A 144,179-nucleotide genomic window follows, 5' to 3' on the forward strand; every position below is an offset into this window, starting at 1 on the left:
TTACATGTGACCTCCTCATTTGACCTCCTCGTGTAACCTCCTCATGTGACCTCCTCATGTGACCTTCTCATGTGACCGCCACAAAACAGTGACAGAATTTACAGTTTTACAAAGCAACTGGGTTGCTTTGACCCAGAAGTAGTTCCTATGATCAGAGACAGCTCAATTCACAAATTATTAACCCCTCAGGTGACATGGTCAGATGTAACCATGGTATTGTAGAGGTTGCTTAAGGTTTTATTTTAATTTTGATAATACAATGGTTCTTTTGCTGGAAGACTACAGGGGCCCTTCCAATGTTTTGGCATATGAAAGGCCTCTGAAGGTTCAAAGTCTGCCGATCCTGTATAACTTTTAAGTACTTGAAGTGCAGGTCACACTTCAATACAATTAAATCACTATCTATGGAATGAAAGTTTTGAAAAAAATAAATTAAAAACCTTAACATTTTCCTAGAACTGGTATAAAAATAAACAGCAAAAATCATAAACATGTTAGGTATTGCCGCATCCCAAAATGTACAATCTGTCAACATATAATAACAGTTAACCCTGTAATGGAAAAAAATGCCCAAGTGTCCAAAATGCCACTTTTTCGCCATTTTAAAACATATAAAAAATGTAATAAAAAGTGATCAAAAGGCCGTAGAGTCCACAAAATTGTAACAGTGAAAACCTCATTACATCCCACAAAAAATGACATGTCACACAGCTCTGTACACCAAAGTATTAGCGACCAGAAGATGGCAAAATTAAGATTTACTTTTTGTACAGAAAAATTTAATTTTTTTAAATGTATTAAAACACTATAAAACTAAAATATAAATTTAGTACCTCATAATGATCATGATCACAACAACCCAAAGAACAAAGGAGACCTGTCATTTGGGGCGCACAGTGAAAGATGTAAAGACGGCGCAAATACGGTTTTTCACCAATTTCACTGCATTCAGATTTTTGTTCCCGCTTCCCAGTACACGGCACCAAATATCAAATACCGTCACTTCAAAGTGCAATTTGTAACAAGATGAACAAGATGAACTACCGCTCTTTACATGGAAACATAAAAAAGTTATAGGGGGTCATTTACTAAGGGCCCGATTCGCGTTTTCCCGACGTGTTACCCGAATATTTCTGATTTGCGCCGATTTCCCCTGAATTGCCCCGGGATTTTGGCGCACGCGATCGGTTTGTGGCGCATCGGCGCTGGCATGCATGCAACAGAAATCGGGGGGCGTGGCCGTCAGAAAACCCGACGGATTCGGAAAAACCGCCGTATTTAAAAAAAAAAAATTGGTCGCACAGGCCATACTCACATGCACCAGCGACACCTGGTAGACATCGGGTGCAGGACCTTCATGAATCGCCAGAAGACCCGAACACTCGTCGGAGAAGCCGCCGCTGGAACGCGAATGGACCGGGTAAGTAAATGTGCCCCATAGACTCATCTGATAAAAAATTAACGCCTCCCAGTGCTCCCTTCACTGCACTATAAAAAACTTATGAATGTCAGAATAAAGTGAAAGTCTCTGCTGCCTGAGACGAGCTGTAGGATGACCCCATTCAAAACTATCAGGTTATTTTTTAGTATCTTAGTTCCCTATGCAGTGTCTCACACCCATGATGATGTTGGGTTGGAAGAGACGTTATTTTTGTGTTGATTTCTGCTTTGTAGCAGGTGACTGCGCCCCTGATGCTTCCCCCCATCTTGCTGCAGGTGGTGCTGCCTGAGGCAAGAACCTCAACTCACCTCATGGATGATGCTGATGCACCACTGGGTATCTGTTCAATCATAGTGACCCAAAGAATTGTACTGCACAAAGAAAGCAGTAAAAATAAAACCTGTAAAACAAAATGGCAAACTGCATTTAGACATTTTTTTCCAGCTTCCACGTACATTGTACAGAATATTAAATGGTGGCACTAGGATTTACAATTTGTCCTTCAGATAACAAACCCTCATACACTGCTACATATGGAAAGACAAAGAAAAAAGTTCTGACTTTTTGAAGGAGGGGAATAAAAAAATAAAAAAATAACTTACTAAAAAATATTCATGATTTTGAGGGCTTCTTTTAAAAAAAAAAAAAAAATTCTTAACCTTGTGATATACAGAGTCAAATGGAAAGTCTATAGCCTGAATAATCCCCCCATAAGATCCTCCCTGACCCATAATATACAATATGGTATCAACACTTTGCCTTACATGTGAGGCGGTTTTGAATATGGGACCTCTAAAGAAACAGGTGATTTGTTGGAGGTCATACCAAGTTTAATTGTTATCCTCTATCCTCTATATATTGGATACGTGATAAGAAAGTGATCATTGGTGGTCCAACTGTTACAACCACCACCAATGTCTAGAACCAGATTCCTGTTCTCACTAATTGATGTAGAGGCAGGACAAACTTGCATCCTGCTGCCCTATGCAATAGTATGGGAGTGACTAAAATTGTCATGGTAAATGGGAGCGCTAAACATATCCAAACCCTGTGTTCTTCAATATCTAACACTCCCCTAATTTTGAATGTAACAGCAGGACCCATTCTCAACCCATCCAGTTATTTACAGTGATCATTCGGGGTCCCAGCAGTTAGACCTGTGGCTAGGGGAACCAATAAAAGCTTGGCACGCCCCCTTTATATCACCCCCACAAGTAACAGCAGCCTTGTGTTGTGCAGGGAAATAGCTTCCATCTTTATTCATACAACTGAACTGCAAAGAGAAGCTCATTTGCATAAAACAAAACATGAAAAAATAACATTACTGTACTTTTTTTTTCATTTCCTAAAATCTCCCGTTAAGCACTCCCATGAATATTTTAATTATCCATTAATTTATTGACAGCAAGACCCTGTGGATATACAGTACTAATGCAAATTGAGTTTTTTTTTAATGAATATGTCTGGTCTGAATTACTTCTAATATATCACATTATAGATAAATGTTGTGTGAAATTCTATTTGCAGGTGGGGTCTATGAAAATTATGGCGACACAATGGGATCAGTAAGTATATCTGTACTAGCTCACTGAATTATTCTAAATCAGGTTACTGGCTGTGTTCCTTTAGACCACACCCAGGGCTGCCTTTGTTTGACAACTACCCTTTAGGATCTTTTCCTTATAGAAAGCTGGGTGTCTGTTTGTTTTATGTGATGCACGGATGAACCAGTCAGTTGCTGGGGGCGGCATCCATTACTCCCTTTAAATTCTAGCCAGTTTCAGCAGAGATTGCTGGTTATTTTAGTCTTTTCACTTTGTCTATATGTTTCGATATTGCTTTCCTATTCTGTGTATTCGACCTCAGCTACGTTTATTCAACCATTTTCGTCCTTATCAAGGAGATTTATCTACAAAAAGCCTAAAAGAAAGGAAAAGAATGTTTGGGAAAGAATGTCACCATACAGCAGACTTGGTAAATTTACTTTGCGCAACTAAAGTGGGCCAAATCCATCTATAAAGCAGATATTGTATAATTTGGAACATTTTGATTCGGAATTTTTTTTGTAATTCTAAATTTTTTAACAAATGTCTGTTTTTTATTATTTAATATATATTTATATATATATATATATATATATATATATATATATATATATATATATATATATAATATATATATATATATATATATATATATATATATATATACATATACATATACAGTGCCTACAAGTAGTATTCAACCCCCTGCAGATTGAGCAGGTTTGATAATAAGCAAATAAGTTAGAGCCTTCAAACTTCAAACAAGAGCAGGATTTCTTAACAGATGCATAAATCTTACAAACCAAAAAGTTATGTTGCTCAGTTAAATTTTAATAAATTTTAAACATAAAAGTGTGGGTCAATTATTATTCAACCCCTCAAACCACCAGAATTCTGTTTGGTTCCCCTAAAGTATTAAGAAGTAGTTCAGGCACAATGAACAATGAGCTTCACATGTTTGGATTAATTATCTGTTTTTCCAGCCTTTTCTGACTATTTAAGACCCGCCCCAAACTTGTGAACAGCCTCATACATGGTCAACATGGGAAAGACAAAGGAGCATTCCAAGGCCATTAGAGACAAGATCATGGAGGGTCACAAGGCTGGCAAGGGGTACAAAACCCTTTCCAAGGAGTTTGGCCTACCTGTCTCCACTGTTGGGAGCATCATCCGGAAGTGGAAGGCTTATGGAACTACTGTTAGCCTTCCAAAGCCTGGACAGCCTTTGAAAGTTTCCTCCCGTGCCAAGGCCAGGCTTTTCCGAAGAGTCAAGGCTAACCCAAGGACAACAAGGAAGGAGCTCCGGGAAGATCTCATGGCAGTGGAGACATTGGTTTCAGTCAATACCATAAGTAACGTACTCCACCGCAATGGTCTCCGTTCCAGACGAGCACGTAAGGTACCTTTACTTTCAAAGCGTCATGTCAAGGCTTGTTTACAGTTTGCTCATGATCACTTGGAGGACTCTGAGACCGACTGGTTCAAGGTTCTTTGGTCTGATGAGACCAAGATCGAGATCTTTGGTGCCAACCACACACGTGACGTTTGGAGACTGGATGGCACTGCATACGACCCCAAGAATACCATCCCTACAGTCAAACATGGTGGTGGCAGCATCATGCTGTGGGGCTGCTTCTCATCCAAGGGGCCTGGCCATCTGGTCCGCATCCATGGGAAGATGGATAGCACGGCCTACTTGGAGATTTTGGCCAAGAACCTCCGCTCCTCCATCAAGGATCTTAAGATGCGTCGTCATTTCATCTTCCAACAAGACAACGACCCAAAGCACACAGCCAAGAAAACCAAGGCCTGGTTCAAGAGGGAAAAAATCAAGGTGTTGCAGTGGCCTAGTCAGTCTCCTGACCTTAACCCAATTGAAAACTTGTGGAAGGAGCTCAAGATTAAAGTCCACATGAGACCCCCAAAGAACCTAGATAACTTGGAGAAGATCTGCATGGAGGAGTGGGCCAAGATAACTCCAGAGACCTGTGCCGGCCTGATCAGGTCTTATAAAAAACGATTATTAGCTGTAATTGCAAACAAGGGTTATTCCACAAAATATTAAACCTAGGGGTTGAATAATAATTGACCCCTCACTTTTATGTTTAAAATTTACAAAATATAACAAGCAACATAACTTTTTGGCTCGTAAGATTTATGCATCTGTTAATAAATCCTGCTCTTGTTTGAAGTTTGAAGGCTCTAACTTATTTGCTTCTTATCAAACCTGCTAAATCTGCAGGGGGTGGAATACTACTTGTAGGCACTGTATATATATATAAACAAACCACAACTATAACCACAATTTACCATTAACAATTAAAATGTGTCATGAAAAAATTCTTAATTCTTAAGTGGTTTACTTTCTGTTTCTCATGACTGTGTAGTAAACACATCCACTACAAGCATGCATACATACATATCCTAATCATACACATACATTATAAACTTTTATGAAGAATAGTAAAGTAGTAAAGTCTCCATTATGTAGGGGACTGGGGAGTCTAGATTTTCTGGAAAGGCAGGAGCAAGGTGGGGAGGGCACAGAGCAGACAGAGGTGGATTTGGCATTTTGGGGACCTCAAGATAACTGCGTCATGATTGACGTGCATCCTCTTTTTGGTGGATTTTAATTTTTCTGGTGCTAATAGAAGAAATCTGTACAAATGTTTTCCCCTCTTGTCTCCAGGGATATTCCTTTCAGTGTTGAGGAAACAGATGGATTTGTTGATATATCAAGAGGAAGAACCAGGACAGGGAGAAATGATGGAAGGAACGGTGGAGGAGAACATGCAGAGCCTGATGACTGTGAGCTGCTTCGTATGATCATGCGCCGCTGCTGTCGCAAGACCAAGGGGTTATGTCAAAGTATCCTGACAGCATCAAGACGCACCTTACACAGATGCAGTACGTCATCATTGTTGTCACCTATGGCCTTCTCTCATATTATATTAAATTAAAGGGAACCTTTCACCATATTTTTCATAAATACAGCTGGCGACAGGTTCCCTTAGAGCATATTAACAAAATGACGCCCTTATTTTAGCTTAAATTAGTTTCGATAACATCCCCATAAAATCAACTTTATTATCTTACCTTGCATCAGAGGGAATTGTCCTGATTGGCTGGTCCCTCCAATCTACTCCTCGCCATGCTATATGCCTCCTTTCTACTCAGCACTTTATATGATCACAGCAGCCTGCATCGACTTCTACTCCTCCCCATGCTCCATGGAGGTATGCTGTGAATTCATGTGATCATATATATATATGAGGTAGATGTTAATATTCCTGGGTAAAGGACCTAAGATGACATCACCCTGGTCACAAGACATGAAGTGCTCTCAATGTTCCAGCAAGGCACTGTGTAGCATCTCCTATCCCTATAATAAGTAAACAGAGCTGTATATGTCTGTAGTTGAATATTTTCAGATGGGCCCTAAGTAGTTGTTCCATACATCAGCATGTCCTAGCAACGAGACATTTCAATCAGGAACAAGGAGGCAGAGCAATAGAAGTAAAATTTAATATGCAGGACTCCATTAAAGGGGTGGTCCACCTCACTGTAATGTGTGAGTAAGTGAGGTGGGCAGGATATTAGGCAAGTTACCTAATACATACATATATCTGCTCTGCTTTTTTTTTGTAAAGTGAAGCCTCCTGTATTTTACCTCATCAGCCGGACATTCCTGACAATAACATGACCACAGATGGAGGGTCATGTGATCTCTATCTGCCCACAAGAAATTGCCCTGCCAGGATCTTAGTATAGTATTCATGAATATAAAATCAAGGTCCTAGACCCGGATACAGTGTACAATTTTGATAAGGGAACTTAAATCCTTCTGATGCAGTGGTCAGATGACATCTAAGTTGTTACATAATCGTTAAAAATATGTCCTGGTTGCATTGAAAGTCGAAATGGAGATAATGGGGCACATTTACTTACCCGGTCCTGTTGCAATCCCGTGGTGCGCTGTCCGACGAGGATTTGAGTCCAGCACGATTCACTAAGGTCCAATTTCCTGCAGGTGTTGCTTCCGTGCCGAGGTCCGCCGGAGTTCACCTTCTTCTTCCTGGTGCACGTGAGTGCGTGATTCTGCAACACATTTAGTTTTTTAAACTCCGCAGTTTTTCCCAAATCCATCGGGTTGTCCAATGGCCACACCCCCCATTTCTGTCATGTGCAAGCCGGCGCTGATACACCACAATCCGATCAGGTGCGCCAAAAACCCGGGACAAATTGACGCAAAACAGCTCAAAATGGAAATATTCAGGAAAACCTGACGAATTGCAGTCCGTGGACCCTTAGTAAATGTGCCCCAATGGGTTCCATCATACAGTGGGTATGGAAAGTATCCAGACCCCCTTGAAATTTTTTACTCTTTGTTTCATTACAGCGAAACCGCTTTGAATTAACACCAAAAAGTTCAATCTTCATTCATCAGACCGGAGAATCTTATTTCTCACAGTCTGGGAGCCCTTCATGTGTATTTTTGCATTCATGTGTCCTGCACTGAGTAGAGGCTTCTGTCAGCAGACTTTGCCATAAAGCCCCAACTGGTGAAGGGCTGCAGTGATAGTTGACTTGTGGAACTTAATCTAATCTCGCTACTGCATCTCTAGAGTGATCATGGGGTTCTTCTTAACCTCTCTCTCCAAGGTTCTTCTCCCACAGTTGCTTAGTTTTTCTGGATGGCCAGGTCAAGAAAGGTTTGTGGCCGTCCCAAACTACTTCTATTTAAGAATTATTGATGGATACTGTGCTTTTAGGTTGACTGCTGCAAACTTTCTTTTGTAACCTTAGCCAGATCTGAGAATTGCCACAATTCTGTCTCCAAACTCCTTGGGCAGTTCCTTAGACCTCAGGATTCTCATGTGCTTTGATGTGCGCTGTGAACTGTGAAGTCTGTGAAGACAGGTGTGTGCCTTTTGTAATCAAGTCCAATTATTTTAATTAAACACAGCTGGATTCCAATGAAAGAGTTGAACCATCTCAAGAAGAATGGACTGCATGTGAGTTAAATATGAGTGTCACAGCAAAGGGGCTGAGTACTTATCACCCATGTGAGATTTCACTTTTTCTTGTGTAATAAATTAGAAAAAATATCTACATTTCTGTTTTTTTTTACTGTCAATATGGGAGCAGAGTGCACATTGATGAGCAACAATAAGAACTTTTTTCATCTTACCAATTGGCTGCAATGAAACAAAGAGTGAAAAATTTAATAGGGGTCTGAATATTTTCCGTACGCACTGTATAAGAACTAGTAGCCTTCTGTAGGCCCTCAGTCAAGCCGATCTCTTTATTTCTTCTTTCTATGATTCCCAACACAATTCAGTGCTCTCCCTTTTATAATGACCTACAAAGAAGTTGTAGAAATAAGAAACTGGTTGCCTCAGCAGACAAGACTCTGTTTGATTGCATAAAGGTAATTAGCAAATCATCTCATAAATGACGTATGAGATAAATGAGCTGAGCAGCGGCACCACACTTATAGGGGGGATAGGATTGTGGCGCGGGCAACCAGCTCAGTAAAGGTGAGGTGAAACACGTTATACTCATCACACCATGACTGTGCCGTTTTTGCACCTAGGTCATGGCCGCCAGTTATGGTTGTGTCCATTAGGCCTCACACTGATATCCTCTATAATCCCAGTAAAGAATTAGAATTTCCCACTGTCCATGTTTTGACTACAAAAAACCTCAAAACCAGACCCAGGAGTTTAACATATTGTCCCAACTTTGTTGCCAATCTGTGAAGCTGGCCAATGGAAGACATGGGTCATGAAGGCTTCTAAGTAACTTTTCTTCAGTGCCAAACCAATTTTCACCAGTGCCATCAACTCCACTGTTTCAAACTTACCACCAAAATGTACAACCCAAACAACTAGATCATCCTTAAAACAATTTACTTCAACAATCAATGGGACCCATCATACCCTCTTGCCATTGAGCACCCTGCTGTTGATTGACTGCCATGGTCTGACCTCCTACAGCAGGTCCTATGTTGTGGCCCTATTCCTTGGAGGCAAGAGGAGAACAATTGTTATGTTTTCCAAAGCTTTCCTATGCTACTGTACAGGAATGATTTCAGCCAGCCTATCTCTGCTTCTACGTCATCCCCTGGAGAGAATCATCAGCCATTATGAGGAGAGGTACCTGCTGACAGTGTTCTCCCTTGTCTTTACCATTGAAGCCATCTCCTTGACTCCTTTGTAGACTCTCTAAGAACTTCCACCTCTGGAACTGCCTTTCCCAATTCTTCTGATCATGGGCCTAACATTCCCACCATATGAATAACCCACTGCAGTCCCCAGCACACTCTTTAAGCACTTTGGTGCAAGCATTTTAAGAATATCTAAAGGTTCATTGGTGATCCTACCCTCTTTCATCTCTCAAAAGGATTCAAAAACATCAACATAAAAATGTTATAAGAGCAAGTGAAAACATATACAACAAACAAAATACTGTATATAGAAATTCAACTTGTTTGTGTCTTTCAGTGGAGCGGATTTCCAGAATATACCACAAGACCTTCTTCGGGTAAGTTCTTTCCAACATAATGGTATCACAGTGATTGTGAGGTACATGAGTCACAAAAGACAAAAGTTCAACACTAACACTTCCATTGCACATCAGGTAATGTTGGACAAACATTCATTCAGCTGATACCTCTCTTTCGACCCCTCATCATGAGGTTCGCTGAGCCGTCATGGGGCCAGAGGAATGGCAGAACAAAAGGAGTGGGCAAATAAATTACAACGTGCCCAATACTTACCTCCTCCATATCTGCTATTGGGGGAAAAAGCAGGAAGCCCTGTATACAAAGGGTCATCCAAACCTGCACAAAATGGTCGGCTCGGATAACTTTTACCTAACATGTATGGAATCTGTAAAAGGGCAAAAACTGTGCTGTACTAGAAATACTGACACTTCACTGTGCATAATGCCACCTTTCTTGTACCACATGCACACTGTAGAATGCCACGTACCATGTATTATGTCCCCTCATTTTGACTGTAAATGCATCCTGTCCTGAGGCTACCCACAAACTGTATAATGGTCCCATGTGGACTTCATATACAATATCCGTTAATGTGGCCCACCAAGCACCAACATATAATGCCCATCTGACTTGTAGCACCATCACAAATAACATTTCCTTTCAGTTTAGCCCCTGCTAATATTACCCCAACTGACGCCCCCTTTTGGTAGCGCCCGCCCATTCATAATCCCCATTTCTCTTAGTCCCCTATAATGCCATGTTCACTTTTTACCTCTCCCCCACTAATGAAACTTTTCTTCTAACGACCATAAGACTAAAACATTTGTCTAAATTTGTCCTCTATAGTACTGATCTGAATGAAACTAGAACACCGATTGATGAAGAAGAGGAAGATGAACTTTAGGAATTAAGAGTCAGAGGGTCCTGAAGACTGGAGGAATCGAAGGGTAGCAGGAGTAAAAAAAAAATCTGATTTTGTCTTTGTAATGTCAGAATTATCCATTATTTTGGTCAAAATTGTTATAATACTAACAAAAATGATCTCAAATTTTTAGAACTATTGAAGACACGGCAGAAGATCTGGATTCCATTATTTCCCTGCCCATTGCTTGTGTCCTGTAAAATTTGGGTTTCACCATCTTTGCGTTCTATCGCATACATATAAAAACAAATATACAAACATATTAGGTAATGATGGTATGGAAAATGCCATAAAGGTCTGAATAGGCACCGGGTCGCCCCTTTTATGTGTCTTTATGTGATCATATATATATGTGGAAGCAGTTTGGAGTCTTAGTTTTGAAGTCCACCAAATGTGCCCCAAAAAGTCAAAAGAAAGTGTAAAAAGAGAGAAAAATTTGATAAATTCTTCCAATTTGTCTGTTTACATTTTTTGGGATGATTTGTAGGAAAACCCAGAATGATAATTCTGATAAGCAAAAAATAAATAAAAGAACACAAAAACGAAAGCTCTGGTGCACAATTCAGCCTAAAGATACATGAGCCCCTATTTGCTTTCTGGGGAAAGGGGATCAGATTTTTTTTCAGACCCCCTAGGGTTTTTGAACCATGTTCAAATAATAATTAATATAATTTTTTTAAAAAATACCACAGTTCACGGTACAGCATAACTAAAGTGAAAAAAATATTTGGTTGATTAGCACGATAGCAGAGATATGAAATAGGTAAATTTATTCCCTTTTTCTTTTACCTAAGTGACGCTATTTAGTTTTTGATTTACCAGTTTCTTAAAGTTATAACTTTTTTTTTATCATTCCATGAATAGACCCTTGTTTTTGGAGGGATTATAAAAAGTTTTAATTGGCGCCATTGTAAAATAGTTTTTAAATCATATTTCTGAAATCAAGGTACGTAAATGGTAGTTTTTGCTGGCTTTTTATTTTTTATGCCACTAACCTTCGGGTAAATGCACTCAATGTCCCAATGACTCAAACCTGCAAACACTCAGTCGCTTGTATAATATTCTGCACTTCTTCTGTAGGGCTGGACCAAACAGAACTGGCAGATGGTGGAACAGGAGGCCGTTGTCAGACCATGGTAGCTCCTTGGCACCCTGTAACTGTGGGGAACAGTAGGAGGGGGAGGGCGCTCCCTTTACTCTTTCTAATTTTTGAGATGTGTCTTGTCAGGGTAGCTGTAGCAGTAGCCTTACATTTTGTAGCAATGCAAATTCCAGCTGTGAAAGTGTGGGTACACTTGTAGTAGTACCCATGTCATCATGAGCATATTTATGATGGGACATCAAGAATTCTGAAAAGCCCCAGGGATGGTGTAAACAAAAATAAATAAATAAATAAAACCCTGCCCCGGCATTCTGATGGTTCTTTCACTGCCAGGACTTGCTACGGGTCAATCAGCAGTGTTAAAGAACTGGAGACCCCCACAATGCTGGACTCTGGAGCCGGAGCAGAGTAAGAGCACCCTTCCCAGCTCAAAGTGTATTTTTCAGTGATTGCTTTAATGTATAGGATACATACAGCTCAACACATGGCTGTGTACTGCAGCGGTTTCTCAAGCAGTACATGTGTAGTCCCCAAAATATTATTTGGGCCCCTCCATAAGCAATGTGAAATATATTTACAATTTTGTATTGTTGTTTTCTTTTAAAATCTTAAAATAAAGGTTTTTTTGTACTTTTTAATGTATTTATTAATTTTGCTCAACTCTGCCTTAAAGTCAAAGGCCCTGCAAAGCTGACAGGTAGACCATTTACACATGAGGAAAGTTGGAGAAGTTGGGAGGAGAAGGTTGTATAAGGGCAGCCTTAGTCACCAGTGGATCTGCAGGCAGTGTCTATCAGCTCTGTCATCAGCTACAAGAGTAGGAGAGATTCACTACATGAAGTTCTACACTAAGACCAGCCAAGAGAATCAGAGAACATCATGAGCCAACACAAGGTGAGGAATTAGAGCGCCAAACTCAGGATTTGCTGTCTTCAGGGGCAGTCAAAAATTGCGGGCCTAGAAGCTAAGAAAACCATGAAGCCTACAGGATTAACCTGCTAGTCACCGTAACATCGGGAGCCAAGGGGCCGTCATCATGAGAAGGGGCAGCTGCACCATCAACACTTAACCCCGTTTATGTTGTGGGCCCTGGCAGATACTTATGTATGTTTTTCCTGAGATATTTGACATAGTTCTCAGTAAGGTTGCTAAAGAATTATTACCTCTTGGGTAATTTGTCCCTGGAAAACCTGCAATGACCCTTTATGATTTTAGCAAATGCTCTCATATTAGTGTTGTTTTCTTAACCTTTTTTCTTTCAACATCCCAGACGACCTTTTCCATGATAATAGTTAGAGCACTATAACTTATTCATCTGTGTACAAATGGCAGAAACACAGAACATGAATAGAGATGAGCCAACGCGAAATTTAGGATTGGCGTCAGGTAATTTTGCGCCCCTAGTAACTAAGCATTGGCCATTAACTAGGCATTGGCTTGTATTGGCCAGGTATGACCTCCAGGAGTTCACCTGGCCAATCACAGCCATGCTTATTTGCTAGGGGCGTAAAGTTGCCTGATTGGCTGCTCAATAGTCCATTAAACAACATGTCTGGATTACACAGAGCTGCGTTAAGTTTGGATACGCTTATCTCTAATCATTATAGATCTAACATATCTCAGAGTTTCCCGTGTAGCTTTGTAACCAATATACTTCCACCACGTGGCAACCCCATGAACATTTAATACTCTCGTAGGGATAATTAGTAAAAGGTTCTTGTTCAGAAGCCTCTTATCACTGCCAGTTCGGACCTAGCCTCTTCTCTATTAGGCTCATATTGATGAGAATGGACACTGTGTTAGGCTTCATGCACACAAAAGTGTTTTAGGGCCATCTGCTAGCCATTATTTTAGCAGTTAGCACAAGTTCCCATTTACTTCTATGGGCTCATATCCATGGCTGTGGATTCCATGGCCTCTTGCATGAGCTGACAATTCACTAGTGTCGTCGGCATGTGAACGGCACATGTTCATGTGCATGTGGCCTTATATCTTGTTTCCTCTATGGTGGAGCTACAAGGAAATTGAACACTTACTATCAGGTTTCTCCATGAAATACAGCAGATCTCTATGGGGTCTATGGGACCCTTGTAATGTCCAAAGTGGAGAACTCTTTAAAGTGCACATTTTTCTTAGAAAAAGCATTTAAAATTTACAAAATTATTGTAGTTATACATAAGATCTTTACAGACCATCACAGTAATAAAAAAAACTTTACAGTTAAAAACATTTCAACTTAAAGTACATCTACCATCATATTACCTGATGTGTCCCAAGCTTAATTTCTTACTTCTTCGCATGGCCGCATTTCTGTAAAAAAAAATCTGTTTATAAGATATGCAAATTAGCCTGCAGTGCTCTGCAGAGCACCATCAGGCTCCACCATAATACAATTTATGCACGCCCCGGGGCCGTGCCAGCCTCGTTCTGGGATGTCACTGGCTCTACTCAAATCTCGCACTGGGCAGGAAACCAACAGTACAGGAAATGTGAAAACCGCAGTAAGTTATAGTCATATACCATCACATAACCTCATGGTAGATGTCCTTTAAGAACATGGGGAAGGGATATAACATAGGAGGCACTTGGGCACCAGCGTTTGATAAAGCTCCCACTCCTCCGGTGCCACTGGATACATCAGAAACCTTCGACCTCCCGATGTATCCGTTGGCCAGGCTTATGGGCCTAGAATTGGACCATAACCTGCAAACTCTCAGTCATGAAAGTTTGAAGGCTTTAGGGAGTGCGCAGACATGAGGCAGGAACATCCCGCGTCTGACCACTCCACCACCGGCCGCAAAGCCTTCACACCTCTCTAAGCCCACTTGATGGCGTGAAGAGGGAATTAATCACAATTACTGGTGGTTCTCTAGTAGTTAAGATTATTTCAGGACTTATACATCAAAAAAACTTCACACAAACTCTGATAAATCTCCCCCACTAACTTTTCTTTTCTTGGAGACATCATTTGAAGTCTTCCATCTGGAAACATGATTCTTTAAAGATTAGCTGTAAGACCAGGAGGAACACAGAACATTGACTGTTCCTCGCTGGTTAATGAGTGACAGGGTCCAGTGGAAGGGTCATCTCTGATTTCCCATCAGATAGATCCAGCTCTCTCATGAGGGAAAGAATAGCTGCGTAATACCTACCCGAATATTCCTGATTCCCCTTATAGCTGGAGACAGTGGCTGAAGACCACCGTGGTAAGTAGTAGATTCTACGCTGTATAGACTAATGATTTTTGACTGATGCCAAAATTAGTTGGGTCTACGTGACATCACACAGAGTTTCGAGATCTCCTAAACATAAGTGATCACAGGGATCTATTATACCTCATGTCTTGTTTTTATCTTACTTTTACTTTTATTTCCCTGAATATTAATAGACTTTTTTGTTGGCGAGGAATAACAGATTCTATGTTAGATGATGTTATCAATAGGGTCCAAATAAAAAAAATTACTGATGATCGTTAATACTATTTGTCACTCTTATGGCGAATTTTACCAATATTTTCCACCCACACCCAGTTCTTGTTAGTTTTGTTTTGTTTTAATTCCTTCATTAATTCCAAAATGAATAAAAGTGGATAAAAGTGGACATACACAATAAGAAACAACTAGAAGGAAAGAAATAAAAGAACATATATACATATATACACATATTTTATATAACCATTTTTTATTTATCTTCACACATAAGCTACTAAAAAGTTCCTTCAACTTTTCCATGGCCTATTGAAAGATAATTTTCCTTCTCTAGACCAATCCAAAGGACTAATTTTCCCGTTTCCAACCGATCCAGCTGCCCACCCCCTATAATTATTTTTGAATTTCTTACATATCACATTGTATCTATTCACCTCCTTTTTCCTTATACCCAACATTTCAAACCATTTATTTTGCAATGTTATATTAGTCCTAATCCACATTTCAACTATGGGTGGATCTTGTGAAATCCATTCTTTGTATAAGTGTAAGTATAAGTGGACCCGATTATAAGCTGAGGCACCAACTTTTACCAAAAAAAAATCTTTTAAAATGTATTGACTTGAGTATAATCCTAGGGTGGGAAATGCAGCAACTACTTTTTAATGAAATGTCCATCAGCAGAGCCCCCCTTAAATATACAGCAGCAGAGCCCCTTAAGTGTCCAGTAGCAGAGCCCCTAAACTTCCTGCAGCAGAGTCCCCCATAATGTCCAGCAGCAGAGCCCTGCTTAACATTGAGCAGAAGAGCCCCGCTTAAATGGTGCTTGTACCCTCAGCATCCTCTTCTCCTCACGGCTTGTCTTCTCCGGGTTTCTTGTGGCTTCTCCCAGAAGTGTAGACAGAGGCACATCTATGCTTATACACACAGACAGTGACACCACATCATAGTGTGTGCGTAGTCAGAGAGCATAGACATGCCTCTGCCGTACTGCCAGGAAGCTGGAGGTGCAAGGAAAAGATGAGCCCTAAAGAGAAGTGGATGCTGGGGGGTGAGCGCAAGAGGGTAAGTATTTAATCTTTTTTTTTTTTTACAATTGAGTATAAGCCGAGTTTTTCAGCACAAAAATGTGCTGAAAAAACCCAATGTGGCTTATACTCAGAGTATAGCCAAAAAAAAAAAATATATATTAACTGCGATATTTATATTGGTCAACACATTTCTTCCTTCTAAAATACACCAGAGATACACGCATCAAAATGATACATGCCTTCCATTTTATAACTAGATGTTATTGTGTTTGTCATTTGACATCAAAATTTCATTATCCTTTAACCATAAGACACGCCCCTCATCTGCCCCTTCATGAGGACATCAATTGCAATGTGAACTCCTTTGAGATAAAAAATGTTGCTAGTTTCTTAGGAGAGGAGTGTGCTCTAAGCAAGATAAATAAAGGTGGACCTTCCTCAGTGTCAGACTGTGTTTTCTTAGGACCACCAGAGAAAATAAATCTGGGGGCCCACTCCTCATTATCCCCCAGGAATTATAATCTAGCAGCCTCCAAATTGTGGTGTTTTCTGATGGACCTCTGGGGTTCAGTATTGGATTGAGCCAGGGCCCATCGGAGGATCCTCTGGTACTCTGGTGGGCCAGTCCGACACTGGCCTTCCCGTGTGATGGGACAATAAGAACTTCCTAAATATCCCTTTGAACATGTTCCCATTTTGCTTATTTAGATACCCCAAGATACCATTCACTTCTCGTTCAAAATATCCACACCAAGATTATAGCTAGGCTCCATGAGAGCTTTGTAGAATCTAGATCATTTTGATTTCGATAGTAAGAATCTATTCATTACGGTGATTAATAAGGGGACTCCCTTATCTCTAACAACCCAGACCCCATCCTAGAGATTGTCATAGGTGTAAATATCCAAAACATTGATTTTCTGTGATACTGAATTCTTTCTTTAATTCTTCAAAAAATTCTATCCAGTTCTCACTTATAATTTGCTTATGTTTTTATAATTTGTTTAATGTTTTTAATACTGTAATATTCCCAGTAGCTATAGGTTAAATTCTGCAGGTTTAATTGACCATGCCCCCAAATTAGAGAAACCTCTAGCACTCTTTTAATATTATACATTTTCCTTATCCACTCACATAAGGTCCATCATCTTTATCGTATCTTGTGCCCATTTATCTTTAAAGGGAATGGATTTTCACAAATACAGCTAGTGGCAGGTACTCATACAGCCCTATTAACTGTCAGCCTTCTTTTAGCTAAAATTTTTTTCCACCACATCCCCATAAAATCAACTTTATGTTATTTTACTTGGAATCAGAGGGGGCATCTTCTCCTCCCCAAGGAATGGAATGGAGTAAAACTGGAATGGAGTAAAAGTAGAAGTAGCACCCTCTAATTATTTGTCTCAACCCATTATAATCTACACCTGCTTTTGGCTTCAAAACTGCATCTGAAAAACTGAACGTATGACCGCACCTTAACTCTTTACTTATCAAACTCACCCTACTATCTAAGTCATATGAGAAAAACCATTGTATCATTTACCCCTTTCTGATCAGCATCCAATATATCCACCACTGCGCTGATGATCAGAGCTGATCTGGCATCATAAAACATGGGGGATCAGCTGTAATTGACAGCAGACACCCCAGTGTAACACCTGCGGTCAGAGTGAGCTCCAATCGCGGGTGTTTAAACTGTTACATGAAAGACGGCGATGCAAAAACTATCGATTTTTCTCCATATTAGGTTTTATTTTGAGAAATTTAGTAAAAAGTAAGAAACAATATCTAAGTCCCCGTAATCATATTGACCCATAGAATAAATATAAGATGTTTTTAAACCTTGTGGGCATACGTTCGTGTGCAGGCAGCCTATGGGGGTCATTTACTAAGGGCCCGAATCGCGTTTTCCCGATGTGTTACCCGAATATTTCCGATTTGCGCCGAGTTTCCTTGAATTGCCCCGGGATTGTGGCGCACGGGTTTGGATTGTGTCGCGCGCGCACCAGCTTCCGTGCGCCACAAATAGGGGGCGTGGTTTTCGAGCAACCCGAATTATTCGGACAAGCCCCTGAATTTAAAAACCGAATTGTGTCGCATAAGGACCGCTTACCTTCACCTGGTCCAGCTCGGTGCATTCCGGCGCGATGAGTTTACTTTCAGCGCAGCAGCGCCACCTGGTGGACGGCGGAAGAACTACCTTATTAAATCCCGGCCGGACCCGAATCCAGAGCGGAGAAGCCGCCGCTGGAACGCGAATGGACCGGGTAAGTAAATGTGCCCCTATGTCTTAAATAAATCTGCTACAATTAATCATCAAGTACAGATAGAATAATACCGTTTTTATAATGTCAATACGGTTGAACATGTCCCAAGACTAAGACAACCCTATAACACATTCCTTTACCTAGCTGTTACGTAAAGACCAATTCGATTTTACTTTGTCAACTTTTCTCTCCAGGCATTCAACAAGGATAGTTCATATTCAAAACTCCCTTGTTTATCTGTTACAAAATAAGTTGGGTCGATATCTCAAAAAAGAACAATTTATCTAACCCAAACCCAAGTTGCGATACAGATCTACGTATTCCTACTCTTACGCTGGCTACGGGTTAGGTTTATAAAGAGATCGATTTATCTGGACCAAGCTCTCCGAATAAATAACTCATGTGTAAGTGTATTTCCTCATCATTGCAAAAGGACAAGTTCAATACTATTACCTTAATATATCTGATCACACACTGAACAGAGACAATACAAGTAATTGGTTGTGGATCAATTCTAATAGCAAAATGCTCAGACAAGGGTATTTAAAAAAAAAAAAGTCAAAATTAGACATATATATATCCTACTAGGGGGAGCAAATAAAGAGTATTGTATATAGATAACTCCATAAACCATCAATCAGAGAGATCAAACTCATATAGCAATATAAATTATAACGTACTGCTTGTATCACAGATTAATATATGTATTAGTAGCAGTTTAGTCCAGGTCTTAATTTGTTGTCTGGATGCTGATGATTAGGAACAAATATAGAAAGTAATATTGAAAAATATGACCACTAAGGGGATCCAATGCCCCGAAAATTTGTACAGACTGCAAGATATACCACCCTCTATCCAGTAGACCAAGAAATATCAATGTAAGTTGTACATTTTCTGGTTTGGGTTATTTATTTACCAAACAGTCCACTGGCTCTTATGCTGCAATCCAAGTTTTAGGGATATAACAATGTCACATGTGGGAAAGAAAAAGTAAATATATGTGCAATTCAGGGGACACTCAGCACGTGGAACCCGAAACCCGTTATTTAAGACTCCGCTCCACGACAACCAAAAGCGTTAGAAACTCAAATTCTGCTTAGCACCTCAGTGGTCCTGGATCTTGTTGATACAGACGCCTCCACACTTGGGGTCTTGGATAGCCTCCGCACCTCTATCTTTGGATGCTGAAGACTTCTCTTACTCCCGATGGCGGCACTGGTTCACAGAACATCCTCTAAGGTGGAGGACTCAACCACACATTGGTTGTCTACTTAAGGCTCCAAACGACCAACTGTGGATTGGACAGACATTTTCCACCTGGAAAGGCACTGAAACGGACTAGGCTTCATCCACATGGACGTGCGCACACATTGGTGTGCTGCTCACCTCTCCCCTCTGCATAGCAGATAGCACCACATGGCCGTTCTTACAGCCAAAGATAGAGCAAACTCTATCTTTTGTGTGGGCGCAGCACAAAATGGTGAGCATGTGTTGTGCTCATCCTCCCGAGCCCGGGTACTATAGCTGGCTATGGGGAGCAAATATTGCGGCGGGATATACGTGTCCCTGATGGTTGTGTGCATGGGGCCTTAGTTTGAGAGGCTTACGCATGCATCATGGTCCTGGCCACGGTCAGAGCAGAGACAGAGCAGTGTAATGTCACATCCACTTACATATTCCTCCTACCAAGACTCCAAGACACCATTTTATTCCAGCTCTTGGTTAATTTAGGTCCTGTCAAAGAAGTCCTAGTAGAGCCTTAATCTAGGCTGATGGCACAGTCCTTCCCACTTGCAGAAGTTATTCTTTAAACAGTCTTTAGTCATGTGGGATAAATATATCCAGCCAAAACGTCAATATGACTGTTTTTAGTAGACCTCTATAGAAAACAGCTCAAAAACTTGGCTTGTCGACTTGGCTTCTAGATTTATCTGTCTCTAAAAGAACCGCTTGAGAATGATTGGCAAAAGCAATAAGACCTAAAATCGACCTACTTTAGGTGACATATCTTTAGTTTTGACTTTTGGGGGGGATTTTCAAATAATGTTGTTTTGTGCCTAGAAGTAAAGAGCATGTAGACCAAGAGGAGCTTTGGGTGTATCCAACGCACAATGGAGTCTACATCATGCCACACCCAACCATGCTATAATAGAGATCATGAACTGAGGTTCTAAGCTGTGAAATTTGTAGGATATTAGATTTGTATTCAATATATATGGAATAAGTGATGATGTGATAATAAAGACCCTTTTTCACACAGGTTACTGACAACCTGACATTCAAAGTCTATAGAGGCGATGTGACAAGAAGCAGTGGGGTTCACGATGACATGGAATGTTCTGGATTACATCAACATCGGATCCAAGGTAAGCCATCATTTCATATGACAATGCAGAACTTCAAGATATTGGAGCTGACCAGGCTACGGGTGCTGGTGGTGTTTGTGTCATGGTAGTAGGTAGGCTACTACCAAACTCTCCTCAGGTAGCAATCAGAGCACAGTGGTGCATAGGACCTGTGATAGTGAAACCTTCCATGGGGAACATCCATCTGAGGTCATCTCTCGTTGTAGATGGTAAATCGGGGTTGTTATTAAGTGAAATACACCAGTAGACACATAAGATGACTAGAAGATCATGACAAGTCTAGGGCTTAGCCCCATAAATTGGATTGTCTTTTGTTGGACCTCTGGGGCCCAGTTCATGATTACAACCTGCGATTATCTTCTGGCAATTGGGTGACCCAGTTTGACTCTGCTTGATGGAACAATCTTCCACATACAATGATCAAACACCCTTGGGCATTATTGTTTATCCAAATATTCTGCAACACATATAATTCCCATTGTAGCTCTTTGGAATGTGGCTCTCTATTGTTTCATAAGTGTTGGCCCTTCTGCAGTGATAAGACTAGCAGGAGGGCGGACACTGAAGCCTTCTTACTGGCTACATTAGAAATGATGGTCCCAGATTTTAAAAAAAAAAATGTTTTTGGGTAGTTAAAATTGTGTGGGTTCTGGTACGCTACGGTGTGGGTTCAACTGTAGTTGGACCAGTTTCTGGAACCTAGTGAGAAAGAAAACATTGGCTTGTTAAAAAACAAACAAAACAAATCCTGTATTATACTCCAGAGCTGCACTCACTATTCTGCTGCTGGTGCAGTCACTGTGTACATACATGACATTACTTATCCTGTACTGATCCTGAGTTACATCCTGTATTATACTCCAGAGCTGCACTCACTATTCTGCTGCTGGTGCAGTCACTGTGTACATACATGACATTACTTATCCTGTACTGATCCTGAGTTACATCCTGTATTATACTCCAGAGCTGCACTCACTATTCTGCTGCTGGTGCAGTCACTGTATACATACATGACATTACTTATCCTGTACTGATCCTGAGTTACATCCTGTATTATACTCCAGAGCTGCACTCACTATTCTGCTGCTGGTGCAGTCACTGTGTACATACATGACATTACTTATCCTGTACTGATCCTGAGTTACATCCTGTATTATACTCCAGGGCTGCACTCACTATTCTGCTGCTGGTGCAGTCACTGTGTACATACATGACATTACTTATCCTGTACTGATCCTGAGTTACATCCTGTATTATACTCCAGAGTTGCACTCACTATTCTGCTGGTGGTGCAGTCACTGTGTACATACATGACATTACTTATCCTGTACTGATCCTGAGTTACATCCTGTATTATACTCCAGAGCTGCACTCACTATTCTGCTGCTGGTGTAGTCACTGTGTACATGCATGACATTACTTTTCCTGTGCTGATCCTGAGTTACATCCTGTATTATACGCCAGAGCTGTACTCACTATTCTGCTGGTGCAGTCACTGTGTACATACATGATATAACTTATTTAACAAACAGTCCGATTGTGGAGCAGCACAGCGAATGCGAAGTGGGTGCACACCTCAAACAAGCCTGATCCACGGGTTTGTAAGATCAGATATCCAAAAAATGCGATGAGGCAGCTCTCCGGTAAGGATAAAGGTGATCTGTATCCACCCATGGCAAAATAAGGTGCTGCCTCATCGCATTTTTTTGGATATCTGACATTACTAATCCTGTACTGACCCTGAGTTACATCCTGTATTATACTCCAGAGCTGCACTCACTATTCTGCTGCTGGTGCAGTCACTGTGTACATACATGACATTACTTATCCTGTACTGACCCTGAGTTACATCCTGTATTATACCCCAGAGCTGCACTCACTATTCTGCTGCTGGTGCAGTCACTGTGTACATACATGACATTACTTATCCTGTACTGACCCTGAGTTACATCCTGGATTATACTCCAAAACTGTACTCACTATTCTGCTGCTGGTACAGTCACTGGGGCACATTTACTTACCTGTCCCATTGATGCCACCAATCCAGAATGTCTGACGAGGATTCTGAGCTGCCGCGATTCACTAAGATTGTGCGCCCGATATCCTGCATGTGTCGCTTCTCCTGCTAAGGTCCGCCGGATTTCACGGTGCATGTAAGTGCTGATCTTGAGACACAATTTCGTTCTTAAATTCCACGGGTTGTCCGAATCAGTCGGGTTGTCCGACGTCCATGGCCCCCGATTTGTGTCGCATGCAAGCTGGCGTCGATGCATCACAATCCGTTCGGGTGCGCCAAAAACCCGGGGCAATTCAGGGCAAAACGGTAAAAAGTCAGGAAACCCGACGAAAATGCGGTGTTCGGACCCTAAGTAAAAGTGCCCTAGTGTGTACATACATGACGTTACTTATGCTGTACTGATCCTGAGTTACATCCTGTACTATACACCAGAGCTGCATTCACTATTTTACTGGTGATGTTCCTGGGCTCAGAGTCTATATAAACTTTGTTACAGCTGGATGAGTTGAACCCGGTGTTACTCTTAAGGTGTTGAGGAAATGTGAGTTTTCTTGGTAGTTTAGGCACCATGCAGTGGACTGGATGGTGAGGAGAAGCCTGGTCCTAGCTGGGATGATGCCTAATGACATGAACGGCATGAGGTGCTGGACCTTAAAAACAAGACATGGTGACCGTGGAATCAGACTTGTTCCTCAGCTAAGAGGACAGATATTCTGCAAGGTTTAGCTCTGGAGTGACGGACAACAAGTTGGGAGCTGGGAAAGAAAACCTGAAGTTCTTTCTGCCAGGAGCGAGCTCGTACTATGGGAAAGAGGAATACAGATTTTTCCCGGAACATTTATAGATTAAAGCATGGCGTGCTCCATGGCAAAAAGGGATGATCTTCTAAACCTATCAACAGATGCTTCTAGACATTTTAGGTAGTTTGCCAGGGGGAGCAGCAGGAAGGGACTGATGGACCCAGCACACTTCCTACCCAGGAGAGTAAGGCTCAGGAAACTTGTTAAGCGGGACCTGGTCAGACGGAGTCTGAAGGAAATGGTTCTAGTTGCCGTTTTTAGTAGTAACACCCCTGGACTATTGTGGACTGACACATCGTAAGAACACAGATTTTTGCCTATTATGGAAACACAGCATTCCGGGGATACAGATAAGAAGACAAGGCATTTTAGGGTTAACCCTTTATCCCTACAAATCTGTTTCAGTTCATCTGTATATTAGGGCACACAAGGCATCCCAGGAATATTGATACATTGAAAGACATTTTCCTTGAGGAATGGTACAAAATGGTTTTAGACATGGAATGGTGCTGGTTAGGAGATCGGCAGAATTATATAATTGAACCCCATAAGTTACTAAACTTAAAAACTGATATCATTTCCAATTTGGTGCAAGAACAAATCTGTAGTACTTCTCACTATTAGTTTACACCCCGGTTGAGCTTTGCATTAATCTTGCTACACCTTGGAGCTGGGTGTGCATTTCTAGTGTTGTTCGAGTGATGGAAGGCTGAATATGATGTGATAACATCCAGGAGTTCCATATATACCCCCTCCTCCAGTACTTATATTTCGGTTGTGCTTATTGCTGTGTATTCTGACCTTTGCTTTGTGATTGACTATTCTTTTCCTCACAATTCTGTACCTCGCCAACATCATGGTTTTGACCTGAATGGACTGACTATGCTTGTGTCTTTCTGCCTGACTTTCTATTTGTTTGTTGTCTGTATAAATAGCCAGAGTAGGGACTGTCATCAAGTTGCCCCATGTGTTTAAGAGCAGAGTAAGTACCTCTCCCCCGTTGTGACAGAATAACCACCCTGTACTACACTAATCTGGTATGGAGACCATTTGTCAATAAAGTTTGCCGGATGCAGAGTCTAGCCTACTCTTTGCTTTCAGGAAAGACCAACTAATTTGTTTGTGGTAGAGAGAGTATCGTGCATAGGATTACAGTACTCAATTTATAAGGTGGTTGTTAGGATTCAGGGGCAGTGGACCCACTGTACCACTGCGGACTATGACATAAGCCGACACCTGGGAGTGGAGTCTAAGTGTCACCCGGTTTTCACCAGAGCCCGCCGCAAAGCGGGTTGGATTCGCCGCGGTCTGGTGCCACCAGGCCGCTCCACAGGCGTGACTTTGTCCTCGGTTGCACCCAAGGTGAGTCGTCAGGCAGAACAGTGGTTGGGGACAGGCAGGAGGTCGAGACAGGCAGCATAGGGTCAGAGTCAAAGGCAGAGCAGGAGGTCAGGGCAGGCAGCAAAGGAGCATAATCAGGGATGGAACTGGGGTCACAACGGAAATTCACAAGACGAGTGCTAGGCATAAGGGACAAGCTTTCTCTGTCGCAGGAGCACCCGTGACAGTGGTGTGTTTGGAATAATAATGCTCTTATGGCTCAGTTCTGTCTATAAATGAAATACCAAAGAATACAGGTATATCAACTTATTATATGCAAAGCCCCCCACAACAAACAATACCTACCTATAAATAGACTATGCAAATAGTATCATCAATACATGAAAGGATCAAAAAAAGACCACTCCAGTCCATAATTCCAATTCATATAAAACAAAACAATAAACAATCATAATCACTAGGATTTAAAAACACCCATTAAAAAAAAGTAGTCCAGATGAAGGTCCCACATAGAAAGAAGAAAGTATACATCAAATAAATTACGACTAAGCAGCCGGAATAATGACCACATATAGCGACAGTGCTAGTGCATACATTCAATTTATGGACAAATACCAACCAGACTGCATATTGGACCGAGGAGCAAAAGATAAGCACACCACCACAGATCCCCAACAAGCGTTTCACCATCACTTTTTCAAGGGTCTCTTTTTGTTTGTCATTTATTTTGTGCACATACCCAGAGTAAGTACTGTCATCCAGTTGCTGCCGGTGGTTTAGCACAGGGCCGGACAAGTAGGCAGGGACAGAGGTTCTGGGTAAGCTCTGGGCCTGTGCATCTTCCCTAGCATTACATATATGGTCACTGGGGAAGGAAGGTTTGTTCTTCACTCAAGACATCCCAGAAATATTGATGAACTGAAACAATTTCCAGGTTTCATGGTTGGGGTCAAGTTTGGTGTTTGGCTGAAGTGTTTTCTTTCCTCCTAAGTTTTATATTTTCTCTCTTATCCACAGAATATTTTTGGAGGCAGCCATAAAGGGGTATTTATATCTTTAAAGTTTATAACATCCAAGAGGTGGTACTTATTCATATTTCGAGACCAGAAGTCTCCCGTTCCTGTCTCCTTGATAACCCGAATTGACAGATGTCACGCATGCACAAGATTCTTAAAGATGGCATTTTAAGCAGTAACCTATTGACCCCAACTGTATCCTAAGTCTTAATCGTATTGGCGTTCTGAGGACACCAATACGGTAGAAAGAAAATTTGAATTGTAGCTTCCTTCCAGGGTCCCCTGAAGAGGAAGAATCAGGGGACCCAGAACTGGAGCTCCAACCACAATACATCTCTCTATTCATACCTTCTCGCTTCTTGTGTAGTCCTGGCAGCCAAGAAGGTGTTGCTTTAGAATAGTTTTGGAGGGCAGGAGGAAACCTTGAGTCATGTCTAGCAAATTTTGTGCTGGGGTGAAGCCCTGGGTGCCCACAGAAAGGGCTTTGAGTGCCACCTCTGGCACCCGTGCCGTAGGTTCGCCATCACTGGGCTAGACGTTAGGGGAGTAGTTAGAGGACCTCCGGTCTATGGTCAGGGGTGGATCCAAATGGATATGTCACACGTACAAAAAGATCATCCCTTTAAGGCATTTACTTTCCATTCAGTTTTCTTAAATTGATGAACAGGAATAAATAGAAGAGACTGCATTGTTATGTGTTACTCTACTATGTCACATTATACATATATATTACAGTGACTATATGAGCCCTGGTTACACCCCACAGATCCAGGACCTGCGGATCCGTGTGATGAGACACGCTGTGTGTTCATGGACATATGGCAGAGTGACCGCTCACAATCAGGGGTAAAGTCCTACTAGAAACTTTTCATCTTAAGCTAATTATTACCCATAGAAAGAACTGGACAACATGGTGCGGACATCTGTCTGGGTGCAGCTGACACGGGGAAAACACTGATGGACCATGAGAATTACAAGACCCTACCAGTCCTCTAGGCCCCACTGTGACAGTGACCTCACTGCAAGAGTCTAATATAACCAAGAGAAGAAAAGTAATCTTTATAATGGATATTTAATAAAAATGACTTAATGTAATAGTGAGTGCAGCTCTGGAGTGTAATACAGGATGTAACTCAGGATCAGTACACGATAAGTAATGTCATGTATGTACACAGTGACTGTACCAGCAGCAGAATAGTGAGTGCAGCTCTGGAGTGTAATACAGGATGTAACTCAGGATCAGTACAGGATAAGTAATGTCATGTATGTACACAGTGACTGTACCAGCAGCAGAATAGTGAGTGCAGCTCTGGAGTGTAATACAGGATGTAACTCAGGATCAGTACAGGATAAGTAATGTCATGTATGTACACAGTGACTGTACCAGCAGCAGAATAGTGAGTGCAGCTCTGGGGTATAATACAGGATGTAACTCAGGATCAGTACAGGATAAGTAATGTCATGTATGTACACAGTGACTGCACCAGCAGCAGAATAGTGAGTGCAGCTCTGTGGTATAATACAGGATGTAACTCAGGATCAGTACAGGATAAGTAATGTCATGTATGTACACAGTGACTGCACCAGCAGCAGAATAGTGAGTACAGCTCTGGAGTATAATACAGGATGTAACTCAGGGTCAGTACAGAATAAGTAATGTCATGTATGTACACAGTGACTGCACCAGCAGCAGAATAGTGAGTGCAGCTCTGGAGTATAATGCAGGATGTAATTCAAGATCATGTTTGGGTGATGTTGTAGTGGCACTTATCAATTTCCAACCTTTCCAGTGCTGCCACCAAAGCCTTTTCACCAATAAAGGATAAAGATTGACAAATTTTGTACAGAGAATGTGGGCACTAGAATAGAAACTGTCTCAGATTGTTACAGAATATATAAACAATATATTTAATTTAATTGGCTTATACCGATACAATGATAAACAACAGTGGTTAAAGACCAATGTTTAAAACGGTGATTTAAAAAGACCAATGTATAACACAAGAAATCTGCATATGTTTTCTGGATATGATGTAGTCCAAAAAATGTTGCTTGTTCTCCAATGAGTCATTAATCTTTGTGTTCGTACATAAAAGGAGATAAAATTATACATAAACAAAAAAATGAAACATGAAACCTTTTTCCAAGGTACCTGCGTAGAATTCTTATGGAGGAAAAAACAGAGATAGATCGTCACATATGTTTAATGTGTAAGGTCTATGTCTGTTATATAGCACATATACATTGTGGTTTGTGACCAAGGGGTAGATATTCCTGGAGGTTTGTGCTTTCAGGTCATAGGGCCCTATGCCTGTTGCACACGTTTTGGTAAAAATAGAAAAATAGAAAAATGCTAAAAATTATTAATAAAAGGTTATTTCTTGAGCAGCTTTTAATCTTTTGAACAACTTCAATCTTTATATGGTACCATTTCAATTTTGTAATATACAACAGTCTACTATGTCGCCTGGCACTCACGGTTAGTTGATATTCGGCTGGGTTGGTGTTGGTATTCCTTAGCGGGGCTATGTTGTTTTCCCCGTGGCTCCTGCTTTTCGGATCCCCAGTTGTACTTGTTTTACCGTTTTGGGGAACGCCGTGTGAGATGTCTCCAGACTATGCTGGCTGGGTTCGTTCTTTGCTCCGCAGTGGTGTTAGGGACGCCGTTGATGACGCTGCTGCCTGGCTTATGGATCGTGGATTTACACCTCCCGCAGCCCAAACTAGCTGATCCTGATATCAAGTGATCTCAGCGTTTGTAGTGCGCGCGGCACTAAAGATGTCTCTGGCTCAGGAGCGAGATTTAGTTTTTCAGAGGGATAGTCCACCGGTGTAAAATATAGATGTTGTAAGATTTATAGCTGCTCAATTTTGTGCTAGACGCGTTTCGAAGCGTAAAGCTTCTTCTTCAGTAGCTTGATTAAAAATGTGGGACACCCGGTTTTCACCAAAGCCCGCCACAAAGCGAGTTGGACTTGCTGCTGCGTGGTACCATCAGTTCGTTCCACAGGTGCGACTTGTCCACGGTGACAGCCAAGGCGAAGTACAGAAACGGAAGGCAGGTTCGTGGTTTGGGACAGGCAGGAGGTCGAGACAGGCAGCACAGGATCAAGGTCAGGAACAAAGCAGGAGGTCAGCGCAGGCGGAACAGGATCAAAGACAAATACAGAGCCGGGATCACAACGGGAAATCCAAACACAAGCGATAGGAAGGGACAGAAGTTTTGTCAACAGCATGAGCACGAAGATGCGGTGGGGAATGCTGGGAGAGACCGGCTACTATGCACTTTCCAGGGGACTGGCAGCACCAATCAGCGGTGTGCTGGCCCTTTAAATCTTCGAGCGCCGGCGCGAGAGCCCTAGGAGGCTGGGACCGGAGCTGGAGTGAGGACGCATAAGTGGCGCGAGCGTGGTGCCGGCGGGCATTGAGGGGCACGGATCGCAGGTCGCGGGAGCACCCGTGACAAATAGCTTGGTTCTTGCTCTATATTTATGAATGGAACTGAATTCCGGTGCTGTATTCATGTCCTGAGCGTGATTCTACTGCTGTCTTGTTGTATGGAGCCTGGTTCCGATGCTGTGTATGATTTTGTAGGATTCTCAGTTCATGTATTTACAGAGCTGTAATTCTGTACAGAGCCTGGTTCTGGTGCTATATTAAGAGTCTGAGCTTGATTATGATGCTGCATTTATGTACTGTGCTATATTTATTTTAAATAAAGAGGAGTCACTGTATGTGCTAAAATTTGGAGGAATCCTTGTGTATAGTAACTCATACAGTATATGCACCTCCACACATTTATACACACTTACATACAGCATATATACACAGCATACCCTCATACAGTGTATACAAACATGTATATACTCACTGTCAGGCAGTCTTCTAATGCCGGCGATGGGGGTGGGGAGGTATAAGAGGCTACATATATGATTTATGATTGCATGCAGCCCAGTAGCTGCTGAACACACGGGGGAAGTAGTGGGGCAGAAAGTAGAGCTCCCATCCCACTCCCCCAATATCTGATCAGCTGACTCAGCTGTATACTGTGGATGATGTGTAGTGTTATATACATATTATGGTGTGCACACCCCCCATTCTTTAGTGTGGCAGGTCAGTGGTTGGGCCCCCTGACACTGCGGGCCCCGTAGCAGCTTCTATGGCTGTTACCACTGTGGTTACACCCCTGCTCTCACCACTAGAGGGAACTATACTGATATCCATGGTGTCATTATCTTCAATAGAACACTAAAGGGGACACTTCTTAGAAAACTAATCCTCTGCCCTTATAGGCGCAGGCTGTAGCACAATTCCACGCCAGCCTGGACCTGGTGTTGAACTGTCCCACTAATGCCACTTGCCAGATCTATCAGGGGACCCCTAACACCACCGTATGATACATCCCCCCATTGTGTGTTCTCAGCCCAATTTTACAAATACTTAATATACAGTAATTGTTTGCAGGATTCCTTTGTGCAGGTAGTTTTGGATACAAATTAGTTTTGTAATACAGACACCTGGGGGAGGTGACCATCACACCTTATGCTTTGTTCATTCTATTAATTACTATGACGTCTGTGTTTTTTTTTTGGGGGGGGGGGGGGCACTTTTTTGAGGTTCGTCCTGTTGAGTAGGTGGCACCAGTAACGTCATTGTGCTGTCAATGGCCCCACCTGTGTTGTATAGCTTCCTGTGACTACCCCACAACCTCTGTATAACCAAGGTCCAAGGACTGCACCAAAATATTAATGCCCACTATTACCCTGTACTATAAACCATATTACACCTGTTTCCAGCAGCCCCCTCCCTATAGTGCCCCCTTTTCAGCAGCCCCATTCTTATAGTGTTTCAATTTCTGCATCCTCCCTCTTTATAACCCCCTCTTCTATAGCCTCCTCCTTACTGTGCTCCCGTTTCTGTAGCCCCCCTTGATAGTTCCCTCAATCCAATTTTCCAATAGAGAATTTTCTGAATATTTGGTTATCTTTGAAGTGTAATATCTTCTTTAACCAGTAGAGAGCAGCAGAGCATCACCATAAACCTGTGTATACACTGCAGTAATTGTAGCTGAGTCAGCAATGGAGAATATCACATTCCTGCCATTGTCTGTGTCCATTCACTCATCGCTGGTGATAAAGACCAATATCTCACCAGCAAGAGGTACTACAGATCCCAGCAAGCCCTACTATAAACAATCAGCTTCCAGCATGTTCTACTAACAAACACCAGAACATGGCAGCACCAGGTCTGGATGGTGAGAGCTGAACTATAAATTTCAGCCATAGATCATCATCTAGCACAGTCCTCATGGAATTACCAGGAGTACAACAAGTCCCAGCATGCAGGGTCAGTCATCTGTGAAATCAATGGAAAACCATTTTGATAAGGTTGGATGGGTTGGATAGGATTCCCAGTTTGGCAGGTGGATTAGAGACAGGTAAGTGGATAAGTGAGCAGCATGTAGGTGGGCTGCAGGCTGAAGGGCAGGTGGGTAAACAGCAGGTGGGTGACAGGCAGGTAATGGGAGGTAGGCGCCTCAGGTCAGTTGGCAGCCATTTGGGTAAGCGGGAGGTTATTTGGCAGCAGTTTGGTGAATGCCAGGCAGATAAGCGGCAGGTGGGTGAATCGCAGGTGGATAAGCGGCAGGTGGGTGAATCGCAGGTGGATAAGCGGCAGGTGGGTGAGTGGCAGGTGGAAAAATAGCAGGTTAGTGGGAAGCAGGTGGTTAAGCAGACAATAGGTAAGCAGTAGGTGAGTGAGAAGCAAGTAGTGGAGCGGCAGGTGGGTGACAGAAGTAGCGGAGCGGCAGGTGAGTGAGCAGCAGGTTAGTGGGTAGCAGGTAAATAAACAGCAGGTAGGTGAGCAGGAGGTGGATAAGCAGCAGGTGGGTTAGTGGGAAGCAGGTGGCAGGTAGGTGATTGGCAGGTTGGTGAGCAGCAGGTGGGTGAGCAGTAGGTAGGTGAGCAGCAATTGGGTGAGTGGCAGGTGGATAAGCAGCAGGTGGGTTAGTGGGAAGCAGGTGGCAGGTTGGTGAGCAGTAGGTAGGTGAGCAGCAATTGGGTGAGTGACAGGTGGATAAGTAGCAGGTGGGTTAGTGGGAAGCAGGGGGCAGGTAGGTGATTGGCAGGTGGTTGAGCAGTAGGTAGGTAAGCAGCAGGTGGGTAAGTGGCAGGTTAGTGGGAAGCAGGTAGATAACCGGCAGGTGAGTTGGCAGCAGGTGGAATGTACATGATCCCAGTTTGAGTTTGTCTGATAACCGGGAAGTGAATCCCCTGTAAGTGGGTTTGGGGGATGGGATGAGGTGTGCTCTCCCCTCCCCTGGTGTGGTCCGGCCTCTCATCCCCCCTCCATTGAGCACATACCTGCCTCACCTGATCCCTCAGAACACAAAGTCACTTGTCTCACTGCACTGGACGTCTCTCCTTCCTCCAGGTTCAGGATCTTCTTTCTTCTAAGAACTTCCCGTCTTCTCCCTCGGCCTCTTTCCTCCTTCATCCCCCCTGCAGACGGTCACTTCCTCATCGTCCCCTCTCCGCAGCCATCGCTACTTCTCCATTCTCATATGTCCTTCTCTCTCTGTCTTCCCAGTGGAATGGTCTCCTCGGACCCCCGACCTCCTCGCATGAGATTTGAGGGGGAACAGGCAGCAGAGATCCAGTAAGGTAAGAGAGACCTGTCCTGTTACAATGTATCAAACCGTGTAGTAATGTCTGCGCCATAGAATCACAGATTATCCATATTAAAGGGGTGAGGGTTTGAGTGGGGGGAGCCCCATCAATCATGAGAACAAGGACCCCAAGTCCTGAACAGATCTGCTGTCACCGCCTGCCTGTCTATCATTACAGTGAGTGACACCCACGTCCACAAATACAATTATATTTAGGCGATAAAATTTTAGACCTCAGTTTTTATGATCATTCACACACTACAGGCTATTCAGTCTAGGGATATTGTCAGGCTATCCCTAATGCTTAAAGGGGTTGTCCACATTCGGCAAATAATTGAAATTGTTTTTGTAATAAAAAGTTATACTTTCTGTATCAATTCCTCAGTTTTCTAGATCTCTGCTTGCTGTCATTCTATAGGAAGCTTCACTGTTTACTTCCTGTGGATAAACACTTTGCCATGTGGACAGGGATCAAAGAACCAGGAATATAATGAGCTGTGCACCTGTGTGACATCACATGACCAAGTATATATAACGACCCATGCACCTGTGTGACATCACATGGCCAAGTATATATAACAAGCTGTGCACCTGTGTGACATCACATGAACCTGGATATTATCTGCCGTGCACCTGTGTGACATCACATGACCCGGGATATTATGAGCTTTACACCAGTGTGACATCACATGACCCGGGATATTATGAGCTTTACACCAGTGTGACATCACATGGCCTGGGATATAATGGGCCGCGCTACTTTGTGACATCTAACAGGCTGTGCCCCTGTGTGACATCCATGAACAAAAATATGACGAGCCATACACCTGTTTGACATCACATGACCAAGTATATATAACAATATGTGCACCTGTGTTACATCACGTGGCCAGGGATATAATAAGCCATGCACCTGCGTGACATCACATGACCAGGGATATAAAGGGCTGTGCACCTGTGTGACATCACATGAACCTGGATATTATGTGCCTTGCATCTGTGACATCACATTATCCTGGATATAACAGGCCGCACTACTTTGTGACATCATATGACCAGGGATATAATGAGCCGTGCATCTGTGTGACATTACATGACCAGGAATATAACAAGCCGTGCACCTGTGTGACATGACATGACTAGGAATATAACAAGGCGTAAACCTGTGTGTGACATCACATGACCAGGAATATAACGAGCCGTGCACCTGTGTGACATCACGTGACCAGGAATATAACGAGCCGTGCACCTGTGTGACATCACATGACCAGGGATATAACGAGCCGTGCACCTGTGTGACATCACATGACCAGGGATATAACGAGCCGTGCACCTGTGTGACATCACATGACCAGGGATATAACGAGCCGTGCACCTGTGTGACATCACATGACCAAGGATCGGTTTATATCCACAGGAAGTAAATAATGAAGCTTCCTATAGAATAACAGCAAGCAGAGATCTAGAAAACCATGAGGAATTGATACAGAAAGTATATTAGAAAATTATATAACTTTTTATTTCACAAACCATTTGCTGAAAGTGGACAAACCCTGTAAAGGGATTGAGTCCACCATAGGGTCACATATAAACTAAACCTATGGCCTTTAGGGTCAAATGTCCTGCATGAAGAAGATGTAGTTCATAAGACAATATTTACCGGAATGCAGAGAAATCTCCATTTCTATGTTTATGCAAATGAGCATTTCAGTGCACTGTGGGCGGGGCTGAGTAGTCCGTTGCACCCTCACTTTCTGTATATCTGGGCATTTTCGAGATTTCGCATTTCTTTATCATAGATGTTGGAGGTACAAGAGAAATTCTCCTGCTCCCTTTCATTCCCTACAGAAGAGTCGCCGCTTTGTGTGTATTAAATTGTCCGTGCCTCAGTCTGTGCCCTTTGTGTTTAATTTGTATCTTGCGGATGAATAATCGGAGGACTCATTAATTTGTGTGGGAAAGAGGACAATGAGTCTTTTATGGATGTTCTGCAGGTGGACGGACGTTACACAGATAACTCATATCTTGGTTTCAGGGCGTCTGGACATCCAGAAGGACGTATTGTACTTTCCTGTGATCTTACCTGACCCGTCCTCAGAAATGGTACAGAAGGACGGTGAGTTGATAGGACGTGTTGGTGATTTTCTATTTTTACGACTACGCTTGAATTGTAGTATTGCAGTTGACCACTAGATGTCAGCCTAATGCATTCCATTTCTTGGCGAGCCATCTTGCTTTACAGCATGCTGTGAAGATGATGTGTTATAAGCTGTATCACCATATTATGGCTAGACTTTTTATAAGATCACTGACCATTTAAGATCCAACAAGACCTTTCATATTATTAAGATTTAATCTCTCTTTTGATGAGATCCAACCAAAAAAGCAGTCGTAGAAGTAAAATGGACATTCCAGAACCAGGGTCGGTGCTAGATGTTTGTATTTTGGTGTCTTATATGTAATATTTTCTTACTTGTCTTCTGGCTGCAGTGGGTAAAGGTTGTCACTGGACCCCCTCGAGGATTTTTGGAGTGACCATCTGCCTTTTCATCTCGCTGGCTGGCATTGGGGTCTCAATTTGGGCCCTGGGTAAGTAGATAAAACCTTCTACTAACTCAAGTGTTTACTCAAAGAATTCTGTAAATTCCGCTTTGGAATGTGATTTTTTGTTACTGAGTGCATTGCCTCATATGATTAATGTGTGAACCTCCTGATGAACAAGCACCGAGTTATAATATAACTCTACACCCCACCGAGAGCCTTGTCTGATCCCAGCACCCACCTCTTGTTTTTTGTTGTCTTCACAGTGACGTATGTGCTGAGGAATGAGAACTCGAATCTCTATGCAGGTAATTTATCTTCTCACAAGCATGGAAAGGATATATGGCCCCTTTTTGATGGACCTTTTTAGGGCATTCAGGGAGAATGGTTTCTTGATTAAGACTAGACTGTACAGAGATATGATGCAAAGAGAGCTCTTGCTATGGAGGACTATCGTGCCAGTCCTGGATGGACATCCTTTATCTAGGTCACCAGGCTTGGTGGACAGCCTCAATGTTGTAGATCTCAAGTCAAGCTTCTCCTGAGAAGACTCGTCTAGTTACCTTTTCAGGGCATCCAATAGGGACTTCGTAAATAAGGACTACTCGAGAAGGTGGAAGGAGGATTTATCAGCTAATGGACACCTTGGCTAAGTCCATGCGACATGTATAGAAGCTCTCTGAGACAGCTCCCCCTGAATGTTCATCCATGCCAGGTCCTTGTGTTCATTGGTTAAACTACTACAAGCCACACTCTTCAAAAACTCTCAGCATAGACAGAGAGCCCTGGAATGACCTCCACAAGTCTTAGGTTCTTAGCATGAAGTGTTTGAATTCACAAGTCAGGTTTAAGCCCCTCCAGCTGCTTTTTATTTATGAACTGGAGGAGACCCTTGTACTACCAAAGTAGGACCCAGAAAGTCAGGAGAAACAAATGTTACAAGTATAGTTGAGCGAGTATACTTGTCCGAGCTTGATGCTCGTTCGAGTATTAGCGTACTCGAAATGGCTCGTTGCTCGGACGAGTATTTCGCCCGCTCGATAACGAGCTTTCACTTAAGTTAACACAGTGAAGAACAGTGAAATTTAAGGATCATTTAAGTGAAGAACACAGTGAAGAACACATTGCAGATGTTTCCGTACATCTGATAACTTATCAGAAGACAGAACGGTGCAGAACGGTGATCTTCACAATAGTATATGAATAACAATATGTGTGAAGAACACATTGCAGATGTGTAACACGGGTCATTCTCCTTTTTGAAGTTCCACGAATATTCCATTGATTAAAAAAAACGAACAAACAGGACTGCAATATTATTTCTCAATAAAAGGACACATTTTATTGGTCCCCTTGAAAAATGCTCGAGTCTCCCTTTGACTTCAATGGGGTTCGTTATTCGAGACGAGCACTCGAGCATCGGGAAAAGTTTGACTCGAGTAACGAGCACTCGAGCATTTTAGTGCTCGCTCATCTCTAGTTACAAGGATAGGCCCACCAAGACACAATGGACACAGATGCCCTTATAATACTTGGGATGTTAGAAGTTCCTTTCCCAACCCATTGGAGCTCCATTTTACTCTTGATTTTTATCAAGAACCATCTTGGAGGGAAATTAATCAGTTGATCCTTCATCGAAATGATCACACAGTTTTTTGTTTTTCAATTGAGGTTTGGTCACATGATTAATCCATTTACTAAAAATGTGTAATCCATAGAATTTTTCCCAATTCATGAAACAAGGAGACATCCGCCTTCCTAGCAGAATCACAAAGTTGTATAATCTTGAAGATCACTTTATATTCTTGCTCAATATTTCAGTCCAGGTGAACTCTCCAGATCATCGTCTCACCGTGTATGATGAGCGAGAACACAAATGGCGGCTGGTTTGTTCGTCTTTAGCCAACGCAGAAGTGGCGATGCTAAGCTGTGAAGACATGGGCTTTATCAGGTACCGTAGGTTTCCACATGTAGTTTTCTTCGAGAGTTTTACAAGACTTGATATTAAGATGTTTATACCAGATACCAAATGCTTCTTTAGGGCTTCATTGGAAACTCTCAGGTCTCATCTCAGATTTTTAGTATGGACCTTCATAGGACAACCCTATCACAGAGGTCCAAAAGTAATATAAAAATAAAAACGGTCAGATACGAGGGTCATTTTAAAGGCAAAAATATGTGTAGGTGGATGTGAATGTAGCTATGGAGCCCCACAACTTGTATAGATGGTTCTGTTTGGTGTTGTGACAATGCTCTATCATGAATTATTAAGAGTGTTGGAGTCTATTGTATTAAAAGCCGTTTTGTCTTAGGTCCATGGGCCACCAGGTGCTTCAAGTGGAGATTGCGGGAGCCAATGGTACATCGGGATATTACTGTGTCCAGGAATCTCTGTTACGTAGCGCCAGAAGACTTCAAGATGTGCTGAACGTCTGGTCAGTGTCTGTGGCCCTGAGTGCTAAAAAAGTTTTCTCTTAAAAGAAAGTCCAATTTCCAGGTCTGCTTGTTACTGAACACCAGTTTATATCACCCCTATGTTACCCGGTCACATGGAATCAAATACCTGACCCAATGAGAATTGGATAATGGAGGACAATAATATCATGTGGTTCTCCCACTTTTATACCATATGTGGTCTATCTATTAAGCCTCATGTGGTTGGAGGCATGGAGTATCCAAACTTCTCGAGGATAAATAGGGATTTGCAGCCGGTATAGTTTAATGTCCACTTATAAACCCTTGTGGCCATCACGTGGTACAATCCCTTCTTTATGACCCCCACACTGCATATGGTTCTCCTTGTGGGCCCACACTGTATAATGCCTCCTCCTTTAGTTTCCATGTTGTATGATGCCACCCCAGTGGCCACGCACACTGTATTATGCCCCTTGTGACCCCTCACACTGTATTATACCCTCTTGTGACCCCTCACACTGTATTATACCCCTTGTGACCCCTCACACTGTATTATACCCCTTGTGACCCCTCACACTGTATTATACCCCTTGTGACCCCTCATACTGTATTATGCCCCTTTGTGACCCCTCACACTGTATTATGCCCCTTTGTGAACCTCACACCACATGATGTCACCTGTTGTGGCCCTACCCTGCATAATGTCCTTGTGTTGTATCTATAATGTACACTCCGTATCCGGTGCCCCCACCACCACCACCACCACTTTATAATGTACATTCAATGATCTTACCCAACTTTTTAGACCAGAAAAATCTTTTAGAATAAAACATTTTCTGAACCCCAATCCGCTACAGCAGCTCTCCTACTCCTCAACGTGTCTGCTTTTGCCTGAGCTTCTGCCTGCCTGACACTTCAAAAATCTTAACTACAGTGAGCTCCCCCTAGTGGTGACAGCAGTGTCATAAGAAGAAATGGGTTGAGATCAACCTGAACCTATAACTTATACTGTATATGTATATATATGTCTACATGATACATTATAACAAATAACCTCAATTTTCTATTTCCCCTGCAGTGATTGCCCCAGCGGTCAGTTTCTCTCTGTCCAGTGTCAAGGTAACTTCATGATTTGTCACCTGGTTAAATACCAGGCCGGGTACATTGGTTTTGGTTCTTTCCAAAATGATATTGTGTGGAACATCTGTCGGACTTCCACATTTGGATAAAAAATTTTATTACTTCACATCTTTTCCGAACAAATTTAGTGCCCAAAAGTTTGTTACTTACTGTTATGGGCTTGTATTTCTCTGCTTGCTGTCAGTTGGTGGACTGGAGGTCTTTAGCCTCTGACATCTGTGACCTTCCTCTCCCCTATCTCCACAGATTGTGGCCGGAGGAAGATGGCGGTGGACAGGATTGTGGGGGGACAAGACGCCGCCCTTGGCCAGTGGCCGTGGCAGGTCAGCCTGCGATACGATGGTGCGCACCTCTGTGGCGGCTCCCTGATATCCAGTGAGTGGGTGCTCACGGCGGCTCACTGCTTTCCAGAGTAAGTGCTCAGAAGTCTGTGTAGGGATCGGTCATATCTGTGCTCGGTGCACTGCCTCATTTCTATACCCTTACTGTATCCTCAGGAGAAACCGTGTGGTGAACCTATGGACGGTGTTTGCCGGGGGGATAGCACACCTCTCCCCCCGCGGGTATGTGCACAGTGTGAAGAGCGTTGTATATCACGCCGGATACTTACCCTTTATATACACAGACAGTGAAGAAAACAGCAATGACATAGCCTTGGTGCACCTACTCACCCCACTCACACTCACAGGTAAGTCCCAGGACCTAATACCACAGCTGGGGGTTGAAGTCATTGTCTACTTAAACAAAATGATGGCCTTACTTTGTTCTTTCTCTACCTTCTAGCACTCTCACCCTGCTTCTGAGTAGAGATGAGTTGACCGGAACTTTAGAATCGAACATATTACTTGATGGGTGTCCAATGAGCATCCAATCAGGCAGCTTTACGTCCCTAGCAACTAGGCATGGCTGTGATTGGTCAGTTGTATTCACCAAGTGTCCATCTGACCAGACACAGCCATGACTAGTTGCTAGAGGCGTTAAGCTGGCTGATCATAAAGCAACATATCTGCGTTAGGTGGAGCTGCCAAAACGGAGGATTCGGAAACCTAAAGTTCATGTCCGTGTATCTTTACCTCTAAGATGCCTCTTGTGCTACTTTGTATTATGTCTGTGATGAGTTGTAAACCTACGACCTCTACAATGCGAGGCATCAACTTTGGTTAGTTGCGAACTCATATATAAGTATAGTCAGGATTTTCTTAGCCCAAAAGCCTTAACAACAATGTTCTTCATTCTGGACACAAAAGGGGCACAATCCGATCGCATGTGCCAAAATCCCAGGGCAATTCGGCGCAATTTGGAAATATTCAGGAAACCCGACAAAAGTGCGGCGTTCGGACCCTTAGTAAATGAGGCCCAAAGTATAGAGACACATCTAAAGACATACCATAGAGAAGAACATTGCTACCAAGGCTTTTAGGCAAAGAAAATCTTCTTGGGCACATGGTTTACACTTTGTTGTTGCTCCTACCATAGATTTAACTTTGAGCAGAAGATAAGGGCTGTGAAGCACAGATACACAGAGCTCAGAGCACAGCAGTGTCGGTGCAGTTTTTCTCATATTTGCATTACCATTTTAATGTTGTGGCAGACAGCTATTGCTCCTAACGTCTTCATACACTTGTCAGATCATGTAGCAACAGGGATTATTGGGAAAGTTCTTGATAGACAGCTCTGATTGAAGAGAAAGATCAGACCTGTTGAAATTTACCAGCCTGATCATTGTCTTACATACATCCGCATTCATAGGAGGGTCAGGGGACCCCATATACAGTAGATGGCCAATTCATTGATAGTCCCGCCATATTCAGCAGTTTCATCTCATGTACATCTCATGTGTGCAGTCTGCTGCAGATCATTCCTCCTCAAGAACTTAGGTCATGAAACGTCACGATTGGAAGGGATTACATTATTACTCCAACGTGTCAGGACTATATTATGTTACATATAGATCCTGATGGATCCGATTTCCTGCCATCCAGCAATGTAGTCTTTGTATACGTAAGCCAGGGCACTAAATACTACTTTCTGCTATGAAATGAAAGGTATTATGTGCATGCTTATTATTGTCATTCAGCCGAACCCTCATAGCTAAGGTTTCACACCATGTTTTATTGTGTAACACTGATGAAATGAAATAAGAAAGAAATGGTCAGTATGAATGTCCTCCACCAGCAGAATAGTGAGTACAGCTCTGGAGTATAATACAGGATGTAACTCAGGATCAGTACAGGATAAGTAATGTCATGTATGTACACAGTGACTGCACCAGCAGCAGAATAGTGAGTGCAGCTCTGGGGTATAATACAGGATGTAACTCAGGATCAGTATAGGATAAGTAATGTCATGTATGTACACAGTGACTGCACCTGCAGCAGAATAGTGAGTGCAGCTCTGGAGTATAACACAGGATGTAACTCAGGATCAGTACAGGATAAGTAATGTCATGTATGTACACTGTGACTGCACCAGCAGCAGAATAGTGAGTACAGCTCAGGAGTATAATACGGGATGTAACTCAGGATCAGTACAGGATAAGTAATGTCATGTATGTACACAGTGACTGCACCAGCAGCAGAATAGTGAGTGCAGCTCTGGGGTATAGTACGGGATAAGTAATGTCATGTATGTACACAGTGACTGCATCAGGAGCAGAATAGTGAGTGCAGCTCTGGGGTATAATAAAGGATGTAACTCAGGATCAGTACAGGATAAGTAATGTCATGTATGTACACAGTGACTGCACCAGCAGCAGAATAGTGAGTGCAGCTCTGGGGTATAATACAGGATGTAACTCAGGATCAGTACAGGATAAGTAATGTCATGTATGTACACAGTGACTGCACCAGCAGCAGAAGAGTGAGTGCAGATCTGGAGTATAATACAGGATGTAACTCAGGATCAGTACAGGAAAAGTAATGTCATGTATGTACACAGTGACTGCACCAGCAGCAGAATAGTGAGTGCAGCTCTGGGGTATAATACAGGATGTAACTCAGGATCAGTACAGGATAAGTAATGTCATGTATGTACACAGTGACTGCACCAGCAGTAGCAGAATAGTGAGTGCAGCTCTGGGGTATAATACAGGATGTAACTCAGTACAGGATAAGTAATATATATCTATATACAGTATGTGTATGTATATACATGTAATCACTGAATTCTGTCTTCTTCTAGAATATGTACAGCCGGTTTGCCTTCCAGCCCTGGGACAGCAGATTGTAGATGGGAAGGTTTGCACAGTTACTGGATGGGGTAATACTCAGTATTTTGGTGAGTGATCGGGAATATTAACCGTATATTATGTTGAAAATGCATGTACAGATGGTAATAATCCATTGTATGTTCAGGCCAACAGTCGGACATCCTGCAGGAAGCGTCGGTGCCTATAATCAGCAATGTTGTCTGTAACCAACCAGAGTATTATAATAACCAGATCACAGGGAAGATGTTCTGCGCGGGATACTCCGAGGGGGGCATTGATGCTTGTCAGGTGGGTGACCTCATTTGATTGAGCAGGTTCTTCTTGGTGGGATATCAGAACTGTAGTGTGATTTCTAAGCCAATCGGATGTCATTTAAGCCCCTCCTACCATTTCCCGTGAAAGAAAAATACTGCAGTTTCATCTCCCTCCTCCCTCTTCTACTCTATAGCAGGTGTCTGGTTAATACCATAGTAGTCAATGAGAGCAGAGGGAGCTAAGAGCACAGCAGTGTTAGAACCAGCTCCCAGTGTACCATATCCCAAGCTTCCCTTCTGTAATGGCATGTATATATTGTATACAGGGAGACAGCGGAGGGCCCTTTGTCTGTGAAGACACCATCTCCCGCACTTCAAGATGGCGTCTATGTGGAATCGTGAGCTGGGGAATAGGCTGCGCACTGCCAAACAAACCAGGAGTCTATGCCAAGGTGGACCAATACCAAAACTGGATTTACAGAGCCATGAAGGTCAGAAACTTGTGTTCAAAACAAAAAGATAGTGGTGGAGGTAGTAGTGGTGGTGGGTTTGGGTTATAGCAGTTCTTTCATTTTTCTGAAATGGAGGTGGTGGATGGGAACTTGTTCTTTGGCCTAAGAGTCTTCTGGCCACCACTGAAGTGGAAGATTCAAGTATTGAAATTCAACACTCCTGTTCCTTCTCTTCAAGACATTGGGGCAGATTTACTTACCCAGTCCCGTCACGATCTTGCGGTGCGTTGTCTGCGCCGAGGTCCGCCGGAGTTCACCTTCTTCTTCCCGGTGCATGTGAGTGCTTGATCTTGCGACAAAAATCCGTTTTTAAATTCCGCGGTTTGTCCGAATCCGTCGGGTTGTTCAACAACCCGCCTCCCCCACTCCCGTCCCCCGATTTCTGTTGCGTGTAAGCCGGTGCCGATGTGCCAAAATCCGATCTCGTGTGCCAAAATCCCGGGGCAATCCAGCGCAAAACGGAAATATTCGGGAAACCCCACGAAACTGTGTCCGACAGACCCTTAGTAAATGAGCCCCATTGTCTTGCATGTGATTGTAAGGAGGCCCCTACACATAATATATTTGATCACGAGTTTTTGGTTTCTTTACACTAATATCTATAAGAATCTTAATTGCCCCTTCCATGTAGAGTTGAAATATCCACCTGAGTAAGAGGTAATCCTCTGGTGGGCCTCGGTTGTGACACATTGTAATTGTGTCAAGGTCCAGCAGAAGACAACACAATTTGGAGGTAACTCAAACAACAAATACAACACCACTGGGCTACTGTTTATGGGTTATTGTTAGAGTTGAGCGAGTATTAGCATACTCGGACCGGCTCGTTGCTCGGACGAGTATCTTGTCGGCTCGAGATCGAGCATTAAATTAATAAAATACAGTGAAGAACAGTGTTTGCAGTGAAGAATTACACATTACACATGTTTACAGATGTTTTGCTTGTAAGAACACATTGAAATAACACTATTCTTCACTTTCCAGGTGTGCGCGCGTGTCTCCCGCTAAGTTCGGAGATGTTCGGAACATCTGGAAAGTGAAGAATATTGTTCTTTCAATGTGTTCTGCACTTAAATGGTCCTGTATTCATTGTTTTTATCCTATTCTTCACATTCCAGATGTTGGTGCACAACTCCTAACTGAGGAATAGTGTTATTTCAATGTGTTCTAACAAAGAAAACATCTGTAATGTGTTATTCTGCACTGTTCTTTTAATGTTTTCTTTCAGTGAAAAAATGCTCGGGTCTCCCTTGACTTTAATGGGGTTCGTTATTCGAGATGAGCACTCGAGCATCGGGAAAAGTTCGTATCGAATAACGAGCACCCGAGCATTTTAGTGCTCGCTCATCTCTAGTTATTGTTCATTTAGATCTTTTTAATTATATGTTCTACTTGCACTTGCCCAGGTCCTTTACAGATATAGGGGGGACAATCGTCATCAACACCCTTGGTGGGAATGTACGACCCCTGCCCAACTCCACGGAAATGTTCAAGACTTGGACATCTACACTAGTGTAGTAAAAAAATCCCATCAAAAAGTTGGCCATCAGCTATTTTACATAAATATTTAGTTAATTTTTTTGTTACTTTGATCCACAGACCAAATCAGAAGACACTGGAATCTTTGAGATGCAATGAAGATGGATCAAGACCTACAGACTGGAGAGACGGGACAATTCTGGACTCAATGTCTGGTGCAAAACGAAAAAAATTTGGGAATGTTTTCTTTTTTTTAGCAGCATCGGAAGAACTTTTAGTGAGGGCCGTATGAGTGTAACCTTCTCTTTCTCTCCTCATTATGCCATGATGAGATTTTACATCAAAAGCTGCTACAATGTTACTTAGTTTCCAAGAACTCAGGTGTTTGATTCTACTTCCAGCCATGACCATCATCGTAGCTTTGATATTTTCTATAAATATTGTTTAAGTAAGTATCTAGTATGGGAGGGCTACAAAACTGAAAACTGTTCCATCTCATCAACTATTTCTGTTAATGTCTTAACCCGGCACTCAATGAAAACGTGTATCATCTTAAATTTCATGAAGGAACTGGTTGGTTGGACTCCAGAATTCAGTATTCCATGGTCTGTTGAGTAGTTTTATATGTTGTTTCATCCTTTTTATGCTAGAGATTGTCCAATGGCTAATGGTTGTATAAACTGATTGGTTGGATGACTCCAAAGATTACTAAGTAGTGTGATTGACCATGGTCTTCCTGGTTGGGTCATAATTGACTAAGTACTAAGCTTACTCTGGAAGGTAAAAGTGTGAAGTTGAGTTTTTGGTGGACCACCCTTGATAGTAATGACCCATTTTTGGGTGGTTGGTACTTGATTTTTTGATGAAGAAATAATGGAAGAAGTGTTGATGATGAAGACTCCTGGAATATTTTACAAGAGTTTTGGTTCGGGTTCACGGTCAAGGTCAGTAATGGTGAACCCATGGCATGGGTGCCCCAGGTGGCACTCGGAGCCCTCTCCATTGGCAATCAGGTGATCACCCAGCACAAAGGTCACCACACTAGACTTAAGGCCTCCTCCTATAGTCACAGAACATGCCACATAGTGATTCTTCCTGTTCAGGTGACTCAGGAGAGAAGCTACTTCCAAATTTCTCTTGCTTTCGACTGTATTTGTGTCCTCAGGACACCAATACAATTGAAACCTGTGACAAAGAAGGGAGCGATAAGTTAATGTTCGTAACTTTGGGTAACTTGGGTTTTGATTGTGACTAGAGATTCTGAGTTGGGGAGTGGGTCTCAGATCTGAAGTTGTCCTGTTTCAACTTGGTTCTCATGGTCAATGATGGTATTTTGAAGAGAGCTTTCCAACTAGATGATATCTCCTGTTCAAAACACTAGTAGATCAAAGACCTTTGATTCTTCTTAATAAAGACCTTTTAGGAAATGATTATAATCAGCAATTTTAGGTGGTCATTCCGATTGATGTGTTGACGTACTGATGCTCTTGCATGTATTCGACTTGACTGTAATTCGGTTGCAATTTTCTAGTCATAGCTCAGGATCATGTCGAATCTCAGGTCCAGTAGCTGTAGTCTTAGTAGAAAGCCATGGGAATGGGAGGTTCATCAATGGAGGACTGAAACGGGGACATAGAAGTAAATTATTTTTTGTCTGAGGAGTGGGCTTGTATAGATGCTAGCATCAAGGTTGGGGTTTCATTTCTCAGTCCTCATCATGTATAATGTCACGTCCAATAGCTGTAGTCTTTGTTAAAAATTATAGGTTCATCATAGGAGGACTAAAACATGGACATAGATGTGGAATGGCTTTTATCTGGTCTTGAGTAGATACTGTTGTCAAGGTGTGGATCTTAGTCCTCTGTCCAACCAGTTGATATCTCCTCACGAAAGCACCGGTAGTTTTATCAAAGTTTTGGGGATGACCCCTTAAACTATGATTTTGAGCAGCCATTTTGGCTGGTTATCGATGTGGGGGTTTCTGTTCTCGGTCCTCATCATGTAGAATCTCAGGTCCAGTAGCTGTGGTCTTTGTGGAAAATCATGGGAATTGCAGGTTCATCATAGGAGGACTGAAACATGGACATAGATGTGGAATGGTTTTGATATGGTCTTGAGTAGATACTGTTGTCAAAGTGTGGATGAGTCCAACCAGTTGATATCTCCTCATGAAAGCACCAGTAGTTTGTCCAAATTTTTGGAATGACCCCTTAAACTATGACTTTGAGCAGCCATTTTGGGTGGTAATCCCAACTGATGCTTTGGTTAAAGATTAGACAGAATTTTAGGTCTGATGTAGGCAACCCAATCATGGAGGTCTGAAATAGGGATGGTGTTCTACTGGTGTGCATCAGTTGTCTGGTGGGTATTCTCGATTAGATTCTACAGTCGTAGAGTGGGTCTCAAGTAATGAAGATTTTGTAGTTCTATTTGGTTCTCATGGTACATTAAATTACATTAAATTTTAAAGGAAGCCTTACAACCTACTCGAAACACCTGTAGATATCCGGTAGGGTTTTACACCATTTTTGGAACTTCTAGGGTTATTACAAACTTCCATGTAGCATTTATGGGATGAGCATTCCAGGAACAGATTTCAAGCACTTTATATATTAAAGAACAAGAATGTCGAATAATATACAGCCTGAGGATTGGGGTGCCTCAAATTTTACCAAAGATTGGAACTATCCTCTGAATAAGGTTGCATGTCGCCCCACATCCCACCCCAACTTTCACAGAAATATGGAAATAAATGTAAATAGAAAACAATCCTGAAGCCAGATTATTAGCCGTGGATCAATGGAGAATTATGAAACCTTCTACAATGTTGTTTTTTATGGTATTTTTGGTGCATTTTTTGGTTCCATTGCATTTTTTTCTTGTAAGTCTCCCATTAAAACAAAACATTTTCAGGTCCCAGGTTGTGGTGGCACTTAGAGAGAAATGTGACCTATATGGTGATCCTTATGGGACCATCACTGATATCAATATCCAAACGATATACCTATAACGTTTTGGTGCTGGAGAACCCCATTATCTTTTTGCAGATTCATTGTGGGCTGCTTCATCTCTGATCTATATTTGTTACCATCTTATACTTTCTATACTGTATAGTGAAAGTTCATCTTTTCATTTTTTTTTTATCCATATATTGCATTCAAAAACTTTGAGCAGGTTGGATTTTTTTAAACTCTAGTTACATACAGAGTTGCATCTTAAAGGGATTTCTATTTTACATAAGTTGCCTATGTGCCTTTACTGCTTTAATAATAATCCATGAATGCTCATCAAGTGAGTCAGCATTCCTGCTACTTACTTTTGCCTTGTGTGCAGACACTCCTTTGTCTACACATGTGAGATCTGATGAATAGGAGGAGCTGCAGCAGGAGCATTATGATTCAACCTGCTCCCTCCTCCTCTCCTCTTCCAATCCCTGTTTGTTAGGAGGGACAGTGAGATGAAAGATACAGTGGGCGATGCCATGAGGAAGCTGTGTATATATGTCTCTGTCTTCTGTGTCAGTATATACTGCCTAGTAATTTCTTTTTTCTTTTTAAATTCTTTATTTATACAATATTTTCAAGTGGAAAAAAGACAGGATAGAAGTACACACAAGATAAGGAAACAAATATAGAACAGTGCTAAGAAATATAACGAAGAATACACGGGTAAAGTGGGATGGCCATCAATGAGTCAGGGAGGCCGAGTGTAAGGAAGAGAAATAACAGATTAGCCTTATAAAAAGGAGAGAGGGGAAAGACGGGGAGAGGGGAAATATGAGCCCTGTCTCACCCAGGAATGGGAGGGGGGATGAGGGAAAGGGTCGTCAGCTCAGTTGGAGCGACCACCCAGTGGAGGATGACCTACATTAAAGGCCAAGTTAGTCACCAGTGATCAGGAGAGATCTGTAAGCTTCTGATTGCCTGACCAGGGTCCAGTGGAGCCAAGTTGTATGAAATTTCTCAAACTTACCATGAGCTGAAGCGGTTAGTTCCTCCATGTGCATTATGTCATTGACCTTTGAAGGCCAGAGGGACACAGAAGGAGAATTTGTTTGACGCCACAATAGAAGGATACACGATCATGCTCCCATTACAAGGAAACAAACAAGGGTACACTTGAAGACTTAAAGGAGATCTTGCAGTGCTGAAGAAGGAAGAGAGCCGCCTCGAGGGGGAGAGCACAATCAACAATCTGCCTAATAGCAGATGGTACAGCGCCCCGCAGAAGTGTGAAGAGCTGGAGGAACATGCCCTCCTCTGGTCCACACCTCCAGCAGGTCGGGTCGGCCTCTGGTAATATAGAGTGGAGACGGGTTGGGACCTGATACCATTTGGACAGTAATTTATAATTGCCTTCTGGGAAGCGGGAGCTGATAGACGATTTGTGGGCTAGGGAGAAGACTCGGTCCTTCTGTTCCTCACCTGGAGGTCGAGTTCCCACTCTCAGATGAACCGGGGAGGAGGTTGAGCCTCTGGTCTTTGTATTATATTACAGATAAAGGTGCAGAGCCTAAGTAGAGCGATTCAAAAGAGGGTAGGATGTTTGGCCGAAGAGTCAGGAGGTGGGAAAGGTCGCAGGAATGTCCACACTGCAAATGAAAGCGAGAGACTCAAAGCCAGAACCCCTAAGGATTCTGACATGTCGTGGAGACACCGCCAGATAGTACTGGTTCGGTTACAAAAAATGGGGTCATCTAGGCCAGGCAAAAAAGTGAGGATATCCCAGGATAAGGGACATGGCCAAGTGGGAGGAAAGAAGAGGACCATTCACTGCATCCAAGTGACAGACCTCCAGGATGGGCCATATTGTCGGATGGTTACAGATAGTCATCGAAAAGAAGATTTATTAAGCCAAGGGGAGACGGACAGAGGCACTGGAGAAAAGTGCTGTTTGAGTGCCACCCAGGGCTTACTTTTAGCGTGGCGACACCAATCTACCATCCTCACGAGATGATATGCTCTATTGTAGAACCTGATGTCAGGAAGGGCTAGGCCGCCTCTGTCTTTGGGTCTATACATAACCTGCTTAGTGATTTCTAAGGAAGACATGGACAACATCCATGATGTAACTGAAACTGTATCACATGTTGTTGCTATGAGCGATGTATGTTCCGGACCTCTAATAAATGCACAGTGTAACATACCATGCAGTCCATGTCATATTCAGTTTGTTCCTGATCTAGCGCTTGGTATGAAGTCATGAGGCACTCTAAGGTGTCACAGTGGCCAGGTGAAGAGGAACCTCATCAATGTTTACAATTTTACAAATATTTTAAAGGACCTTATCACCAAGAACAAGGATTGTAAATCGAGCACATTAACATTCAGGTATGTGCCCCCTCTGGCAGGATCCAGGATTATGCAAATGAGCATGAGAGGCTCCAGGTTCCATAGATATTAGTCTGGAGCCCCTCAGGCTCATTTGCATAATTTGTATAGCCTTTTTTTTCATAGGCTTGTTTCAAACAAGGACATAAGAAGCTAAATGAAGAGCTGATACTACCAGAGGGGGCGCACACTACCCGGGGCAGTAAATAAAATTCCTCTGTGTCTATAAACCTAATGAGGCAGCTCTTCCTGTCTCTCATTGATAGCAGGAAATCCCAGCACATTGGGGCTCATTTACTTACCCGGTCCAGTCGCGTTCCAGCGGCGTGTTCTCTGACGAGTATTCGGGTTCTGCCGGCATTCACTAAGGTCGTGAGCCCGATGTCCACTAGCTGTCGCTGCTGCGCTGAGGTCCGCCGGAGTTCAACTTCTTCTTCCCGCTGCATGTGAGTGCTGATCTTGCGACACAAGTTATTTTTTAAATTCTGCAGTTTGTCCGAATTCGTCGGGCTGTCCGATGGCCACGCCCCCCCCCCCCCCCGATTTCGCATGAAAGCAGGTGCAGATGCGCCAAAATACGATCGCGTGCATCAAAATCCCAGGGGCAATTCAGGGCAAATCGCCGGGAAACCCGACGAAAGTGTGTGATTCAGACCCTTAGTAAATGAGCCCCATTATGTGACACTAAACATTACATTACTATGGGGAAATACAGTGCTGGAATTCCAGTGCAGCAGAATTTTTGGACAGATAACCTACCAGTGGTGGATTAAGTGTCCCATGGGCCCCAGGCTGTTCACACAACTAGGGCCCCCCCAGCGTCCAAACCAACATGTACCCGGATGCTAGGACTTAAGTACTACTCTGTATTCTCTATATACTCTACATCCTCTATATACTCTACATCCTCTATATACTTAATCTTGTAAAAGTAATTTCATGTTGAACTCCAATCATGTTCTTATAACCCATGAATTTAGGAAAAGCCAATCACATTCTCTAAGTGCATGAAACCCTCCACCCAGACCAAATTTGCCAGACAGTGCAGGAGATGTGGATGCTGCCCCTGGCTGCCCCGGCCTCTGTGCTCTATAGCTGAACTCCCCCTCATACTGTAAATACTCGTTTATAAGCCGAGGCTCCTAGTTTTACTACAAAAAAAATTGGAGAAAATTATTGACTTGAGTATAAGCTTCCTGCCCTATGGCATTATACACTATGACGTCACACTATGACTAAGGCTACATTCACAATGCCGTTGCCCGCCCGTACCGTACCGTGGCGGGCAACGGCAATGCACGGGGAGAGGAGAGGAGGAGGAGGTGAGCGCAGCTCACCCCCGCCCCTCTCCATAGAGGTACATGGCACACGGCGCCGTATTACAGGAAAAGATAGGACAGGTCCTATCTTTTTCCGGGTACGGAGCAGTACGGTGCCGCACGTGTGCTGCACCGTACCACTCCCGTAGGGTGCCGTGCGCCCATTGCCGCCTATGGAGGACGTATAGCGGCCGTATATACGTCGGCCATATATACGTCCTCCATACGGCAGTGTGAATGTAGCCTAAGGGTGTACGTTACATTTGAAACGCGTAGGCCTGTATCCCACAAAAAATACAAGGTGTTGCTATACTGGATGCTTTTACCATGTAACATTGAAATTTGGATTAAATAAAGAAATTTGAATTTGGATTTTCTTTGGTGCCGGAGGGAACTCCTTTTTTTCCTGCATAAAGTAAATTATACTCCGACCTACAGGAAGCCAGAACCAGCATTGTATTACAGGAGGGTACCTGCACCTACAGCTCTGAGCCACAAGGTGGCGGCATAGGAGAAAACATTACTGCTAAATTGTAACAATGTTGAAGCAGTAGATATTATATAACATTATATATTTACATATATTATTACAAATTACATGAGAATTTATAGAAATTTTTGATAAAACATGATCCTTTATTTAAATATTCAAGGATTTTACTTATTTTATTGATATATTATTAGATTTGACATAACGGCCCACATTTCCTAAGGGTCGCGCACCCGTTTTCTGTCGGACTTTCCACGTTCTCTCTATTGCAAACTGCTTGCACAGATATTTAAGAAGTGTCCGCGCCCCATATGTGTCACACGCGACCCTTTTGTGGGGCAGCTGCGCTATTCTTCATGCGACACAAATGAGGGGGGCGTTCCGGTGCTCAGTCAGAATTTATCATGCAAAGTCCGACAGAATTGTATCGTACGCCCTGGCACGCGACGGAAATCGGGGGCGAGGCCATCGGAAAACCTGACAGATTCCGAAAAAAAAGCAGTATTTAAAAAAAGAATTTGTGATGCTTGACACACAGTTACATGCACCGAAGAGAAGAAGGTGAACTCCGGCGGACCTCAGCGCAGCAGCGACACCTGGTGGACATCGGGCGCACGACCTTAGTGAATCTCGGCAGAACCCGAATCCTCGTCGGAGGGCGCACCGCTGGATCGCGACTGGACCGGGTAAGTAAATGAGCCCCTTTGTGCATAGACACTACAGCAACTTCTTATTATCACTGCAAATCTTTAAAGTTATTCACTTGCTGCAAAAACACTATTGATATCTGCTGCGGGTTTACAATATGCTGTGGGTTTAGAATCTGCTGCGGGTTAAGTATCTGCTGCGTTTTTAGATTCTGCTGCGTGTTATGTATCTGCTGCATTTTTAGATTCTGCTGCGGGTTATGTATCTGCTGCGTTTTTAGATTCTGCTGCGGGTTATGTATCTGCTGCGTTTTTAGATTCTGCTGCGGGTTATGTATCTGCTGCGTTTTTAGATTCTGCTGCGGGTTAAGTATCTGCTGCGTTTTTAGATTCTGCTGCGTGTTATGTATCTGCTGCGTTTTTAGATTACGCTGCGGGTTTAGAATCAACAGCATGCCACTTACTGCTGCAAATTTTAATTCAAGAGCTAAAACACATGGCCGTGGTGGTCCTGTGATTCGCTTTCCCCTTAAACTATGGGGACATCAATACTATTAAAGCTGAGATACAATTAACAAGGGGCTGTTGACTTGTTACTAAATTGGCTACTTAGGGGGCATTGTGACTAAATTGGATACTGTGGGGGGACTTTGACTGTATCGGCTACTATGGAAGCATTGTAACTATATTGGCTGTGTTGGTACTATTATTATATTGGCTACTGTGGGGAAACTCTGACTGTATTGGCTACTGTGGGGAAACTCTGACTGTATTGGCTACTGTGGGGGCATTGTTACTAAATTAACTACTGTGGTGGAGCTCTGAATATACTGGCTTCTGTAGAGGTAATATTACTATGTTAGCTACTGTAGGGGCACTGTTACTATATTGGTTACTGTGGGGGAGAATTCACTGTATTGGCTACTGTGGGATCATTGTTACTATATTGGCTACTGTGGGGCATTATTAATATATTGGCTACTGTGGGGGAACTGTTACTATATTGGCTACTGTAGGGGAGCTTTGACTGTATTGGCTAATGTAGGAGTATTGTAACTATATTGGCTGTGTTGGTACTATTGCTATATTGGCTACTGTGGGGAAACTCTGACTGTATTGGCTACTGTGGGGGCATTGTTACTAAATTGGCTACTGAAGTAGAGCTCTGAAATTACTGGCTTCTGTAGAGGTAATATTACTATGTTAGCTGCTGTGGGGGCACTGTTATTATATTGGCTACTGTGGGGGAGCATTCACTATATTGGCTACTGTGGGGGCATTGATACTCTATTGGCTACTGTGGGGCATTGTTACTATTTTGGCTACTGTGGTGTAGATTTAACTTTATTGGCAACTATGGATGTATTGTTACTATATTGGCTACTGTAGGGGAGCTTTGACTTTATTGGCTGGTGTGGGGGCATTATTACTATATTGGCTACTGTGGGGGAACCGTTACTCTTTTGGCTACTGTAGGGGAGCTTTGACTGTATTTGGGTACTGTGGGGGCATTTTTACTATATTATCTACTGTGGAGGAATAATATTGATTGTAGTTTTAGGGGCATGTCCTCACACTGCTGTGCGCTCTTGACACTGTACCACTCCACAACCCTTCTCTGTTAAATCTGAACATATGCCTTCTACAGCTCTTATTCAGAGCAGCTCCATGCAGAGAGCTAAGAGCACAGCAGTGTGAGATATACAGACAACTCTCCAGAACCAATGTCTTATACTGTCTACTAATTCACTGGGGGCTATGTCCTGACACTGCTGTTCTCTCTGCATTCAAACTACTCCACAGTCACTCCAACAGTCGCATCATAAGAGCTGTAATAGGATTCTAGTTCATTATTACAGACGTGTAAAGGACACAAGTTGTGGAGTTGCTTTTTGCATTGATATTGCAGCACAGATGTGTCAGGACACTTATCACAGTGTAGAAGCTACGGGTACTATTGGTACTATTACTTTATTGGCTACTGTGGGGAGCTTTGACTTTATTGGCTACTGTGGGGGCACTGTTATTATATGGGCTACTGTGGTGGAGCTTTGACTTTATTGGCTACTGTGGGGGCACTGTTATTATATTGGCTACTGTGGTGGAGCTTTGACTTTATTGGCTACTGTGGAGGGATTGCAACTTTATTGGCTACTGTGGAGGGATTGCAACTTTATTGGCTACTGTGGTGGAGATTTTTCTGTGGAAAGAGAAAGAGTCTTTTTTCAGCTCATCAACATTAGAGAAGCCATATGTGGATCTGGAGCACAGAGCAAAGAAGTCAGGACGTTTCTGAGACAATGTAGCAACCAAACATGAAAGGAACTCCAAAAATCCAAATAATTTGATCAAGAAAGTAAAAAATATGAAAAAAAAAGGAGCATAAAAACTAACTTTTAATCCATAAGGTTAAAAAGCCATGTGCACATGGGAAGGAGGAAAGCCATGACGCGTTTCGGAAGTTAATCCTTAGTCATATTTAATCCTTAGTTATTGGCTACTGTGGTGGAGATTTTACAGTATTGGCTACTGTGGGGGCACTGTTATTATATGGGCTACTGTGGTGGAGATTTTACTGTACTGGCTACTGTGGGGGCACTGTTATTATATGGGCTACTGTGGTGGAGATTTTACTGTATTGGCTACTGTGGGGGCACTGTTATTATATTGGCTACTGTGGTGGAGATTTGACTTCATTGGCTACTGTGGAGGGATTGCTACTTTATTGGCTACGGTGTGAGCAATGTTACTATACCGGCAAGGATTATAAATTCATGTTTCACAGTGCTGCTGCTACTAACAACACACACTGGAACAATGCCTAACACTGGTGCTTTAATCACATCCAGACCTGCATTTAATCTATTGCACCTGACGCTCTCTACTGCCACCTGCTGGTTCAGTCTCTTAAAGGAACACTCCACTGAAAGCTTATTCATGATTGATACATGGTGCATGGCCTGAAGGGAGGAGCAGGACTCATTTCCATTGAATTCCTAGACCCTAGAGTCCTGCTCCTCCCCTCAGGACCTGCACAAGGAGGAGTTCAATGAATACGCTGTGACTGGAACGATCCTTTAATTAGGTTGATTTACAAATTGAAAACCTGAGCTTAAGCTCATATAGAGAAGCCAACCTGAAGAAGCCGAGCTGCAGTGTAAAGCAGAGAGGAGGCACAGAGCAAAGGACATGCAGGGAGAGGCTTAAAGGGATATTCCTATCATAACTTTTCATGGCAGGTCTACAGGATGTGTCTGGGTCAGGGGTGATTCTGTAGAGTATCCCTTTAAATAGTGTGTGAGGTCAATTGTTCCAGAGGAGACAGCTGCTCCACAAAAATACTGAGGATGAAGATAATGGATGCAACAAGTGACTCTTCCAGTTCTACAGCACGTAGCCCCGGGCCCCCAGGAACAGGCAGCGACTGGATCGAGGTGGAAAAGAACTGAACTCCACTGCAACCAATGAGAGAAAGAAAATCACAAAATCACAACCAGACCCGAGAAAGACACGAGCCGGGCTTATACACTGCAGACTGACACTGAGCAGAACCATGGTCATAGAGAGGGGAGGACAATACATATACATCACCTCAAGTCACCTACACATCCCCCATAACAGTGTCACCTACACATCCCCCATAACAGTGTCACCTACACATCCCCCCATAACAGTGTCACCTACACATCCCCCATAACAGTGTCACCTACACATCCCCCATAACAGTGTCACCTACACATCCCCCCATAACAGTGTCACCTACACATCCCCCCATAACAGTGTCATCTACACATCCCCCATAACACTGTCACCTACACATCCCCCCATAACAGTGTCATCTACACATCCCCCATAACAGTGTCACCTACACATCCCCCATAACAGTGTCACCTACACATCCCCCATAACAGTGTCATCTACACATCCCCCATAAGTGTCACCTACACATCCCCCCATAACAGTGTCACCTACACATCCCCCATAACAGTGTCACCTACACATCCCCCCATAACAGTGTCATCTACACATCCCCCATAACAGTGTCACCTACACATCCCCCCATAACAGTGTCACCTGCACATCCCCCATAACAGTGTCACCTACACCCCCCCCCATAACAGTGTCACCTACACCCCCCCCCATAACAGTGTCACCTACACATCCCCCATAACAGTGTCACCTACACCCCCCCCCCATAACAGTGTCACCTACACCCCCCCCCATAACAGTGTCACCTACACATCCCCCATAACAGTGTCATCTACACATCCCCCATAAGTGTCACCTACACATCCCCCCATAACAGTGTCACCTACACATCCCCCATAACAGTGTCACCTACACATCCCCCCATAACAGTGTCATCTACACATCCCCCATAACAGTGTCACCTACACATCCCCCCATAACAGTGTCACCTGCACATCCCCCATAACAGTGTCACCTACACCCCCCCCATAACAGTGTCACCTACACCCCCCCCCCCATAACAGTGTCACCTACACATCCCCCATAACACTGTCACCTACACATCCCCCATAACAGTGTCATCTACACATCCCCCCATAACAGTGTCACCTACACATCCCCCCATAACAGTGTCATCTACACATCCCCCCATAACAGTGTCATCTACACATCCCCCCCATAACAGTGTCACCTACACATCCCCCCATAACAGTGTCACCTACACATCCCCCATAACACTGTCACCTACACATCCCCCCATAACAGTGTCACCTACACATCCCCCATAACAGTGTCATCTACACATCCCCCCATAACAGTGTCACCTACACATCCCCCCATAACAGTGTCATCTACACATCCCCCCATAACAGTGTCATCTACACATCCCCCCCATAACAGTGTCACCTACACATCCCCCCATAACAGTGTCACCTACACATCCCCCCCATAACAGTGTCACCTACACCCCCCCCATAACAGTGTCACCTACACCCCCCCCATAACAGTGTCACCTACACATCCCCCCATAACAGTGTCACCTACACATCCCCCCATAACAGTGTCATCTACACATCCCCCATAACACTGTCACCTACACATCCCCCCATAACAGTGTCATCTACACATCCCCCATAACAGTGTCACCTACACATCCCCCATAACAGTGTCACCTACACATCCCCCATAACAGTGTCACCTACACCCCCCCCATAACAGTGTCACCTACACCCCCCCCATAACAGTGTCACCTACACATCCCCCATAACACTGTCACCTACACATCCCCCATAACACTGTCACCTACACATCCCCCATAACAGTGTCATCTACACATCCCCCCATAACAGTGTCACCTACACATCCCCCGTAACAGTGTCACCTACACATCCCCCGTAACAGTGTCACCTCAACATCCCCCATAACAGTGTCACCTACACATCCCCCATAACAGTGTCACCTACACATCCCCCCATAACAGTGTCACCTGCACATCCCCCATAACAGTGTCACCCACACATCCCCCCATAACAGTGTCACCTACACACCCCCCCCATAACAGTGTCACCTACACATCCCCCATAACAGTGTCACCTACACATCCCCCATAACAGTGTCACCTACACATCCCCCATAACAGTGTCATCTACACATCCCCCCATAACAGTGTCACCTACACATCCCCAATAACAGTGTCACCTACACATCCCCAATAACAGTGTCACCTACACATCCCCCATAACAGTGTCATCTACACCCCCCCCCCATAACAGTGTCACCTACACATCCCCCATAACAGTGTCATCTACACATCCCCGTAACAGTGTCACCTACACATCCTCCCCATAACAGTGTCACCTACACATCCCCCATAACAGTGTCACCTACACATCTTCCCATAACAGTGTCATCTATACATCCCCCATAACAGTGTCACCTACACATCCTCCCCATAACAGTGTCATCTACACATCCCCCATAACAGTGTCACCTACACATCCCCCATAACAGTGTCACCTACACATCCCCCATAACAGTGTCATCTACACCCCCCCCTTAACAGTGTCACCTACACATCCCCCATAACAGTGTCATCTACACATCCCCATAACAGTGTCACCTACACATCCTCCCCATAACAGTGTCACCTACACATCCCCCATAACAGTGTCATCTACACCCCCCCCCATAACAGTGTCACCTACACATCCCTCATAACAGTGTCATCTACACATCCCCCATAACAGTGTCACCTACACATCCCTCATAACAGTGTCACCTACACATCCCCCATAACAGTGTCACCTACACATCTTCCCATAACAGTGTCATCTATACATCCCCCATAACAGTGTCACCTACACATCCTCCCCATAACAGTGTCATCTACACATCCCCCATAACAGTGTCACCTACACATCCCCCATAACAGTGTCACCTACACATCTCCCCATAACAGTGTCATCTATACATCCCCCATAACAGTGTCATCTACACATCCCCTATAACAGTGTCACCTACACATCCCCTATAACAGTGTCACCTACACATCCCCCCATAACAGTGTCATCTATACATCCCCCATAACAGTGTCACCTACACATCCCCCATAACAGTGTCATCTACACCCCCCCATAACAGTGTCACCTACACATCCCCCCCATAACAGTGTCACCTACACATCCCCCATAACAGTGTCATCTACACATCCCCCATAACAGTGTCACCTACACATCTTCCCATAACAGTGTCATCTATACATCCCCCATAACAGTGTCACCTACACATCCCCCATAACAGTGTCATCTACACCCCCCCATAACAGTGTCACCTACACATCCCCCCATAACAGTGTCACCTACACATCCCCCATAACAGTGTCACCTACACATCCCCCATAACAGTGTCACCTACACATCCCCCCATAACAGTGTCACCTACACATCCCCCCATAACAGTGTCATCTACACATCCCCCATAACAGTGTCATCTACACATCCCCCATAACAGTGTCACCTACACATCCCCCCATAACAGTGTCACCTACACATCCTCCCCATAACAGTGTCCTCTACACATCCCCCATAACAGTGTCACCTACACATCCCCCATAACAGTGTCATCTACACCCCCCCATAACAGTGTCACCTACACATCCCCCCCATAACAGTGTCACCTACACATCCCCCATAACAGTGTCACCTACACATCCCCCATAACAGTGTCACCTACACATCTTCCCATAACAGTGTCATCTATACATCCCCCATAACAGTGTCACCTACACATCCTCCCCATAACAGTGTCCTCTACACATCCCCCATAACAGTGTCACCTACACATCCCCCATAACAGTGTCACCTACACATCTCCCCATAACAGTGTCATCTATACATCCCCCATAACAGTGTCATCTACACATCCCCTATAACAGTGTCACCTACACATCCCCCATAACAGTGTCACCTACACATCCCCCATAACAGTGTCACCTACACATCCCCCCATAACAGTGTCACCTACACATCCCCCCATAACAGTGTCATCTACACATCCCCCATAACACTGTCACCTACACATCCCCCCATAACAGTGTCATCTACACATCCCCCATAACAGTGTCACCTACACATCCCCCATAACAGTGTCATCTACACATCCCCCATAACAGTGTCACCTACACATCCCCCCATAACAGTGTCATCTACACATCCCCCCATAACAGTGTCATCTACACATCCCTCATAACAGTGTCACCTACACATCCCCCATAACAGTGTCACCTACACATCCCCCATAACAGTGTCATCTACACATCCCCCATAACAGTGTCACCTACACATCCCCCCATAACAGTGTCACCTACACATCCCCCATAGCAGTGTCATCTACACATCCCCCCCATAACAGTGTCACCTACACATCCCCCCATAACAGTGTCACCTACACATCCCCCCATAACAGTGTCACCTACACATCCCCCATAACAGTGTCATCTACACATCCCCCCATAACAGTGTCACATACACATCCCCCCATAACAGTGTCACCTACACATCCCCCATAACAGTGTCATCTACACACACCCCCGTAACAGTGTCACCTACACATCCCCCATAACAGTGTCACCTACACATCCCCCCATAACAGTGTCATCTACACCTCCCCCCATAACAGTATCACCTACACATCCCCCCATAACAGTGTCACCTACACATCTCCCCATAACAGTGTCATCTACACATCTCCCCATAACAGTGTCATCTATACATCCCCCATAACAGTGTCACCTACACATCCCCCATAACAGTGTCACCTACACCTCCCCCCATAACAGTGTCATCTACACATCCCCCCATAACAGTGTCATCTACATATCCCCCCATAACAGTGCCACCTACACATCCCCCATAAGTGTCACCTACACATCTCCCCATAACAGTGTCATCTACACATCTCCCCATAACAGTGTCATCTACACATCCCCCCATAACAGTGCCACCTACACATCCCCCATAAGTGTCACCTACACATCTCCCCATAACAGTGTCATCTACACATCTCCCCATAACAGTGTCACCTACACATCCCCCATAACAGTGTCACCTACACATCCCCCCCATAACAGTGTCACCTACACATCCCCCCATAACAGTGTCATCTACATATCCCCCCATAACAGTGTCACCTACACATCCCCCATAACAGTGTCACCTACACATCCCCCCATAACAGTGTCACCTGCACATCCCCCATAACAGTGTCACCTACACCCCCCCCCATAACAGTGTCACCTACACATCCCCCATAACACTGTCACCTACACATCCCCCATAAGAGTGTCATCTACACATCCCCCATAACAGTGTCACCTACACATCCCCCATAACAGTGTCATCTACACACACCCCCGTAACAGTGTCACCTACACATCCCCCATAACAGTGTCACCTACACATCCCCCCCATAACAGTGTCACCTACACATCCCCCCATAACAGTGTCATCTACATATCCCCCCATAACAGTGTCACCTGCACATCCCCCCATAACAGTGTCACCTACACATCCCCCATAACAGTGTCACCTACACATCCCCCCATAACAGTGTCACCTACACATCCCCCCATAACAGTGTCATCTACACATCCCCCCATAACAGTGTCATCTACACATCCCCCATAACAGTGTCACCTACACATCCCCCATAACAGTGTCATCTACACATCCCCCCATAACAGTGTCACCTGCACATCCCCCCATAACAGTGTCACCTACACATCCCCCATAACAGTGTCACCTACACATCCCCCCATAACAGTGTCACCTACACATCCCCCCATAACAGTGTCATCTACACATCCCCCCATAACAGTGTCATCTACACATCCCCCCATAACAGTGTCACCTACACATCCCCCATAACAGTGTCACCTACACATCCCCCCCATAACAGTGTCATCTACACATCCCCCCATAACAGTGTCATCTACACATCCCCCCATAACAGTGTCACCTACACATCCCCCATAACAGTGTCACCTACACATCCCCTATGGCTTCCTCTGGGCAGTGGTTACCACTCCATGTGTCTGTGAGGAGCATTATTAGAAGATTGTTGCCTGAGTTCTCTATGGAGAATATTTTGGGATTGTCTTCCATTCTGTGTCCTCTTGTGGTGACCCTGACAATAGAGGAGGCGGTCACATTATTCAGCAGGGGGGCTGCATACAATCTCCTTTCAGGCCATAAACAGGACTAATAGCTGATAAGGACCTCAGAGGACCAACGTTTGCATTTGCCTAATCCTTGACCTCTTGTATACACAGGGGGGACAATAGGGGGCAGTAAAGATTACAGCCCTCTCCCCTGTGTCTCTCCTCCCCCCAGGTCCAAAAAGTTACAAGAAACAAAGGAGGGAACGGGTGCCAGGACAGGTGCCACCCAGCCAGGACAAGCTCAGCCTATGATCCCAGGGTGCGCCTCTAGTAGGTCATGTGTACACTGTAGTGACCTCCAGACGTGTCACCCTACAATAAGTACAGTGACCCCCCCAAATAGTGCTACAAGGACCCAAATCATCTCCTGGCTGCAGATCCGCCATCTACAGAAGCTAATTGTCGTTACCCAACTTTCCTAGAAGCTGAAACACCAGATATGACCTTGTGCTGAAGGACCCGTCACCTTCTCCCTGGTCCTCCTGGTCCTGCAGTCACATTGCAATCACTTCTCCTAATCGTCTTCATAGGGTCATTAGTTTCCACTCCGTCCCAATGTATAGAAGGGACCTAGAGATACCGGTCCCCTGTCCATGTGTGCGAGAGGTCCTCACCTCGCTGCGTGAGTCTCAGCTATTGTTTTCCGTTATCACCCACCTTCTACATATGATTTGTAGGAAAAATATAATGACTGGAACATCGGAGAACCTGATGGACAAGCAATGAAATCACCTCCGCCATAGATTAGCTGCCAAAAATCTTAGTTTTCGCCCTCTACTAAAGCCACTCTGACTCTACAGACTACCTCTAAATCACCACAATTAAGGGGTTAACATTTTGCAGTGTGAAGAATGCAGCTTCTACTCTTGGGCTGAGATCTAGGTGGCACCAACACGGGTTCCTCATTGATCTCGTCTACTGCAGAACCATTGGGCAGCTCCCGGGTCTTCTGACATATCTCAGCCTCACCACGCTTCCAGTCAGGTGGAGTCTGTGGCTTCCCGGGAGACAGTGTCAGATTCTGATGTCCTCAGTCCACAACATAAGATTCTGGTGCCCAACGTTCATCAGCCCATTAGAAATAGACCCTAGTATGCTTCGTATTGCATTGTGTCCAGTGGGACCATTGGGTTCCAAAATTGTGCTCGAGTTTAGACCTTCCAATCCTGCCTGAAGACCATCAGAAGATCAGTACTCTGACACAGTCTTGGGCTGGGGTATCTTGGGCCCACCACAGATCCAGGGTCCACCCTTCATCATTCTCAAGGAAATATACCCTACTAGCCTACAAATTATGTTGTCTTCTGTTGTATCTAAGGAGTCCAGTATTATGTTATAGCCTGGGCCCACTGGAGGATGCTCTGGTGCTCTGGTGGGCCAGTCCGACACCCCCTGCTTTCCAGTCCAATACTGCATACACCATCAGGTGCACAGAATTTGGTACCACTCTCCTAAGGCCGGCGGCACATGTGGCGTTTTGAACCCATTTTTGGGCCGTTTTTAAGCAGTCCGTTAAAAAACGCATCAGTTTTTGACCGGTTTTACTAAATATCTTAATTAAAACAGATGTGTTTTCAAAAAACGGTCTAAAAACGGATTCAAAACGTCACGTGTGCCGCGGGCCTAGAGCAGACCTTCAGCAGCTCCACCACCCATGTCTTCATTTTTGGAAGTGTACGGCCGGCGGCACATGTGGCGTTTTGAACCCGTTTTTGGTCCGTTTTTAAGTAGTCCGTTAACGCATCAGTTTTTAAAAGGGTCAAAAACGGATGCGTTTTCAAAAAACGTGCACGTTTTTAAAAAACTGATGCATTTTTTAATGGACTGCTTAAAAAACGGCACAAAAACGGGTTCAAAACGCCACGTGTGCCGCCCGCCTTATAGTGCACAAAATGTGGAAGATGTGTGGTTGAAAGATGAGACCTTTAGCATACAATGTACTTTGAGACAAAACAAACATCTCTCCACAATGACAGAATCTTAGATTTCTTGGTATTTATTGGTCACACGTCCTTCCCTAACTCTAGAAGTTACGACTTGTCCTCAACCATAATGGTGGCCATCTCCATCACCAACGTAATTTATACCCTGATCTCCTTCTGTGCCCCAACAAAAGCAGATCTGATTTTCCTAGAATGTATTGAAGATGATCTAAACATGTACAGGAACATGACCACCATCGCTGACGTACACTGGGATACAACTTTTGGGTCAATGAAGAACATTCAAGCCCAGATTGATCAATCCAAAGACAAAGCCCCAACACCACAACATGTAGCGGGACCCTTCCAACTTAAATGTGATCTCCAAGCCTTGGAAACTCCTGATGTTCCTCAATATTTGAGACATATCACAAAATGTACTGATAATAAATTAAATTTATGGACGAAACATTATTTTTGGCTAAGAAACACCAAGCTTGTTACATTATGGGAAGAACCAGGACTATGAGGGTGCGTTCACACGTTGCGCTTTGGTTGCGTTTTCATTACATTTTAAAAAGCATTACAACAGCTGAGAAGAGGTGATTTGCATAACTACATTACTGTTAACATTTGTGTTAACAAAACGCATTGTTAACACCATTTTAACGCATACTTTAACACATGTGCTTTCTTAACGCATGTGTTAACATCATGTTAACAAATGTAAATAGTAATGTAATTAGGCAAATTACCTCTCCTCAGTTGTTGTAATGTGTTTTAAATGCAGTGAACGCGCACACGTTGCGTTTTGACCTGCATTTTCATTGCGTTTGAAACGCATATACAACAGCTGTGGAGGGGCGATTTGCCTAATTACATCACTGTTAACATTTCCGTTTACAAAACATATCGTAAACGCGATGGTAACGCATGCGTTAACAACGCGTTAATGCATGCGTTTTGTTAATGCACATTTGTTAACATTACAAACGTAAACGGTAATGTAATTAGGCAAATCACCTCTCATCAGCTGTTGTATATATGCGTTTCAAACGCAATGAAAACGCAACAAAAATGCAACGTGTGAACGCGCCCTGAGGGTACGATCACACAGTGCATTCTTGGTGCATTTTTAAACAGTGTTTTTTTTAATCCATTTATCTTCAATTCTAGAAGTGTAAGCAGCTCTGTTAACATTTTCACAGCTGCTTACACTTCCAGAAATGAAGAAAAACGGTTGAAAACCAGCCAAACACATGGTAAACATACAAAAATCCATGTGTTTTCAGTGCCACACCAAGAACGGACCAAGAACTGATCAAAAACGCACCGTGTGACCTCACCCTTATCTAAATTGGTCCTAGGAACTCCCTCTGTACAGTCCTGCAGTCACCATTTTGTCCTGATGTTCTACAAATTATGTTAAATCTGCAGAAAATATTACAAATGATAATGTAGCGCTCTTGCAGCTCTCGGAGTGAGCTGTGCAGGATCGTGACATTCTAAGTGTCCTTGGGTCTGGAGGACGTTTCACACACATAATAATGTGACTTTTGTCAAAATGTGATGAATTGAACAAATTTTTCATGCTCCTCCCAAGCCCTGCCCTTGTACTTCTCACAGCTGTGGGTTTGCTGCAATTGTGTCCCTCTGGGACTCATCAGCAGCGATCATCACTCTCCTGTCCTGATGATTTGTTACAATGTATCAGAGCGGAATATACACTGGATACAATGTAACAACAGTGAGGGATTATAAAAGGGGATGTTTTAAGATTTAAAGTTATCCTTTATGCATAATATAGGTGATCCCAAGCTTATCGGAGGGATCAGACTACAGGACCCCCTAAAAAATTTCCCCAAATTTGGGGTTTCATAAAGTTGTATTGCATTGTGTGTAAGCAGGAGGTCCAGCCAGTGTCCTGCCGCTCCATTCATTCTCTATGGGGCAATGCTGGTGATGGGAGGGTTAATATCAGCTGCAGCATCCTCTGGTGGGTGGAGGTGTCAGTGTCAGCCAGGGAGGGAGGGGCTGTCTGTGGGACTTGTTCTCACCTGCACAGGGAGGGGCAGCACATAGATTGGGGTTAGCAGGGGCTGTGCTGGGCTCATCACTTCTTCTGCCTCCTCTGGACTGTGCTCAGCTCCTGATCCCCCTCATCCCACCCCAGGTAAGTGACCCTGCTGCAGGGGCTCTGGTACATTACATTGTCTCTTTGCACCCTTGTGTTGCTGTTAGAGTGTCAGCTCTTTGGGCAGGGGATGCTACTTTAGGCAGTCGGATGCTTTGTTTTGTTGTTTGTGCTTTTATAACTTTATAGCCTGCAGTTTTATAGTGTGATGGCTGTGACTGGGACCATCGACTAAAACATAGTAAAAAATGTTACAGGGAGCGGATGGGGGTATAAGTTTACAGCGTGTTCACACCTTGCAGCACAACCGCACGGTAAAGATCCATGTGCAAGTCTGATGCGGTTTTGGGTGCAGTTTCTGAATGTAACAGGTGAAATGCACTTACTTAAATCAAAAGCAGCATCAAAACTGCAAAGTGTGAACACACCTTCGGGTAATTGCTCAAATAACAATTCCTAACGATCTGTTTTGGACTGGTTTATTGGAGATTTTAGGATTTTGCAGTCGATCACTGATCACATCTTTGTAAATCTCTATCTGCACGTGTGATCGTATTTGTAAGTCACCAGGGGGTATGATGTGGGGTATCACAGCTCTGATGTATTTGTTTTTGTAGCCAAGAAGCCGCATGTCAGCATTTTGTGCCATTTCCACAGCAAAAATTACGCAATTAAGGACATGACTTTTTGGGTGCAAAATCAAGTGCAACAGATCAGTGATAGGTCTGATATCTGAATGCACCCTAAGCCTGCCATGTGTGATACTGTCTGCTGAGATGTAGTATCTAAACATTTGAGTGAGCAGAATACTTTCTGAAGGTCCTCCGTATCTAATCGTTTCATGTGTGATACTGCCTGGCTTTGGATCTTTGCCTAGCATGTGTGATACACTCCCAATATATCTAATTGTAGCTCATCTGATAAATTCTGATTAGTCAGTGTATCTAAGCCTAGTGTGATACAGCCTGCTTCTAGCCTTGTTTTTGAAACCTATTGAATGTATGTTCCTATGTGCTGAAACACTGTATCTGAGCTTATTATGCGGATTAAAGTGTATCTAAGTTAATCATGTGTGATAGTCTCAGAGAACCCCATTGGATTACAGCCCTGATAATGATATATAAAGTATTACCCCCCCCCCCAACATGTTATATACACTAGTACCCCCACATCCTATCATGTCCTATATAGTAGTGCCCCCCATAATGTGATGTACATTAGTCCCCTCTCCACATTGCTCCCTATAGACCAGTACCCCCACATCCTATCATGTCCTATAGAGTAGTACCCCCATCATGTGATGTACATTGCTCCCCATAGACCAGTACCCCCACATCCTAGCATGTCCTATAGAGTAGTACCCCCATCATGTGATGTACATTAGTCCCCCCTGTAGACCAGTACCCCCACATCCTATCATGTCATATAGAGTGGTGAGGACATCTGCTGCCCCCCGGGGGTCTCTTTGTTATTGCCCGTCCTGTGTGTTTTGGAGCAGGACATGAGTGGGCGCCTCCTGTAGATCTGCCGGGTCACCTCGCCCATGAAGCGCCTCCTGTGTTTTACTTTGTTCTTTCCCTCTGATGTTCTGCCTCGAGGTCCGGACACGGATACAATCTGGACTTCTGATAAATAATAACATGACGGTGACCCCAGGGCTCTGCTGACTGTATCGCACATGATGGGATTAGATACACAGTGGGATTGCCTACATAGGATCTGCAGACTGGATGGTGGGATTATGTACTGGGCTCAGAAGACTGTATCACACATGATGGGATTAGATACAGTGGGATACATAGGTTTAGCAGTCCGTATCACGCATGGCGGGGTTAGATACATAGACGCAACAGACCGTATTGCATATGGCGGGATTGGATACATAGACGCAACAGACCGTATTGCACATGGTGGGATTGGATACATAGGCACAGAAGACCGTATCACCCATGGTGGGATTGGATACACAGGCACAGAAGACCGTATCACCCATGGTGGGATTGGATACATACTTCAGTGGACAATGTTGAATACACTGGATCAGTAGATGGTATCACTCTTGCCAGGATTAGATACAGCAACGCTGCCGACACTATCCAGCCATAACTGCTTGGATACACTAGCTCAGCAGGCTGTATCACATCCCTCAGTAGACCGAATGACACTACAGAAACTTGAATGCAATGTCTCTAGTATCGCTTATGATCAGCTTAGATACTGCCTGCTGAGCTACATGAATAGATTGGATACAGCGTCATCATAACTGATCAATTTAGAACCAATTTCTTGAATGGCTCACTTCAATTTCAATAAACCAGATAGTATCACAAATAAAGGGCTTAGATACATTAGTTCAGCACTCGGTATCACACGTGAGAGTTTTAGATGCAATGTTAGCAGATTATCAGACCTCGGGCATTTAGATACAGCAGCCTGTATCCCGCCTCTGAGGATGAGATACATGTGTGTGTATCCCCAGGCTGGCTCTGTGCCTGTACTGCCTCATCCAGCTCTGGGCACAGGAGCTGCGGCGGCAGGATTGTGTTACCTCGGATGGCGCTGGGTGTGTCACGCTTTTCTCACCGCTGGAGATGTTTCGGCACATTGTTGTGTATTATTTCTTTTTTAACTCCTTCATGACCCTGGTAATTCCAAGTACAGGAAGCAACAACCCAAAAAACAGAGGGATAGCGGCTGTGTGGATTGTCCCTGGGGATATGTGTAATCAGACCTTTGTGTTTGTTGTTAGTAGCAGCAGGACTATGAAATATGGATTTATATTCCAGGATTTAAGCTTCTTTACATCTCCTCACACTGCTGTTCTCTTAGCTCTCTGCATCCATTGTTTGGTAATGTTCCTAGAAAGATGTGTAATCAGTCCTTTGTGTATGTTGTTAGTAGCAGCAGGACAGTGAAATATGAAAATAAATATATATTCATATTCTATATCCAGAATTTCATCTTCTTTACATCTCCTCACACTGCTGTGCTCCTAGCACTCTACAGTTAGTGTTGTGTATTGTCCCTAGAAAGATGTAATTGTACTTTTGTACTATGTTGTTAGCAGCAGGACTGTGAAATATGGATTTATATTCCATTGTAGCATTTCCAAGTGTCCTCACACTGCTTTGCTCTGTGCTCTTGGCACTGAACTGATTTTATGACACAGTAGCACAGCTTCATACAGAAGCCTGCTATAGCTTTTACTCAGAGATGGGATTGTGCCGCAGCACAGTGCAGAGAGCTAAGTGTGCAGCAGTGTGAGGACTCGCTAAATTTCTTCAGGGACCAATCCTAACACTGTCTGCATGGTTAACCCTGTAGGCCGATCTCCTTTAACAAGTCTTAATGCAGTTTCTGCCAAAACTCGAGGGAAAGTACTTTTTGTGCCTAATTCAATGTAACTCCCCATTCCTGTTCCCCAGCCTAGAATACTGGCCCTCTGTCCCTTCAGTCGTCACTTGCTTGGGGTGAGGTCTCTGGCCGTACATCTCGGGCTTTGGAATGCAAATGTTCCCTTTTGCAAATCTATCCGGGGACGAGACAGACAAATGCCTAATTCTGTGCCAGTATCCTGCCAGGACTCCCGAAGCTCCGGACTAATGGGCTGCACTTCTCTATGAACACTTGGCACCAGAGGGAGAGTCTCCCTGGTGAACGGCCTCAGTGCCCTCCTCCATCCTCAATATGTGTCCTCAGATTCCCTTCTTTCTTCCAATATCTCAAGTGATTCTATTCTTAATGTCTCCTCATCATCCACATCCTTACATGTCACAGAAATCATCTCTACAGTGTGATCACTATGAATAAATATAGTTCCATCCTGTATTATACCCCAGAGCTGCACTCACTATTCTGCTGCTGGAGCAGTCACTGTGTACATACATGACATTACTTATCCTGTACTGATCCTGAGGTACATCCTGTATTATACTCCAGAGCTGCACTCACTATTCTGCTGCTGGTGCACTCACTGTGTACATACATGACATTACTTATCCTGTACTGATCCTGAGTTACATCCTGTATTATACTCCAGAGCTGCACTCACTATTCTGCTGCTGGTGCAGTCGCTGTGTACATACATGACATTACTTATCCTGTACTGATCCTGAGTTACATCCTGTATTATACTCCAGAGCTGCACTCACTATTCTGCTGCTGGTGCACTCACTGTGTACATACATGACATTACTTATCCTGTACTGATCCTGAGGTACATCCTGTATTATACTCCAGAGCTGCACTCACTATTCTGCTGCTGGTGCACTCACTGTGTACATACATGACATTACTTATCCTGTACTGATCCTGAGTTACATCCTGTATTATACTCCAGAGCTGCACTCACTATTCTGCTGCTGAGGCAGTCACTGTGTACATACATGACATTACTTATCCTGTACTGATCCTGAGTTACATCCTGTATTATACCCCGGAGTTGCACTCACTATTCTGCTGCTGGTGCAGTCGCTGTGTACATACATGACATTACTTATCCTGTACTGATCCTGAGTTACATCCTGTATTATACCCCAGAGCTGCACTCACTATTCTGCTGGTGCAGTCACTGTGTACATACATGACATTACTTATCCTGTACTGATCCTGAGTTACATCCTGTATTATACTCCAGAGCTGCACTCACTATTCTGCTGCTGGTGCAGTCACTGTGTACATACATGACATTACTTATCCTGTACTGATCCTGAGTTACATCCTGTATTATACTCCAGAGCTGCACTCACTATTCTGCTGCTGGTGCAGTCACTGTGCACATACATGACATTACTTATCCTGTACTGATCCTGAGTTACATTCTATATTATCATCCGTATTCTTGGTTGTAGTCCCACCATAATGATACACTGTCTAGTTCATGTCATTCTTCACGTCAGTGTTGCCCGGTCAGCTGTATCGTTCCCAGTGAATTCTATTCCAGTGTAACTGCTCCTATAGGCAGGCAGCAGGTGTGCGGCAGAGCTCCTGTCATGTCTATGGGGCAGCCACATGGAACGCCTGAGTGTTCGGTTACCACAAGAAGATATTGTGTGTCTGACAATCGGATTGGGGCTGATGGGAAGCGAAACATGGACCAGGGCACTGAGAGGTCTGTGACCTGCAGCGTGCCCCTCGCCTTGGGCATAAAATGGGCCATTTAAGGCTGGGGTTACATGGGGCGGATGTGCGGCGGGATCGCCCATTTAATCTTCACTGTATAATGAAAACCTCTGTAATTTTACCTTAAACTCTATGTATGAGTTCATTAGACCTCTGCTTGCTGAGTGTCATTCAGTGACTTCTACTCTAACTGAACTGTAATGATCCATGGTATATAGCTGATTGTACCACAAAACTCTATCCTGCGCAGCAAAACTCAATTCTTTGTGACAAAGCAACACTCTGTAATGACACAAAAGTGCAATTCTCTGGGGCTAAATGTGTAGTCATAACTGTTGTGTATGTTAGTAGCAGCAGGACTGTGAAAAATGAATTTGCATTCCAGAATTGTAGCTTCTCCAATTGTGCTCACACGTTTCTGCTGTACAGTTCCTCCTCAGTGTTAGATATTGTCCCTGGAGATCTGTGCAGACACACCATGTTGTTAGTAGCAGCAGGGCAGTGAAATATGATTAATATTCCAGGATTGTAGATGGACTTGGAACACTGAGGGTGTGCCCTTACACTGTTGTGCTCTTATCTCTACGCATTATGCTGCACTACAGCAGGGTTCTTGATGATTACTATAGCTGTTGAGCGGTTCAAAGCGGAGAGTAAAGAGCACAGCTGTGTGAGAAGCCACAATCCTGGAATATGAATCCATATTTCACAGTCCTGCTGCCACTAACATGCACAAGGGTAAGATTACACATGTCTCAAGGGAAAATTCCTCCCCTGGCTGTTGAGTATAGAAGTGTAAGGACATGCCCAGTAAAGCTATTATCTTGGTATGTATGATATATATATCTATATATATCTCTCTCACTCACCGGCCACTTTATTAGGTACACCATGCTAGTAATGGGTTGGACCCCCTTTTGCCTTCAGAACTGCCTCAATTCTTCGTGGCATAGATTCAACAAGGTGCTGGAAGCTCCTCAGAGATTTTGCTCCATATTGACATGATGGCATCACACAGTTGCCGCAGATTTGTCGGCTGCACATCCATGATGCGAATCTCCCGTTCCACCACATCCCAAAGATGCTCTATTGGATTGAGATCTGGTGACTGTGGAGGCCATTTGTGTCCAGTGACCTCATTGTCATGTTCAAGAAACCAGTCTGAGATGATTCCAGCTTTATGACATGGCGCATTATCCTGCTGAAAGTATCCATCAGATGTTGGGTACATTGTGCTCATAAAGGGATGGACATGGTCAGCAACAATACTCAGGTAGGCTGTGGCGTTGTACCAAGGGGCCCAAAGACACCATGACACCAGCACCACCAGCCTGAACCGTTGATACAAGGCAGGATGGATCCATGCTTTCATGTTGTTGACGCCAAATTCTGACCCTACCATCCAAATGTCGCAGCAGAAATCGAGACTCATCAGACCAGGCAACGTTTTTCCAATCTTCTACTGTCCAATTTCGATGAGCTTGTGCAAATTGTAGCCTCAGTTTCCTGTTCTTAGCTGAAAGGAGTGGCACCCGGTGTGGTCTTCTGCTGCTGTAGCCCATCTGCCTCAAAGTTGGACGTACTGTGCGTTCCGAGATGCTCTTCTGCCTACCTTGGTTGTAACGGGTGGCGATTTGAGTCACTGTTGCCTTTCTATCAGCTCGAACCAGTCTGCCCATTCTCCTCTGACCTCTGGCATCAACAAGGCATTTCCGCCCACAGAACTGCAGCTCACTGGATGTTTTTTCTTTTTCGGACCATTCTCTGTAAACCCTAGAGATGGTTGTGCGTGAAAATCCCAGTAGATCAGCAGTTTCTGAAATACTCAGACCAGCCCATCTGGCACCAACAACCATGCCACGTTCAAAGGGCACAAATCACCTTTCTTCCCCATACTGATGCTCGGGAGAACTGCAGGAGATTGTCTTGACCATGTCTACATGCCTAAATGCACTGAGTTGCCGCCATGTGATTGGCTGATTAGAAATTAAGTGTTAACGAGCAGTTGGACAGGTGTACCTAATAAAGTGGCCGGTGAGGGTGCGGTCACACGTCGCGTTTAACGCATGCGTTTAAAAACGCATTGGAATAGCTGGAGAGTGATTTGCCTAATTAAACAGCTCTTAACACTTGTGTTTACAAAACGCATGCTTTAACCGCGATGTTAACGCATGCGTCAACAATGCGTTAATGGTTGCGTTTTGTAAAGACAGGTGTTAGCAGCTGTTTAATTAGGCAAATCACTCTCCAGCTATGGCAATGCGTTTTTAAACGCATGCGTTAAACGCAACGTGTGACCGCACCCTCAGTGTATATATATATATATATATATATATATATATATATATCATAGTTTACAGTCCTGCTGCTACTAACAACACACAAATGTAAGATGACACATCTCTCCAGTATTAATGTTACGATCTCCAATATTGTCATACCTGCTATCGTTTTTTTTTAAAGGTATTTTACAAGGGAACAGGCGTTTTAAAGGATTTTTTCTATCTGCTTTGCTATTACAATGTTTCATTTCCCTGTGTTCTTAACATTGCCTAATGACAATACTGGCATCAACCAGTCCCTACCGGCCCGGGTACATGCTACAATGTTGCAATAAAGACGAGTTTACACAAGACAAGCCCAGTGTATGAGAGATAACCTTGTTACAGCTCCCATAATCCTGATAATCCTGGATATCAGTGCCCTGGATACACATGGAAGCACAGCCTTCCTTGGTGGACTCTAGGGAATTTGCTGAGGGTTGTAGTTAAATAGAAAATCAAAATGGTCTGTAATACTGACAGATCCTTGGCCTGACGGGTGAATGACGATCCTATAGGAACCATTCTCTAACTTTGGCTACCTAGAAACTTCTTCTCATGCCTCCAGTTGGAGAAGGGCCATGTTGCCTCTCTTGACCCTCCACCTACCCCCCCCCCCAAAGTTCCTTCCGCTTTTCGCCTTGTATACTAATCCCGGTCTTATTTGTGACCCTTCTCCTTTGTCCTCTTAACAAGTCGCCGGTTTCTTTCTTACTTCTCTTCCCCTTCTTTAAAATTTTTTTGTATTCGCTTCCAGTGTCGCTCAGCAACCCCATGTCCGGCCGTGGTCGTATCCGTTACTGCGGTGATTTCTGATTCTTGTCCTCCATGATCAGCAGATTTCTATGCATCCATTTAAAATCTTCCTGTTCTTAAAGGGATTGTCATTTACAGTGATTTATTTATTTATTCATAAGCTTTAATGGGTAGGCGCTGCAATACCAGACATGGCCCCTAGATGTGCCACTGTGAAAATATCCATCTCCTTCTTAGTATCCCTGTGGCGCGCCTTGCCCCCTGCACTGTGGTGCTGTGGCATGCATTGACCCCTGCCCCCCTGCGCTGTGACAGCATTTGTTGATGTTCCACATGATGACCTCACTATAGGGCACTCTGCATACCCCCCACACTACACCATAGCCATCTCTGACTCCTCCACGTTTGGAATGGTGCAGCTATTGCTCTCTGGATGGCTGCCATCGACTGATCCCTTTTATATAAGATAACCCCGCACACAATGAGCCGATGAGCCTGTATCTGTCTGAACTGCCCCTGACCTGCTGTAGAATCTGCTGTAACGCGCTCGGCTCCGCTTCATTAGTTGCTTGCACAAGTTTCTGCTGGGTCATATCTTGATTTTCAGCCAAGAATAGGAATATAAAGGCGCTAACCGTTCCCAAGCCTTCAGTGAAATCTCACTATTACCTCATTCTAGACGCTAATTGTTATGTAAATTACCTCCTTCATGGCAGCGCTGCCCCCTAATGGCAGGGGCAGGATAATGCCCTGGCCACCCAGGACTCTTCTGAGGGGAGAGAAAATTGGGTCAAGATGGTGGCTTGGCTCTGGATTCCCAGACCCCAGTCCAAACTAAGTCCGAGACTTGGAGGCCGCACCTTGCAAGTTGTAGGATCTGCTGCTGACATCTTGGTGCCAGATTCCTTAACTTAACTTTACAGAAGGATTTGAGATTCTTAAAGACAGGACAGTACAGTGATCTTTGGAGAGGAGGGGGTTTGTTACAATGTGTTCCTCTACTACAAGGTTGCTTTGTATATGATGTGTAGCTAAGACTTGAGTCCTGTTTACCTGGAGTGATAAAAACCTACAAAATTTTAAATTATGACCAAAATTTCACCCCCTGTTCTGTCACTGATGTCATATTGGGTCCGCCATCTTGTATGGTGAAATTTTTTTTTTTTTGGGATGTGGTGTATTTTTTTCACAGGGCGTCCTGTTTTCTTCAAAAACTAGTTTTCCAGATTTACCATCTCCAGAAACAAAACAAACTGGTTCTATGAGGGGTAATAAAGGGGCGCGGGCGCGGAGTGGTCCATGGGAGACGGGAGGGTCTGGGCGTGAAGAGGTTGGAAGCTTTTATCTCTCTTAATAAAACTGGCAGATGTGGTGTTGCTGCAGACATTTTGTTCTGGTCGTTTTCAAACAGCCAGGAAGCCATATTGTAACCATGACAACCATGTAGGAGTTAGGCTTGAGGCCTACACAAACCTGAGCTAAAGCAGCCATAATATTACTGTATGTGGGAGGATGATGATGATATAGTGCAATCAACTTTTAAAGGGACCCAAGTTCTGGAGCTGTCGAGGGTGTTATGATGGGTGTTGTAGTCCATGATATATATATATAATTTTTTTTTCCAATGCAATGTAAGTGACTGTGTAATGAAGCATATGTGAACTATGCTGGCTTTGTTCTGGAGATCGTATCACACATGATAAAGCTTAGATACAACAGAACTTTCCATACTAGGAAAGGATTGGATACAACAAAATATAATCTTTTACGAATGACCTGTATGCAGCCGAGTCGCAGACTGTATCTCCTACTAAAGAATTGGATACAGTATCATATATGAGGGACTTGGAGTACATACTACCAGACAGGATTGGATACATAGTGCATACGGCTGGCAATGTATGTTATGAATGTGGCTTAGATTCACTCTATGTAAATTGGTAACGGTAACTACAGTATATTTCGGAATATCAGGCGCACCATCAATAAATGCCTGCTGAAACGTCAAGGTCAGTGGTGGCGAACCTATGGCACGGGTGCCAGAGGTGGCACTCTGAGCCCTCTCTTTGGGCACCCAGGCCATCACACAGCACAAAGGTCACCATTCAGGACTCAAGACCTGAATCAAGGAGGTGTGGACAGAGCTTGATTATCATTGTAGCCCCTTTTCCGGACCTGTGATTCATCCTGTTAAGGGGACTTTAGAGGGAAACTTCAATAATAATCTGAATTTCTCCTTCTTTCTCCTGTTTTGGTGTTCTCAGGGCGCCAATATGTTGGAAACCTGTTACTATAAATTGGCATTTGGCCCTCTGTGAGAAATATGTGGCTTTTGCTTGTAGTTTCGCCATTCAGTCCCTAAAAGGTTCGCCATCACTGGTCTAGGTTCATATATAAGGCGCACCTGATTATGAGGATGAATGACCAGCAGGGGGCAGACCTGTGCACAGTACAAGGCAGCTGCTGTCTGTAAGTACGGTTCATATATAAGGTGCACTGGACTATAAGGCCCACCTCTGATTTCTGAGAAAATCAAAGGATTTTTTGTGCACCTTTATAATCCGAAATATATGGTAGTTTAAGTCCCTTAGATGTAGCTTGGTGTTTGGCTGTCGTCCTCCTATAACAAGACATGTATATTTACTCTCATCTTTGCTCCCAGCAGGCTGCGATCATCTGATCTGAAGATGCAGGACCTCTGTGTGACTTTGTTTCTGATGCTGGCATGTAAGTAGGAAACTCTCGAAGAGACGGCCGAGCACTGATCCCATAACCATCATCTGACCATCGGCCAAATACCGTCCATAATTCACATTACTCTTCTTAAAGGGGAACTGGGGACGTTACACAATGGTTTCCCATGATGCATCACTTTATTTTGTAATTTACAGAAACCTCCCTTGTATGGGAGGAGTTAAGTTACCTGAAACGGCGCACGTGACCACTGGTTAAGGTTATATCAACTAAGTGTCATCAACCACTCTCTTTAAGCGTTTGTCCAACAAATTTAAAAACTGAGCCAGAATCCTGATTCCTGTCCATTTTATATTCGTAAGTGATTCATTAATGGTCATTTGGAAGAGAGTTTACAATTGATTGTTTTGTTTTAACCCCTTTTAAATTAGTTGGACAACCCCCTTTAAGAGGGAGGAGTCTAAAACTTAGTTGCTAAATGGAGGGAAAGTAGAAACTATGCTGTTACCTTGAATATAACGAGCACAAATTCCATATAAATGCAGGCACCTTCAGTCATCATATTTATAATCTACAGACAAAAATTTCCCATTTTGTGACATTTTCTCTAAAACCCCCCAGCCATAAAGCCACAGGTGATCGGATCTTGTCTGACTGGATTCCATGTTGATCGGTAACATTGTGTTTGTCATCTCTTCTCTTTCAGCTGTGCCTGTCCTCCATGCCTCCCGAGGAGCAGCACCAGGTGAGTGTCTCCAAAGTCATCACACCTCAAAAAATATTCCAAAAATGATGTAATACTTTTGTATAAAAGCAAGACCCTTTCAAAAACAAAAAGGGGGTCTTTTGACCGCCATCCATCATTGCCTAATCATAGGATCAATGGGGAAGCTATTACTGTGATCCTATCCAATTGCCAGAACCTGAAATCCAGCCCCTCATTACCCTTCATTTGCTGCCACAAGATCCTGGCTAGGAGAAATTTAGATGGAGCAATAATAAAGTGCGCCCCCTGCTGCTCCATTCCAAGTATATGGCGCCCCTACAATCTTGTATTTCTAAACCTTTTCTATGGTCAGGTGATAATGCTGTCAGTCTGAATTTCTATTTAAAGGGAACCTACCACCACGAATCTACCTATAAAGGTAGATCGGGTGGTAGGTGGATGTAAGGGACATGAGGATAGCTCTTTTTAGAGCTAATCCTCACGTCCCCGTTAACTTTAGGTACACTTTATTCCCCTAATATGTAGATTTCGTTATGCGGCTACTGGGGCGTGGAGTAGCCGGCACGAGGCTACACAGCGCGGCTACTCCACGCCCCAGTAGCCACATTACTCCTCCTACCCGGTTGCTTGCGGCGCGCAGCTCCTCGTAGCTGCGCGCCCTCGTCCGACAAGCCGGCTACTGCGCATGCGCAGTAGCTCCGGCCTCGGAGCTGGGACTGCTCAGCCGTCGGCCGGCGTTCTGCGCATGCGCAGAACGCCATCATGACGGACGAGGGCGCGCAGCTACGAGGAGCTGCGCGCCGCACGCAACCGGGTAGGAGGAGTAATGTGGCTACTGGGGCGTGGAGTAGCCGCGTTGTGTAGCCTCGTGCCGGCTACTCCACGCCCCAGTAGCCGCATAACGAAATCTACATATTAGGGGAATAAAGTGTACCTAAAGTTAGCGGGGACGTGAGGATTAGCTCTAAAAAGAGCTATCCTCATGTCCCTTACATCCACCTACCACCCGATCTACCTTTATAGGTAGAATCGTGGTGGTAGGTTCTCTTTAAGAACTTTTTGAAAGTTCTCTTCCAGGGTCTGATATTTTTGGGCTCACTATGGGAAAGTCTTGAAGGGGGGGGGGGGGGGCACCATTTATCTATTTAAAACTTTTGTGTGTTACTGTGGTAGAAAGTAATCTGGTTCTAAACTGATATGAAGTTGATTTTTTTGACCATCTTTGGAACCCTGTTATGGTAAGAACCCAGACCCACCAGAGGATCTTATAGTATTATTTTGGGCCAGTCTGATCCTGATTAGTCTTAATATAAGAAGTCCATTTAATCCTTAATACAATGTAATCATTTACAGACCGAACGGACCTGTGTGGTCCAATCTATCAGTATGTCAACCTTTTTTTATTGATGTGCGATTAACTTATAATTTTTCTTTTTTCCTTTTTGCGTCAATTATAGAGAGAAACCCTTTCACCTATGGTGAGTATTTTTTATTTCACACTTTACGTCTATAAATATGACCCCCTCATCCCCCAGCTCTGCTGTCCACTTGTGGTTTGGCAGTATAATCATTGCCCTTTCCCTGTTCGTAGATTATGAGTCTCTGAAGATCGCTGGACTCATTGTGGCTGGAGTGCTGTGTGCTATGGGGATCATCATTTTGATAAGTGAGTTTTGTAACATCAATCCTCTTGATGGCCACTGTGTTTCATTAGTGAAATTAAAGGGGCTGCACACATGTCAGGTATTCACTTTCTGCAACAGAACCATATCTGTGAATTGCAACGTAAGCCCACTTGCTGCTATCTAATCGAGTATAATTATATACAGGGCTTGGTCCTGGTCCTCGGGCTCAGACAGGGATAAGCTGACCCCAACGTAGACTTGTATTAAGATAAGTGATTAAAATAAAGCAGAGCTTTAGATCCACCATGAATGTCAGAATCTCATATTTCAGAGAACGGAGAAGCTTCTTGCTGTGCTTTCTTGTCTTGACTTCCTCCTGGAGATCATGGTCCTCATACCAAGTCCAGCAGGTGGCGGTGCAGATGGTTCCTTACTATTACAGTGTAAACAATGGTGGCCGGTGATCACTGCTGGGGACTTGTTATGAGTGTAAACACGAGCGCTCTCCTCCTACAGACCGCTGTTCCTCCTTTCCATCATATGTTCCTAATTTTGGCCTCCAGTCTTGGGTTTCTTGTACAGATACTTATCAACTTAACTCTTCTTTTCATTTAAGGTGGAAAATGCCGATGTAAATTCAACCAGAAGAAAGAGTAAGTTGACTTATCTCATGTTGGGGTTGGACTTACCGGTTGGGGGTAGTATGGGTAAATGAGACGTGTTGGGGCATTTCGGCATTGAATTATGTTATTATATTCTTCTACAAAGCCAACTAAGGCTTCATATGGCGTTTCCACCAGTTAAACTTGGTAATTTGAATAGCGACTACGTGTACATTGAGGGTAAATCTTAACGTGATGGGACGTGGAGACTTCTAGAGAGTCATGAGGTGGGACATGGAGTGATACCATTGCCCTCCAGGACAACTCTGAATTGGCAACTGAATTGGCAATGTCCATTGCGGGAAATCTCATGACTATACATAATAGGGAATTACCTGGCCATTGGTGTACCAACATGACTCTATCTTGAACAGATCACCATAAAGTAACCCCAAAAAGCCATCATGGTTTGGTTTGACATTGCTTGTAAATCTCATATTGAATACAGAAAAATCTCATCCCAAAAAGGAGGTGCTAGCCTAGACCCTCCCCCGTGGGACTCATCTGCTTTTGTTGGCTGTTCTTCATGAATTGTTTGGATTTTGTCTTCTCTTATTTTAGCCAATTTTTATTTTCTTTTTGCAGACACAGGAACAGGGCCCAAGAACAACAGCTTATTACTCCAGGTAATTAGTCCTACCATATGTTTTATGGGCGGGGTGGAGAAATTTGGGTTTATTGAAGATCTCAAAGTATAGATGTAACCCCCTGAAAAAAATGGCATAATACATAAAGTATATTACGGATGAAGGTGTTATGACTTTATGACGCAGAGTTACAAACCCCCTGCACAGATATCCAGATTAGGAAATTCCTTCACAAATACACCTATAAGTATACATTTGATGGGGTTAGGGGTCACCAATGTCTATATTTCACTTGCCTATCTTTGGTTATCCCATCAAGTGACCTGCATTCGGGAATAGAGGGAACCCTACCAATTGGAAATTATCCTTTGTTAATCTGCCTACATCCATCACTAAGGAAGTTCACTGCATTCTGTAAAATCACTATCATCAGTTTAAGCTCAGCTCCCTCTAGTGGTGGCTGCTGGTAGCAGAATCGGTAAGAAGATTGACGTATTACCCGTTTCATCAATCTAGTCTTAACTGACATTAGATGAGCCTCAATTTTTAATTGTTACAAGAGCTATCCTGATACCATATGTATACCAGAACTCAATTCGGTGTTAAAATCAAATTTTTGGCTAAAGTATACAGCCTTCTGGCATAAATGATAATAAATGTGTCATGTTGTAATCACCGTGCCCACATTCTATCCCAAACTAAGAAAAGAAAGGGAAAAGGTGTGGTGCAATTATAATGTAAAGACTTTTAATAGGTTCTCTTTAAAACATAATGGAGGAATCAATCCGTTAAATTTACCCCCTTTAACCAAACCTACCTTAAAACTTCTACTTTACAGCAGCAAAACTATCCCTATATTGTTCCTCCCCATGCCTGTAAAGTTCAGTCCATTCGTAAAGTGAGATTTTCCCATCTATGCAAATTCATGTTCTTCCAGCGTAGCCACACCTCTAGCTTCCTGAGTGACAAGGGGCGTGCTTTCTCTTCAGCTGAGTCGGCTACTCGGCTCAGCTACCTCATTCCTGCCTCCCTTTGGGAGTTATGTGACTCGGTGAAGAGAATTTTTGAGGGAGGGGTTGAATAAGGAAGGTGTTTTCTCTTCAGCAAGTCATTGATGGGGTAATTTGCATAGATGGTAATTAAACTTTATCAAAGGACTGTGGAACTCTACAGGCATGGGAAGGAACAATATAGGGATAATTTTACTGCTGTATAATACAGTTTTCAAAGTTGTGTTTAGTTGGTGTAGGCAAGTTTATCTCACAGGTTGCCTTTAAATCTGCCTATGGAATGGGTTTTGATCTCTGTATCATTAAATTGGAGATATTTCCTCATAGTGATTAAATGGCCAGTCCCAGGATTGACCCCTCCACTGAAGCGAACTGGGCTGAATTGTATTTCATGGTTCAAAAATTTTGAGCATTGATGCTTTGCAGATAATGACCGCAACTCTTTTTGGGGAAAGCCTGAATCTAGTGTCTATGCAATTTTTGCTTTTATACTGTAATGTTGCTTTTATCTTCACCATTCTCTCACCATTGTCTGTTTCTAGGGAGCGCCAGTCGCTGCTGAACCCCCCATCTTCCTCCATCATGGAATAACTCCAAGCTGTAACTTCCTGTCTGCATCTCACCGGCCGCCCATGACCTTTTATCATTTTTTTGTTATATAAACTGGTTTCTTTTTGTAATATGTTTGTCTGCTAATCTAAATAAAGAGGTTTTGTTTCCCTATAGTTTGTTCCCTACAGTTTGTTGCTGTTTTTCACGTAGTTGCATATATTTGGAAGAAGGGGGAATCATGTTATTTTTAAAGGGACAGTAAAATGTTAAATTAATATAAGTTTTTATCTCTAAAACCTGACTCTGTAGCTCTGAAATCTCAGATTCAATTTCAGTGTCTACATTAGGCAGGCACCAAAAAAGTGTGTGTGTGTATATATGTGTGTGTATATATGTGTGTGTATATATGTGTGTGTGTGTGTGTGTGTATAATACCAAAAAAAAAAATATATATATATATTTGATTATTATTTAATTTATTATTATTATTATTATTATTATTATTTTAATTTTATTGACATTTTATGTTATTTGTGTGTGCTTGCGCTGTAGGAAGAGCAGCCAAATTTGATGTGCTAGCTGCAGGAAATAAGAGCAAGTGTAAAGATGTAAGAGAATATGATAAGGGTCAAATTGTGATAGTGGTAGAGGTTCTCTGAAAAGTGTTTAATAGGTTCCAAAAGTGTTCCACAGACCAGATAAGAGTCACGACAGGCATGGGGTGATGTATGCGGGGGATGGAGATTAGCTTGATGTCAGATCACACAGGACATGGCACCTCGCTGGGGTTCTCTAACCACTTGCTGACTCCTTTCCAATCCAAAGAGTTTGAAACCTCATATAGATTTATTAATGGTCAGAATTCTCCATTTTCATGATGAGCCTCTGCCTGTACAGGATCCTCACCCTCCCGCTGCTTTGTAATAGAAACTTCATGAAAGTGCTATTCCAGGCTGGACCAGAGTGTCCGGGGTAGGGTGGCTCTTTATTATTATTGTAAACCTACCCCCACGACCGACTGGGTTTTCCGCTTCCCTACCTCCCAGCCATCTACCACCCAGGGATGGGAAGAGATCGCAGATAAGTTTGTGTTTGGCCGGATAGTCTGCATGTTCCCAATACCGTGGTCAAATTTTTATGACTGTCCCTTTAATTATTTTACCTTTTGATAATTCTCTCACTGCCCGCAGGGGGGTGTCTTATCCCAATGTCCCCTTCCCAATCTAATCCCAGAGGTACATTAGAACCATATAGATCAATGTATACTCCTGAGGGTGGGTCCATAGATTGTTCTGCTAAAGAGAAATCCACATTGATCCTGATTTGCTGTAATGTAACTCTTTTGTGTGTAGAAACGTGGTTAAACCGGTTCCGGCTCTTAAAATGTTGCCAATCCACATAATAATGTATCACTGGCTGTACAATGGTCACATTGTCCTGATACATTGTATCTGTGTGAACCATCTCGGCCCCTCCATCGTATTTGTAATAGAAGTTGTAGGATTTCTGTCTATGAAAGCTAGATGGTAATTTCCCAGTATAAATGTAAGGAATCTGCACACTTCCCATATTTACTCCATGCACTGAATGGTCATATTATGGTGTTGCCATCAAGAGTTTATGTGGCCCTATAACTGCGCATTTTCTGCCCCCCTTCTCCTGCACACATTAGTTTTACCATCTTACACCATATCACATACATAACTATAGTTATATATTATATATTTACCTGGCATATCTTAAAGGAAACCTACCAGTTATAATGGCAGGGGTAAGCTATAAGTCCCGTGCACCAGCACAGGGTGAGCTGGTGCCGGTACTTACTTTCGTTAGTGTTATAAATCGCGGTTTTAACACTTTTTAAACTTTAGAGCAGAGGAGGCTTCGGCGCTGCGTGCGCACGATTGTGCGCGCGCCTAAATAGGACATAGCGGAGATGTTGCACGCGCACGGTCGCTCGCAGCGCCGAAGCCTCTTCTGCACTAAAGTTTAAAAAGTGTTAAAACCGCGATACAGCGGTTTATAACACTAACGAAAGTAAGTACCGGCACCAGCTCACCCTGAGCTGGTGCCGGTACTTACAGCTTACACTGACCATTCTAACTGGTAGGTTTCCTTTAAGAAAAAATACAATACTAGCATTAATAACTGACGCCTTCCCTCCACTCGCCACTTACTTTTGTATGCATAAGACACGTTTCTCAGCGCAAGTGAGTGAAACATATGCTGAGAGATGTATCACACACTAGGGTAGTCAGTACTGATCAGACACGGGCAGAAGTGACTTCTTATGGTTGTGACTTCTGGTTGAAGAATTTTAATGCAAGGAGTCTTCAGCTCCTCCACACGGCACCCCTAAATGCTACATTTATAAATGTCTGTGTATGTTATTCACAATGCAACTGCCCACACTGTGCCCCTATATATATATCATATATACCCCTCACACCACAACTGACCAAACTGTGACCCACACATATATCATATATACCCCTCACACAAGTGACCACACTGTGCCCCCACATATATCAAATATACCCCTCACACCACAACTGACCACACTGTGCCCCCACATATATCATATATATATACCCCTCACCCCACAACTGACCACACTGTAGCCCACATATATATATACCCCTCACACCACAACTGTACACAGTGTGCCCCCACATATATCATATATACCCCTCACACCACAATTGACCACACTGTGCCCTCCACATATATCATATATACCCCTCACACCACAACTGACCACACTGTGCCCCCACATATATCATATATACCCCTCACACCACAACTGACCACACTGTGCCCCCACATATATCATATATACCCCTCACATCACAACTGTCCACACTGTGCCTCCACATATATCATATATACCCCTCACACCACAATTGACCACACTGTGCCCTCCACATATATCATATATACCCCTCACACCACAACTGACCACACTGTGCCCCCACATATATCATATACACCCCTCACACCACAACTGACCACACTGTGCCCCCACATATCATATATACCCCTCACACCACAACTGACCACACTGTGCCCCCACATATATCATATATACCCCTCACACCACAACTGTACACAGTGTGCCCCCACATATATCATATATACCCCTCACATCACAACTGACCACACTGTGCCCCCACATATATCATATATACCCCTCACACCACAACTGACCACACTGTGCCCCTACATATATCATATATACCCCTCACACCACAACTGACCACACTGTACCCCCACATATATCATATATACCCCTCACACCACAACTGACCACACTGTGCCCCCACATATATTGTATATACCACTCAAACCACAACATACCTCTTGAATACATTTCCTAAATAAATTACATATATAATGAATATAACCCCCCTAAAATAATGTATAACATACTCACCAAATTAAAGGGGTTTTCCAGGAATCTAGTAGTGCAGTAGTCCCTATTTCCCCGCCGCAGTGATGTTTGGACTCCCTTCTGCCAATCAATGGCCTCATCATGCCCCATGGCCATAAATTGTTCTACATCACCGCGTCCTGCTGGGGCAACTGGTTGCTTGAAGATGGTCCTGTGAACCTGGTTCTGGTCCATGTCTCCTTATCCCTGTGACAGCAGATCCTCTGGTCTAGGTTGTACACTTTTGGTTGGATCAGCCTGACATACAGCAGATCCCGGTGTTTTCTGGTATTTTCTCTGCTGGTTTTTCTCCTTCAGTCTTTGTTCTGTCTCGTTTTGTCCTGTGTGGTGTTTGGTGTCAAAACATTAAAAAAAAAATCTATAAAAGAGACCAAAACCGAATTGTGCTCAAAGCTTCATCCTAGGCACCCACCTGCAAGAGTCCACCATGTCCTGCAAGGTAAGAACTATAGGAAGCTGACACTTAGGGGACAGGACCTTGATGTGTTTACACTTGGGGCACAGGACCTTGATGTACTGACACTTGGGGCACAGGACCTGCATGTGATGACACTTGTGGCACAGAACCCTGAGCTGCTAACACTTGGGGCACAGGACCTTGATCTCTTCACTCTTGGGGTGCCAAGACCTGGATGTGCTGACACTTGGGGCACAGGACCTTGATGTACTGACACTTGGGGCACAGGAACTGGATGTACTGACACTTGGGGCACAGGAACTGGATGTACTGACACTTGGGGCACAGGACCTTGATGTACTGACACTTGGGGTACAGGACCTTGATGTACTGACACTTGGGGTACCAGGACCTTGATGTACTGACACTTGGAGTAGAGGACCTTGAAGTACTGACACTTGGGGCACAGGACCTTGATGTACTGACACTTGGGGCACAGGAACTGGATGTACTGACACTTGGGGCACAGGAACTGGATGTACTGACACTTGGAGTAGAGGACCTTGATGTGGTGACACATGGGGTACAGCACTTTTATGTGCTAACACTTGGACGGCAGGACCAGGATGTGCTGACACATGGGGGGGGGGGTGGTAGCAGGACCTTGATGTGCTGACATTTGGGATACAGGACCTGACCTGGATGACACTTGGGGGCGTACAGGACCTGGATGTGCTGACACTTGGGGTGGGGGTGGGGGGGACATGACAAGACACTGACACTTGTTCTTCAAATACAGGTCTCCCACTCCTCCGTCGCCCCCTACATAGGTGAAATGTAGAACCATTATTCAGACTGTATGTGAGAGGACAATGCTGCCTCTAGTGGCAGAAAACATGAAGTGTAGCCAATGACTCAGGTGTCAGGTATTCCTCAGTTATTTAGGTGCCTCTGTCCTCGGCCAGTCCTTGACATTTCATCTTGTTTTTACAGTACGGTGCAAAACTGCAACTTTTTGCCCAGCTTTACCTCACATTCCTGCAGAAGTCACCTCTAAGATATCAATCTTCAGCAATTTTAGTCCTTTCTCAGAAATACTGGTCTCACAACTTTCTGTTTCGGGGAGGAAGATGTCCAGTGTCTGTATATCCCAGCTCCTCTCTCTCTCTCTCCTTTTCACCCAGAACTTAAAGGGGTTTCATAGATTTCGGATATTGAAGGGGCTGTTCAATGTTTTTATGACTCCATCAACCTAAAAGTGATAATGCAATACCATGCACCACCACTAGTATGTAATAAGAAGAGAGCCCATTGATATGATTCGGAGGGCCCATCCTATGGACATCAGTATCAGTAGCAATAATCCAAAAATCCTCTTTACCAAAATGAACACCTACCAATCAACTGACATATTTTGGCTGCCCATTGCCACCACTAGGGGGCAGTGTGTAAAGGACATCCAATAGGAGCAGAATAGTCATAACTTCTGGACTCCGATGCAGAATCTGTGCCAGGTGCTGCCATATTGGATGGAGAGAACGTTTTTTAATGGGAAGGAGGTCATGTAGCATCAAGGAAGAGCAACATTGTCTATGGCTGCAATCAGATCTACAATCTGTGGTTTGAAAGTTATGGCGACAACCGGGAACGTTCCCTGTGATGCACAGCCATGTGACGTGTTGTCCCCAGTCCTGAACACAGAGATGAAGGCACTTGATCCAATCATTATTACCCTTCCCGAAAATATATGGAGAATCTCTTTGTTGATCACTTTTGAACCACAAGAGATATTGCAGATCTGATTGTGGCGATCTGATCTTGTTTGATAGGTTACACGACCACCGTTACACGACCACCTTCCCATTGGAAAAACTTTGCTTTGATCCAATATGGTGGCTATGAAGATGGTGGCCAAAAAGATTGGCTCCTCCTCACCCGTTACTTGCTGGGGCATCAGATCTGTCATTTAGTTCCTGAAATAAAACTTTTGGCTCACGCAGTAGATATGACCTTTCTGAACAAGGCCTGAATCTGTATATAGGCTGCCCCCAGTGGTAGGAGCAGGTAACTATTTTTTGGTATTTTGTATTAGGTGAAAGGGAGCGTTGGATATTAGGAAAACATGGCAGCTCCTCCGTAGTTTTTGTCTGGGATTGTAGCTGAGCTTTATTAAAGTCATGTGCTGCAATACCACATACAACCTGTAGATGATGGGGCGCTGTCTGTGGAATAAAGCAGCCATGTTTTTCATAAGAAAAGATTGTGGTAAGGAGACACTATCGGAGGTATTGATGTCCATGTAATGTATGACATACACTAATCCCTGCCTTGTATTAGGGGGTCCGGGGCTGCCTGCTGCTCCTCGCTGCTCTTCTGTCTACAGGTAGGTGACTGCTGATACATTGTATACAATAGTTACTATTATACTATTATATCTCTATAGCACCATCTAGTGGTCATCTGAGAGACTCAGGATTTTGAGTTAGTTGTGGGATCATTATGGAGGCTAATCTGTCTCATTACCTCCCCCTGCAGGACGTGCAGAGCAGCGCGATCGCTTCCACTATGGTGAGTTATTTTACTATTCTAAATGATAACAACTACTGAATTATCACCACAACTCGTGCAGAGGCCTGGGCCTAGCTGTAGGGGGCAGGTTTGTAGGCTGAGTGTGTCAGGGCTAGGAGGGTGCAGTTCTTTCCCTAGGGGCCTGTTCACATTACGTTGGAGCTTTCCTGCCTGTTACAGCTCCGGCGACTACTGAAGTCAATATGTAGTCAGAGCTCCGCCCCCCATCAATTGCATTATGGGAATAATAATATTTGTTAGGGTCTTGGTATGAACAGGTTCTCCCTCTCTCTTCAGATTACTGGACGCTCCGGATGGGAGGTCTGACCTTCGCCGGGATCATGTTGACCATAGGGATTATTGTCCTGCTGAGTAAGTAACATTAGATATTTGCTGGAGACATAATACATACATACACATACACTACATACATACACATACACTACATACATACACATACATACACATACACTACATACATACACATACATACACATACACTACATACATAGTACATGCATGAATTCACAGTACACTGCTACATTACTTACATACTACATATACTGTATATACTACAGTATACACACATATCAGGGGCGTAACTAGGAGAGGCAGGGCCCCATAGCAGACTTAAAAATATGCATATTACACTCATATATACACAAGAATTTATATTCATAAACATACAATTCTTTACTCATACACATCACATATACACACATACACATACAGCGCCATATACAGACGTACAGATACACTCACATGTACATCACCTATATGTTATATGCACATTATGCTGCACAATGTGATGGGGCCCCCCTGACACTGTAGACCCCATAGCTATGGCTGTTACCAATGTAGTTACACCCCTGACAGATATATAGTTCATAGCTACATAAACTCACATTCACACTACCCACCTACCTTACATAGTACATACATTCCCACTACACTACACACCTGTGGTACATGCCACATACATATATATATATATATATATATATATATATATATATATATATATATACACTTCATACCTATATACATACATGCATACATTCACACTACATACATGTTGCACATACATTCAAATTACACAGCTACACACATACATTCACACTACATACATGTTGCACATACGTTCACACTACACAGCTACACACATGCATTCACACTACATACATATTGCACATACATTCACACTACACAGCTATACACATGCATTCACACTACATACATATTGCACATACGTTCACACTACATACATAGTAAACATAGATTCACACCATATACCTACACACATACATTCACACTACATACATATTGCACATACATTCACACTACACACTAACACACATACAACATACACATATCTATAAATACTTTATACCTATATACATACATGCATATGTTCACACTACATACATATTACATACATTCATACTACACACCTACACACATGCATTCACACTACACACATACCACATATATCTATGTATACTTTATACCTATACATGCATAAGTTCACACTACACACATACACACATACATTCGCACCACATACCTACACACATACCATCCATAATGCTTCATGTTTTGTTTGTTTTTCAGTGGATTTTAACTTATTTCAGAAGATGAAAGAAAAATGTAAAGTAAGTGAACCCCTGCCCTCCTCACCAGGGACAATGGACTCCAACTAACTCCCTTTCATCTCCCCCCACCCTTTCTTTACTAGACCCTTTTCTAAGCTTGACTGACACAGTAATTCTTGCAGCTTTGGATGTGACTGGAGTAGAGCAGAGACATTCTCAGTTTCATTAGTGACTGAATCTTCTTCCTTCTCCGCAGGTGACGAGTGAGGCCTGATGACATGTTCAGGGGTAGATTCTTGTAGCGCACACGTCACATGTACCGGGGGCACTTACCTTGGCTGTTGGTATGGAAAAGATAATTACAGAACTATTCTCTGTGCTGGAGGCGTGAGAACTTTTGCACTGACTGGTACAATGTACAATTCATCAGTATGGAAACAGAGGACGTATTGATGAAACAATGTGCGCCTGTTGGAGTCGTCCTGGTACTTCCATGAGCATTTACCCAGCTTTCCCAGGATCCGGAATGGCTCAGTGATACCGTATTGTATGACTATGTATCTGTACTACTCAAGAATATGGATATGACAGACAGTAAAAGTGCATTACTTCTGCTATACAAAATAGAAAGTTATACAGTGCCACCTAATGGTTAGAAGTGGTACTGCTGAAATAAGAAGAAATAAAACTGCCATCTGGTGGTCACTCGCTATACTGTCGCTTTTCTGATTATACCCGTCCGTGATTCCACTGTTTTCGTTCAACATGGGTGCTGCCCTCTAGTGGACGAATTGCTCTTACGGCTCCAGGTTTACGCCATTTTTATTTTCTGATTATGAGAGATTATCACATATATAACATTTACATTGGAATAATTGGTTATTCGGGATGATAAGGTTTCATCTGTACTTAATTCAGTCCTTACTAAACTGTTTAAAGAAAACCTCCTGTCACTTTGTAATGTTGCACTCATGATGTTCCTCCTGGGCGGAGCTTAATTGTCACATGTCTATATACACGACCAATCAGTCGTAAGGAAATGAACTCAGGGGTGGAGCCTGTAACTGAGTTACTGATAATGAGTCAATAGGTGCCACCATGTAGGAACCATACTGTGACTATTCAAGGGAGTAACTCATATTTGCATAATGAGAGCTACAATTTCTTAACCAATTAGTGAAGCTCCAGGCCCCGTTACACAAGGACTGTAACCAGTGACATCACAGATCTCTAATCCCGCCTCTTAAATTGGGATCATTATGCATTTTTTTACCTTTAGGACCAAAATACTTAAAAACTGATTTTCCACCAATCACCCTTTGAGATTTCTGGTCACACCCATGAGGAGCATCTCAATTTTCTTTGAGTCTTTCACCCCGCACCTAGCACGGTCCTTCTCCAAATACTTAAACACTACCAGGTCCCCTCAAAAAACTAGCTACACTTATTGCCTGCTGTCTCTACACCTACCTTGTAGACACTCTATTCTGACTACCAGAGGCAATAACTTGAAGTTCCAGGTCCCCAATTCTACATTTTTACCGGAGCCCCCACTTATTATGTACCATAATGTATATAATCTTCATTGGTAGTGGACCCAAGGGTCCTCTAGACCTCGGGTCTTGTAGTGACTACTCCCTTATTGCTGTGCCCCTGGCGAGTAGTGAGGGCTCCTCTTTTGTAGTGTGGAGATCATAAAGACTCAATTAGGTCTTCCATATCAATCAGTGGTGGTCCAGTGTTCCCTTACACATGGGCCATAACCAGTGACATCATCAGTCTCTATCGCCCCCTCTTAAATAAGGGACTTGGTGCAGTTTTGTTCAGTTTTAGCAGAAATAAAATATAAAAAAAATGGCATTTCCACCAATCACCACTTCAGGTCTTTGGCCATGCCCACGAGGAGCAGCTCTTACACCTTACCCAGCCTGGTCTTTCTCCACATACTCAAACACCACCGTGTCCCCTCCAAAACTGGCCACAAATATGAACTGCCGCCCCCGCACCTGGACCGTGGTGAAAGCCCGAGCCTCCAGGATTTTGAGTTCTTGCAATGGCACCAGAGGTCCTATAGGCCCTTCCTTATCATTGGTCTCCTCGATCTCCCAATGTTTCCATTTCTCCAACTGGTAGATCCAGGTATAGCCAAAGTCGTTTCCTAGAAGGGCATGCCATCTCTGGCCAAGCAACAGAGGCTGGAAGACATGAGACCCCCTGGACGGTAACTGTTGGAGTTGCCGAAACATGGAACCGTCCCATCGGACCAGGGATGAGTCTCCCATATAACGGACCAAGCAGGCGAAGATGCCGTCCTCAGCATCGGTGAAGTGCTTGACGGCATAGACATCCCAAGCTTCTGGGATATCGGTCAGACGTTCTAGATGTTTGTTCTCGAATCGATATACGAGAGGCCTTTGAGAGCCACTGCTCATGATGAGGTGCGGAGAACCGGAGAGAATGAGAGGCTCTGCATCCGTGTCACGGTACCATCGTGGTAGCTGCTGCTGGGGGTAGAAGCCACGACCGTCCCACCGATACAAAGTGCTGGCCCCAGACTTGGCGCTGTCTGCTATGATGAAGTAGTGCTCTCCTTCTGCTGAGGTGAAGCTTTCCAGGTCGTTGGGTTTCCGGATATCGGGGAAGTGCTGGAAGCGATGGAAGGCAGAGGGGCTCCCTGGTGACGGGTCCAGACGATAGACCGACGTGCCACCATAGAGCTGAGCCACCACAACGAAGAGCTGCTTCCCAATAACCAGGGGCAAGCAGGAGACCACCGAGATACCTGGGCAAAACATGACAACTTAAGATAATAACCTTGTAACATTGTCTCGTGGAGGTGGTATCTACTATGCAAATTTATGCAGAAAGTGGGTTTTGCTTTTTGGATAGGGGCGGGGTTTAACATTCTGGGCAGTATGGCGGTATCACAGTAAATTGGGTTGCTCTTTAAAAACAGCGCCACATCAGTTCAGAGGTGGTGTGTGGAATTGCGGATTAGCTTAAGGCACTTTAATGGCGCTAAACTGCAATACCCGACATAACCATGGATAGCTGCGGCGCTGTTTTTGTATCAATACAGCCATGGTCCAACACAAGCTGGTGAAGGAAATGAAGCTTGAGGGGCATCTATAGCACCTGGACTCCAGATAAAAGCTGAATGGGAGTTGTAGTAACACAGCTCGGCCACTACATAGAAAATGGCGCTGTGATTCCAACTCTGTTTTCTGTGTTGATACCGGTACCTGAGACTGATCAGTGGGGTCTTCATTGTCACATCTGATACTGAAGACTTATCCTATGCATCAGTCATCGAAAAAGTGGAAACCCCCGTTTAATAAAGGGTAACACTGTAACAAGCAATTCTGAACATTTTTCATCTCAATTTAAATTTTCAAAATCTGCTTGCTGTCAGTGAATAAATTCTTCCTATTACACCTACAAATCTGTACAATCTAATACAGATGAGATTTGTCACAATTGTATCCAGCCTAAACAATCCTCTGTGAGCTAAACTAATCAACAGCTCCTGATGGTTCGTTACAGTGTATCAGTGCAGGTAAAATGTATCATTCTAGAGTCCAGAATCCAGAATCCACATGGGGTTGGATGAGTCTAGATTGGGTGCAACTGTAACAAACCCTCAGCTGAATAAAAATACTAGATTATAATGGAATGTTCACATTCTATGGCAGCAAGCAGAGGAGGGGCAAGTAACCCCAACTTACCTTTAATGGTGTCATAGTATCTGAATTGATACGCCACGTGATCCCACTCCAGGAAGGTGCACCTGCCCTCAAACGGGTGAGTGATCACTACATACTGCTCCGAGTTATACTCAAAAGCCTTGACCGATAAGGAGGGAAGCTTAAAGGTCCAGCGCTGCACAATGTCTGCGGAGAGAGGGGCACGTTACTACCCATCCAACGGGAAAAGGTACCCCCCACCCATCTCACCAAATAAAAAGTCCTTAAGTGAGAAGGGCTCTGGGGGGCGTTACCATAGCCCCTTCGTGCTATAGGCTGTTACACTGTGCAAAAACAGCACTCCCCGCCTCTATCTGCATGATGTAATCTCACACAATGGGGCACATTTACTCACCCGGCCCATTCGCGATCCAGCGGCGCGTTCTCTGCGGTGGATTCGGGTCCGGCCGGGATTTATGAAGGTAGTTCCTCCGCCGTCCACCAGGTGGCGCTGCTGCGCTGAAAATCTTCTGAACGCGCCGGAATGCACCACCTCGGACCAGGTGAAGGTAAGCGCTTCGCAAGCGACACTTTTCGGGTTTTTAAATGCTGCGGTTTTTCCGAATATACGTCGGGTTTTCGTTCGGCCACGCCCCCCATATTTCCGTCGCACGCATGCCGGCGCCGATGCGCCACAATCCGATCGCGTGCGCCAAAAACCCAGGGCAATTCAGGTACAATCGGCGCAAATCGGAAATATTCGGGTAACACGTCGGGAAAACGCGAATCGGGCCCTTAGTAAATGACCCCCAATGTGAATGGGAAGCTACAGCACGGAAGGGCTCTGGTCATGCCCCCAAGATGCCTACTGGCTCATTAGCATAATGTTAAAAGTTGATTTTAGAAGGAAGGAGGCCATGGATAAAAAAAATTATAAGTAGCCCCCCTGATGTTAGATCCACTGGATTTCCTTACAGGAGCTTTGGAAAGTTGGGTGAGCATAACTCTCCTTATTTTAAATACCTGTCCCACCTTATGAATGTATAAAAATGGGAAAAACGCCCACTTTTATGCAAATTGTGCAAGCCCCATCCTCTTTGTGAGCTTTTTTGCAGTCATAATGGTCACATGGATCATCACCCAGCTTTCCCAGGGACAGATACGCCATGTGATGTGACGCCAGTGTAGGAGTGTTGCACTCACTGCTGCTCATGCAGTAGAAGTCGGTGTCGCTGAGCTCGTGTAGACCCTTCCCCTTGAACTTTGGGGGCTCGTCACAAGGTAGCGGGGGCCACAGCGCCACGTTCTTCCCTGCCCCATGAACCCACTGCACCAGCCACTTAATCTGACAGTCACAGTGCAGGGGATTCCCACGGAGATCTCTGCCGGAAAATAAAACAAAGTTACAGAATATAAAACTCTAATTCATTGGTGCTATAGCCTCACATTGTTAAGATCTCTGCTTGCTGTCAGTGAGTGAAAACATTGTTTATACCCGTGAAACGATGACCTGTATAGATCCAATAACTCATTTTCATATCCCCGTATAATCTTTAGATTGTCAACATTATTAGGATCTCTGCTTGCTGTCAATGAGTGTATTGGATATCGTTTATATCCAAATGGGGACTTTCACCATTACACAGATTCTGTTGTTGGCTGCTATATTTTAGTTTTTTTCCATTCTTTATTTCTAGTTCTCTACTTGCTTTCTTAGGCCGCTGACACACGATCCGCTAGGCGTCCGTTCATAACACGACGCTAGCGCACAGGGGGAGGTCCTCGGCCCGAACGCGCATGCGTTAACAGGGAAACGCATGTGCATTGTGGCCGAGGACCGCCCCCTGTGCGCTAGCGTCGTGTTATGAACGGACGCCTAGCGGATCGTGTGACCGCGGCCTTAGAATGAAGGAAATTAGTAGTTAGACCTTAGTTTTCACAGCTGTAGGTTTGTGACAATTGTATTCAGTCTAACCACTTCTCTACTAAACAGTGTGGACTTCAGACTGATACATTGTAACAAACTTTCAATGCAGAGAAAAGAATTGTTCTGCTGAGGATTATCTCAACAAGAAACATTGTAACAAAGCCCCAACCCTGTAAAAATCATAAAATCTACCCAGGAGTTAAGCATCTGAATGTAAACAAGTATGTTTCAATTCACTGACAGCAAGCGAAAGACCATACTAATCCTTCAGCTCTGGGCTCCCTGTATATCACGACAGTGGATTGCACCAGTCTGATACTGGGATAAGGGTCACACTAGGCAAGTCCTCCCCTCACATGTGCTTGATGGCTGTAAGTGTCCGGAACAATCCGCTGGGAAGAGATTCCAAGTGATTATTCGCCAGGCTCCTGCATGGGAAAAAATAAAATAAAATTATCCATCAAACCATCATGTGACTCCATTTTCTGCAAAGGACTCTGTCAGAAGTATTGGAAACCTGTGTAATCATTTGTGCACGTTGTTAGTAGCAGCAGTACTGTGAAATATACTTTAAATTCCAGGATTAAAACTTCTCCATGTGTTCTCACACTGCTGTGCTCTGTTCTCTCTGCAGCCAGCGTTAGGTATTCTGTGTAATCATACAACTGTGTATGGTGTTAGAAGGAATAGAATGGTGAAATATAGATTTGTATTCCAAGATTGTAGAACTGGGGATGTGTCCTCACACTGCTGTGCTCTGTTCTCTCTGCAGCTAGCATTAGGTATTCTGTGTAATCCTACTACAGTGTATGGTGTAAGTAGCCACACAGCTGTAAAATATGGATTACACTGTTGTGCTCTGTTCTCTCTGCAGCCAGAGTTAGGCATTCTGTGTAAACATACTTCTGTGTATGGTGTTAGTAGCCACAGGACTGTGAAAATGGATTTATATATCAAGATTGTACAACTAGGGGCATGTCCTCACACTGCTGTGCTCTATTCTCTTTGCAGCCAGCGTTAGGTATTTTGTATAACCATACTTTTGTGTATTGTGTTGGCAGCAGAACTGTGAAATATAATTAATATTTCAGGATTGAAGAGCTGGTGATGTCTCCTCACACATCTGTGCTGAGTTCTCTCTGCAACCAGTGTTTGGTAATGTCCCTGGAGATCTGTGTACGGTAATCATACCTTTGTGTATGTTTGTAGTAGCAGCAGAACTGTGAAATATGGATTTACATTCCAGGACTGTAGCCTTTCCATGCCTCCTCACCCTTCTGTATTATGTGTTCTCTGAATCAAACCCCTACTGTCCCACCTTCCATAGTATGTAAACAGAAATCTTTTACGGGTTTAACTCGTAGAAAGGGAGAGAGCAGAAATGGGGAGCTGTGGAGCAGTTCAATGCAGAGAGCACAGCAGTGTAAGGACAAAAATTTTTCCACGTGAAGTTCCCACTTCACTCATCATCATTGTGAGTCTCAGAAAAAGCAAAGCCTATAACAGTGATGGCGAACCCAAGCCATGAGACAGAGTGCCCAAGCTACAACCAAAACCCACGTATATGTCACAAAGTGCCAACATGACAATTTAAGCAGTAACTTATTGCTTCTTGCTGTAGCACAGTTTTTAATCGTATTGGTGTCCTGAATTCACCAATATAATAGATGATGGAGAAATTTGGATTGTAGCTTCCCTCCAGGGTCCCCTGAAGAGGAAGAATCAGGGGACCCAGAGCAGGAGCTCCAATGACAATCCATCGCTATCCAGCCCTTCTGGCTCCTCCTGTAGTTCTGGCAGCCAAGGATGTTGCTTTAGAATAGCTCTGAGCATGGCGCATCCTGGGCTGTATTGGACCACAAGAGAAAGCCTTGAGGCTTAGCTGGGGTGAAGGCCTGGGTGCCCACAGAAAGGGCTCTGAGTGCCACGTCTGGCACCTGTGCCATAGGTTCGCCACCACTGGCCTATAAGATTCCCTACACCCACTGGAGAACAACCATTAACCCCCAAGTGCCACCTTCTACTTACAGATGGATCAGGGACCTCAGGCCTCTCAACGCGTTTCCAGAAATTTTCTTTATGTTGTTGTTTTCAATAAACCTGGAGAAGTTGAAAACGCATATGAGTAGGGATAGATATCAAGAGCAGGATCTAGATTTAGGACCAAGGACTGGAGATTTCAAGCCTCAACTCAAGTCATGCTGACCTATCTGACCTACGAGTCTGCCTTGGCTCCCTTAGATAGAGACCATTGACCATGTCCTCTGGAAATCGGTCTACAGAACCACGGTCTAGAACAACCCCCTGTATTAGGTGTGGAGGGGATTAGGGTGGTGACATGTTACGGGGCGTTCTTCATGGTGGTGGGTTGCATTATGTAATGAGACCGAAGCTCTACTATCTTTTTAGGTCATATTCCGGTCTACCAATGTTGGCTGCCCAAGATCTTTGTATCTTCTTCCAATGTTTAAATTTGCTCTTCAGTATTAAGAGTTTATAGTCTAAGGACAATACGATTTGCATCAAATTACCACCCAAGCGTTACATGGTTATTCATCTGTCTCACAATCATGTAATTAGCCAGCTAAAAGCTTCCTTGGGGCTGGATTTTCCTGCCAGTGATTTGGTTTACCTACTTTTGTGTTTCATAGTTTCATAGTTTATACGGTTGAAAAAAGACACTTGTCCATCAAGTTCAACCAAGGAAGGGAAGGGATTGGATGAGGAAGGGATTTAGGGGAAACAATTCTATATAACATAACCATCAATGTTATTTAGGTGTAAAAAGGCATCTAGACCCTTCTTAAAGCTCTCTGCTGTCCCTGCTGTGACCAGCGCCTGAGGCAGGCTATTCCACAGAGTGACAGTTCTTATAGTAAAAAAGCCCTGTCGCCTCCGGTGATTAAACCTTGTTTTCTCCAGACGGAGACAGTGCCCCCTCGTCTTTTGATTTGATCTAATCTGAAACAACTTTCCACCATATTTTTTATATGGACCATTCATATATTTAAATAAATTAATCATGTCCCCTCGTAGTCGTCTCTTTTCCAGACTAAATAAATCTAGTTGTTTTAATCTTTCCTCATAACCAAGACCCTCCATACCCCTTATCATTTTTGTGGCTCTACGTTGAACCCTCTCCAGCTCCAGGGCATCCTTTTTATGGACCGGTGCCCAGAACTGGACAGCATATTCCAGGTGAGGCCGAACCAGTGCCTTGTACAGGGGTAATATTACATCCCTATTACGAGAGTCCATACCACTTTTGATACACGACAAGATCCTACTAGCTTTAGAGGCAGCTGATTGACATTGCATGCTGTTATTCAATTTATGATCTACTAGTACCCCCAGGTCCTTCTCAACAAGGGACTCTCCCAGATTTACTCCCCCAAGGACATATTTTGCCTTTGGATTATTGGCCCCCAGGTGCATAACCTTACATTTATCCACATTAAACCTCATTTGCCAAGTGGATGACCAAACATTCAGTTTGTCCAAGTCACCCTGCAGCCTATGTACATCCTCCATAGACTGTATTACACTACACAGTTTGGTGTCATCTGCAAAAATAGACACAGTGCTATTAATTCCTACCTCTATATCATTAATAAATATATTAAATAGTAGTGGGCCAAGCACAGAACCCTGAGGTACACCACTCATAACTGGTGACCATTCCGAGTAGGAATCATTGACCACAACTCTCTGGATACGATCCTTCAGCCAGTTTTCAATCCAATTGCAAATGATTTCTGCCAAACCAATAGCCCTAATTTTACCCATCAGGCGTCTATGAGGAACAGTGTCAAATGCCTTTGCAAAGTCCAAGAACACAATATCCACAGCTGCTCCTCCATCCAGGCACCTGCTCACCTCTTCATAGAAGCAGATAAGGTTAGTTTGACAACTTCTATTCTTAGTAAACCCATGCTGGCTGTCACTTATTATACTATTTGATGTCACATACTCCAGTATATAGTCTTTTACTAACCCTTCCAATACTTTCCCCACAATGGAAGTTAAGCTTACAGGTCTGTAATTGCCTGGCGAAGTTCTAGAGCCCTTTTTATATATTGGCACCACATTTGCCTTGCGCCAGTCACTTGGCACCACACCAGACATTACGGAATCCCTGAAGATTTTAGACAGTGGTACAGCAATAACAGAACTAAGTTCTTTAACTGAGTTCTGCATGACTTGGATTTCAGTGAACATCACAGTTGGGGGCCATCATCCAGTAGTGGATTATAATATAGGTAGTAGCCCGGGGGGCCAAAGCGTTCTAGGGGGCCTAAGGCCACTCAAACCTCCAACTAAATTTTATACTGAGAAGGACCTTGCAATCCTTGTACATCTCTTCCTTCTCTTAATACACACACACAAAAGCCATTTCAGGATCTTTGGAGGTCCTCAAAAGGTCCTGAAACCACAGATTGAAAGCAGGCAGAAGGGACACTGGGTCGTAGACTGGGTCAGCAGGGGAATTTTGTATCGAGGCTCACTTTCCCTTTCCTCCCTCCTGACCTAACAGACGTCTTCTTGTAGGAGTCAATGCAGAGAATTACCTAGACCTTCTCAAGCAGAACTTACAAGTACTCCAAATGTTTCAGCTTGAGGAAGGCGTCATCAGAAATCTCCTCAAAGGAACATGACGTGAAGAGCCTAAAAACATAGAAAGTCAGTTAAGCGAATCCGTCTAAAAGATGGAAGCAAAAACCACCAACTCAGGTTTCTATGCCTGTAAAAGTGACTAGTGCTGGGATATACATAGAAGTCCCATTGCCTAAGGGGGCAACAGAGACATATTAGACCACTGCCAATCTACTATGAACATGTCGATGAGTCTTCGATGAGGCTTTGAGCCAATAATTTCCCCATTGAGTACATGCTATAAAATCTAACGTGAATCTTAGGAAGACCTCAATTATTCAAAAGGATGAGCGTAGTCTATGGCACGTAGCCGTGAACTACCATGAGAAGACAAGGGGCCATAAAGGAAGAAACAAGGGGACACTGGAATATGGAATAATTAGGATTAGACCAAGAGGACTTTAAATATCTGTAACGGAATCTAACCAAAAGTCCATGGCTCTGTTGGAAGTGTAACCATCAAACTTAAAGGGGTATTCCAGGAATCAGCATAATTCATATACAAGTGGGCTACTCAAAATATAAGCTAATGTGTAATTAGTTGTAATTTAAAATTTTGCTCCCCTTAGCAGAAAATGCTGGTGACATAGACTGTAATGAAGAATTAAAATGCTACTGGCCCTTTAATCAGTCCGTTAATTTCCTCTGCGCGGTCCGTTGTGGATCAGACACAGAACAGAAGATGGCCGCTGGTCACATGTCCACATCACATGTCCTGTACCTGCCTGGGCAGGTCATGTGATCACCACTATGTTTGTCTGTAGTCGGTTGGTTGCAGCGCATCCAGTATGGCCAGTGTTGTGGTGATGGCAGTTACACATCATTACTATGGTAACAGGGCAAGAAAGTCTGTTACATCATCACTGAGCGCAGAGCATAAGAGGCAGGAGGAGTTACTGAGAACTAAAGGATCATGGGACTTGTAGTTTCCAGTGGCAGCCATCTTAGTGATAACTCCACCTACTTTAGAGAGGCCATAAATTTTGTAAATCATAAAATCAAACTATTTAAGCTCCGTTTTGTGACTAATGACATTGAGTATTGTTGTATTCATTTATTTATATCATCATGGGTTTTTGTGTCAGACGTTCATATTCCCGGAATACCCCTTTAAGTAAAGTGCCATAATCAAGGCTGCCTTCAAGACTTTTTATTGTCCTCCACATTCAAGAGTTGCATAATACCCCTAAAACGGACCGCCCAAGTCCCTAAAAATGGGCATCATAGCCCACTCTAAATCCCACCAAAGGTGTTCTCATTCCAATGCACTCATCCAACCCCGGAGCCCTCACAAATTGTGCCCCTTTCTTCAATGGTATCCTAACTATCTGCATACTGTGTCCACCACTTCTTCTGTCCACTCTACCAACTTCTCGTTTTGCCATCTCTGACTACCCCATGTTCTGACCCCGAAGCCATGTGACCATCAATGATACATGTAGGAACAAGGTTAGTTAGGGGCATGGGCTTGTTTATACCATTGGGCCCAAGAACCTTAAGCTACATCTCCTCAGCTACAAGTTGTCACTTTTTTACCTCCTGGCAATATTCGTTCTCAATTCCTTCATTATTTTCGTATTTGTTATAAAAATAGAAGCATAAAATGTATTTTTACAAGGGAAAACAATGAAATTAGGAATGAACGCGGCTTATTAGAAGAAGAATGCTCCCAGCGTCCACAGCGATTGTAATAAAGCGGAATGAAGGCAATAAGACTTTGTCACCAGCAATTAGAAGCTAATGAGAGCACTTACAGGATCTGCAGCGTCTGCGACTGGGCGAAGCTGTCCGAGGGGATAGTCTGGAAGCCGCATCTGAGGAACGAGCTGTGTAAGAATAAGGAAAAGGTATCAGCCAAGACCAAAACTCAAGAAATCTCTAAGGCACCATCTTTAAGACCTGAGGTTTTTCTGCCATTGTCTGTGGCCCTCTGGTGACCATAAGATGGACAGGCAAATGAAGGAGAAGAATGAGTGCCCACATCAAGTCTAAATGAGTTTATTAGATAGGGTAAGGAGTGTGGTGGCATCTAAGACAACATTTACTTGGTCTTGTCTGAGAAGACCATCTGTAGTATCTGTAGTATTAGTACCTGCCAGTAGCGAGTACTGGGCTAGACCAAGGAGGCCAAAATATTGAGTTGTAGAAGTGATCCAAGAGTAGTGAGTCTGGGTTGCCTTAACTCATTGGGAGGGGGACCCACTAGGAGTGTTACACATGCTTTGCTTTTTCGGGCTGTCAGCAAGTTACACAACTTTAGGTATTACTCTCCTTTTGTTTAGCATGTTTTTACTTTCAATGTTGTCCTGCCACGAAGACTCCTTCAGGGTTTGGCTGACCCTTTTGGGTGGACCCTCTGTGAGGTCTGAATGGAGAGGTGTGTTGCCTTAAGGTGCACCTAGATGTCTCCTAAGCCAACACCAAGACTTATGCCCAACACCAAGTCATGCTAAATCCATTGATGCTGAACCCATGCAGGGCCTTTTGACTTAGAGGATTGGGGCAAGGTTTAGATGGACACCATGAATCCTCAGGGTGGGCCCACAATAGAAAACATTCTAGTGCATAATCTCGGGATTTCAAGACAAGACAATAATAGCTTTCTGGCAATTTTTATATCTTTCTGAAAGCCAAGATTATGATTTTTCACACATTACTCACTGATGTGACCCAAACTGATTACCTTCCAAGTATCTGACCATCCAAAAAGAGTTGGCACCAAATGGTCTTCTTTTGTCAGGTTGTCAAGACTCCCTGATCAGTTCCTTCCTAGGACTGTCACAGTTGTGATGTTTAGAGGTATCAAGAGGCTTGTTAAGACTCACAGGGGGTCATTTACTAAGGGCCCGAATTGCATTTTTACGTCAGGTTACCCGTATTTTTCCGATTTGCGACGATTTTCGATGAATTGCCCCGGGATTTTGGCGCACGCGATTGTGGCGCATTGGCGCTGGCATGCACGCAACGGAAATCGGGGGGCGTGACCGTAAGAAACCCAGACAGATTCGGAAAAACCGCCGTATTTTTTAAAAAAGGGTCGCTTGACACGCACTTACCTGCACCCGGCCTGGCTTGGTGAACTCCAGTGAACTCCGACGGAATTCAGCGCAGCAGCGACACCTGGTGGACCTCGGGCGCACTACCTTAGTGAATCGCCGGAAGACCCGAATCCTCCACACAGAACGTGCCGCGGGACCACGACAGTACCGGGTAAGTAAATCTGCCCCACATCCTTGGGAGTGGAGCTTGACCACCTTGAGATAGGTCATCATAGTCTGTAGGTGAGGAACTTTGTGCCTTATACCCCTGTCTAGCGTCTAGTAGATTGATGAATTGTCTGAATTCTTACAAAATAAGCTCATTTTACAAAAATATCCACTTCATTTTAATGAAAAACATGTTAAAAATATGAGCTAATCCTCATGCCTAATAACTATTCTATCATAGAGAACGCCAGCGGGATAATTATTTCAAGAATTATTTCTCCTATGGGAATTTCCGCCACGAACAGCAGACGAACAAAGTATTTACAGTCTCAGACACGTTAGATTGTAGTGCAGAGATTTAGCAAAACTACTCAAATAAGACAGGAAATTGGAAACGTGTCAATTCCAGGATACACAGAAATGTTCTTAAGATGTTTTGAGGACAGGAGAGAAGTCAGTCTTAACTGCGTCTACTGTTATAGATAGTTCCTTGGTAAACCCTCGAGAATCTGAGAGTAGCATGGAACACCTCAAAGGAACCCCATGTCCAGGTAGGTCACCTTGTTATGAGTGACGTGATCCAAGGAGGATTGAAGGAAGTGATCAAGTATAACCAGTCCTGTTTTAGGAGTGGGAAGCAGGACAATGCCATTGTCAAAACATGTAACGAGATGAACTACATGGACATGGAGATACTTCGGGGGAGCTTCATCCTGCTTTCCGATTCCCTTCAAGACAATTATCATCCATTGTCAGGTCTGGCTAAAATAACTCATCCAGGTTGACAATTGGTCTTGATGGCCAAAACTAAATTAACGATCTCATGATCTTTTTTGAGCAATCTCTTGATCTAGTTCTATGTTGGACATCCAAGGTTGACTTGAACAACCCCAAAAACCTGGCAGACATTGAGCTTGGTGGAGCAGATTTGACTTACACAGAGATGATATCCAATGAATACGTGGTGGGAATGTAGTTGGAGCCATCGCACAGGACATTGTCAATGGTGCAGTTGCATGATGTCGGACATTTCCACCTCGGGGGTCTTTTTGGCCTCATCCGACATGAGGGGATGATTCCCAGGAAGAATAGGACAACGACTGATAGGCAGACTGATGGTCTCATGGTTGGTTGGGTCTTCACTTACGTTGCATGTTCATAGTTAAATTGTATCTTCTCATCCATTCCAACTTAGGTCTCTACAGTCTCTACATTCTCCATTCTCTTCGGTTTATCTTTAGTCTCTTCTTTTTTTTTTTCAAAACCGAAAACTTCTAATCTGTAATTAGAAAATCATGGATGTTAGGTAACATCTCATATACGTAACAACCTCATAGAGGGGGCATTGGGAAGACAAAAGATCCAGAGCTAAATATTTTCCCTACTGCCCTGAATGTTCCTCAACCTCATAATCAACTATATCAGTATAGGGTGATCGGTTAACAATGGGGATGGGGTAACATTAGGGGAACATTATTGTTATGGGGGGCATTGCTACTTATAGGGGGGGGCACACTTTCTAAACGCCCATAATCCACCCGTTATGGAGTTTGTCCAGCCGCGTAATCTTCTCCTCCATGAGAATCTATATAGTTAGAAGTCATTGGGCCCGATTTGTGTTTTCCCGAATATTTCCGTTTTGCGCAGATTTCCCCTGAATTGCCCCGGGATTTTGGCGCATGCGATCGTATTTTGGCGCATCGGCGATGGCATGCACGCGACGGAAATCGGGGGACGTGGCCGAACGAAAACCCGACGGATTCGGAAAAAACGGCGCATTTAAAAAAAAAAAAAGTGTTGCGAAACTTGCACTTACCTTCACTAGGAATAGGCCGGTTTACTTGAGTGCATTTCGGGGGAACTTCAGCGCAGCAGCGCCACCTGGTGGATGTCGGAGGAACTGCCTAATGAATCCCGGCCGGACCCGAATCCACCGCAGAGAACGCGCCGCTGGACCGCGAATGGGCCAGGTAAGTAAATCTGCCCCATCGAATCAAAAAGTTCAGTTGCGGTCGGCAGAGTAAGACTTCAATCTCCGGTGATCTTTGAATTATTTTGTCTTGCACCAGATGGAACACGTCAAATCAGTGTTTCCCACAGTGTTTCTTTAAGGGCTCCAGGTGTTTGGGCCTCTGGTATCTTTCGGATACTTTCACCTTTGACCCAAGTCTCATAAATATGTAAAAACACTTTCAGAGTTCATGAAGGTGGAGAGATATCTACTCTGTGAAGGCCCCCATGACCTCTCAAATACCAAGTACTGTCCAGAATAATACTGCAAATTCACAATCTCCTACAATAGAACTTCAATGCTGATAAACTATCTGCTATACAGTAGACTGCCTCTGCATGCTATTGTACAATGGATTACTTTAGGCTAGATTGCGACTGTCTCTCCAAGAAATTCTGACTTATTATTCAGCCTCTCTATACTATATTGTCTTGTTATACTGTAGACTGTCTCTCCTTACATTAAAGTCTTAATGCTACACTGTAATGCTATACAGTAGACTGCTTCTCCCTGCTATACAGTAGACTGCCTTTTAATATTATACAGAACACTGTTAAATATACTATACTGACTCAGTATACAGCCTCTACAAACCAGTTTGCTATAGATTAGACTGCTTTTCATGGTATATACTACTGGCATACCATACAGTATACTGCCTCTACATTCCATATACTACTAGCCTGCTATACATTAGACTAGGGGTCGGGAACCTTTTTGGCTGAGAGAGCCATGAACGCCACTTACTTTAAAATGTAATGAGAGCCATACAATATGCACATGCCCCACAATAGATAAGTAGCCAAAGCACATGCCCCGCAGTAGATAGGTAGCCCCAGCATATGCCCCAAGTAGATAGGTAGCCACAGCACATGCCCCAAGTAGATAGGCAGCCCCAGCATATGCCCCACAATAGATAAGTAGCCAAAGCACATGCCCCAAGTAGATAGGCAGCCCCAGCATATGCCCCAAGTAGATAGGTAGCCCTAGCATATGCCCCGCAGTAGATAGGTAGCCCCAGCATATGCCCCAAGTAGATAGGCAGCCCCAGCATATGCCCCAAGTAGATAGGTAGCCCCAGCATATGCCCCAAGTAGATAGGTAGCCCCAGCATATGCCCCAAGTAGATAGGTAGCCCCAGCATATGCCCCATGTAGATAAGTAGCCACATCATTTGCTGCCCAGTGGATAGGTAGCCACAGACCATGCCTCCGCAGTGGATAGGTAACCAAAGACCATGCCCCCATGCATAGGAAGCCCCAACATATGCCCCCAATAGATAGGTAGCCACACCACATGCCCCCCAGTGAATAGGTAGCCCTAGCATATGCCTCATAGAAAAGAGTGGATGGCGGATCCTGGCGTTCACTCCTCCCTATGACCCACGTGCTGTAGACCAAGCAACACCATTGGCATCACCTGGGGCGCCCACCGTGCTGCGTGTATCTTAGCCTCACACAGCGCAGATCACCAATTATTAAACATCTGTCTACCACCGAGCTGTAGGTTCCCTGCGCCTGTATTAGTCTCCCCAGGCTTTAGTCATGTAGCACTGGTTTGCTGCTATATAATACTGGCTTGCTATACATTAGACTGCCTCTACATCATATACTGGTTTGCAACAGAGAAAGTAAGTCAAAAATGCAGCAACATGGCGGCACATTTACTTACTTACTCCCTGGTGCGTTCCCTGATGTGCATTGTCCGACCGGAATTCACTAAGATTGTGCGCACACGATTCCCCGCTCAGGTCTGCCGGAGTTCACCTTCTTCTTCCTGGCGCATGTAAGTGCTTGTTTTTGCGACACAATTTAAATGTTAAATTCCTCGCTCAGTCCGAATAAGTCGGATTTCTGTGCCAGATTTCTGTTGCATTAAAGCAGCGCCAGCTGCGCCAAAATCTGAACGCATGCAACACAATCCCCTTCCCCACAATCCCGAAAACGTCGGGAAGTCGGATGAAAATGCGATCCACGGACCCTTAGTAAATAAGCCCCTTGGTGTTTACTTATGTATTAGGAGAAGGCTGTGGGGTTATACTGAGTTGAAAGTGGATAAAAATTTAAAGGGGTGAATATCACTCAATGCTCCGACCCCTCCACTGGTATCAATGAAGCTTCCTGTGTGACGCCCCTACAACGTGTGCATTACAAAGTTCTGGGATATTACGCTCCGGGATATTATAAGGAAGGAGACAACACATTCTGATTAACTTTCCCTCTTTCTTACAATCCTCCTCACAACTCTGCGCCCTTAAGGGATCAGCGGCGTCCGAGCAATGAACAATCAGGGCGGTGACACCTACAGATCACCCGCCTGCCCGGGGGTCAGAGAGCAACAATGTAATTGGCCATGAGGAAGAGAGACAATTATGTTGCTAAATTTAACCAGAATGTTCAATGTCCGGGTGCTGGGGGGATAAAGAGCGCTATTACTGAGGATGGCGAATCCGAAAAAAAGACAAACCGTCCACTATTCTGCCTCTTCCTGTGTAGCATCGCGCCAATCTAATGTAATCTGAAGACTGATTACAGAGTGCAGAAGATTTGGGGCAGATTTTAGTATAGTGGCTTCTAAGATTGGAACATAAATTGTCATCCCTGTCATGGAATATGCGGGTAATGAATGGGGGTCTTGCATGCAGGACCACAATGTGCAATTCCTCATTTCACCTGCGGAGGAGCTGCAGGCAAACTATTGTTATATTTATTCTCATTGTCTTGATTCCTAGGAAAAAATAAGCCATCCATCAGAATGTGGTGAGCAGACCAGGACTTATGTGTAATAAGAGGTGTAACTGGACGTTTCAGGGGACCCCAAATATAATGTATCATTTATAGAATGAGGAAGAAACCGCTTTGTAGGACATATCACTATGTAGAGCCATCAACAATAGTTCATACCCCATAGTACTATGCTGTGCCCCTCCTATGCTCAATATATTCAGCATAGGTGCCCATATATGGAGAATTGGAGAAGCAGTACTGTGCTGTACCCATATATACAGCATAAGAGGAGCAGTACTGTGCTGTACCCATATATACAGGATAGGAGTATTAGTACTGTGCTGTGCCCATATATACAGGATAGGAGTAGTAGTACTGTGCTGTACCCATATATACAGAATAAGAGGAGCAGTACTGTGCTGTACCCATATATACAGGATAGGAGTATTAGTACTGTGCTGTACCCATATATACATGATAGGAGTAGTAGTACTGTTCTGTACCCATATATACAGCATAAGAGGAGCAGTACTGTGCTGTACCCATATATACAGGATAGGAGTATTAGTACTGTGCTGTGCCCATATATACAGGATAGGAGTAGTAGTACTGTGCTGTACCCATATATACAGGATAGGAGTAGTACTGTGCTGTTCCCATAAATACAGGATAGGAGTATTAGTACTGTGCTGTACATATATATACAGGATAAGAGGAGCAGTACTGTGCTGTACCCATATATACAGGATAGGAGTAGTAGTACTGTGCTTTACCCATATATACAGCATAAGAGGAGCAGTACTGTGCTGTACCCATATATACAGGATAGGAGTATTAGTACTGTGCTGTGTCCATATATACAGGATAGGAGTAATAGTACTGTGCTGTACATATATATATATATACAGGATAAGAGGAGCAGTACTGTGCTGTACCCATATATACAGTATAGGAGTAGTAGTACTGTGCTGTACCCATATATACTGGATAGGAGTAGTAGTACTGTGCTGTACCATATATACAGGATAGGAGTAGTAGTACTGTGCTGTACCCATATATACAGCATAAGAGGAGCAGTACTGTGCTGTACCCATATATACAGGATAGGAGTATTAGTACGGTGCTGTACATATATATACAGGATAAGAGGAGCAGTACTGTGCTGTACCCATATATACAGGATAGGAGTAGTAGTACTGTGCTGTACCCATATATACAGGATAGGAGTAGTAGTACTGTGCTGTGTCCATATATACAGGATAGGAGTAGTAGTACTGTGCTGCACCCATATATACAGGATAGGAGTAGTAGTACTGTGCTGTACCCATATACACAACATAAGAGGAGCAGTACTGTGCTGTACCCATACATACAGCAAAAAAGGAGCAATACTGTGCTGTACCCATATATACAGGATAAGAGTAGTAGTACTGTGCTGTACGCATATATACAGCATAAGAGGAGCAGTACTGTGCTGTACCCATATATACAGGATAGGAGTATTAGTACTGTGCTGTACCCATATATACAGCATAAGAGGAGCAGTACTGTGCTGTACCCATATATACAGGATAGGAGTATTAGTACTGTGCTGCGCCTATATATACAGGATAGGAGTATTAGTACTGTGCTGTACATATATATACAGGATAAGAGGAGCAGTACTGTGCTGTACCCATATATACAGGATAGAAGTAGTAGTACTGTGCTGTACCCATATATACAGGATAGGAGTAGTAGTACTGTGCTGTGTCCATATATACAGGATAGGAGTAATAGTACTGTGCTGTGTCCATATATACAGGATAGGAGTAGTAGTACTGTGCTGTGTCCATATATACAGGATAGGAGTAGTATTACTGTGCTGCACCCATATATACAGGATAGGAGTAGTAGTACTGTGCTGTACCCATATATACAGGATAGGAGTAGTAGTACTGTGTTGTGCACATATATACAGGATAGGAGTAGTAGTACTGTGCTGTGCCCATATATACAGGATAGGAGTATTAGTACTGTGCTGTACCCATATATACAGGATAGGAGTAGTAGTACTGTTCTGTACCCATATATACAGCATAAGAGGAGCAGTACTGTGCTGTACCCATATATACAGGATAGGAGTAGTACTGTTCTGTACACATATATACAGGATAGGAGTAGTAGTACTGTGCTGTACCCATATATACAGGATATGAGTAGTAGTACTGTGCTGTACCCATATATACAGGATAAGAGGAGCAGTACTGTGCTGTGCCCATATATACAGGATATGAGTAGTAGTACTGTGCTGTGTCCATATATACAGGATAGGAGTAGTAGTACTGTGCTGTGTCCATATATACAGGATAGGAGTAGTAGTACTGTGCTGCACCCATATATACAGGATAGGAGTAGTAGTACTGTGCTGTACCCATATATACAGCATAAGAGGAGCAGTACTGTGCTGTACCCATATATGCAGCATAAGAGGAGCAATATTGTGCTGTACCCATATATACAGGATAAGAGTAGTAGTACTGTGCTGTACCCATATATACAGCATAAGAGGAGCAGTACTGTGCTGTACCCATATATACAGGATAGGAGTATTAGTACTGTGCTGTGCCCATATATACAGGATAGGAGTAGTAGTACTGTGCTGTACCCATATATACAGCATAAGAGGAGCAGTACTGTGCTGTACCCATATATACAGCATAAGAGGAGCAGTACTGTGCTGTACCCATATATACAGGATAGGAGTATTAGTACTGTGCTGCGCCCATATATACAGGATAGGAGTATTAGTACTGTGCTGTACATATATATACAGGATAAGAGGAGCAGTACTGTGCTGTACCCATATATACAGGATAGGAGTAGTAGTACTGTGCTGTACCCATATATACAGGATAGGAGTAGTAGTACTGTGCTGTGTCCATATATACAGGATAGGAGTAATAGTACTGTGCTGTGTCCATATATACAGGATAGGAGTAGTAGTACTGTGCTGTGTCCATATATACAGGATAGGAGTAGTAGTACTGTGCTGTACCCATATATACAGGATAGGAGTAGTAGTACTGTGCTGTACCCATATATACAGGATAGGAGTAGTGGTACTGTGTTGTGCCCATATATACAGGATAGGAGTAGTAGTACTGTGCTGTGCTCATATATACAGGATAGGAGTATTAGTACTGTGCTGTACCCATATATACAGGATAGGAGTAGTAGTACTGTTCTGTACCCATATATACAGCATAAGAGGAGCAGTACTGTGCTGTACCCATATATACAGGATAGGAGTAGTACTGTTCTGTACACATATATACAGGATATGAGTAGTAGTACTGTGCTGTACCCATATATACAGGATATGAGTAGTAGTACTGTGCTGTACCCATATATACAGGATAAGAGGAGCAGTACTGTGCTGTACCCATATATACAGGATATGAGTAGTAGTACTGTGCTGTGTCCATATATACAGCATAGGAGTAGTAGTACTGTGCTGTGTCCATATATACAGGATAGGAGTAGTAGTACTGTGCTGTACCCATATATACAGGATAGGAGTAGTAGTACTGTGCTGTACCCATATATACAGGATAAGAGGAGCAGTACTGTGCTGTACCCATATATACAGGATATGAGTAGTAGTACTGTGCTGTGTCCATATATACAGGATAGGAGTAGTAGTACTGTGCTGTGCCCATATATACAGGATAGGAGTAGTAGTACTGTGCTGTGTCCATATATACAGGATAGGAGTAGTAGTACTGTGCTGTACCCATATATACAGGATAGGAGTAGTAGTACTGTGCTGTACCCATATATACAGGATAAGAGGAGCAGTACTGTGCTGTACCCATATATACAGGATATGAGTAGTAGTACTGTGCTGTGTCCATATATACAGGATAGGAGTAGTAGTACTGTGCTGTGCTCATATATACAGGATAGGAGTAGTAGTACTGTGCTGTGCCCATATATACAGGATAGGAGTATTAGTACTGTGCTGTACCCATATATACAGGATAGGAGTAGTAGTACTGTTCTGTACCCATATATACAGCATAAGAGGAGCAGTACTGTGCTGTACCCATATATACAGGATAGGAGTAGTACTGTTCTGTACACATATATACAGGATAGGAGTAGTAGTACTGTGCTGTACCCATATATACAGGATATGAGTAGTAGTACTGTGCTGTACCCATATATACAGGATAAGAGGAGCAGTACTGTGCTGTGCCCATATATACAGGATATGAGTAGTAGTACTGTGCTGTGTCCATATATACAGGATAGGAGTAGTAGTACTGTGCTGTGTCCATATATACAGGATAGGAGTAGTAGTACTGTGCTGCACCCATATATACAGGATAGGAGTAGTAGTACTGTGCTGTACCCATATATACAGCATAAGAGGAGCAGTACTGTGCTGTACCCATATATGCAGCATAAGAGGAGCAATATTGTGCTGTACCCATATATACAGGATAAGAGTAGTAGTACTGTGCTGTACCCATATATACAGCATAAGAGGAGCAGTACTGTGCTGTACCCATATATACAGGATAGGAGTATTAGTACTGTGCTGTGCCCATATATACAGGATAGGAGTAGTAGTACTGTGCTGTACCCATATATACAGCATAAGAGGAGCAGTACTGTGCTGTACCCATATATACAGCATAAGAGGAGCAGTACTGTGCTGTACCCATATATACAGGATAGGAGTATTAGTACTGTGCTGCGCCCATATATACAGGATAGGAGTATTAGTACTGTGCTGTACATATATATACAGGATAAGAGGAGCAGTACTGTGCTGTACCCATATATACAGGATAGGAGTAGTAGTACTGTGCTGTACCCATATATACAGGATAGGAGTAGTAGTACTGTGCTGTGTCCATATATACAGGATAGGAGTAATAGTACTGTGCTGTGTCCATATATACAGGATAGGAGTAGTAGTACTGTGCTGTGTCCATATATACAGGATAGGAGTAGTAGTACTGTGCTGTACCCATATATACAGGATAGGAGTAGTAGTACTGTGCTGTACCCATATATACAGGATAGGAGTAGTGGTACTGTGTTGTGCCCATATATACAGGATAGGAGTAGTAGTACTGTGCTGTGCTCATATATACAGGATAGGAGTATTAGTACTGTGCTGTACCCATATATACAGGATAGGAGTAGTAGTACTGTTCTGTACCCATATATACAGCATAAGAGGAGCAGTACTGTGCTGTACCCATATATACAGGATAGGAGTAGTACTGTTCTGTACACATATATACAGGATATGAGTAGTAGTACTGTGCTGTACCCATATATACAGGATATGAGTAGTAGTACTGTGCTGTACCCATATATACAGGATAAGAGGAGCAGTACTGTGCTGTACCCATATATACAGGATATGAGTAGTAGTACTGTGCTGTGTCCATATATACAGCATAGGAGTAGTAGTACTGTGCTGTGTCCATATATACAGGATAGGAGTAGTAGTACTGTGCTGTACCCATATATACAGGATAGGAGTAGTAGTACTGTGCTGTACCCATATATACAGGATAAGAGGAGCAGTACTGTGCTGTACCCATATATACAGGATATGAGTAGTAGTACTGTGCTGTGTCCATATATACAGGATAGGAGTAGTAGTACTGTGCTGTGCCCATATATACAGGATACTAGTAGTAGTACTGTGCTCATATATACAGGATAGTAGTAGTAGTACTGTGCTGTTCCCATATATACAGGATAGGAGTAGTAATACTGTGCTGTGCCCATATATACAGGATACTAGTAGTAGTACTGTGCTGTGCTCATATATACAGGATAGGAGTATTAGTACAGTACTGTGCCCATATATACAGGATAAGAGGAGCAGTACTGTGCTGTACCCATATATACAGGATAAGAGTAGTAGTAATGTGCTGTGCCAATATATACAGGATAGGAGTACTAGTACTGTGCTGTGTCCATATATACAGGGAAGGAGTAGTAGTACTGTTCCCATATATACAGGATAGGAGTAGTAGTACTGTGCTGTGCCCATATATACAGGATACTAGTAGTAGTACTGTGCTGTGCTCATATATACAGGATAGTAGTAGTAGTACTGTGCTGTTCCCATATATACATGATAGGAGTAGTAATACTGTGCTGTGCCCATATATACAGGATACTAGTAGTAGTACTGTGCTGTGCTCATATATACAGGATAGGAGTATTAGTACAGTACTGTGCCCATATATACAGGATAGGAGTAGTAGTACTGTGCTGTGGTCATATATACAGGATAGGAGTATTAGTACAGTACTGTGCCCATATATACAGGATAGGAGTAGTAGTACTGTACTGTGCCCATATATACAGGATAGAAGTAGTAGTACTGTGCTGTGCTCATATATACAGGATAGGAGTAGTAGTACTGTGCTGTGCCCATATATACAGGATAGGAGTAGTAGTACTGTGCTGTGCTTATATATACAGGATAGGAGTATTAGTACTGTGCCCATATATACAGGATAGGAGTAGTAGTACTTTGCTTTGCCCATATATACAGGATAGAAGTAGTAGTACTGTGCTGTGCCCATATATACAGGATACTAGTAGTAGTATTGTGCTGTGCTCATATATACAGGATAGGAGTATTAGTACTGTGCCCATATATACAGGATAGGAGTAGTAGTACTTTGCTTTGCCCATATATACAGGATAGAAGTAGTAGTACTGTGCTGTGTCCATATATACTGGATAAGAGTATAAATATGGTACTGTTGCCATATATATTTATCATAGGAGCAGTAGTACAGTGCTCTGACCATATATAGAACTATTCTGTGCCCATATACACAGGATAACAGTAGTAGTAGTAGTCTGATATGTCTGTACTGTATTTACCAGATAGGAGCAGACACATTTACAGGCAGGTTGTTATTGTCACTGCAGCTGTGACTGGGGCTCCATAGTTATCATGGCCTCCTGGGCACAGGTGTGACCATACCTCACATCCTCTGCACCTCCTTATACTATTCTCCTGACGTTATTGCAATGTGCTGGTAGCCAGATCAGATGGTGTAGTAGATGGAAAGACGTCTGACTGATGGAAACCAAGTGCATGTGTTTTATTGATGGCTCAATTGTCTCTTCTCCATAAGAGGAGACTATTAATGTAAATGATACAGTATAGATTTAAAGTAATGTATATGACGTAAAGGGTTAATGAAAGTGAAGAAACTCTGAATACTCTAAAAATTGCACTTTTCAAACTCATATCAGTAAATCAGTCAGACTTGTTCCTGAGACACCTGACAGAGGGGGAAGGTCAGACTACCCTGGAGGGACCACCATTAAGATTCTTTAACCAGTCATCCGTCTAGAAGAGACATTAGGACCTGCTTGTTTATACCCGTCAGTAGTTTACTTGTTGTCTTATTTCAACTTGGAATTATTACAATAATATCATTTAGGAGCCAAAATATTGTGACAATGCTTATTGTGATGATATAAAATAACAGCAAAAACAACACAAAAACTGCAACAAAAATCAAAGAGAAGATCTGAAATGTTCTACACAACATGCTTTACTGTTGCAATAACTATTGGAAAACTTCCATCGACTTCTCCAACATCTTCCCGACCACCAGAAAAGTTATAAGGAAATCCAAGATGTCTTCTTATGATATAATATGACTTACCACATATAGTGCACCCCTGGTCTGGTCTAGACTTATCTTCTTGGCATCTCCATTATGTCTTATGTTCCTTCTCTCTTGAGTCCCAGTTCTTCTTCTCCGTCTTCTTCTTCTCCTCGCCTCCGGTCCCCCATATGTCCCCTGCCCCCCCTCTTTCTGGCCGTGCCCTCTTTTTATGTGTTCTATTTTCGCACTTTCCCCCCTTGTCTATAGAGTGTTGGTGTCTTGCAGCCTCTGACACAATGTGTCGTTTGACAGACTCCTTGGGATGGCTCGGAGGGAAGGGCTGGATGATGTGTGTTTGGAACATGCTTGTGCCAAATTGCTCCTCTGTTTGTCAAAGCTTGTGGTTACATTGTTGTTGTTAATAACTGTGAAGTATGAGGTCTTGTCATACTTTTGGAATTACAACTGGTTTGCTGCAACAAAAAAAAAGGAAAAAATAGACAAAAAAGTTTAGTTTTTATTTTATGTCAACAATATACCATAAAAAGACCATCAAACATTAACCCAGGAGACTGCAGGTCATGTGAGATGTGGCTGCAGGTTAATCTACTTTTCCCATCAATGTCAAACTGGGGTTCCTTGGGCCCACCAGATAAAATTATTCTAGGGGCCAACACTTCAACATCCGCTAGGACAGTGGTGGCGAACGTATGGCACAGGTGCCAGAGGCGGCACTCAGAGCCCTTTCTGTGGGCACCCGGGCCATCGCCCCAGCACACCAGACAGGACTCAGAGAATCTTCCTGCAGTTCCATGCAACTTAAAAGATGCTGCTTCCAGTCATATTTTGATACTTACTTTGCTACTAGGGACAGTAGGAAGAGGGAAAATTAATAGACAGGGCCGAATTATCTTTGGAGGACCTCCTGCTGGCCCCTACAGGACTACAGAGGGGCACTAGAAAGAAGCTAAAATGATGCAAATTTTCCATCTTTCTACTGTGTTGCTGTCCTCAGGAGGCAAATATGATTGTTGAAGAACAGGGAGCAGTAAGTTACTGCTTTAATTTTTGGTTGGCACCTCGCGATAAATAAGGGGGCTTTAGGTGTCTTTTTGGGCACTCGGCATTAGGAAATAAACCCTACTAGCCTCCAAATTAGGTTGTCTTCTACTGTATCTCTGGAGCCCAATATTTGGTTAGAGCCTGGGCCCACCTGAGGATCCTGTGGTAGGCCAGTCCAATATGGTTTCTAATCTCATAGATTCCTGTAAACTCAACATAAAACTTCATAGTCCCAACTAGAAGAAGACTTGTGACGGAGCCCAAGACAATGGAGAAGATTATGTTCCTCTTGCGGAATATAAGCCACCACCAGATGGACTTGGCATCGGCTTATTCCCTTCTACATTTAGAACAACACATGTATGCTCAGTCATGCTTGAAATAGACGTTGATTGGACAAGGGAATGGTCACCCCAAGTCATTTTTCAGTTGATGGAAATGTGGCAACTTTGTCTCATCTGACCCAATCGATCCACATTGTAGAAACCCTGGGATACAGTATATTGTTCAAGCTGTCAAACCAGTCGGGACAAGACTTGAAGTCAAGTTAACCAGAACTAATTCACTAATAGCATGTAATATCCATAATTATTAGGCACAAATACTCCATTGCTTTATTTTTACCATTATGAGGGACCAGGAGATGAGGAATCCAAAGAGGAATGGAGGGCACACGTTGATCATTTATATCTACTTTATAGTCAAAATTGGGTTAGTAGAGGGCTTTATTCTCGGTTATGGAAAGCAGTTTACTTTGTCGCTGATCAATTCATAAAAGGTTGGTTAAATATGCAGGGGAGAAGTTATAGTAAGTAGCAGCATTCGAACCCTGGTGCCGGAGGAAGCCAAAAGTCACTTTTACCCTGAACCTGATCTATAGAATATTTGGGGTTCAATAAAGATGTTATACTAGAACTTGGGAGCTTTACATTCCCTTTTTTGGAGATATTAACTTGAACCTCCAACACTTTCCGTCCAGGAAGTAAAAGAGAAGTGACTGATTGAGGGCCACCCATATATCCACTGGACCATACCATTGAGTCACAAGATGAAACAGCAGCAGATGTGGGCTGGAGGGTAAGAGGTTACTTCCGAGCCCTCCAAAGTGGATGTACAGAAAAAAAACATCTGGATCTTTGGTGGGGGAGACCACAGTGGAAGACGACCTGACAATCAGAAGAAACACAAAGGTCACTTGGAAGGGAAATGAATTAGACATTGGGGAATAAAAGTATGATTTCAGCAGATCTGAGGATTCTCATTAGAAAGATGATGCTGGAAACTTAACCATGACGACTTGAGTGAAAAAAGGTGCTAAAAAGTTTCAAAAACTTCTGCATCATTTATAGAATACAAAGTTGCCAGGGGGTTAACTGAACATTCCAGAGGCTCCGCCCCTTCCATTTCCCTCTATTCTTTAATCACATAAAGTGTCTCTTTGTTCCTGACCCATCTCTGCTCCGATAGGGTCAACCGTGGCCTTGAGCCAAGCTACGCTCAATCCGACGGCCTTTCCTGGTGCCCAAAACAAGTCGTCAGCGGAGGGGAAACATACAGTGGTCTTTTTGTGCTGTCAGCTCTCACAGCGAAGGAGTTAAAGGTGCCAAGAGGGCAACACTAGGGTGGTGGGGGGTGGGAGCGCCAGGGGGGTGATCAGTGAGGGAGGGGAAAGTTCTCCACCATCACAGGAATGTGCAATTATTCGTCAGGACTGCGGGATGTAAAAATACTGCAGGATTTCGAGGATTATGATGTATTATTTCCCCAGTTTGGACATGATTTTATGGTTAATGCATGTGGAAGGGGAGGTGCCTGAGCAATATGGTCCCTGCTTCCTTGTTCCTGCTTAGGTTTTCCTCACTGTGTATCCTGTCTTCCAGTGTTTGACCCCTTCGTGTTTTCTGACTCTATACCTGACCTGTCTCCTGACCTAGGCTTCAACTCTGTACTACCGGCCCTAGCCTCTAGTCTGTAGATCATGATGAACAATCTCCACCTGCCTGACCTTTTGGTGCCTGGGTCAACTGTTACTGAACAGAGACTTCTCCAAGAGGTAGTGACCTGGTGGTTCCCTGCAGGGAAGTCCAGTTACCTGTATAGGGGGTTCAAGGGTGAATGCCTGAAGACCACTTAAACTAAATTGTAATTTGTGGTCTACCAAACTTTAGTAAAGTGATTTACTCATTATTAGGTACCATGAAGGTCATACAGGAGTTTTAAAAGAGGCGAGAGGCTTACTGGTTATTATATAGGCATCCACTTTACATAGAGCTGCTGTATCTAAGCTGGAGTTTTATAGGCATTCACCTTACTTATAGCATAGCTGCTGTATCTAAGCTGACATTGTATAGGCATCCGCCTTACATAGAGCTGAACTGCTGTATCTAAGCTGTCATGTTATAGGCACCCACCTTACATATACAGGTATATATCTCTGATTGCTGAATCATTTTTCACCCATCTACTGTGTCTTTACATCCAGTCTCACTCTCTGCAATGGTATATATCTGTTAATTGCCCTAGTATTGCATGTGTCTGTTTCTCTCTGTAACATGTGACCCTTTTCTGTCCTACCTGATTTAATGTTCATCTATGCCCCTCAATGAGTTTGATTTTCTCTGTTCAGAACTTGATCCACATGTGTTAAGTCTTCCAGATTAATTGTTTTACGAGCTAAATGAGGGCCTGGTGTCTTGTCTTCTCTGGGTATAAATTTAGTGATAGTATAGGATGCTTGCATTCCAGGTTGCTTGCATTCCAGGTTGCTTAGCATAATATTCTGCTAAGTAAAATAATAATCTGAGAAGTATGAAACTGCATTTAGACAGGGCAGGAGACAGGTAAGATTGCAGAGAAAAATGAACAATTATGTTTGTCTCAAAATGTTTTCCATTTTCTCCCTGTTTGCCATGGTTGTTTTACTTGCCCACCGTCCATCTATTCCACCAGTAACAACTATCCATATCAATGCCTCACTACTTCACTCACCTTTCTTTACCACTCACACACTCTATACGTTATGTAACCAGACTAACTTATCACAGTCTTCTGCCGTGAAGCAAGAAATAACTTCTTATAAATCTCTGCAGCATCTTTTGTCTCTTTTCTTTCTCCTTCTGCTTGCTGCAGGGGACATCTCTCCTAACCCAGGCCCACCTTCTGCTTATTCTAACACTTCACACAGAAACCCTGCTAACCTTATAAAGATTCAGTGTATCCCCTCTCCTCCTTCTCCACCCGTAACCCCTTTTAAATGTGCCTTATGGAACGCCCGCTCTGTGTGTAATAAACTAGAATCAGTTCATGACCTCTTTCTTTCTAAGTCTTTTGACATGCTTGCCATTACGGAAACATGGATCCAGCAGGATGACTCTGCCTCCGTTGCAGCATTGTCTTATGGCGGTTTACACTTTTCGCACTGTTCCAGACCAGAGAATAGGCAGGGAGGTGGGGTAGGCATACTCCTCTCTCCACAATGCACCTTCCAGGTCATTCCTCCTGTACCTTCTCTTACTTTCCCATCTTTTGAGGTCCACACCCTCAGACTTTTCCGCCCATTCTCTCTTCGTGTGGCTGTGGTATACCGTCCTCCTGGCTCACCCTATCAGTTTCTTGACCACTTTGCCTCTTGGCTCTCTCACTTTTTATCCTGTGACATTCCAACCATCATCATGGGAGACTTCAACATCCCTGTTACCACTCCCATTTCCCCTCCGGCCTCTCAGCTCTTAGCACTAACTACTTCTCTCGGTCTTTCACAACTTTGCGATTCCCCCACTCATAGTGAGGGAAACATCCTCGATTTGGTCTTCTCCCGACCATCTTCAATATCTGATTTTACCAATTCCTCCTTTCCACTTTCAGGCCATAACCTCCTTTCTTTTACTTTCAATAATCCTTCACCTTCTCAGAAGCTTTCCACCCATCACTCATACCGAAACCCACGTGCAATAGATACTCATAAACTCACAGAAAACTTACAGTCTGCACTGTCCCCCATCTCCTCTCTCACCTGTCCTAACCTGGCTACTAACCACTATAATCACACTGTCAGAAGCGCCCTAGATGAGATGGCACCACTCACTATCCGAAATTTTCAACACACATGCAGGCAACCTTGGCACACTGAACAAACTCGTTTCCTTCGGCAGTGCTCCAGGATTGCTGAACGTCTGTGGAGAAAATCGCGCACATCTGCAGACTTTCTACACTTCAAATTTATGCTAAAAACGTATAACTCTGCCCTTCACCTTGCTGAACAGGTCTATTTTACTAATCTCATATCCTCTCTCTCTAACAACCCCAAAAGGCTCTTTGATACCCTTCACTCCTTACTAACACCAAAGGTGCAGCCACCTGTCACAGACCTTGGTGCTGAAGATCTGGCCGCCTACTTTAAGGACAAAATTGATTGTATCCGCCAGGAAATAATTGCTCAATCCACTCACCCCACTAATCCCCTTCCCTCCGGTACCTTATCTTGTTAACTCTCTTCCTTTGAGCCAGTCACAGAGGAAGAAGTGTCTAGGCTCCTTTCCTCTGCTCGCCCCACTACCTGCATCAGTGACCCCATCCCCTCGCCCCACTACCTGCATCAGTGACCCCATCCCCTCACATCTGGTACAGTCTCTCTCCCCAGCAGTCACTTCTCACCTAACTAAAATTTTCAACCTCTCTCTCTCTTCTGGTGTCGTCCCCTCTTCTTTCAAGCATGCTATTGTTACCCCTTTACTAAAGAAACCTTCTCTGGACCCATCCAATGCTACTAACTACCGACCAGTTTCTAACCTCCCTTTCATCTCCAAACTCCTGGAACGCTTGGTCTATTCTCTATAACCCGTTATCTCTCAGCTAACTCCCTCCCTGACCCCCTACAATCTGGTTTCCGCTCTATTTATTCCACTGAAACTGCCCTTTCTAAAGTCTCCAATGATCTTCTCACTGCAAAATCCAGAGGTGACTTTTCTCTCCTCATTCTTCTGAATCTATCGGCAGCGTTCGATACTGTGGACCACCAGCTCCTCCTCAGGGGCTTCACTCCATTGGCCTAAAGGACCCTGCACTCTCGTGGTTTTCTTCCTATCTCTCTGACCGCACTTTCAGTGTCTCCTTTTCTGGATCTTTCTCTTCTCATCTTCCTCTCAGTGTTGGGATTCCTCAGGGCTCAGACCTAGGTCCTCTCCTCTCAGTGTCGGGGTTCCTCAGGGCTCAGTCCTAGGTCCTCTCCTCTGTGTTGGGATTCCTCAGGGCTCAGTCCTAGGTCCTCTCCTCTCAGTGTCAGGGTTCCTCAGGGCTCAGTCCTAGGTCCTCTCAGTGTCGGGGTTCCTCAGGGCTCAGTCCTAGGTCCTCTCAGTGTCGGGGTTCCTCAGGGCTCAGTCCTAGGTCCTCTCCTCTCAGTGTCGGGGTTCCTCAGGGATCAGTCCTAGGTCCTCTCCTCTCAGTGTTGGGGTTCCTCAGGGCTCAGTCCTAGGTCCTCTCCTCTCAGTGTCGGGGTCCTCAGGGCTCAGTCCTAGGTCCTCTCCTCTCAGTGTTGGGGTTCCTCAGGGCTCAGTCCTAGGTCCTCTCCTCTCAGTGTCGGGGTCCTCAGGGCTCAGTCCTAGGTCCTCTCCTCTCAGTGTCGGGGTTCCTCAGGGCTCAGTCCTAGGTCCTCTCCTCTCAGTGTCGGGGTTCCTCAGGGATCAGTCCTAGGTCCTCTCCTCTCAGTGTTGGGGTTCCTCAGGGCTCAGTCCTAGGTCCTCTCCTCTCAGTGTCGGGGTCCTCAGGGCTCAGTCCTAGGTCCTCTCCTCTCAGTGTTGGGGTTCCTCAGGGCTCAGTCCTAGGTCCTCTCCTCTCAGTGTCGGGGTCCTCAGGGCTCAGTCCTAGGTCCTCTCCTCTCAGTGTCGGGGTTCCTCAGGGCTTGGTCCTAGGTCCTCTCCTCTCAGTGTCGGGGTTCCTCAGGGCTCAGTCCTAGGTCCTCTTCTCTTCTCCCTCTATACTGCCCCCATTGGACAAACCATCAGCAGATTTGGTTTCCAGTATCATCTCTATGCTGATGACACCCAGCTATATACTTCTGCACGTAACATCACTCCTGCCTTAATCCAGAACACTAGTGACTGTCTCTCTGCTGTCTCTAACATCATGTCCTCTGTCTTCTTGTCTCTCTGCTGTCTCTAACATCATGTCCTCTGTCTTCTTGTCTCTCTGCTGTCTCTAACATCAGGTCCTCTCTCTTCTTGAAACTTAATCTTTCTAAGACTGAACTTCTTGTCTTTCCACCGTCTAATAACCAACACAACCCTGACCTCTCCATCTCGGGATCATCCTCTCCATAGTGGGATCACTATAGCACCGGGGCAGCAGGCCGCTGTCTTGGGGTTGTGCTGGACTCTGACCTCTCCTTTTTACCATATATTCAATCTCTTGCTCGCTCTTGCCGGATGCATCTCAGAAACATCTCCAGAATCCGTCCGTTTCTGACATTTGAAACTTCTAAAATGCTAATTGTTGCACTTATTCACTCTCGACTAGACTACTGTAACTCCCTACTAATCGGTCTTCCACTCTCTAAACTCTCTCCTCTTCAATCTATTCTTAATGCAGCAGCCAGGCTCGTCTTTCAGGCCAAACGCTACACGGATGCCTCCAGTTTGTGCCAATCACTGTACTGGCTGCTTGTCTCCTTCCGTATTCACTTTAAAATAATAAACCCTCATCCACAAAGCTCTGAATAATGCTGCACCTCCCTATCTCTCTTCTCTCATCTCAGTCTATCGCCCTTCCCGTGCTCTTCGATCTGCCAGTGACATTAGATTAATCTCTACCTTAATTCGAACCTCCCATGCAGGTATCCAGGACTTCTCCCGAGTTGCACCAATTCTCTGGAATGCCCTTCCTCAGACTCTGAGACTAATGCCTACCCTCCAAAGCTTCAAACGTGCTCTTAAAACCCATCTCTTTAGGCAAGCCTATCACACTCGCTAACTGCTTGAAATGTCAACTCTCCCTTTACTAATCCATCCTATGTCCTATCTCCCGTCTGTTATCTGGCAAACAGCTGATATATACCAAGCTCCAGGCTTCTCTGCAGTCTTTTTCACCTAGGACCCTGTAAATAAGATGGCTGCTGATAGCTGGTTCAAGCAGCAACATCGTTGTTTAGTAAATTATTTATTAAATTATTTTATATTGTTCCCTTATAAAGAATGGCTGGACCATTATACAAACTCTTGTGTCACCCCCTCATCCTCATAGTCTGTAAGCTCTTGTGTCTCCCCCTCATCCTCATAGACTGTAAGCTCTTGTGTCCCCCCCTCATCCTCATAGACTGTTAGCTCTTGTGTCACCCCCTCATCCTCATAGACTGTAAGCTCTTGTGTCACCCCCTCATCCTCATAGACTGTAAGCTCTTGTGTCACCCCTCATCCTCATAGACTGTAAGCTCTTGTGTCACCCCCTCATCCTCATAGACTGTAAGCTCTTGTGTCACCCCCTCATCCTCATAGTCTGTAAGCTCTTGTGTCACCCTCATCCTCATAGACTGTAAGCTCTTGTGTCATCCCCTTCATCCTCATAGACTGTAAGCTCTTGTGTCAACCCCTTCATCCTCATAGACTGTAAGCTCTTGTGTCACCCCCTCATCCTCATAGACTGTAAGCTCTTGTGTCACCCCCTCATCCTCATAGACTGTAAGCTCTTGTGTCACCCCTCATCCTCATAGACTGTAAGCTCTTGTGTCACCCCCTCATCCTCATAGACTGTAAGCTCTTGTGTCACCCCCTTATCCTCATAGACTGTAAGCTCTTGTGTCCCCCCTCATCCTCATAGACTGTAAGCTCTTGTGTCACCCCCTCATCGACTGTAAGCTCTTGTGTCACCCCTTATCCTCATAGTCTGTAAGCTCTTGTGTCTCCCCCTCATCCTCATAGACTGTAAGCTCTTGTGTCCTCCCCTCATCCTCATAGACTGTAAGCTCTTGTGTCACCCCCTCATCCTCATAGACTGTAAGCTCTTGTGTCACCCCCTCATCCTCATAGACTGTAAGCTCTTGTATCACCCCCTCATCCTCATAGACTGTAAGCTCCTGTGTCACCCCCTCATCCTCATAGACTGTAAGCTCTTGTGTTCCCCCCTCATCATCATAGACTGTAAGCTCTTGTGTTCCCCCCTCATCCTCATAGACTGTAAGCTCTTGTGTCACCCCCTTATCCTCATAGACTGTAAGCTCTTGTGTCCCCCCTCATCCTCATAGACTGTAAGCTCTTGTGTCACCCCCTCATCGACTGTAAGCTCTTGTGTCACCCCTTATCCTCATAGTCTGTAAGCTCTTGTGTCTCCCCCTCATCCTCATAGACTGTAAGCTCTTGTGTCCTCCCCTCATCCTCATAGACTGTAAGCTCTTGTGTCACCCCCTCATCCTCATAGACTGTAAGCTCTTGTATCACCCCCTCATCCTCATAGACTGTAAGCTCCTGTGTCACCCCCTCATCCTCATAGACTGTAAGCTCTTGTGTTCCCCCCTCATCATCATAGACTGTAAGCTCTTGTGTCATCATCTCATCCTCATAGACTGTAAGCTCTTGTGTCACCCCCTCATCCTCATAGACTGTAAGCTCTTGTGTCACCCCCTCATCCTCATAGACTGTAAGCTCTTGTATCACCCCCTCATCCTCATAGACTGTAAGCTCTTGTGTCACCCCCTCATCCTCATAGACTGTAAGCTCTTGTGTTCCCCCCTCATCATCATAGACTGTAAGCTCTTGTGTCATCATCTCATCCTCATAGACTGTAAGCTCTTGTGTCACTCCTCATCCTCATAGACTGTAAGCTCTTGTGTCACCTCCTCATCCTCATAGACTGTAAGCTCTTGTGTCACCCCCTCATCCTCATAGACTGTAAGCTCTTGTGTCACCTCCTCATCCTCATAGACTGTAAGCTCTTGTGTCACCTCCTCATCCTCATAGACTGTAAGCTCTTGTGTCACCTCCTCATCCTCATAGACTGTAAGCTCTTGTGTCACCTCCTCATCCTCATAGACTGTAAGCTTTTGTGTCACCTCCTCATCCCCATAGACTGTAAGCTCTTGTGTCACCCTCTCATCCTCATAGACTGTAAGCTCTTGTGTCACCCCCTCATCCTCATAGACTGTAAGCTCTTGTGTCACTCCTCATCCTCATAGACTGTAAGCTCTTGTGTCACCCCCTCATCCTCATAGACTGTAAGCTCTTGTGTCACCCCCTCATCCTCATAGACTGTAAGCTCTTGTATCACCCCCTCATCCTCATAGACTGTAAGCTCTTGTGTCACCCCCTCATCCTCATAGACTGTAAGCTCTTGTGTCACCCCCTTATCCTCATAGACTGTAAGCTCTTGTGTCCCCCCTCATCCTCATAGACTGTAAGCTCTTGTGTCACCCCCTCATCGACTGTAAGCTCTTGTGTCACCCCTTATCCTCATAGTCTGTAAGCTCTTGTGTCTCCCCCTCATCCTCATAGACTGTAAGCTCTTGTGTCCTCCCCTCATCCTCATAGACTGTAAGCTCTTGTGTCACCCCCTCATCCTCATAGACTGTAAGCTCTTGTATCACCCCCTCATCCTCATAGACTGTAAGCTCTTGTGTCACCCCCTCATCCTCATAGACTGTAAGCTCTTGTGTTCCCCCCTCATCATCATAGACTGTAAGCTCTTGTGTCACCCCCTCATCCTCATAGACTGTAAGCTCTTGTGTTCCCCCCTCATCATCATAGACTGTAAGCTCTTGTGTCACCCCCTCATCCTCATAGACTGTAAGCTCTTGTGTCACCCCCTCATCCTCATAGACTGTAAGCTCTTGTGTCACCCCCTCATCCTCATAGACTGTAAGCTCTTGTGTCACCCCCTCATCCTCATAGACTGTAAGCTCTTGTGTCACCCCCTCATCCTCGTAGACTGTAAGCTCTTGTGTCACATCCTCATCCTCATAGTCTGTAAGCTCTTATGTCCCCCATCATCCTCATAGACTGTAAGCTCTTGTGTCACCCCCTCATCCTCATAGACTGTAAGCTCTTGTGTCACCCCCTCATCCTCATAGACTGTAAGCTCTTGTGTCACCCCCTCATCCTCATAGACTGTAAGCTCTTGTGTCACCCCCTCATCCTCATAGACTGTAAGCTCTTGTGTCACCCCCTCATCCTCATAGACTGTAAGCTCTTGTGTCACCCCCTCATCCTCGTAGACTGTAAGCTCTTGTGTCACATCCTCATCCTCATAGACTGTAAGCTCTTGTGTCACCCCCTCATCCTCATAGTCTGTAAGCTCTTGTGTTACCCCCTCATCCTCAGACTGATATTGTTCCATATGACTGTTTGTTCTTTGTAATGTAATATAGTTGTATATGTCTCCTATGATTTGTAAAGCTCTATGGAATTTGATGGCGCTATATTAATAAAGATTATTATTATTATTATTATTATTATGACTGGAAGAAGAGCTGAGCTAATTTCTAGATTGATTCTTTGGTAATTTTGTAAAACCCTGTTCTAGTGGAATGGTGCGCCCTTACAAAAAAAATGGAGACAACATTATTTCTGAAACAAATTAAGTCATCATACATTGGACCGGGTTCCAGTATTGTGGCTGTACCAGTTTTTCTGTCGTACTTTGCACTGAAAATGGCTTTCCCATGTATTAATGAAGTGCTTGCGCCAGTTTTGTGCACCTTAAGGGGCTGTTACTGCTTAGTGGGAGTTTGGGACACATTTGATACAGCAACTCATCAAAACTGTGTTGTACGCTCTATGTTAAAGGTGCACCAAAAAAAATAGTGCACACTTCCCGAGCAGTGCAGGGTGCGCCAGGTAATTGAAGACCGAAGACCGGTGATAAATCTCAGCCAGAGATGTAGAACTAGTATCACTGAGGCTGTGTTGTGCAGAGTCGCAGGTGGCCAGCAGGGGGAGCATGTTCATCAGACAAACTATTCATCATGACTACAAAGGCTTCTCTTTTCATACACCCTGACTACTCAACGGTGAAAATACCCGCTCTGAAGTCCTGCATCAGACTCCAAACACTAGGGGGGAATTTATTATCGACTTTCCACCAGTTTTCAGGCAGTTTTTTTTTTCCCTTCATGTCCCTTATTTATGAAGTGTCATCGACAATATTTGCCTTTTTCCGACACTTAATAATAATAATTCTTTATTAGCGCCTACAGATTACACAGCGCTGCACAGAACTTTCCAAATCAGTCCCTGTCCCTATGGGCATCACGATCTAAACAACCTACCAGTATGTTTGGGAGTGTGGGAGGAAACCGGAGGACCCGAAGGAAACCCACGCAAACACGGAGAGAACATACAAACTCTTTGCAGATGTTGACCTGGATGAGACTTGAACCCAGGACCCCAGCACTGCAAGGCTATAGTGCTGCCCTACACTGGTGCACTGGCGCACAATTTGGGTGCAAATTTGAAATCCTGACGCTTTTCCTGCGCTTCCAGATACCCGACACTGTTTTTGGCGGAATTTTCGAAACACCCCTAGAGATGCAAAAAGCTGGTTTGCAGAGCACTATTTTAGCTTCATGAATTCAGAGACCTTTCTAACCATTTTCGGTCATACGCCAATGCATTAACCCCTTGTACCCTGATCCAACATCACATTGTAAATTATAGCACAATTCGTGTGCCGAAAGCACAGACCCTGGTCCACAATGGATAAAACACTCCCCTATGTGCATGTGCTGTTCAGCATTCTAGAAAAGTGGGAGCGGGATCCAACTATCACCCAGCTTTCCCAGATGCTGATCATAAAGGAAACCTACCATTTGATTTGATGCATTATGAAGCAAACATACCTTGAGAACGCAGTAGCTACACTGATGCAGAAACATATCTTGTTTAATCCCTGTGCTGAGTGGTTTTGCTGAAAAAACAATTATAACATTTAGGACCTTGGGAAAGCTGGGTCAGGCTTGCATTCTCTCCTGCAGTCAAGCTTTGAAGGAACCACAGAAGAAAAGAAAAGTTAATTATCATAATGTTATATCTGTTTTATCAGCAAAACCATTCAGCTCAGGGATTAACCAAGATATGATCCTGCATCAGTGTAGCTGCAGCAGTCTCAAGGTATAATTGCTTCATAATGCATCAAATCAAATGGTCGGTTCCCTTTAAATGTAGATAATTAGGTAACAGGAGGTCCCTGCACCGTACATAATTGACAGGGAAATTATCGCCTTTTAACCCTCATCCGATTACAATAAAAGGATTAGGATTTAAGCCTGGGAAAAATGTGGATACAACACGTTTCACGGACCCGGATAAATGGCCTCCAGTGTGACACAATCCAGTGACTGGAGCGGAGGATTAGGAGGGATAGAAAGTCAAAGCGATAAGGGAACAGCTTATATAGCAGAGGATTATAGGACGGATGGACAGAGGGGGGCGCTGTGCAGTGTCATCCAGGATCACACCTTGGATAATCTATAACACTATGGGGGTCATTTACTAAAGGCCCGATTCGCATTTTCCTGACGTGTTACCTGAATATTTCCGATTTGCGCTGATTTTCCCTGTATTGCCCCGGGATTTTGGCGCACGCGATCGGATTGTGGGGCATCGGCGCTGGCATGCACTCGGCGGAAATCGGGGGGCGTGGCCGAAGGAAAACCTGGCGGATTCGGAAAAAACGCCGCATTTAAAAAAAAATAAAGTGTTGCGGAACTCGCGCTTACCTTCACTAGGAATAGGCCGGGGAACTTCAGCGCAGCAGCGACACCTGGTGGACGTCGGAGGAACTGCCTTTGTGAATCCCGGCCGGACCCGAATCCTCCGCAGAGAACGCGCCGCTGGATCGCGAATGGGCCGGGTAAGTAAATCTGCCCCTATGTGATTAATGATCAATGGAGCTCATTTACTAAGGGTCTGAACGCCGCACTTTCGTCAAGTTTCCCGAATATTTCCGATTTGCGCCGAATTACCCCAGGTTTTGGCGCACGCGATCGGATTGTGGAGCATTGGCTCCGGGGGCGTGGCCATCGGACAACCCAATGGATTCAGACAAACCGTGGAATTTAAAAAAAGAATTGTGTCTCAAGATCAGCACTCACATGCACCAGGAAGAAGAAGGTGAACTTCGGCGGACCTTGGAGCAGAAGCGGCAGATGCAGGACGCACGATGTTAGTGAATCCCGGCAGACCCGAATCCTCGTCGGACAACGCACCGCGGGATCACGACAGGACCGGGTAAGTAAATGTGCCACAATATGTGGAAATATTTGCAGATTGAAAAAAATCACTCCATTCATTCATTGGAGGCTCCGGGGAGAGTCTGTGAAGCTGCAGCACTGAAAGACTCTGATAACACCCTCAGTAGTTAACTCGCGGCTAATTAGCATAATTATAAAAGTTGATTTTAGAAGGCAGGAGGTCATGGATAATAAATATAAGAAGATTACCACAGTCACGGACCCCAGTTTAACATAATGGATTGTAATGGGAGATTTCCTTTGCTAGAAGTCTCCTACAGCAGTTGCACAGATGGGAGGAGCTGAGCGCAGTGCAGAGAGCTATGAGCACAGCAGTGTGAGCATACACTTCCATAGAGAAGCTGCTGCTATCAAAAAGTCACACACTGGGGCATCTATCAAGCACTGTCTGCTTTTTTAGTAGCAGCGGGTCTGTGAATATAAATTTATATTCAATAGGGGCGTGTCCAGTGCCGATTGTAGACCTTTTTCTGCCTAAGCCGAAAGTTGAAATGCAACCCCCCCCCCCCCCCCCCAACCTCTAAGCTGCCCGGTCCTGATCGCCTGCTACAATGATTCACTGACAAATTTTTAAAAAGCTGCAACATCCTGATCTAAAAATTCGGACAAAACTACTAACTTAGCGGCACGGCCGCAAAATCAGAGGGCACCAGCCAGTACCTTACAGTAATGGTCCCCAACCTTTATGTATTTGGGGACCGGCTGCACCCAAAATTTTTTTCCAGAGACCAGAACCATGGTCCCTGGAAAAAAAAATTGTGTGCCGAGCAAACACTCCATATCTAACCCCAACCCATATAAGCCCTGTTCATAAAAGACCCCTTTTCTGTAGCCCCCCCCCTTTATAGTGCCCCTTTCATTTTCTGTAGCCCCTTTATAGTGCTCTCTTTTATGTAGCCCCCTCTATAGTTCCCCTTTTTTGTAGCCCCGTCCCTTTTCTTTACCCCCCCTTTGTAGTTCCCCCTTTTATATAGCCCCCTCCAAAAAGTGCTACTTTTTCTGTAGCCCCCTTTTTATACCACATCTGCTTGAGTATAAGCCGAGGCACCTAATTTTACCACACAATAAACTGGGAAACCTATTGACTTGAGTATAAGCCCAGGGTGGGGAATGCAGCCGCTACTCATTGAAGAAATGTCCAGTAGCCTCAATAAAATGTGGAAAAACGCAGGGCCCCCAATAGTAATGTCCCCATGGCAGCCCCCAATAGTAATGTCCCCATGGCAGCCCCCAATAGTAATGTCCCCATGGCAGCCCCCAATAGTAATGTCCCCATGGCAGCCCCCAATAGTAATGTCCCCATGGCAGCCCCCAATAGTAATGTCCCCATGGCAGCCCCCAATAGTAATGTCCCCATGGCAGCCCACAATATTAATGTCCCCATGGCAGCCCACAATATTAATGTCCCCTGCCTGTCCCCCAAAGTAATGTCCCCTGCTCGGCCCCTTTAAAAATAAAAAACTATATACTCTCCTCCGATGTTGCTCTTCTCCCCACGGCTTCCGTGGCAGATGGTCAGAGGCCTGCCTATGCGTGAGGGCTGTGTGCTCACACTATAACGTAATCAGACGCATCATAGTGCATGCTCCCTGATGCACAGACATCTGCCAGGTAGCTGAGGGGGCAAAGAAGAACCTGGAGCCGTGGGGTGAAGAGCAGCATCGGAGGTGAGTATACAGTTTTTTATTTTATGTCCTTTTGGCTGCGGCCAAGGACCGGGTGCTCCATGGCCCGTTCATGGACCACGGCCCAGTGGTTGGGGATCCCCACCTTACAGGAAATGTTGTGCTCCATCAGGAAGAAAACTTCATTACAACTTTTGAAGTCGTTTCCAGATGTCTTCAGCTCCTTGCAGCACATCTCCACACTGCGCCCCTAAAAATACCACAGTCACTTACAGTATATCAAATAAATGATTTACTATACATCTTATACAGTGTCCACTTATTAATCAGTATGCAGACGCTTAGGTTGCGTTTACATGATGCATTTACAATGTGTTTTTGAAACCTAATGAACACATCAGGCAAAACTCATCACCAAACACATAAATAATAATGAAAATATGTAAAACACAAGTTACTACTTACATAACAAATATGTGCCTAGGATGGGGCTCGTGTGATGCATTTGGACTGCATTTCAAAATTGTGTCCTTAAATTGTTATAAAACACCCCTTGATTTTATATACAATAGTTAGTATATACATATATACCCTCTGATTTAATTACAGCCCCCTCTAATGTATTTAAAGGTTTCAGTATACAGTCCTTATATAGAACCCACTCCAATTAAATTATATACAGCTCCCATAGTTTAATTAAAAACATGTTCCTATATCCCCCAAAGTTTAAAAAGTACCCTATAACGAGCCCCAATTTAATTTAAATGTGTCCCGTACATACAGCCACTACCAAGTTTAAATAATACAGTACCCTTGTATACATCCAACATGTACAGATTCCCCCAAGTTATATACAGCACCCATCTACAGATGACCCCCCCCCCCCAGGTATATCATATACAGAACCCCCCCCCCCCCAGTTAAATTATTTACAGCTCCTCCATATTAGAATGCAGCCCAAATATAGAGACACCTCCTCAGTTACAGTTATGTTACATTATGTAAAGCCCCCCACTTCCCATGTATACCCCCCATACACAAATGCTTCCAAAGTAAAATCTTCCTCTGACAGTGTCTTCTGTGAGGGGACGCAGGTGACAATATCACACACCACATTTTTCCTCCACAGTGACAAGATGCCCCGCTCTGTCTATCAATCACATCTGTGCTTTACAGGCAATGATGGTGGGTAATTTGGAAGGCCATGGGCACCTAAATCACCCACATTTTAATAAAGCATTCTGCCACCCCCGAAAAGGCTCAGAAATCTGCCGCCTAAGGCGGTAATCTTCATCCTGCCTCATGGCAGATGCATCCCTGTGCTTGTCCATACACTGCTTAGCTCTGTGTATTAAGCAGCTTTAAAGTTTCTCCGAACTCTGTTGGACCTGAGCGGGGAAGCGACACATGCAAGATATCGGGCGCACGATCTTAGTGCATTATACACGGACAATGCACTTTCAGTGAACTCCGAGGAACGGATAAGTAAATGAGCCCCTGTATGTTAAAGGAGCACCTTAAAAAGTTAGTGCAAACTTCCCGGTATCCACCAGCATTCAATAAACTGCCGCACTCTGCACATAGTGCAGTATCCAACACTTTAGATACATCTGGGCCATTGTAATTTCATTTAGAACAATTTGTACCATGTTACATGTAAGTAATTATAAATCACATACAACAGACCCCAGACATGACAGCAACAAAGAACAAAGCGAAGATAAGACTGTAAGATCTATAGGGTATTATTTTGTGAGAACCCACTCAAAACCATCCTCCTATTGTCCCGTTTCCATGGTAACGCTGCATATTTGGACTGAAGCCTTGAAGATACATTCCGATTCGCTCAGTATAACGTTATCACCAAAAGTTCCAAATGAGAAAAGAAAAAAGACAAGATCTGCAGTATCACATGATCCGAACAATTACTGCAGCCAAAAACTGAACCGTGTACAGGAGGTTACATAACAGTGTGAGACGCCGATCTACACAGCACACTGAGTCTCACTGATATCTACTGCTACATCTAACCAGACACAACCCAGGAGAGTCTCATGATCACCCAGACAGCCACCCGCCAACCACAGCATATCACAGAAGAACGCTACAATCTGTCTACTGCACAAATCTACAACATTAACCTTATTATTCTACTACTTCATAAATACTAGAATATAACTACTATAATACTGCCCCCTATGTATAAGAATATAACTACTATAATACTGCCCCCTATGTACAAGAATATAACTACTATAATACTGCCCCCTATGTACAAGAATATAACTACTATAATACTGTCCCTATGTACAGGGATATAACTACTATAATACTGCCCCCTATGTACAAGAATATAACTACTATAATACTGTCCCTATGTACAGGGATATAACTACTATAATACTGCCCCTATGTACAAGAATATAACTACTATAATACTGCCCCTATGTACACGAATATAACTACTATAATACTGTCCCTATGTACAGGAATATAACTACTATAATACTGCCCCTATGTACAAGAATATAACTACTATAATACTGCCCCCTATGTACAAGAATATAACTACTATAATACTGCCCCCTATGTACAAGAATATAACTACTATAATACTGCCCCCTATGTACAGGAATATAACTACTATAATACTGCTCCCTATGTACAGGAATATAACTACTATAATACTGCCCCCTATGTACAAGAATATAACTACCATAATACTGCCCCCTATGTACAAGAATATATCTACTATAATACTGCCCCCTATGTACAAGAATATAACTACTATAATGCTGCCCTCTATGTACAAGAATATAACTACTATAATACTGCCCCCTATGTACAAGAATATAACTACTATAATGCTGCCCTCTATGTACAAGAATATAACTACTATAATTCTGCCCCTATGTACAAGACTATAACTACTATAATACTGCCCCCTATGTACAAGAATATAACTACTATAATACTGCCCCCCTATGTACAAGTATATAACTGCTATAATACTACCCCCTATGTACAAGAATATAACTACTATAATACTGCCCCCTATGTACAAGAATATAACTACTATAATACTGCCCCCTATGTACAAGAATATAACTACTATAATACTGCCCACTATGTAGAAGAATATAACTACTATAATACTGCCCCCTATGTACAAGAATATAACTACTATAATACTGCCCCCTATGTACAGGAATATAACTACTATAATACCGCTCCCTATGTACAAGAATATAACTACTATAATACTGCCCCTATACACAGGAATATAACTACTATAATACTGCCCCATATGTACAAGAATATAACTACTATAATACTGCCCCCTATGTACAAGAATATAACTACTATAATACTGCTCCCTATGTACAAGAATATAACTACTATAATACTGCCCCCTATGTACAAGAATATAACTACTATAATACTGCCCCCTATGTACAGGAATATAACTACTATGATACTGCCCTCTATGTTCCATAATATATGACATGTGGGCATGGATGGGGCATAGAGGGGCACAGCAGCAGCTTGAGGGGGCAGGCACTCTTAAGTTAAATTTTGCCAGGTCCTACCTTCGCCGTCTGCCAGATACATCAAGAATCCTAAACCTCTGGAGCGACAAGGGGGTGGGGTTCATGGCGGCAATCATGTGATAAGTGTCTCCCAGAATGTTTGTATTCACTTACAGTAAGATTGCGCACCCTGGGAGTAAAGATTTGTATAACAACAAGCTCTTCATTCTGAGTACAGAGCTGGCAATAGTGATGGGGGACATAGACTGCGTTCTAGAGCAGATGGGACCCCTGGCCGAGTCCTATAAGAACAGAGCAGTGGTCAGATACTCCAAGGTCCTACAGAATATCATATCACAGGACTATCTACGTGATATATTTACCCTGGAAGGGAGGAAACCTAAATACACCTACTCCACTTCTGATTGGAACAGCAGAATAGACATGAGGTTTGCAGAAAGAATTCGAGTCATTGTATTTGGTGTATTGGGATGACAAACATAAACTTAAAATCTGAGATACAGCAGCTTCAGTACAGCTACGACGTGTCCCTCTTGAGAGAGATTATGGGCCTTAGGGGCTCCTGATCCTTATGATAATTGCCGGGACCATGTTACTTAGAAATCAATGGCTCCCAGGGACTTTTGCTTGAATCTCAGAAGGGTATATGTGGAGGGGGTGATGAGATCTTACTATGCTGAATTTTTTCATTTAATGGTTTTGGATAAAGAGAAATTGGCTCAATTTTTGGAGGCAACTCCAGGCCTTGACACTAAAAATTTGGACTTCTTTCCTTTTTCTCCTTTAGCACCAGGAATAACAGAGGAGGAGGTTAAAGAGCCCATTGATAAGTTGCATTTGAAGATAGAACCAGGTCCAGGTGGTACAACAGCCAAATTGTATAAGAAGCTCAGATACTTTTTGACTCCGATACCCGTGGATGTTTATACAAATTGTCTAGATGTCACCTGATGCCTCCTTTCATGAGAGTGCCCTACATAATCTTGATTTCCAAAGGTAAGGAGCCTAGTGACATCAAGAACTGGTGGTCGATTGCCTTCTTGAATGGCAAAGAAGATTCTGGCAAAGAAGATTTGTCCCCGGCACTGTTGGTAGGCTATCGGTATAGCACAGTAAAAGGGCAGAACATCTCTGGAGCAGAGTCATCTCAGTAAGAGCGATGTTGCTGTCTAAAGGTAAGGAGCCTAGTGACATCAAGAACTGGAGGTTCATTGCTCTCTTGAATGTCACCAGGAAGATTCTGGCAAAAATTCTGTTCCCAGGTTAGCCTGTTTGTCCCTGGCACTTGACAGACCAGGCTAAAGCCTTTGACAGGGTTGATTATCTATCGGCCACTTTATCAATGTACGGTATTCCAGGAGAACTTTGTACAGAGAAGAGCTTTCCTCTGATCAATGGTTGGCAGGGGGACACTTTTGAAGTAAAGGTGGGGGTGAGACAGGGCTGCACCCTGAGTCCACTGCTGTATGTGGCATAGACTTGTTTCTGTGATCACTGCAGCAATCTGATTTTCAGGGGGTGCCGGTCCCCCAGTGCTTGCCTATGAAGGTAGTCGCCTACGCGGATGATGTGACTGTGGTGATATCTGAACCTTGTGAGGTGGAGATGTTGTCTGCAGCCACCAGAAGTTACTCAGTAGCCTCTGGGTCCCTGGACATTGGATACTGCTCTTGGCTTTGATCTTCCACAGATTGCCAAGACCTCCACCCATATTGAATTCATTGGGAGGGACGATAATGCCAACTAAATTGGGAAGAAAATTTGGAAACTGGAAATGCAAAGGTTTAGCAATGGAAGAACTAGAGGCTGACCTATAGAGAAAGGGTTACTCTGATGAAGACTTACCTGGTCCCTGTCTTCCTGTAGGTCTCTGTCGTCTTTCCTTTGCCAGAATCTTTCTCCGCTAGGCTCTTTAGCCTCATTAGGTTCTTTCAACCTAGGGGAACAGGTTGACCTCAGTCAAATAGGGATCTCCTACCTGCAGAGGAGAGAGGGTGGGCTGGATATGTTAAATCCAAGATTTTTATGTGACTCCATGTTTCTCAAAGTTAATTTTGGTTTCCTGGACTCAAATAATGGTCTCCTGTGGGAAAGTCGTGTCAGGGACTAGATATTGCCATTTGCAGAGTTTAGGGTGCGAGGCGGCAGTGGTCTTCTGGTCTCAGTGGAGAATAGATTGGACCTTTCTGGAGAGTAAGACCAGGAAGGACCTCTATACCAGTGTCTGCAGGACCCTTTATACATTACAGCCTGCTGTGAGGGACGGCATGATGGCCTCTCCGTAGGAAAATCTGAAGATCCTCCATAGTCTGAGGCTTCCTGCTAAGTTCTTAGCTTTTTGTTAGAGGCAAATTAAAATTCCTGTCCATCTCTGATTGTATGTGCCCCTTAGGATGTCAGAAGGAGGAGACAATGAAGCACTTTATTCCCGAGTCCTGGTGGGGGGGGGGGGGGGGGGGCTTGGGCAGATTTGGCAGGAGGTGTCCTGCAGACTAAAAATACCAAGTCTCTGACATACCCCAACATCATCTCTGGGGTGACATAATGTAGACATGACATTGATTGGGGTCCATGTACCTTATCACCTTCATCATCAGGTACACCATGACCACTGGCACACCAGGACCAGAGTGGCTGTACATAGTGAGTCTTTCCTGCCTAGTACAACTATTAGCCTCATATTGTCAGAACTGAGGTAGACCCGATCCGTAGAGATCAGGAAAAAGAGGGAAAGTGTTACGTTATGGAGAAATGTATAAATCTAGAGTAATGGTGGATTACTTTCCACCAGGGGCCTTACTAGGAGAGGCAGGGCCCCATACCAGACTTCTGAATATGCCACCCTTACCCTATTAAAAAATATGCATATTTATATACTCACATTTATACACTCATATATACATACATTTATATACTATACATATACACACCATATGCACACAGACAGCATAAACATACATGCAGCATACTTAAAAACACTCGACTTACAGAGAAACCCTAGTTACATACGGACCTCTGGATGTTGGTAATTTCCTGGTTCTTATGACAACCCAACATTTTTAAAATCCAAAAAAAAAGAGGTCTGGGGTTACAATTATAAAATATACTGTTCCAACTTACATACAAACTCAACTTAAGAACAAACCTACAGAACCTATCCTGTACGTAACCCGGGGACTTTCTGTACAGACATTTAGCATATATATATACACACACAGAGCATATACACATCCAATACACCCGATGTCGGGGCCCCCTGACACTGTGGGCCCCATAGCGGCTGCTATGGCTGCTACCCTTGTAGTTTACCAGTGATGGACTTTTAAGTTAAAGTGATTATGATTTTCTGTGATATGATATGTATGACTTCTGTATAATAACTGCAGTTTCATTCCGATGAGAATGTATTGTTATATTTTTTTAGGTTTTTACTAATAAAAATGGCCCCCTATGTGCAGTACTATAACTGCTATAACCCCCTTCTGGTGTATTACTCTGTGGTATATGGCGGTGGGGCTGTATATATGACGGTTTCCTGCAGGTTTCGGGCTTGGGCTGTACATTATATACAATTATACTGGATGCTCCTGTGTTTAGGCTGCAGTCATTGTCTGTGTGAGACTGAGAGGAAGAAACACCTGACACAATCACATCATCTATATATAGACCTTGGCTACATCTCTGGATCTTCTCCAGATATCCAGGAGCGGAGCGGCAGCTGCGGACAGACACGTTAAAGGCGAACAAACCTCGAATCCTCGTCCTAGAGGATGATTGGGGATGGAACAGGTGGGATAAGACCCCTGTACATCTATAGCCCCCTATGTCCAGGGAGCTGATACAAAGAGACAATGCATAGTATTGGCATAGCCTTTGCCGCAAACAGGTCCAATCTCTGACGTCCCTTTAAATGATGACTTTACCTTTAAGAATAAGTAAAATGATATTATATAAAATTATCTCCCATTATTGTATAATAAGCGTAGACGTCACCCGTTGCCTCTGATGGAAGAGCTGAATAACTGCAGGAAGGAGGAGGCAACAAGGAGGGAGAGATGGAAGAGAACCGCGCACCGGAATAATACCGCACCGCACGTGTCTCCTGTTCTGTACATTCACCCAGTGCTACGGGGAGACACCCACACACCATGTGACAGCCCATCATTCCTGACATCACACACTTCTAGGAATAATAGAAAACTGAAATAATAGAGAACATAAAGGTATTGGGAGAATAAATACCGACATCCCCCTCCACCCCAGAGAAGAACCGACGCAATCTCCTCCACTACAGACCTAATACCAACTCTGATCTGGTGGAGATTATTGGTATTGTCTCTGCATGTTTTTTTAGTGAAGATTATAGTAAATTCGAGGACCGTGTTTTCACGCCCCTGAAAGCCCCACCCCCTGCCCCAATGCATAGATCGTAGAAGCCAGGAAGGCATAATGAATCTACTTATATTCCTGTACATAGGGGGCAGTATTATAGTAGTTATATTCCGGTACATAGGGGGCAGTATTATAGTAGTTATATTCTTGTACATAGGAGGCAGTATTACAGTAGTTATATTCTTGTACATAGGGGGCAGTATTATAGTAGTTATATTCTTGTACATAGGGGGCAGTATTATAGTAGTTATATTCTTGTACATAGGGGAAGTATTATAGTAGTTATATTCTTGTACATAGGGGGCAGTATTATAGCAGTTATATTCTTGTACATAGGGGGCAGTATTATAGCAGTTATATTCCTGTACATAGGGGGCAGTATTATAGTAGTTATATTCCTGTACATAGGGGGCAGTATTATAGTAGTTATATTCTTGTACATAGGGGGCAGTATTATAGTAGTTATAGTCTTATACATAGGGAGCAGTATTATAGTAGTTATATTCTTGTACATAGGGGGCAGTATTATAGTAGTTATATTCCTGTACATAGGGGGCAGTATTATAGTAGTTATATTCTTGTACATAAGGGGCAGTATTATAGTAGTTATATTCTTGTACATGGGGGGCAGTATTATAGTAGTTATATTCCTGTACATAGGGGGCAGTATTATAGTAGTTATATTCCTGTACATAGGGGGCAGTATTATAGTAGTTATATTCTTGTACATAGGGGGCAGTATTATAGTAGTTATATTCCTGTACATAGGGGGCAGTATTATAGTAGTTATATTCTTGTACATAGGGGGCAGTATTATAGTAGTTATAGTCTTATACATAGGGAGCAGTATTATAGTAGTTATATTCTTGTACATAGGGGGCAGTATTATAGTAGTTATATTCCTGTACATAGGGGGCAGTATTATAGTAGTTATATTCTTGTACATAAGGGGCAGTATTATAGTAGTTATATTCTTGTACATAGGGGGCAGTATTATAGCAGTTATATTCTTGTACATAGGAGGCAGTATTATAGTAGTTGTATTCTTGTGCATAGGGGCAGTATTATAGTAGTTATATTCCTGTACATAGGGGGCAGTATTATAGTAGTTATATTCCTGTACATAGGGGGCAGTATTATAGTAGTTATATTCTTGTACATGGGGGGCAGTATTATAGTAGTTATATTCTTGTACATGGGGGGCAGTATTATAGTAGTTATATTCTTGTACATAGGGGGCAGTATTATAGTAGTTATATTCTTGTACATAGGGGCAGTATTATAGTAGTTATATTCCGGTACATAGGGGGCAGTATTATAGTAGTTATATTCTTGTACATAGGGAGCAGTATTATAGTAGTTATATTCTTGTACATAGGGAGCAGTATTATAGTAGTTATATTCTTGTACATAGGGGGCAGTATTATAGTAGTTATATTCTTGTACATAGGAGGCAGTATTATAGTAGTTATATTCTTGTACATAGGGGCAGTATTATAGTAGTTATATTCTTGTACATAGGAACAGTATTATAGTAGTTATATTCTTGTACATGGGGGGCAGTATTATAGTAGTTATATTCTTGTACATAGGGGGCAGTATTATAGTAGTTATATTCCTGTACATAGGGGGCAGTATTATAGTAGTTATATTCTTGTACATGGGGGGCAGTATTATAGTAGTTATATTCTTGTACATAGGGGGCAGTATTATAGTAGTTATATTCTTGTACATAGGGGGCAGTATTATAGTAGTTATATTCTTGTACATAGGGAGCAGTATTATAGTAGTTATATTTTTGTACATAGGGGGCTGTATTATAGTAGTTATATTCTTGTACATAGGGGGCAGTATTATAGTAGTTATATTCTTGTACATAGGGGACAGTATTATAGTAGTTATATTCTTGTACATAGGGGACAGTATTATAGTAGTTATATTCTTGTACATAGGGGGCAGTATTATAGTAGTTATATTCTTGTACATAGGAGGCAGTATTATAGTAGTTATATTCTTGTACATAGGGGGCAGTATTATAGTAGTTATATTATTGTACATAGGGGGCAGTATTATAGTAGTTATATTCTTGTACATAGGAGGCAGTATTATAGTAGTTATATTCTTGTACATAGGGGGCACTATTATAGTAGTTATATTATTGTACATAGGGGGCAGTATTATAGTAGTTATATTCTTGTACATAGGGGGCAGTAATATAGTAGTTATATTCTTGTACATAGGGGGCAGTATTATAGTAGTTATATTCTTGTACATAGGGGACAGTATTATAGTAGTTATATTCTTGTACATAGGGGGCAGTAATATAGTAGTTATATTCTTGTACATAGGGGCAGTATTATAGTAGTTATATTCTTGTACATAGAGGGCAGTATTATAGTAGTTATATTCTTGTACATAGGGGGCAGTATTATAGTAGTTATATTCTTGTACATAGCGGCAGTATTGTAGTCGTTATGTTCTTATACATAGGGGGCAGTATTATAGTAGTTATATTCCTGTACATAGGGGGCAGTATTGTAGTCGTTATGTTCTTATACATGGGGGGCAGTATTATAGTAGTTATATTCTTGTACATAGGGGGCAGTATTATAGTAGTTATATTCTTGTACATATGGGCAGTATTATAGTAGTTATATTCTTGTACATAGGGGGCAGTATTATAGTAGTTATATTCTTGTACATAGGGGCAGTATTATAGTAGTTATATTCCGGTACATAGGGGACAGTATTATAGTAGTTATATTCTTGTACATAGGGAGCAGTATTATAGTAGTTATATTCTTGTACATAGGGGGCAGTATTATAGTAGTTATATTCTTGTACATAGGGGGCAGCATTATAGTAGTTATATTCTTGTATATAGGGGGCAGTATTATAGTAGTTATATTCTTGTACGTAGGGGGCAGTATTATAGTAGTTATATTCCTGTACATAGGGGGCAGTATTATAGTAGTTATATTCTTGTACATAGGGGGCAGTATTGTAGTCGTTATGTTCTTATACATAGGGGACAGTATTGTAGTAGTTATATTCTTGTACATAGGGGGCAGTATTATAGTAGTTATATTCCTGTACATAGGGGGAAGTATTATAGTAGTTATATTCTTGTACATAGGGGGCAGTATTATAGTAGTTATATTCTTGTACATAGGTGGCAGTATTATAGTAGTTATATTCCTGTACATAGGGGGCAGTATTGTAGTCGTTATGTTCTTATACATAGGCAGTAATCATGTTATTGTATATAGTGCAGGGGACAGTGTTATCCTAGCAGTACTGTAGATACTTCTCCCATATTATAGACAGTATACAGGCTGTGGTGTATTCTGAGACGGGGCTGGAGTAGAATATGAAGTGTTTATGTCGTCTTTTCTGTGTATTATTTTCTCTATAAATCAGTCATTTCTTTTGCACCTCTAATTTTTCCATATGGTTTATTATTACACTTTATTGTCAGTGGATAAGTTGTCCGGATATAAGTGCCGCTGCACAGTATGAGGTCTCAGTCCAGATGTTCTGTAGAACGGAGGCAGAGAAGAGGTTAATAATGGCGCTGGCGGCTGCTCGACCCTCTAGTAGCGTTAGAAGAAGTGAAGATGGCTCCATGCCTGCATTCAGCAGCTGAATACAACCGGCGGGTCGGGAGGAGAGTCCAAGGTCGCCCAGTGCAAATATTGGCTGCACTTGATAGGAGTTGGAGGTGTCACAAAGCCGCGGTCCTGCGTGGAGTCACATGCGGGGCAGCAGCAGCCGCCTCTCATCTTGGTAGGTCTTAGCGGTGACTTGTACGGTGCCAGAGTCTTTAGCCTTCAAAACAAAGCGTGAGCCAAAAATACAGAGCGGAAGACTTTATAATGGCGGGTCAGAACATGGAGACGATGAAAGGGGCACAGACTGTGATTGTCAACTCATATACAATGTATCCAATAGTCACCGGGTGTGAAAACCTCCCATCTGTTTTCAGATATAGGGCGAAGCTTCACTCAGCGCCACCTAGTGGTAGCATCAGGATAAAAAAGTCAGAATGTGTCCTCACTCAGCGCCACCTAGTGGTAGCATCAGAAAAAAAAGTCTGAACGTGACCACACTCAGCACCACTTAGTGGTGGCATCAGGAGACAAAAGTTAGAACATGTCCTCACACAATGCCACCTAGTGGTAGTATCAGGAGACAAAAATCTGAACGTGACCTCACTCAGCGCCACCTAGTGGTAGCATCAGGAGACAAAAATCTGAACGTGACCTCACTCAGCGCCACTTAGTGGTAGCATCAGGAAACAAAAATCAGAATGTGTCCTCACACATTGCCACCTAGTGGTAGCATCAGGAAACAAAAATCAGAATGTGTCCTCACTCATTGCCACCTAGTGGTAGCATCAGGAGACAAAAATCGGAACGTGACCTCACCCAGCGCCATCTAGTGGTGGCATCAGGAGACAAAAATCTGAACGTGACCTCACTCAGCGCCACTTAGTGGTAGCATCAGGAAACAAAAATCAGAATGTGTCCTCACTCATTGCCACCTAGTGGTAGCATCAGGAGACAAAAATCAGAATGTGTCCTCACACATTGCCACCTAGTGGTAGCATCAGGAGACAAAAATCGGAACGTGACCTCACCCAGCGCCATCTAGTGGTGGCATCAGGAGACAAAAATCTGAACGTGACCTCACTCAGCGCCACCTAGTGGTAGCATCAGGAAACAAAAATCAGAATGTGTCCTCACTCATTGCCACCTAGTGGTAGCATCAGGAGACAAAAATCAGAATGTGTCCTCACACATTGCCACCTAGTGGTAGCATCAGGAGACAAAAATCGGAACGTGACCTCACCCAGCGCCATCTAGTGGTGGCATCAG

The 144,179-nt window shown here is 43.6% G+C and overlaps 4 protein-coding genes across 4 annotated transcripts; 3 read left to right on the top strand and 1 right to left on the bottom strand.

Annotated features, from left to right (window-relative positions):
- Positions 1–14,602: 14,602 nt before the first annotated feature.
- On the top strand, positions 14,603–44,557 carry HPN (hepsin). Its single transcript, XM_072155100.1, has 15 exons — positions 14,603–14,723; positions 20,504–20,609; positions 32,372–32,445; positions 34,486–34,566; positions 34,941–35,039; positions 35,258–35,299; positions 36,813–36,942; positions 37,304–37,426; positions 38,485–38,525; positions 38,793–38,958; positions 39,044–39,234; positions 41,727–41,822; positions 41,900–42,042; positions 42,335–42,499; positions 44,117–44,557. The coding sequence occupies exons 4-15, from the start codon at positions 34,551–34,553 to the stop codon at positions 44,153–44,155; spliced, it is 1,251 nt and encodes a 416-aa protein (XP_072011201.1). The 5' UTR covers positions 14,603–14,723; positions 20,504–20,609; positions 32,372–32,445; positions 34,486–34,550; the 3' UTR covers positions 44,156–44,557.
- A 30,773-nt stretch (positions 44,558–75,330) lies between these two features.
- LOC140134638 (FXYD domain-containing ion transport regulator 3-like) lies at positions 75,331–81,751 on the top strand. The gene is made up of 8 exons (XM_072155101.1): positions 75,331–75,352; positions 76,387–76,448; positions 77,122–77,160; positions 78,600–78,620; positions 78,734–78,808; positions 79,384–79,420; positions 80,015–80,055; positions 81,569–81,751. Coding segments are annotated over exons 1-8 (297 nt in total). The 5' UTR covers positions 75,331–75,350; the 3' UTR covers positions 81,589–81,751.
- A 3,696-nt stretch (positions 81,752–85,447) lies between these two features.
- LOC140065577 (FXYD domain-containing ion transport regulator 6-like) lies at positions 85,448–90,267 on the top strand. Its single transcript, XM_072113173.1, has 6 exons — positions 85,448–85,468; positions 87,764–87,809; positions 87,962–87,994; positions 88,292–88,366; positions 89,606–89,646; positions 89,843–90,267. The coding sequence occupies exons 1-6, from the start codon at positions 85,457–85,459 to the stop codon at positions 89,858–89,860; spliced, it is 225 nt and encodes a 74-aa protein (XP_071969274.1). The 5' UTR covers positions 85,448–85,456; the 3' UTR covers positions 89,861–90,267.
- A 128-nt stretch (positions 90,268–90,395) lies between these two features.
- Positions 90,396–117,556, bottom strand: LOC140134639 (leucine-rich glioma-inactivated protein 1-like). Its single transcript, XM_072155102.1, has 10 exons — positions 117,541–117,556; positions 115,502–115,917; positions 103,993–104,334; positions 101,604–101,675; positions 99,790–99,861; positions 97,225–97,296; positions 95,553–95,624; positions 94,473–94,651; positions 93,312–93,476; positions 90,396–92,368 (listed from the first exon to the last, which is right to left on the bottom strand). The coding sequence occupies exons 3-10, from the start codon at positions 104,178–104,180 to the stop codon at positions 91,506–91,508; spliced, it is 1,683 nt and encodes a 560-aa protein (XP_072011203.1). The 5' UTR covers positions 104,181–104,334; positions 115,502–115,917; positions 117,541–117,556; the 3' UTR covers positions 90,396–91,505.
- Positions 117,557–144,179: the final 26,623 nt, after the last annotated feature.

This window comes from Engystomops pustulosus, chromosome 6 (assembly GCF_040894005.1).
Source record: "Engystomops pustulosus chromosome 6, aEngPut4.maternal, whole genome shotgun sequence".
Taxonomy (NCBI): Eukaryota; Metazoa; Chordata; class Amphibia; order Anura; family Leptodactylidae; genus Engystomops; species Engystomops pustulosus.

What these genes read in the sequence shown, in the direction of transcription:
- LOC140134638 (XM_072155101.1), top strand. An exon ending in AAATTCAACCAGAAGAAAGA is followed by an intron (nt 79,421 to 80,014) that starts GTAAGTTGACTT and finishes TTCTTTTTGCAG; the next exon opens with ACACAGGAACAGGGCCCAAG. An exon ending in ACAACAGCTTATTACTCCAG is followed by an intron (nt 80,056 to 81,568) that starts GTAATTAGTCCT and finishes GTCTGTTTCTAG; the next exon opens with GGAGCGCCAGTCGCTGCTGA.
- LOC140065577 (XM_072113173.1), top strand. An exon ending in GCGCGATCGCTTCCACTATG is followed by an intron (nt 87,995 to 88,291) that starts GTGAGTTATTTT and finishes CTCTCTCTTCAG; the next exon opens with ATTACTGGACGCTCCGGATG. An exon ending in AGGGATTATTGTCCTGCTGA is followed by an intron (nt 88,367 to 89,605) that starts GTAAGTAACATT and finishes TTTGTTTTTCAG; the next exon opens with TGGATTTTAACTTATTTCAG.
- LOC140134639 (XM_072155102.1), bottom strand. Translation starts at nt 104,180, where the DNA reads ATGAGACCATCAGTCTGCCTATCAGTCGTTGTCCTATTCTTCCTGGGA. An exon ending in TCATTGGATATCATCTCTGT is followed by an intron (nt 101,676 to 103,992) that starts GTAAGTCAAATC and finishes ATTCTTACACAG; the next exon opens with CTCGTTCCTCAGATGCGGCT. An exon ending in CTGAAACATTTGGAGTACTT is followed by an intron (nt 97,297 to 99,789) that starts GTAAGTTCTGCT and finishes CAACTTCTCCAG; the next exon opens with GTTTATTGAAAACAACAACA.
- HPN (XM_072155100.1), top strand. An exon ending in GGTCTCAATTTGGGCCCTGG is followed by an intron (nt 35,040 to 35,257) that starts GTAAGTAGATAA and finishes TTGTCTTCACAG; the next exon opens with TGACGTATGTGCTGAGGAAT. An exon ending in GAAGACATGGGCTTTATCAG is followed by an intron (nt 36,943 to 37,303) that starts GTACCGTAGGTT and finishes GTTTTGTCTTAG; the next exon opens with GTCCATGGGCCACCAGGTGC.